The following is a 131,926-nucleotide window of genomic DNA, read 5'->3' as shown; positions in this document are numbered from 1 at the left end:
TCTTTTGTACATGTTCATGTTTCCATTTTGTTCTATTCTAAAACTAGAAGAAGCACTGTACACACAGAAAGCTGTTTAAGAGCAGTACTCTCCAACATCCGTAATACAGCAGCTGTGGAGACCACGGAATCAGACACTGGCCAGGCTCAAAGGTGCTCCCTAAATAGCATCCCCTACTGCCACTGTCAGAGCCAGAATAGTGGGACAGATGCACCACGGGTCTGATTCAGCAGGGCATTTCTCACTCGCTCTTAAGCTACAGCTGAGATTCCCTGTCACCACACTAGATGGCACAGCTTACAGAATAAAATTCAGAAAGTGCATTTGAGACAGTGCACGTGGGCCAGGACTTCCACAGTTATGGCTGTAGAGTTGTTTATAGAATTGTAATAGTAAATATCTGCCCTACTGTTTTGGTTTTGAAATGTGAAAAGGTGGCAGGTTTGAGGCTCCTGATCTTAGGCCAGTCAGCTGCCTGGTAATTCTGCAAAGTCACATGTAGCTTTTCAAAATATGGTCCAGCAACTGCTATCGCATTTACTGAATAAACAATGGTGCAATGAAAACGCAGTGTTCACAGAACACTAACTTCCAAACTAATGCCACATCAGAAATGACTGCATGAACAAACTAAAATCTTGAATTAACAGAATTGGTAGTGTCCCTGAGACTTCGAGAAACTGTTTCCTTACCTCTTTATTGTACAGTTGCTTTGTTTGGTTCCAATGAAAGCTTTAAAAAAATAGATACACTTTGGAGCATTTCTGTTAATCTGCTTTGGAAATTCTCTTAGGAGGCAGGGGTCTCCACGTTCTATGGGATGTGAGCATTTCAACAATTTCTAGAGAGGAAAGGCTACCAAAAACCAGGGGTAAGTTACCATCTGCAATGATCTGTGCATTTGCTTCAGAACAGGAACCTCAGTCCTCAGCATCCTGTGAGCTCTAGGGCCGTAACTCTTCTCATTTCTCTTCTGTCCAGCATCTCTGCTTCTAACACTTGATAAGTGATCAGTGACTCAGGAATTTCAGCCTTAGTATTCACCAAGAACCCTGTTTTAAAAAAAGGAAATAGGAAATACATTATAGACATTCTAAGAGGAGTTCCAAAGCACATATTTGTTGCTACCTGCACAGAGTATCATTGTTACAACCATGACTGAACCGCCTAAAACTAGTTATATCCAGCATAAATCCACACTGCCTCTAAAAGGGAAAGGTCTGCCTTTCCTTTCGCCACCCATTCTTGTTTTCTCCCCTCCACTGGCACAAGTATTTGTGTGGATGCAAAGAAACTCTTTCTTTTAATTTTCTGCATTTTCATCTGGATCAGTTAACTGATCTGACCCACTTCAATGGTCACATGAAAGCAAAGGCCTGCACAAAACAGGCAGTGAGGACAGGGGAGCCAAAGAGTCAGACAACTTTTCTGCAACGGTGTGGACTTATGCTGGACTAAAGGGCAATCCTTCCAGGAGGTTTGCAAATTATGAAGCCTTTTCAGGTCCTGCCACCCACTGCAGCCACCGCAAGCAAGTAATCATTGATAAAGCTGAACCCCTTGCTCACCAAATCTTCTCTCGCCTCTGAACTGTGGCTGTTCCACAGCAGATTACAAGGATGGCCCTGGTCTAGGAGAGCACAGCACTCAAAACGCATTTGCATCAGTGGATGCTGATGGCACCTGGAAGCGACTGGGCAAAAATAGCAGGTGCCCTCTGGGGACTACGTAGGACTTGCGCGGGAACCCGGCATCTTGGTTACAGAACTGTCCTTCCCTGCCCAGCTGTGCAGCAAGCTTGTCTTTGGTCGAACTTGGGTCCTTTGTGACTCCCTCTTTTTGTAATCATTCACATGCATTACTGGTAACAACAATTACTCCCTGAGCACTCAAAGCAATCTGTGTGCTTTGCTTTAGATTCTTCTGCAGATACTGGATGAAAAAGAGTCTGGCAACAGAAGAGACTTGTATGAGCATGGAAGATTAATAGAACCAGAGGAGACCTTTGCTCTTTTCTTGCTCCTTAAAGCAGCACGCCGCTTTTCAGCACGTGCATTTCTGTGTCTTCAAAAGAAACTGTTCCTTAAGGATTTCTGTAATAGTCACTTCTAAGCTGGGTTAGTTTGGTGTCTCTTCCTTCCTAAGCTGTTTTATCAAATATATTTAAGAAAATAAATACTGGGGTTACCAGCTCCAAACACTACTCTTCATCTGGGCTGAGGGCTGGCAGAAGGATGCTCTTTTAGAGTAATGATACAATAATTAATGATTTTTGTTTGCTCTGCTTCAGGGAAATTACTAGGAATTTTAAACTGCAGCATACACACGCTACCTAAAGAACAGTAGTATGTAGGTGCCCTAACTGATAATCCCAGCTGAGCAAGGTGGTGTACAAATACAGAGCATGGGACTGTCTCTGTTTTGAAGGCTAGAAAAAAGAAATATAAGTAAACTGCGAAAATATCACCTACTACGCAGAGTATCAGTAGTTAACACATCTCAGTACAGTCAAGTGTCTGTTTTAAGTAGCAAGGCTAAGCTGCACCTTGAAGCATCAACAGTGGTAAAAGATAGTGCACCCAAAACCACATTCACTGAGAAAGTGCCCAGGCAGGTCCTAGCTCCTCAGCTCTTTTCTTTTCCTGTATTATGGAGCAGAAGATCTGAGCAGTGCATGTTTAGCACATGCCTGAATGCATCCCACACATCAAAGTACCAAAATAGATATTTTTACTTAAGCATGAGCTTAGCACTTTGTTGGAGGAGGGCTTCAGAGAAGGTGACTTAGCTACTGTGGTAAGCAAAGAAAGGAAAAATATTTAGATCATGAATTCTGTGTATTCGCACAGGCCACCATATACCATATCAGCCAGGGAACTTCACCGCAAGGACTGCACACTTGTGCTTCTATAAATTCAAATGACATTTACTGTCCTGTTAAGCTGAGGTAGCACTGCTCTAAATGACACTGAAAGATTAAGAAGTTCACACACTGGAAATAGACCTACTGGGACATCCACTTAGCCATTCTCTTTTCTAATGAGATAGCGGATAAAATCTCATCAGTGGCCTTTAGAAATCAAGTAATGACAACACCTTTGTTCAGATAAAGAGAATGGATTTAAAAAAGACAGTAGTCAAAACTGAATAGAACTGCCTCCCCTCACTCCTTCTCTGGTGTTAATCTTTGGTGTCAATAGTCTACACTGATAAACATTCTTACAGTTTGTAACTCCAGAATTATCAATGCAAAATACAAAGTCATAAGTTGCATTTACTAAATTTCTTGGATTCCTAGTAAGATTTATCTGTATAACCTTTTAATTTTGAAATAAAATTTTAACATCAACACTCCAAGAAGAAAATTGGGTAGTAAAATGAAGGTAAATTACAATAAACATCAAATATGCTCTGTACTAATGGACTCTGAAGTCCTGGTAGTCCAAAAAAGCTTCCTGAGCATAATACGGAAGACAGGAGAGCAGGACGATGTTAAGAAATCCACTTGTAGACATTAGAGTATGATGCAGAAGCTACAAAATTAGTAGTGAATTCATCTCAATTCTCAGGGACACCAGAGAAAGCCTGGATTTTCATCAGTACAAGCAAATCAGTCACTGTCAGCACACCCCTGTTAGAGCGTATGAATCTAAGCCCACCGGTCCTGCTAGAATTAAACTTCATAAACCTCTGCAGTTACTAGAGCTCCAATGCTTTCTTTCATGCAAAAATAGGAAAGAAGCCCAAGCATTCAGTCCTCAACCTTTGCATGTCATCTCCCTTCATTTTTGCCTTATCTGTGGTTTAAACCACTTGCAGCGTGGCTACCTTGTGCAGAGTGCCGAGCTATAGAGACAAAACGAGGCAAGAGAAGGAAAAAAACCAGAAGAGATAGCAGAAAAGGCGGGCGGGTGATGGAAGAGAAAGCAAGCCTTTCAACTTTTTCTCCCCTAACTTGCGACTTTTTTATTCTGACCGGCCTTTTTCCCTCCCTTCAGCCGCCCCCGCTCACCCCAGCCTCCGCCCGCCCCAGGGGCGGCCCGACGGCCCCGCCAGGCGCCGAGGGGAGCCGCCTCCCGCCCCGCGGGCGGCTCCTCCCCGGGGCCGGGGCCCAGCTTAAAGCGGCGCCGGGGGGGGGGGCGGCAGCAGCCCCGCTGCCAGCGCCCGGCCATGGCCCGTGACCGCGGCCCGCCCGTGCTGCGGCAGCCTGCCGCCGCGCCGAGCTTCCCCGCCGCCTCCGCCGCCTTCCCCGTCGAGGCCAGCGGTTGGGGCTGGCTGGGAGCGGGGCTGTGGCCGGCGCTGGTGGTGGGGCTGCTGGCTGCCCTCGTCGCCTGGCTCTGGTACGGCGGCGGTGACGGGCGAGGCGAGGAGGGCGGCGAGGCGGCGGCGGCCCCGCTGCGGGGCGGTGGCGAGGGGACCCCGCAGGCGAGGGGCGAGGCGGCGGCGGCCACAGGTACCGGGCGGGGGAGCTGCGGGGAGCGCTGCTGGGGGAGCCGGTGCTCGGGGTGTCTCAGTCTGCCCAAGCCTGCCAGCGAGGACTTGGGTTTGCTGCTGCTAAGCTTAACTGCGTTGCTTAAACCATTCCTGTTTTAATTACATGTCACCCTTAGAGGATCTTCTGGCGAGCGGTGAGCAAGTGCTGCTGGAGGCCAAGGCTGCTGCCCTGTCCAGCCCTCGGAAGCCAGGGGAGGATCTGGCGGCTGTACCAAGGAAAGAGCTTAACCATGTTCCAAGTGGTGGAGTTCCAGGCGAACCTCTGGAGGTGGAGCAGCTGCTCCCGAAGCCGGGTGCCACCGACTCCAGGGAGCATCCAGCTGATATGCACGGCAGCCAGGCAGGCGAACCGAGACCCCAGATGGGACAGGCAAGTGATGGATGCTGTGTGATGAACTTGGCAGGAGCCTCCGATGATGTTTGTAAGGACAAAAGCGAGGAACAGCCGGGTCAGCCAGCTGAGAGTAGGGACTTGGACCATGAAGAGTGGGAAGTTGTTTCCGAGCACCTGGCCTGCGGGGAGGCTGGCAAGAATGGCAGTGTGGAAGATTCTGACAGCAAGGAATGGGAACAAGGAGACTGCCCTGATGGGGACTTGAAAGCAAAGAGAGTTGCAGCTGTGCCCCCCATGTTTCAAAATATCCATGTGACTTTCCGCGTACACTACGTCACGCACTCTGACGCTCAGCTGATTGGTGTTACTGGTGACCACGAGTGTCTTGGCCAGTGGCACAGCTATGTTCCCCTCAAGTACGACAAGGATGGCTTCTGGTCTGAATCCATTAGTCTGCCAGTAGACACCAAAGTAGAGTGGAAGTTTATCTTGGTGGAGAACGGGAAGGTCAGACGTTGGGAAGAATGCGGGAATAGGACCCTAGTGACTGAACACGAAGATCAAATTGTTCATCAGTGGTGGGGATACCATTAATGGGATTTTGGAAGCTGCTTATTGAATGGCAAACCTGCTTAGATTAATCACAGAGCCCCTAAACTTTACCCCTTCTTCAGTAGGAGACCTTCTCAAGTGCAGAGCTCTGTAAATCCCCTATCAAACCTTGTTAAACTGTGTGAGCAGCGGATCTCTGCCGTCCCCTTTAGGAAATCGTTTGGCAACTTGAAAAATCAACTTCAAACAAGTTCTGAAGATGTGCAAGGTAGGCTATGAAGGTATGAGCAGCATTCCAAGCAGCTGCCCATCCAGGTAAATCTGGACCCTGGACTTGACTTTGTGTGGCTTTGAGTGGGGCTATGGGATGCATCTTTGTATCGACTGCTTAGGGCTTTTGAAGCATACTAGGAAGTGTGGTTACCTACACTGTAGTAAGAACTTAAGTGTTTTAACTTATGTAATGCATTAAATAAGCAATAAACACTTTCAGACTGACAGTCCTTTACAACTTGACCAGTGAACCGACTCTTAATAACTTTGACAGAAGTGAGTTACTTGCCCTGAAATCTTAGTGCTAAAGAATTACTGAGAAGTGGCTGGGACTCTTTGGAGTAACAAAGGTTTAACCCCCACATACTTCATTCACTGCTCCCTGCTCTCCAGGAAGCACCTCAGCTCAAATGAAGGTTTGGCAGGTAGGTCCCTTTTAGTCAGATCATCCTGCTGAGAGGAGAGCAAAGGTCAGAAAGGACTGTCTGGGCTTAATGAATTACTTTGTCAGGGTGGGAGCAGGCTTTAAAAAAACCTGGACTGCTGTGATGGCTAGGGAACAGGATTCTTTCTGAAATAGAGTTAGGTGGCATATTCTGCCCACCTAGGAACAATACCACAGTATTGTTAGCAATACTTAGCTTAAAGTCGTGTGTTGTTTTCAAGACTAGGCTTTTCAACACAAATTTATTTTAAGTTGTGGCCTTCTAGTAAGCCAGATAAAGCAGAATACTTTCAGCTTCAACCAGTTGGTATTTTTTTATATGACAGAAGCAGAAAGCTGCTCTGCTTGCCTGCTTTTCGCATTTTTTATTACAAATACATGATGCCACTTCGGCAAGCTCTTCTTTCCATAATGAGGAACCTAGCTCTAGCTTGCTAGTATCACTTCCCTAGAGTGAACTTGGTCTGAAGAGCATAATTTTGTAGGAGTTCTGAAAGTGCATAAATTAGCACTTCGGTTTGGAACATTTACTTCAAAAGCACATTGCTGATCTAATTGCCTCTGCTAATTCTTTCCTGCTTTGCATGGTGCAGCAGTCTGAATATGTGAAATAGAATAGATTTTGGTGATAAGACTGGAAGACGAGCTTCCGAGGCTTACCTCCTGCATCCCATGGTTAATGGACATCCAGTTGGTGGGACAATACTAGAGCTGCTGTGAAGAACAAGTATCTGAAATGTTGTTACTGGGACTTCAGTACCAGCTGTTTCACAAATCCATTGCGAGTGGGCTGGGCTGCCTGCTCATGCAGGCGTAGCCACAAAATAGCTAAAGAAAATCTTGGGGGGGCGTTGAGGGAAGGGTGAAGAGGGAGAGAGACTAAGGCAAAAGAACAACTGCATTGGCAAGTTGGCATTTTTGTGTTCTCGTGTAAAAGAAGCCCCTCCCAGCTGTTGCTACATGACAGAGCAACTTGTTCTGTGGGTCACTTACTTCTGCAGATACTAGCTTTGCTCTCTGCTTGTCTCGAGCAACCTAAAGATTCAGGTGAGTAAGTTTCATTTCCTTCAAGAGACCTTTTAGAGAAGAGAACAAGGTAGGAAATGTGGGTGGGAGCTAAACTCAAGACTGACTGTAAGCTTTTTGTTAACTGCTTGTCCAGGATGAAAAGTACCCCTGTAACTACTTCTGCGTGAGAAGTATTGCAGGTCTGGAAGGAATGTGGTATCATTTCTGGCAACTGACTCAAAAGGGAGAGGATGGAGCTGACAGTTCAGCAGGTCCCTGATGCTGCTTCAGTGGTCTTAAACACATGCGCATGTGCACACACTAGTCCTCGACTCTCTCAACAGGAAACTAATATGGGACTTAAGTGCCTTACTACATAAAAGGAAAATAGGACATAGTTAGCATTCCCTGGGTTGAAAAATAAATATTAACATGAGGTTCATTTCATTTGAGGGGCTACTGCTTCACTGTAACAAATATTTCTACTGCTTAATTATGACTATGCTTACTATGTATAAACAGAAAGCTCTTAAATTCTGTCCATGTGCACCACCACTGAGCACACATCATCTGTGCGGGTTTCAGCCAGTAACTTACAGCTTTAACTGAATAGGTGAAATTGTGCTGGAGCTAATGGCTTGGTACCTTAATTGCATTTTTTGCACTTAGCTTTTCTAACAATAAATTTAAGTGAATGATATATCTAATATACAGAGGTACAGTTGAAACAGAAGTTGATCCTCAGAAATCACTGAAGTCTAAGCAAAACGTGTTATTTCAAGCTGTTTACATTTCTTTTTCCCATTAACACAAGCGCTTCAAATAGTGAAATACCGTCAACTTAAAAAGCATTTGTCCAACAGCCACTGCCATTTGACTGTATTTATATACACTGGAGGCTTGTCTGAGAAGATTAGCTGTGGTATTAGATTAAGATATTCACTAGAAAGCCACTTAACCTACACTAGAATAGATTCTCTAATGCAACGATGAACATGTTTCAAACAGACTAACCCTGAGAAGTCTCTCAGATTGAGAACAATTTTTTTTTCATTAAACACGCTGTGCTTTGATCCCACAGACAATGCATATGGTCCTCCTGATTGCATCATCTTACTGAATGATCAAGCAAGGTTTCTACAAAGACCTGCACTGCACTTTTACTAAAACCTCTAAATTATTATGCCATTCACATCACTGCTTGCCCTGCAGGGCCTATGCTATGTAAATTAAATGTTATTTGTATGGTGAAAGAAAGAACTCTGGATTTCAGTATTACTGGAGGAGCTGATAAGTTTTTTCTCCAAGTTTACAGAGGTGATGTCTTCATTATTGAACAATCTATTCACTCTAGCATGAAGGTAGATATAAACAAAGTTGCCTTGCTGCATAAAAATGGTTATGCTAGAACGGGCTGATATCTGTCTACCACAATTTCCTGGCTGTGAGACTAGTGAAGCTACATGTGGGAAACAAGTTCTTGTTGACATTCCTATGTGGATCTAACAGCCTAGCAGCCAGTGGCTCAGGATATCGAAAAGCAAATAATAAACTGTCTCACTCACAGCTGGGCAAAGCCAGAAAGACTGCAACCAAAGATCCACCTGCTCATACTGCTGACAACAAACTTCTGACAAATTAGATAATTCGATTACTTTTAGGTGAACTGCAACCTACTCCTATTTGTGAAGTCATTTGGTGTACACATGCTAAATGCTGCACCCGGATGGTAAGCTGAGCAGACAGCCTGAGGCTGGAATGGGTACTGGGCATAAGCCGGTTTAAAGTCACATACAGAAACCTGCATTGCAACTTGTTTGCTTCCTATTCAGTTTGCAAAAACCATGCCCATCCCACATTCTCTCTGAGGGTTAAACTTACTGTTTGGAGTCTCTCCAAATGATCCATTCAAAAATACGACACTGGCATTAGGTTTTCTCTCTAGGGGGTTGGTTGCCATCTGTGGTGTCCTGCTGTGGTCAAGATTTGCCTAACAGTCCTCCTGTCATCCACCTGTATGACATGGAATAACAAAGTGCTCTTCGTGCTGCAAAGTCCAGGATGTATATATAGCTGCTCTAGGGCCCGCGAGTCTATGACCTTTTCGTCCTCCCAAGCCAATTCTTTGCCTTCTGCTGGTGGCAGGGAGGAAGCCCAGACCTGTTCCCAACTCCGCTGGATTCCAGTACAAGGATGTTAAGCTGCCTTTTTTGTTTGGCAAATCTCCCTTCTCTCTGGCTATTTGTACCTCTCCACCTGCTCCCTTCCGTTCTCTCAGAGCTGCAGTCTTCTGAAACTCTTTTTAGCTTGGCTCCTTGAACACAACTGAGAGTGCGCTTTTCATTGACCTTTTCCAACCTGTTGGGCTATGGGGTGCGTACATGCTCTCATTCTCTACGGCACACCCTTTTCTTATGAAAACTTTGGTAGATCTGTCAAATATGTATAACAAGTCCAAACTGTGATACACAAGCCATCTAAAATTATCCTTTCATTTTCAACGCAACCGATTCCTAGCAAAGGGGAGATGCCGTTATTAACATTTTAACTAAGCTTGCAACACTGTTGCAAAAAGTGACAGAATCAGTGGAAAAAAATTACTAAGAAATATAGAAAATTACCTGAATTAAATCCAAATACTGTTGACAATAACTGAGGACAGCTTAGGAACAACTCACTAATCTCTCTTTCCCACACAAGAAGACCTCAAACTAAAAAAACCTCAGAGATTTGATCTACTCTGAATATAGTTCTGGAGCTTTAAAGTCAACAAAACCAAGCTTCTATTTACATGGCTTGTGCTCATGAAGCTATTTTTGCTGAGCCATAGCTACAAATCACTTGGTTTGGACAAAATCACTGGGTAAGCCCCTTGAATTCAAGCATGGCATTCCATGCTGCCACAAATCCAAGGCAAGAATTGCTTTTCAAAAGCAGATAATGAGGAAAACCACTAATGCTAGTGAAGCTGCCCCACTGGCACCTCCTGCTGACCCTGGGGATGGTGTGCTTTTCTGTGCTTGGGTACCAATTTATTGCAGAGGGACATCCTGCCCCTTGTTTTGTTAGTACCATTCATAGCAAGGACTCCCCTGCTACCAGGCCAGCACTGCGACCAACTTCTCAGACAGCCTTGCTAGACTGTGAAGGGGCAGCATTATTAATCTGCTCTTCACGAACAGACCCCAGACAAAAATCAAAATGGCAAATTCTGGAAAAATACTCAATGTGGGATGAGTACAAAGTTCTTCCTCCCGTCTTTTTTTCAACAACTACCTTGTTCCCTGAGATATTGTTAAACACTAACGAGGCTTTAAACATCAATCTGATACTTTAGTGATACTGTTCATCTTATTGCTTGGGAATTGTTTTTAGCATTGGATAGTCTTTTAACTCTTTTAAGTGCAGTTAAGTCATTTGCCCACTGCTGCAAAATCCTCAAATGTCAGAAGACATAGGAAGTTTTAAAATAAATTCAGGTATGCCAGGTGTGCTCAACATGGCTTCCTGTTTATTGCTAAATCTTACACTAGGAATGGCCTTTGAAAACATTATTCTTAGGCACTTGTATTAAGGGAAGGTTGTCTGTATTGGTGACTCAACTGAAGAGCATTTTGGAGACCAACTGAAAGTAATATGCCCAGCTATTTTAGCAAACTTCTTAATATGGGTGGTGGAGCCTGGTATTTAAGTCATACTAGACTGTTATAAGGAAAAAAGTCAGTATAGATTCAAAATGCTTTTTTTTTCTGCCTAAACATCACCTATTTTAGTTTTTATAAAGGGACACGGATTGAAGGACAAAAAGTCCCAAACTAGGAAGATACACACCCTCAGCTGTATGTCAGAATACGAGTGCTATGCTTACAAAGCTAATCCCAAGGCAGACTGGGGACTCTCCATTTGTACTATGAATCAAGCCAGATATCCCAACAAGCAGTGAAAATGACATAAAAAATACCACTCGATGAGTTCATTCAGCTTAAAGGAATCATGGTATAGGATGAAATCTGTGCAGTCTTGCAGTTGTAGGTATGTGGTCCAACACTTTACCTCAACATTAACAGGTGCCACAGGCAGGTTTCCTGCTTTTACTGGAAATACTTGGCAATTCTGGGACATCCAGATGAATCAGAATTTATTGAAGTAATAAGTATGGAGGGAGGGGAAACCAATTTATTTTAGAATGAAAAAAAATGCCCAACAAACCACTTCAAAACTAACTTTCTAAAAACAGGACCTGAAGTGGTGTGCAAGATCCAGAACACACAGAAGAAATACTGGAACTTGAAGCAGTCAGCAGTGCCCTGTGGCCAGTGTCCCTCACAGCACACAGCTATTGAAAATGTGTGCCAGTGAAAGAGTCTGTATTTAGATGTATTTCTGCTCCTCTGTACTTCCCACTCATTTAAAAGTAAAAACTGTAAGAGTGTCATGGTTCCAGGCAGGAATTACAAAATTGTAAGAACTTTTATTATTAATCTTTAAAAATATAATGTATTTTAGACAAAATGTACATACGTGAGAGTAATCACTAATGTATAAGGCGTCTTCACTTTGATAGCTTTTTCTTCTTTTCCTTTGCTTTCTCTATCTTCATTTCCTGAGTTCTGATCATTGATGACATGGCTGAAAAAAGCAGCAAGAACAGATTATCTGAACACCACCTTATGTTAAAATGATTGAGGCCTCAGGTGCAGACACCTGAAGCTTTGTAATATCCTCCCGCATGTTACACTGTACTTATCAGGCCCTTATAAATGCAACTTCAATTTGCAATTCTTTATATGCAGGGCCTTAACAGAATAGATAAACCTAGTTATAAACAGGCACCACCTCATCTGCTTTGCAAAGCCCAAGCACCAAATGCTGGAGTAGTGGCGAAATGCTATTGATTTCAGAATCTCTCTTATGGGACGGTGTGAAATTAATACCTTTGGTCCAACGCTCATGGAAACGGGTTTACTTAGTGTGTACATAAAAGGCTTCCCCCACTCCTTTTATATAGTAACTCTTGATACATTACAGATACGAATATCTATTTTTATGTGCATATAGAAACTGAAGATGTTAATGGACGGCAAAGAATAAAAATGAGATCACTTACCTTATACTTTATATAAATAATTTAATTAGTTTTACCTAAATCAGGTCACTTGTATGTTCCTGACACGTGTGCACTGTATGATGTGGGGAAACAGTAATTTCCCAAATCTATACAGCGAGACTTAAAGGGGCAAAGAGGAAGCAATGGGAATGTGCAATAAGAAAAAGTGCACAGAAAAGAAATTCCATCTCACTTGCCATCCTGCATCACAGGAGTTCACGAGCATTTTACCAGTGACTTCAAAGGGAGCAAGAAGAGAACATGAAAAGTTCTTCATCGTCACTGTGGTCATCTCAGATTTAAAAAAAAAATTGAGGAGGAAAGGATATCTTTCTGAGGCCACTGCTGGGAAACTATGTTTTTGGAGTCTACTGCTGTCAGAGTATCTTTCAGTTTTCATGAAAGAGTCATCAGCTTGTTAAAAATTTCATTTAATTGGACACGACAGCACACGAGGGCACCTCTGACCAGCTGCCATGTTTGAAATGTTAAGGATCTTGAAGCTTATTAGAATTAAGGGGCTGAGCAATAGTGCATTGTGGAGTTAATCTAATTACTCTCCTAGGAGCAGGATAATGTAGAAGTGGGTACTGCTAGTAAAACAGGCACATCTAAACTGACCTCATGCAAAAACACAGGTAGTGCTTTGGCAGGTAACAAGAACAGTTTCTGGAGTGTGTGGGTATTTTAAATAAAATAGGAATATTTTTGGTAAATTCTGGCACCTTGGTTTTTTATCTGTAATGATTCCACCAGGTTCTGCAGGCTTTCCATCTTGTTCTGTAGCCTCCTAGGTGTATTCTCACTAGTTTCCACGGGCAGAGAAGCTAGTGAGAAAATTATTCCTCAGTATGTTATCACAGATTAAAACAAAAAAAAAGTCATTATAAATTATTTAAACATTCCATTTAAAGTAAAGTTCTTAGAAAATAAAATTTCAAACAATAAAACTTCCAGTAGCAAATAAAATGAGTAAGAAGACAAGGTTATTAACAGGAATTTATACTTAGCGATATTTCTGTTCAAGTGAAAATACAAACACATTTCTATTTTGCCTATAAATTTCCCCATTTGGGAAATGGAGAAAAAGTGCTTTATGTTACTAAAATAGCATTTATGTCCACAACTTCCAAGTCCCTCTGCCATTAAAACTGCAAGAGTTGTACAAAGGAAGGCAGTAGTGTCAGCTGCATTTTACAGATGGAAAACTAAGGTACAGAAAGATGTAACTTACTAAAGCCAGGAATAAAACTAGAAATTCCATGTCTTTGAAGATCCAGACCAGTGCAGAATTCAATAGGCATTGTGCCTGTCTGACTGAACACTAAGACCCGCAGACTGACAAGGTCACACCAGCACTTTACGAACAACTAGTCTCCCACCCTGGAGCCTCTTCTGACCAGAACTTGGACTGTTTCATTTTTTGCTATAGTCATCAATTCTCAAAGAAGAGGGGGGCGGGGGGGGGAAGGAGCCAGAGATGGAGGTAACTGGCTGACCAGATTAACAAACAAAACAAAAAAAAACCCCAAAACACAACAAAAAAAAAGTGATGCCACTTATCTTTCTCTTTGAACTGAGCAATGATTGGCAATTGACTGAAGGTTACAGTTGTGACCTGCTAGATCTCCTGTGGTCTATATGGAAACAATCTGGGGCTTATGTCCAATTGCAGAGATATCCACAGCACAAAGCCTGCATGTTTCCTAAAACAGGTGCAATCCAGAACCGAGGCTCACTGCAGGGACGGTTGTGTTGCTCTACAGGTACAGAAATTTGCATGTACTCACTCACACAGCCAATTTGGCGCTTTGATGGGGCAATACCACGCACATTTGCGCTCTACTTATGAACAGGCATTTCTCAGTTGTTAAACACGCATTAAAAATACAGATTAGCTAACAAATATGCACTTCATCTTCGCAGAGCCAGACGGCTGGGGGAAGCAAAGGTCAATGAGCAACGATGCTAATGTTCTAGTCAGAATGGCTGCTCAGCCCAGCTGTTTTAGATAGCACTCTGCACAAAGAGAAGATCCTGATGTTTCTAAAATGCAAAAGATAAAGTGACTGAGGAGAAGTCTGCGTTAGTAAAATAACAACACAATACAGACATGCTAACGTTAGGTTGAACCTACAAAAAAAATCCTACCTGAGAAGCAGGAAACATTAGTCCTTTTGAGCTCCCTGGAGCTATGGCTAGATTTTTGCCTGCACCAGAACTAGCTTAGAGCTAGGTGTGCAGCATCTCTATTACAATCCTACCTGCAGTGCTTATGTGCCCTCTAAGAGAAACTATATTTTCAGACCTTGCAAAATAGAGAAATGTAATGTTTAAAAATGGCATTCGGTAAGTATTATTTGAAAATTTAGTTGCTTACCTGTTTTTCCTATTGCATCTACTCATTCTGGGGTCTTTCTGCCACTTAAATGTAATAAAGCAGTCCTGACAGCCTGGCTCGCTGGCAGGTAATTAATAGACTACCTTGAAAATGTTCATCATCCTCATACATATTTTATGATGCAGGGAAGCTTATTTTTATCACTTAAGAGCTATACAGACACAGCCTTACATCAATATTTTCAGTAAACCCCAGAACTTTTCTCAGTGTGTTACAGGAACAACAACAACTACTACAAATATTATTATTAGGCAACTGTGTTGCCTGTTACTGCAAATATTGATGTTAAGCATCTCTATAGTCTATTTACCTGAATAAAGCAATTTACCAATTCTTAAATTTAGTGGTGTATGGAATTTATCTTCTCTTTTTATAATACATTAATTGGCTGCTACATTTTACTCACAATTCATTTATCACAAAAAACCCCTTCTACTTGAACAGAACTGTGACCGGGCAAAGGCAGGCTGATGTAAGCAAGAACAGGTCACTTTTAAGTAAGTGGGCCAGAACCGCTAAAGCACTGCTTTAAAAGGAACCATCAGTAAACTATGTTTCAAAAAATTGGCATACTGTAATTGCACTTGCTGGAACCACAAATGGAAGATCAAGATCAATCCTGTGTCAGCCCTGTACATTTGAGAATCACTAGTGTTTACGTTCAGCGACATGAATGGATTCTGTAAGTGACGTATTACAAAGGTACATAAAAAAAATAAATGCAGTATGAAGTACAGGTACCACAATCATAAACTGTAAGAGACTGTATCAGTGAATGATGGTGGGACTCCACTGGTTTCTACAGAATTGCTGAATGGCTGAATTTAACCTTCTCTTTGTAACTCACTTACAGTACTGGCTGGGAAGAGACCCAGCCAAGCTCTTTGGATCAGTAAATGGGACCGGACTTACTTATCTGGGGGACTGCGGCTGCACGCTCTGGAGAGCCAACCTTCCTTGCGGACGATCTGTGCTCTGGTGAGGCGCTAGGGCCAGCTGCAAGGTCATCAGGTGGAGCAGTTAATAGCAAGTGTACTGGAGACCTTTCTCTGTATCTCTCCTCCTGAGAGACCTTCTTGGGGGAGGATGTATAATGAGGAGCTGCTGAGAAGATGGATGCATCTCCTAGGAGATATCCAAGCAAAGAGCAGTGAGCACACACCTGAAAAGAAATCCCCATACCAGCTTTGACGTTATCTCTGTAACAGTTACAGGGTTGGGTTCCCTTCACTGCGTTCTTTCATCCTTTCCATTCCTTATTAGTACCCAAGGTAGCAGGAGACTATAGCCTCTTTGCAAAACATGCTTGTTTCTGTTAAAGTGATTGTCATGTGAAGAATGGCCAGTAAAACTGCCTAGGAGAAAGTAGGACCTGCTTTTTTCTGCTGGCTAGTGACTTCATGTTTACTTCCGAAACAGTCTGATGGGAGTATCATAGCTGCTAACAACCCAAGACTCCCCGTACGTTACTGCTGACTTGGATCTTGTTACTTAGGTATAAGAAGCAGAAAAAACAATGTTGCTTACACAGGTCTGCCATTTCCCTCCTTTCCAATAACTGATTGATATGCTTTGAATTTCTGGCAGAAAGAGAGTCATAAGGAAAAGAGACAAGATATGCATAGAAATATGCAATTAACAGACTATTTAACATATTTTCATATGTATGGCACATCATGTGTGTGAAAAAAAAAGGAGGTTGCATGCAACTAATGAGGGGAAGATTTACTATAATTCTTCTCTTTTTCTTCCCACAGTCTGTTTCCTTCCTCCTAACACCCCTCCTGGGATGTCTTGAAAATGATTCGGGGGGGTTTCTAACAAACTCCCCTTGTTCAACTACTTCTCGAGTCTTCTATGTAAAAAACGCTGCTTGCAGCTATTTTGGAAGCTAGGAAAAATCCCTGGATGTTCCAGTAAGTTTGCTAGAAGGCTGACGGTAACTATCCAAGAGATGTTCTTTAATACTCAGAAATATAAAAAGAGGACCCATAGCAGTTACTCCTCAGGACAAACAGAGGAGTTCTAGCCTATCTCTGAAGCACAGTGGCTTAAATACTAAAAGAGAACAATTAAATGTATCAGCATCTGCAGGCAATTTTCACAGAAAATTCACAGAATGGATGATCTATGGGCAAGAAAACAAGGCGGCTAAGACTAGTATCGTCAAACCCTGATGCCCAAAGCCATATCCTTATATTTCTGTTTAGATTACTAGATTCATGTCACCATATTTTAAAAGGTACTGAACACCCAGTACTTGGAAGGAAATCAACAGAATTTGCAATGACCTGATTCCTCTCAAAAGCACATACATATTTAGATACCTGAATACAGAATTCAAGAGCTTAAATTTAAGCACCAAAAATTTGACAATATTATCCATGCCAATTACACAAGACTATCGCTATTCATGAATAACTGCCATAGAAGATATTCATTTTAGGTGTGCTAGTATCAGCCTCCATGGAGCTGGTTTGCAACAAGATACAGATTTTGCAGTAAGTGCAATAGAGACTTTGTAATAGCACCTGCTAAGAGGTATTTGAGTAAATGACCTAAGAAAATATACTGTATTTGGACTGTATTTTTTGTAATATTCTGTAATATTCCAGTTTGACATCGATAGGGCACATTCATCCTCAAATGCGGCCAGTGAAAACTTACCAAGGGATGTAAAGGGCAGGGTAACGTCTTGCGACTGAAGATCTGCAGCATGTAAGCATGAAGGATCCCTGCAAGCAAAACGATGGCAAAACTTGCATTCTGGAAGTATTATGCTAAGTTTTGGTAATGCTAGCTAGCCTCCGCAGTGAGAATGTGAAGCTCTCATATGTAATCTCCAGACATTATACATGTAAATTAAAAGCAAAAAATGTAAATAAGTTCCAGAGCTCGCTCTTAGAGGGATGAAAGTAACATCACAGCTTTGTTTTGTAATTCCCAGGAAGTTTTTAGCATTATGAATAAAACACTACAAACAAGCTAAGGACTGATGCTGTATTAAAAAAGCCTTAGAAACTGACTCTCAAATGAGTACTTTAAGAAGCAGGTTACCCAGCTAAGTGAAATCACTTCTCACCGTCTGAAAGTATCCTTTTCCAAGATGCTTTCGGTAGCAGAGTCTCTATCTGCACTCTCCCTGCATGGAAAAACATATTGTTGTCAAAATCACAGCAAAAGCTGCTGTGCCAGTAGGATTGCTACATTTCACATTTGTAGAAGATAAACTTGTTTTTTAAGCAGAGTGCAATGGCAGCCACATTCTAATAGTGAAGAAAAGGCACTGTAAAATTGTTACACGAGTTCACTAAAAAAGTCTGTTAGAGCTGCAGTGAATTTAGACTACTGAAGTAATGGATATCTTTGGGAAATAAAGGACTAGATTCGTTATGAATACTGGGTAGTCATAAAGATGGAAAAAAGACAATAGACTTCTGCTTTAGACAACTAATGCCACTGCAGTCTTCCCGGTGGTTACTCACACAACAGTGCTTCTATTTTGCTGCTTCAGACCAGCTTCTGGTTATTAGGTGCTTTTTAGCCCATATTTCACCTAATAGCATCAGATGACTACCATAACATAAATTCTTGCCTTTTCCAGGTTTGGACCTATGTCTTTTCTCAGGCACTGTAAATTCTTAGAGTACAGTGGTATTTGATGAGAGAATGGAAATGGATCATTGATTAATTTCCAAAAACCAGCCAGACTCACTTTACGTATAAGCATTGAGAGACACTTGGAAGCGTTCCAGAGAAGTAAAATCTTGCTGAATTTAATGTTGACCTTTTGTAGAAACGCTCCATTTCCACCAGCAGCTCTGCTAATCCATCTGTATCTATACAAACTCCCCCTGCTACGCATACTTGAAGCATACAAAGTGCTATCTTTCTTTATCATACAAAACCTTCTTGCTCTGTCAGGCTTTTTGTGACAACCTCAGCTTTGGAATAGACAAAATAAAAAAAGCAAGTAAGATTTTACAGCAAACGGCACTTGCCATTTGGCATCTCATATTCTGATATGGTAACTCTGGATACAGCACAACTTTTAACTAAGGCACTGGGAACAAAGGAGAAAAAAAATAATAATTGCGCTTCATCTCAGTTTTCATAGGAGACAATCAACAAAATCTTACCTCTGCTGAAGCTACCTAGAAGCATCTTGTTCCAGCTTTCAATATACCACTTGTAGATCCTTTGGTAAAGGTCCCCTACTTAATTAATAAAGTATCTATTTAAAAGGAAATTCATTAACTTCTACGGACTTCAGCAATGTCCTGTGGATGTTGTTACCACATTTTTCTTTACAGAAAATGCCAAGGTGATGAATGCCTTTTGGTAATCCTTCTCACTTGTTTAACACCAGTTCTGTGGTACGGAGAAACACGAACTTTGAAGATTAAGGACACAAGCCTGGTCAATGCATCTTACACATCATTACTTCATTAAGCTATCTCAGAATTTTGATCTACAAGGAACTTCTAGTCTTTACTAGAACATAAACAATTATTTTCTTCCCAATTTTTAAATCCATTTTCTACAACAACTCTCTTTTCATTTCTCAAAATATTGTCTGTATGATCCTACTGTATTAACTTGATCAACATATGTATCTGTGTTGTCCATGACCTTTTCAGAAAGGTGATTTCTCACCTCTTGCAAGGATCTGATCGTAGGCTGAAGACAGCAGCGCATCCTCTACTTGCACCATCTCTGTGTAGAAGGATGTACAAAGGCAACATCAGAACTAGCACGACCAACAGCACTGAGATAGCCATGTACTTTGACAGACACCTTTGCATATTGAGGGATGATTAGGTGTAGGATTCTCCCATTCTCATTTCAGCTCTGCAAGAGAACACTGTTGCAAGGGAGAAAAATTCTCATAAAAACCACGTGGTCTGAACAACAAAAGCTTGCAACCAGATGTAGAAAAGAACAGTTTCTCCCACTGCCACCATAAACGGAGAACACAGGCAATAATCATATAGTACTGGCTGCCAAAGGACACTGTTGATTGTCATGCCTCCAAAGGACTCCATCTATGATAGGCAAAGTCCAGGTAGGAAGAGGTAGTACATTTACTACTTAAAAAATCAGACAGACAGACCAACTTCTGTGCATGAATCCTTTTTCTGGTTGTGAAATAGAAGCTTCTATATTTAAGCTGTCAAAAATTTGCATGTTGATACCAGACAGATCTTTTGTTCAATAAAAATACCTGGGGGAAAAGCAGAAAAACCCAGAATACACAGGATATTGGGACTGATGTGATTTTGTTCCACCAGTATGTATTATGGGAGAAGTGTCATGGTTTAAATAAATTTGATCCTAATCTAAGTCCATGAACTATATTTTCATTTACGAAGTATCCTTATGTTCTGGATTAGGAACATCAGAATTTGTGCCGTATTGATTTTTCAACTTCATGTATCACTGTAATTATCATTGATTTGGTAAAAAAATAATTGCCTGCTTCAACAATGAGAGAAGGAATATTTACGCAAGGCATAAAAAGAAGAAAGGAGTTCTAAATGAAAATAAAAGCAGAAACACCAAAAAGCAAGCAATTAAGGCAAATGGTGTAGTCACCTTCTATTTCCCTACCACCTAAAGCATCTGAGGAACCTGGCAAACAACAGAAACTTCGGAAGCTTTCAGATTACCTCAACCTTACTTGTAAACCCAACTTTCCTGAAAAAAGGCATCCTACACTGCTCCTGAAGCACACGAATGGCCAGATCCTAGTTTCAGGAGGCAATACAAGTACACGGCACACAACAGAAATAACAGTATATTACTCTTACACTGTATTCCTCATGGTTGCTAAAGGTGATTTTCTCCCAGCATTGCTGTCATCCTTGCCAAGATCCACAGAGAGAATGTCATTGTCTGAGCTTGTTAATTCTTGAAGAATCCTCTTTAGATCCTGCAGCGGTTCTTCCTCCAAAATGCCTGGCTTGGAAGGCATCTGAAATAAAATCATTCCGTTACAAAGTATTTATAAAGGCACTCTCTTTTTCAATTCTTACCTATACTCATCCAAAGTCACATGTTTTTCCCCCTCTACTCTTGTCTTACCAGTTAGAAACAGGGCAGATTTTTTGTAATTTTAGTTAAGAAGTGTTGGAGGCTAGATCATGAGAACTTGAAGACTGTTAAAATACTCTCTGAATATGATTGCACTCTTATCTGGAAAGTTACCTGACAGAAATGTGTAAAGCAACTAAATATGATTGAGGGAGAACACGGCTAACATCTGCGTTTTGAATAAATGTTGTAAAAAGGTTACGACTACTGTTTCAAGGTCAAAAACATTAGAATAAGCCTTTAATTATGAAAGCTCCCCCCCCCCAATACAACCATTACTTTTTTCAGTACTCAGAACCAATAATCTCTGCTTATGTGACAACTCTGTCTTCTCCTTTTTAACCTGCGATCCCATGTGTCTGTGTACTGTACAGTACACAAACACAGCTCTGAAGACAGAAATACTAGTATATCAGGGTGTTTTCTAAGCACTCATTTCTATAACAGCTGAGCTGTCTGCAAATATAAACCACTATTGTCACAGCCATACTCTGAGATGAAGTGCAATATTATTCTCATTTTACTGATCAGGACTTGAGGCAAAGGCCAGGTTCAAAGAATCCTTTCTTTCTGTGAAGAACTGGATTTTTCAGACTACTCAGCACTTCACATGTTCAAAGCACTGCTCCCACTGAATTACGCTTCATCTGTGGATGGAACTGGCTAGAAACATTTTGCTAACACGTTTTCATTGAAAAAAATGTCATTTCCAATGGGAACCCACTAGTTTCAGCAGAGCTTATATGGAGAACAAATCCTCAGCTTCATAATGGGTCAATGTGATACTGAGTCAGACCAAATCCTTCTTTCCCACATCCCGGCTAAGAAACCAGGCTATCGACCAGGTAGGGTTTCTGTCTCAAGTGTTGGAGCTGCTTCATTATGTACAATAACTAATCATGCAGGAACCAAGAGGATTCAAGGAGACCTTAAATCAAGTTCTCCTACAACCTGTTAGGTCCTCACCACAGTACTACATTAAAAATCGGTCCTTTTTCCTTCCTCATCCTCAGAAGTATAAATTGATTAACTCAAAGAAAAGGGAATGGGAGTGCCTGATGCTGCAGGGATTTCACAGAACTAACTATCCTTTGTTCCTTGATGTAAATGTTTGCCACCACATCAAAAAGTAAACCAGAAAATATTACTGAAAAACAGCTGCACTAACTTGTAGTCTCCTACAGATTTTGAGGTAAAAATTAATGAAAAGACCTCTACTAATTTCTGCGGGATATACATCAGGTCCCTGTTGGAGAATTATACAAAATCTATACATAAAATTCCAAAAGATTTTTTTTTGCATGAAAGATTTGAGTTGATGTTTTCCGTAACGAAAAATTAGAACAACACTAGCATCTAATTTAAATCTAAATGTAGATGTACAAAAACAAAAGGAAGGAAGGACAATGATGTGTCTTTTAGGATAAAATTGGTCAAAATTGGCAAAGGCCAGCTTGGAGAACTATTTAAGTATTAAAAGCTAACACAGGTCAATCAGATGATGAAATTTATCAGAAACTATGTACAAGTCTATTTTCACTGCCAAATATAAGTGATTTACAGCAAGTAAAGTACTAGCAAAAAAAAAAGTGAAAACCAAACTGCTTACAGGTATCTACCTTCAATTTTAATAGTTTACAAAGTTTACTGCTGATAGAGGTAACTCCTATTTCAATCTATAGAATTTTTTATTGTCTGGCTGGTTTTTACATGTATTTTGCAAATGGGAAAAAAGAAAATCTGAAAGGCCATAACATACGAGAGCTACAGAAAATTATTTCATCTTTGGTGTTAAGAATTCACTCTTGGACACTCCTACCAGATGCTCTCCCATTTGGAAATTCCATGTTATTTTTACTCTTTGGAACATCCCCATTTCCCATGCAGTTTCCCATTTTGAGGCAGGTACTCACATGAGGGGCACAGCTGGCCAAGTTCAGGGAAGGTGGCACAACAGCAGAGTGCAGGCGGGAAAGAGGCACTATGTGCCGCAGCTTGCCTGAAGCAGAAGCTGACGAGTAGCCTGGGCCCTGCAGCTCCTGTGGAAAAACATGAGCCAAGCAGAATAAGCAAGTATAGCTAAGCAGAATAAACAGGTATAGACAGCATGACCTCTGTAACGGGGCATCTCTTTTAGTCAAATCTTTTATAACATGCAGCACTCGATTCTCAAAACACTTCCTAGTATTTATTAGGTGTGCTCAGACATAACCCTTTTACTGACTGAACTGGGTGCAAGAGTGGCAGTTTCACTTATTTTCAGAATTTTAACATATGCTCTGGAACCATTCAAGTGGAGGGCATCTCAGGGCCACCACAAAATTAAACTGTCCCACAGTTCTGGTACCTTTTTTTCCCCACTTGGTTGAGAATTTCTTTTGTTGGAATACGAGATTCCCCACCTTTGCATTGTTCATATTAAGTACTTTTTGTATCACTTATGTATATTTGTATTTTGAATATAACATTTCATTTCTCACTCAAAACTAGCAACTGGGGTGGGTCACTAAAATTAACAATAATTTCTTACGACAAATCTACTGTTCCAAGTGTACCATCCATTTATAGCAGTAGTTTCATTGCAGCCTTAATAGTCTATGGTTATAAATAAGGCAAAGGTAAATAATATTCTCTATGAAACTCATTAGTAAAGATAGAGATTGGACTAAATCTACTGGGCAATAAAAATTCTGGGCTCTATAATAGAGATATTGGCTTTACACTACTGCATGATTTTCCCTATATCCTATCTTTCACTAATGCTATATAGCTCGACAGATGTCAATTACATGTCTTCCTTTTTCTGTCCCAGATGCCTCATGACCATATTTCCTTTCCCCTTGCTAACATCTCTCTTTGCTTCTTAAAAAATTTTTTTTTTTTGTGCTGCCTAACTAATTAGCATAATCAAATTAAACTCAAAGCCCTTGTTTCCAGCCTGTATGTAGCTTTAAGGTTGCTGGTTTTATTTCAGGCCTGAAGAAGGATGTGGGTGCCCAAAAACTTGTTAGTGCTTTCTATCTCTAACAGTTACACTAGTAAAAGGCCTTGTCTCTCTAATTCATTTTTCATAATAATGCCATGAACATTTCTAGCTTTTATTTGCCTAGGGCCACAAGAAAATGCTGAAGTCTCACTGAAACCAAAGCTTAGCAGCTGAAGCATATGGTCCAATATTCCTGTAGCTGTTTAATTTTTTTGTTGCCCTTACTGCAAACAGCACTTCAAAGTAACTGAAATTATGGACATGACTTGTGCAACAATGAGGTATTCTACGTAAAAAAGGGTTTCAGAACACAAACTTTTTAGAGTATTTGCAATAAATAGGGTTAAACCTAAAGTTAGGACACAAAGTAAATGCATCTAACTTTATATCCATGCTGCTCAGTAATGTACTTACTTTTACATCTAAAGTATGCTGCAGTCTGAAGCGCATAGCTTCTTGTTCCTGACACTGGATTATGCACTGACATTCTGCAAATTGCATGGATGCCTGTAAGATAGGATAGAAGAGGCATAAATTAATTTTGCTAACTTTCTGTGGATTACACTCTTTTGTGTTTTCTTTCCAATAAAGAAACAAGGTACACATACATATGCTGTATTTATCTACTGCCATCAGTATAGAAATACTGCAAGATGACCAGATGCCTTTCTTGACAGGCTTACAAAAGCAAATGACTGGTTATATGATCCCAGTAGCCATAGCATGCACACCATCACAGAAGGGAGCTAATCCTGTCAGGGACAGTTGTAGACCTACTGAACACCTCTGGGATTAGAAAACTCGACTGTGCTAATAAAGCAAAACTATACTCAAGGTTTTATAATGGGTGGCTGATAACCTTGTTGACCTGTCTGTTAAATTGTTATATACTCTCTCTTCTTTAAAAAGTTTACTCTGAAAAGGTGTGAGAAGATCTAATAATGTAGCTATTTTTCATTGAGTACTTATCAGGATAGCAAGAAAAAGAGAGGAAGCTCTAAGCCAAAGTACAAAAAGAGATAGATAGATCTTTATGAACCAGACTGCTTTTACCACTCTAGCAGAGGTCCCTCTTCGGTTTTAAAATAAAACCCGGCTCTCTTTCTGTGCTTCTTTATGACTGCCACTGAGGCATGGGCAGGCTGCCTGAGGCACTGTGGATATATGGTTACAAGCAGCAGCTTTTTGAACGCTTAACTCTGAATCATTAACGATGAGCAAGATGGCCAATTACACTTTATGATGTTTATACAATGGATGCTCTGCAATGGTACATACTAGCACCCTGTGAGACGACACAGTACAACCTTTACTGATTTATAAGAATTGTTATTTAGTGTACCATATGTGCCAGTTTTCAGTGAGCACCTGCCTCCACTGTGTCTCAGCTTCTCTAGCAGTTGGCTACGATATATATCACAAAGATATATATCACACTATGATATATATCACAAAGAAATTTTAGTTTCCAGTGTCAAGCATTTAAAGTAAGAAATGCCACACTTGGGAGGAGGTATCACAATTCCTTTTATTATTTTTTTAAAGTAATAAAGCAATTTGAGAATGACACCTTACATGGAAATCTACATCCTGAAAAGCCAGAATTCTGAGCAGCTGAAAAGGACTCTTCCTTCTGGAAGAGCAGCGGCTTACCTATAGGGCACCTGGGATTTATGTGCTAGTCAGACCAAAATGTAGGACCTAGCCTTAAAAGTCAGGTATGTCAGCAACAGAAACCTCAACTAAAAAAGGCAAATGAAACAACACAATGTTCTTAAAAATTTCCCTCACCCTGACAGACCCACAGCTGGCTAACTAAGGTCCCAGAAAGGGCTGAGCATGGACAAGTGTATTGAGTCAGGGTGTGCCCACACTTGGTTCCCATGGAGCCCCTGTTATATTGAACAATAGTCTCTCTCACCAGGGAAAGGAGCTGTGCCAAGAGCCAGTGAAAGGTCAATCTACTGCCTGGAAGGTCATCTGCTCTAAATTCCCTGCAGTTTGTATTTCCCTGAGCTAGTAAGGAGTAAATCAAGAATTCTCTTAATGAAAATAGAAGCCTTTTACCATTAAAAAAACAGAAGACAGTCTTAACTATAGACATCTCTTCAGGTAAGTATCTTACAGTACATGTGAACAGGACATACTAAATACAACCTAGGTAAGAGATCAGACATCTTCTCTTCCCAAGTGACTGTAGAGGAAAGCACCCAGAAGTCTCACTGAACCAAAAGCTACCTAAAATTACCTTATCAAGGGCTGTCTCCATCTTAGATATTTTTTCTTTCAGACATTTGTCTTGTGATCTCAGGATCTCCAGTTCCCCAGCAATCTTGGTATTTTCTGCTGTAATATAGCTCAATTCTTGACTTAGTTTACTATTTTCTTCTCTGAGGTAATGCTTCTCCTGAATTTAAGGCAAGGACAACAAAGTACAAGTCAAGAATTTGTAACTACCTACATTATACATACTTGTTTTCTGCAATTTTTTTTCTCTTTGAAAGATCTGAATTAACCCTTTCAGAAGCTTAGCTATTGCATCTTGCAGAAAGATGAGGTTTTTCAACAAGAAGATAGGTCTTATAAAGAAAAGTACAATTGGACTGATCCTGATGAAGTAACATCTCTGATGTTAGATCCATTTTGAAACTGGAATTTTAAGCTTTAGGATCCACAGGGTCCAAAGCCAGTAAAGGAGGAGGGCAGGTTATAGTGAACAGACATAAATGATCATTCAGTAAACTCCAGCTATTGGTAACTGAATGTTTTCTGTGTCACAGAAAATGCTAGAAAGACCTCAATATGCAAGACAGACCTTGACAAACAGAGTTTACAACCAGAACTGCAAAGAACCGCCTCAGAAAACAAAGAGGGAAAGCACTGTGGGCCAAATTCAGGAGGATACAGAATGCATTAGTTGACTTTTTAAAAAAGAACTGATATGTAAGAGCTTGATTCTCATTGAAACTAGTACTGTTCTTTCACAGAGAACAAATAGAAACTAAAACCTGTCTCTATGCAGAAGGCTAATTTATGTGGTGGAGATACTCCCTGATATACGCTAGCAGGAGGACAGGGAAGGTGCCCATTACATCAAGTAAAATTCTCTTTGGTCCTTCTTGGGCCAACTGTGCTTTTGGCCATGCATTTCTCCAAAGAAAGATTTCTCTCGATACAGTTAAATACTTTCACACGGAGCTCTTGTGACCTTAGCTTCATTTGTCATTGCCTCTTCCAATAATTTAATCTTGCTCTGTAATGCATCTATCTGTCCCCTCTTCGCCGTGATCTGCTTCTGCATTCCCACTGCAACTTTCATAGCTGTAAAAGACAAGGTTAATTCTCAAGTGAACAACATTGATTATGCATTCCGAGTTCCGACAAAAGACTCTGAAAGTCAGTTATCGGCAATATGTTAGAGTAAGTTGAACCAGGATCCTATAGTCACTTATGTGTTCAAACCACCCATTAGAATCAGCTGGAGTTTTGTCCAAGGTAGTGGCACCAGACCCATCACACACACAAGACAAGAAGCATTCCCTGGAAATCTGCGTAAAGATCACCTGAGAAAATTAAACTCATGGTTTAAGTTTCACAGTATATAGTAAATGGTAAAATAAAAATATGTTGTCATCTGCAATATTGTTTGTTTATTTCACAAAATATCTGGAATATTATTACAACATCTATTGAGGGATCAATACCTACAAAAATCCTCGTTAAAAAGACAAGTGTGTGTGATTTTGGGGAAGTTCAATCCATAATTACCATGGCCATCAGATCCCTCCATAGTCTTTAGCGCAGTCCTGGTCTGTTCCAGTTCAGCCTGGGCAGATTTCAACTGCATTTTCAGTCTGTTTGCAGTATCTTCCATCTCCTTGATTTTATCCTGGTAATCCCTCTTCAAAGCTTCAAATCCCTCTGGTGAAAGTAAGTGAAGACTGAAATTATAGTGCCAAAAATTATCATTCTTCTAGACTAAGATTACTGATCTGTCACCTACTCTCTTTGAAGGAGTATTAAATACGCAGATAGCTAAGACATAAAGCAAATAACATCCACTGCTAACAAATGCACAACTAGTAGTTCATTGTCCTGCATGTCAGCAAAAGCTTCTGTTTCACCAGAAACAAATGTTCTTTGGTTGCTCACCAAAGCAACAGTTCAAGAAAGTGATGTAAATCCACATTTCTCAGTTCCTGCTGCTAGAACCAATGGCATATTGTGAAAGTTAAGGGTATTAGTTACACAGCATTTTGCCCTGACCATTCTTCTCTCCAGCCACACTTATAACCAGACTTAGGTCTGAACTGATCTAATTTGTCAAGCATTCCCCCGCAACTCTGCTTCTCAGCTCTGTTTCTTATATTTCTCTTCAACTCCTCTTATGTCACCCATACCACTACAAGCCAGCCAGCTGTGTGCTCAGAGTCTATCAACAGCTTGGCCCTAATCCCTCTGTGGTCACTCACTCCGATAAGCCTTTCTTATACCTCCTTCACTCTGATAGTACTATACAAACCTACAGCAGATCTTCCATGTAAAATTACAGTATCTGTTTAATTCTTACAAAACTTAATGAGTCTAGCAGTATAGCTGACTTGTGAAGAAATAAATGTCACCAATGGGTATTTTATGAGAGTACAGGGGGGTGTAGAGAGTAAAGCATGTGAACAGTATCATCTGTCTGGCTGCAGTGCAGATTAAATAGAGGATCTCCTTGAATTTTGGTGGTTGCCTTCGGTCCAGCCCCTAATTTATTTATTTATTTTAAAATATTATCTTGATAGGCTTCCCCACACATTAGTCATGAAACAGTGGAGTTAGTTAGAACATAAACTTTTAAATAACATTGTAGCAACAAACTACAACAAAACAGAAACAAAGTTCCACTGTAATCTGACCATAGATGGTTAATGGGATCCAATAGCATTCTTAAATAACACTCAGAAAAAAGTGGTCAAGTTTCTATTCTGTGACTTACTAAATCTGCTTCTTTGGTCTCCAGAGTCAGGCAGTTTAAGTATTTTTGCTCACAGTAGTGAGAGACTGCCATAAAGATTGTATTCCCATCATTCTGTGCCAGAATCCCAAACCATGACTTCGCTCTCTGAAGCAATCTGACCATCCCGTGTTGGCAGGGAACCTTCTGCACTACCAGCAGCCATATTTGGATTCAGCAAGCAAGCTGCTCTTCTATTTTTAACATCAGCCCAATTTAGCAGCTATCGGAGCTGAGCTAAGTCGAGGCTCCCTACCTGCAAGGCCAGCTAGCTCAGTCCAACCAGCTTGGAGTTCATTCATTAGCTCGTCTTTTTCCAGTTGCATATCGTTAAGTGCATGGAGCCTCTCACTGCATGTGTTTACCAGTTTAACCTTTTCCAGTTCCAGCTCACTCAGTCTGGCCTCCACTTCATGTATTCTGGCTTCCTTCTCATCCTTTGCAATCTACTTACATAAAAACAATAGTAATTATGTGTATTACACATAATTATATAAAATAACCACGAAGCTGTGCAGACATTATCATTACTTTACATCTCAGTTCTCAGAGAATAGTTTGGGGCAAGGAAGAAAAACAGTGTAAAACAGACAAATTACTTTTGTGAAAATTGCTAATCCAGGCAAAAAGGGTACAATAGAATCTGATGTGATGGCTTCACAGTGTGTTTAACATTACCAGGTGTTTATGAAAATTATTTCCATCCTCTTATAGCACTACCTCCACATTCACTCCTAATGCTCAACTGTCTTCTCACAGAAGATGATGAAATTCCCTATCTGGAATGATTTTTTTCCTGAAGATGCTGACCTGCATAAGACTACCATTTCCTGTAACTCTTGTCTGAGAAATAACCAGTTATAAACAGTGTCCTCAGTTTGGAATTCTGAATGCTCACCGTCTGTCATTTCTCAGTAACACTTTTTATTTCTGGTTCTGTTACTGGTGTGGACAATTGTATCACTGAGGACAGCATGTTATATTCCAGCTTTCACAAACCTTTTGGCACTGGTTTGCACCCGTGAATTACTTATTTTTTGTGGTAATGTGATATTATTCTTCTCTGCCCACTAACTCTTCTAGTACTGTTAGGATTCAAGGTGCATTGTCTGACCTGCTTTAAAACCACAGTATTAGCACATTAAGGTACAGATTTAAAAACAGAAAACATTTACTGTCTTACAGAGACAAAAATACAGCATCATTTGCCCACCTTAAGTTCTTCTACTTTAAGTTTCCAGTCATTTATTTCTTTTATAAGGTGAGATTTCTCAACTTCCATTGCTCCAGCAGTTCGACTGTGCTGGCCTATAATCTGGGTCATGTTATCAACTTGCTTTTGCAAGATCTCAATAATCCTTTCCTTCTCTAACAGCTGCAGTTTCAGCATTTCACACTCTGACTGTGCATTGTGTAAACAGTCCTCTTCATTCTTTAGATGCTGGAGCTCCTGCATCCTACTGCCAAGTTGTGAATGTAGCTTCTTGATTTCCTTATTGGTAACCTCAAGGGCTCTCTCCTTCTCCTGCAGACGGGCCGTCAGATTTGTCACTGTTTTCTCAGCAGTCTCCAAATCGATCTGTTTGGCTGTAAGTTCTTCTTTAACTTTACCGAGTGTTTCTTTGGTTGACTCCAGTTGGACAGTCAAAGAGGAGCTTCTTCCAATGCTTTCATTTTTTTCCTTAATTGCAGCCATCTGAATAATAGAAATATAAAGATCAACCAAGAGAAATGTTTATTTCTACCTTTAGAATTTCCTGTCACATTTCTGGCTTTCTATAGTTCATCTTCAATATCTTAGTTTTACAGGAAAATTAGATCAGCATGGTCTGGTCTACAATGCCCATGTGATTCTTCTGGTTTTCCTTCTTCCTTCTCCATTTTAATAAATGAAGTATTGCTTAGAATATTGGGTTTTTAATCATAGAAAATGAAAAATGCTAAACTGATTAAAAAAAATGAATAAACCATCAATGTTCTATAAAATTTACAGTAGTTGGGTCTAAAGAACTTTAAGTGTTAAAACTCAACTGACTGCACTGTAAGTTGGAAAAAAAATGTATGTACATGAATAATTTATTACTGATTTTATTCCTGCAGGCAGCTATGTGCACCACTTAAAGCACAAAGTCCTGTGACTCAGGAACTGCTAATAGTACAAAATAGAAACAGAAGAAAAGAATGAACTTCCTGGTGGGCGGATTTTAAAGGAAAGATAATAGATTGAGAAAATGTAGAACGGTGCATGAGGTAGCACAAGCCTGTGGTTGGTAGAAAATAAAGGAATTAACTTGATCTCTACTCATAATGCAAAGTGAGTTACCTAATTACAGCTCATTTTTGAGGGGCTGAAGTCTTGAAGAAAGGGGAATGTACTACAAGTCAGCGTCTAGGAATCTACTTTGTCAGAAGTAATTCTTCTGACATAGCACTGCATTCAGCTTAGGGTTATAAACACAAACTTCATTATGTTTTCATTAAGCACTACATGAAGTAAGGCTTTATGAAGGCCTTTAATTTACTACTTATTCTTACAGAAGCGCTCACTACTGAAAGTACTACCTTCAATTGTTTGTTTGTTACGTCTGGCAGCATCAAACTTTCTGGAAATTTACAAAATGTTGTTTTGGAGGTTTACAGTCAAAACCAAACACACTATCAGCAGAACATTCATTTTCTCCTAAGGCTTGTATGTCAAAAGTCAAAATTAAAAATAATGCTTTTACTTCCTCATCAGTAAAGAGAAATTAAGGCTGGACAGGTCAGATGATTAACAGAAAAAAAAAAAAAAGGCAAATTCTGACTGTCATGTATCTGCATCTTTGGAAGGAAAATTTTGGCACATGAGCTCCAGAGGCCTCCCAGCCACGGTAACCAGAGTTACAATATCTCTATCTGAAGTACAACCCCCAGCCAGTGCACTTTCTATCCTGAAGACTATCACGTTGCAGTTGCTCACCAACCTGGCGCTCCACTTGTCTGTGACATTCAGTCCTCGTTTCCTTCACTGTGTTTTCCATGCGCTGCAATTGCATGTGTTTGCTGTCCAGTTCTCTCCTTAGATGGTCAATGGTGATGCTGTTGTCTGTGTTCTGATCCCAAAATCGCTTGTTCTGCTCTTTTTCTAGACTTAGTTCTATCTCCTTTTTATGAAGTTCAGTCTACAAGAAATTAAAGTCATCTCCCTCCTTGAATCGCATTTAGGATTTTTTTGTTCTTTCTCTTAACATTAACAAGATTAAATTACACGGTTACATATCTGAATAGGGACTACTGCATGGATTTACACTTAGCAGAAGACAGGAATATTGGCTGAACTAGTCTAACACCTCCTACATGTTTTCTTCCAACAAAGCAGTAACTTTCAACTGTATATATTGCTGCTATAATTACTTTGAACCATGTAACACCTCGATGCTGAAGTCTTTCATGTCATTTATATCTATCCCCAAATCAGTATAAGCTACAAAATGAAAAAAGATTATATTGTGTCAACATCAAATGAAAAACAATGAAGCACTACATTACATGCCAAGAAAGGCTGCTCTTGATAAATACCCATCTTTACCACTAACAAGAATTGTTCATTGCTTGTTTCATTTCATGCAGTAATTTGTCACATGTTCTCCAGAGCTTAAATCTTTTCAACCTCAGATGTAATCCTAACAGTACCTAATTGAAATTATAAATGCTAATTTAAAATGTAAATAATATTAAAAATACTGACATAGACATTTCAGAGCTACTAATTTTAAAAATATGAATTTAAAATGTGCCCAAAGTGAATTATCAATAGGCATTTCTGCTAATCATAACTTTTGCTATTGGTAACTATCTGCATATTGTTAAAGCTGAAGTAGAGGACTAAGCAGGAACCTCGGAGAATGGCAGAATGACAACATGAGCCGAAGACACAGAAACAAAAGGAATCCTAAAATTAAGATTCCTAACCTTCCATTATGCAATGATTATTCTGACTCCAGCCTTCTCTATAGCTACATACAATCCGTAGGAAAAGATTTACACTAACATATTCTTGAACAGGAGAACACCATATGGAATGAAATAATTTCAACGTCTCCTTCAGAAGCACTCTGACTCTAACTGGGCAAACAAACCTAAAGAAACCACACAAACTAATATCCCAAAATTCAGTCATTAAGGAATCATCTTATGTAAGAAGAAAAGCAAGGCTAATTATGGTACATGAAGCCAGTTGTGATGAAACCAACCCTATGTGCCAAAATTTTGTTATACTGGATGTTCCATTTGTGAGTATTCTCTGTCAGTTACAAAAGAACGTTTAGTGCTGTTAGGAAAATCCCAGCTATGTCTTGCAAAATATGTGTTAAGGGACCAAGGTTCCTTAACAGAGGGATCTAAACTTTGAGGTTGAAGTGAAGGTGGCTCAGCATCTTTAATATGATTTGCATAAGATTCAAGGATTTTGAATTTATGACTAAGTTAATCTTAATTCTGCATATCCTGCATTGCTAATGGCAAAGGCCTGTGGGAAACTTTCTTCACAGCTAATTCAAATTTCTAGTAAAAAATAATCCTCAAACTTAATTATAAGGGGGCTGCTGCACTTCGGAAACAAGCAATGCGCAAATCTGAACACCAGCACTAAGGAGAGGCTTCTAGAAAGCAAGATTTTTTTCACTACTATCACTTGTTTTTACCAACAAATGATGAATCTGGTCATTCAGATTTCCAGATTCTTGGCTGTGTTGATCCTGTTCTGTCTGAGCTCCTGCTTTCTCAGAATGAGCTAGGTGCAACTGCTTCTCAAGATCTTTGACCTAGAATAAAGACAAATATTCATTAAGAATTACCTTAATGTATTCTATTTGAAATAGTATATTGGATTTCTTCTAGTTTTCTTGCAGGTTCTACTTAAGTCCAAATGTCACCTTTTGGCTCAGCAGAGTAATTCCCTAGGTGTATGCAGAATTGCGTTGTCTTCTTTTAGTGATTAAGCTCAATTTTATTGCAGAGTTAACTGAGGTTCCTGAGAATAAATTGGCTTGCACCCTGATCCACAGCTCTTCAAAAATTCCTTACCTACACTGTAAACATTGAATGGAAGGGGTAAAGAGCCCCTTTAGAAAAGAAGTTCAAGCTCCTTGCTTGATTTGCAGTACTGCTAGTTAGAAAAGCCAATATAATGCAAGTATAAGCAATTTATATGGAATCATTCAATGAGAAAACACACAAAATCTCCTACAGTGCTCTTCTATATAAACATTTCAGAATCTCCAATCTCTCTTTTGGCTAACACCAAAATCTGGGCATTTCCTTTCCACTTACTTAAAAATGTTGCTTCATCTTGTGACAAAAGCAATAATCTCTTCCCTTCCCCTTCTGCCCCCCACCCCCTCTTTCATTCATCTGATCATAATGATGACATAATTCTTTTCAATTAGTATTGGACAATTTATGCAGGGCTAATCCCAAAACCTCATGTCCTTCACCAAACGGGGTTTGGGAACACCACGATTATGTGAGAGGATGTTGTCAGGATGTTGTCAGAACTTGAAAGTTCTGAAGATCTTTTTATGAAGTTTTTTTTTCCCAAAATCGGATAAAATCAGTAATCTTCTCTTCCTAGAGCTCCAATGCCTAAGCAGCAGCAGGACATAATCAGGGCCTTTTCTTCCTGTAATTGCCTGAGGTCCTTTTTGAAAGGTGTTTCTCTCATCTTGTGGAGCCCTCCATCAGAAGGAGAAATCTCAGTAAATCCTAGATTACTTCTCCCTGAAACCCTCCTTACACAACTGCTCCATATTTCCACAGTAAATCTAAGCCTGAAGTACACCCTCTGCAGAGCTCAATGACTGTGTACAACGTGATCAATAGGGCTTTCACAGACAGTGACAGAAAGAGCTGTCCTCACACAGGGCCTTTCCTGTACAATTAAGTTCATTTAGGGAGAATTTGGTCCCAAGCATATATTCAGCCATATTCACTTTGTGTTTTATGATACAGTGAAATTCTTCAGAGGCACTCAGGCCTAACAGCAGCTTTTATGTAGCTAGGGCAGGGAGGTATATTCCTTCACTATGAATACATTAAGAAATGTACAGGCAAACATGTTTTGCTCCAAGTGGTAGTCACTTTCTCTGACTTGCAACTTCTGGCAGTGTATGAGATGATGGACCAGTCTACAACACTTTTTAATAAAGATATTAACATAGGCATATCCAAACAGAACACTTATGTATTTACATTTATATCCACCAACTTAAATACCAGATTTTCTGACTGCTGAAACTATCTGGTAGCAATAACTTACACTGGCTTTAGTTTTTACCTACTCTCGTGAAAATTTTAGTTGCTAAGGTGCTTTCCTACCGGAGAAGCTGCAGAGAAATCCTTGCTGTAAAAGAGAGACATACAGTTATAATAGCTTTATTTAGATTCTCTGTCACACCTTCCCAGGAATGATTCCACATAACAGCCTGGGATCAAATGATCTCCAACTATCAACTTGTGGCTCACTAAAGTCTACCTCAGCAATTCAGCAATACACTTCCTATTCAAAAGCAATTTTTATTGCACCAACTAGTATATTCTTTTATAGATGTACAAACCCAACATTTTCTGGAGTTGGCAGACTGTGAAAAACAGCCTTAAATTCATTCACAGTTTCCAATTTTTTATCTGTTATGAGGTAAACATTATGAAAGGGAACATGCCTAAGGGACATACACTACAATTATAGCTATATACGTGATATGACCTTATGCTGTGCTCTGCATGATTTAAATCAAAAGAATTCAGGTAAACAGACCTAACATGAAAAGCATACCGTATATCGTACTCTTCCTTGAGGATGAAATACAGTAATGGAGATTAATTTACAAATTCTCCATAGTTCAGTTATGATGCTGTGAAAAGTCACTTTTGGAACTGACTAGCGTGAGTTTTGATACATGTGAATCGATGGAATTGATAGAAGTGGAAACCTACAGAAATGATAAAACACAATGCCCTTCCTGCTCTGCTTTATAGCGCAAGTCCACATACACCATGGCTGCATATGCTTGACCTACACATCCCTGGCATTCCATCCTCAGACCTTTTTGGATCAGAGACTATCAGCTCTGCCAAACTTCATGGTACTCCTGTGACCTGAACTCTCCCTTTCCAATAGCATGCAGGAGAAGGATGCCTAAATGCTCATGACTTGTAATCTAAGCTGGATTTGGATCCATCAAGCATTTCTGCCTGGGTCAGCTCCACTAATTTTTGAAGGGAGTGGAGAGCAAGTGTTTTCAGGTTATTTTCTAAAGAAAACATGAATTATCTTTCACCAAAAATAAGAAAGAATTTGAAGATATTCAAAATTTTTATAAACAACTGGAATCCAGTTTTTTGCTAAAACAAAAATCCATACCCACCTTGTCTTCATACATCCTCTTGGCTTCCTGTAATTCAGAACGCAGCTGAGAAACTGTAGATTCCAGGTGACTAACTTGATGTGCACGCACTGAATTTTGGTTTCTTGTTTGTTCTCTAAGAAAAGTTTTAGGTGGAGAAATCAGAAACTGTAAGAACCATGAAAGCGTGAAACATTTTCACTGCAATCAGTATGACCGCTGACACTTACTGCTTTGAATTATGATTATCATTCACAGTGGGATCACATAAAAATTACAGTTTCTTACGGTTAGATTTGCTGATATCTATCTCAAATAAAAAATCACACGAATTGAAATGTTGATGCTTTTTATCCCTGAAAACTCATTTATTCTCAAGCAAGTTCTAAGAAAGCTAAGTCTGCTTTCAAATGCACTCCAACTATTCTACAGGCAGAACTGAAAAGCATTTCACTATCAGCTATTCAGTGTCAACTATGCAAGTCAAGTATTAATGCATACTGGTATTTAAATCTCATCTTAAGTTTGCACCACTGCATGGTATGTCCTCGTTTTTTTAACTGATATATTGAGCACTGACTTCTGAGTCATCAAGTAGCCGGTGAGAATTAAGTGTCTTTTTATTCGCACTCAATTGTTACCAAAGTCAACAGTACCAACGTAACTATTTATCCCAGCTGAAAATTACCCTTTCTTTTCAATCACCATTAATTATTATTTGTACATGTAGGCAAACAACCCAACTGTTTACCCATTCTTGTTTGTGATTCAACCGATAATGCTGCTGGAAATTAATTTTGTATCTGAATCCATAGAACATTTAGAAGGCAAAGGTGATGGTGCACTTAGCCACAGCTCTTAGCTTACATACTCTTTCATCCCTTAACTCTAGCCATGTACTCCTCAGAAACTGTTCACAACTCAGATAACAGAGATTCATCATCCCAAAAGCTCATGGCAAGAACAGAGATGACAGCTCGAGCCAGTCTGAACTTCCACTGACTTTGCTGGCCTTACTCTTCTTCTGAACCAGAGCAGTCTGAGAACCAGCCCGAGACTCCCAATCCTCAGAGTTTGCCTAATGTATGGCTATTTTGCCTCTCCTCTATATAGTACGGTTTAATGTTTTTTTCCCTTTTTTTCTTCATTCCATAATTTATGCAAGGACTGCTTAACTCTTTAAACAAAGACACTAAGAAACCAAAAGCGTAGGGCAGAGAGTAGAGTATACTGGCAGCATAAGCTTTCTCTCAAACTAAGGTTACTCTTAACATTTTCTATACTATAATCAAAAAACATACTGAATGATCTCCATCTGGCTTTGGATACTATTTGCATAGCTGCGTGCACTGTTAGCTTTATCAGTTAGTGCTGCCACCTCCTGTTCATGCTCACTTATTAGCTGCTCAATCCTGTTTCAAAAAGAAAATACTGGTTATAATTTTAGTCTTGGCAAGTAATAACTTCTCCACTGAAGAGATAATGATATTTTTCAGTAGTCAGAAATGTAATCATTTTGATGTTCTACTGTGAATGAAATATTATGTATTGAGTTACTGACCCTTTCATTTTGAACAGGTTGCTGTTCAAAAAGGTGGACAGCTGGGGAAATTAGGACTTCTTGAACAAGAAAGGACAAAGCTCTTAGTGAAATTAGTAAGAAAATGCTGATTTTACCACCAAAGTGACTACTTTCAGTCTTTTAACGGTGGAACTAGTCTCCCAACAAATTCTAGATGTCCACCTGTCCTGGTTTCAGCTGAAAGAGAGTTAATTTTCTTTATAGTGGCTGGTATGGGGCTAAGTGACCGATCACACTTACAAAATTGAAGTGTACAGATTCTTCCAAAATAGTATTTTTTGAGGCAGTGAATAAACCAGGAAATTGTCAGCACAGAAGGAAAAAGCAGCAGGAAGTTAAGAGCAAATAAACATCTGGAATGGAACAATTGTTAAGTCCTCAAAAACATCGCTTGCTGCCCCCCAGCCAGTCTGCCCCGCCCCCGCCAACATCATCATCATCAGAAAATAATTATCTGTGGAACGTGAAAAAATGTCTATTTATGTTTTATGAATAAATAAATGGAGAACAGGTACCTATTCTGATGTTGCTGAAGCAGAAGTTGTTTTTGGGTCCGTGAATCTTTTTTCAATGACTGAAGTTTTTCTTCCACCTATTGTGAACAGATGACAATGCTAACCCCTAAAGAAAAGACAGTCTAAACAGTAATTTTCAAAGTGTAATTTCCTTCCTTTTGCTTCCACCTTGAACTGTGAAAATGTGTGCAACATAGGTTAAATTCCAGCAATAAACCCAATCTCAAGTTGGGACAGTGTAAAAGGCTGGCATACCAGCACCTGCCATCTGAACTGCAAAGCAGCATTTGTACCTCTTTATGCCACAACCACTTCCTTAGGCCAGTTTAGATGGGAGCTCGTGGAGTTTTCAAAAATATTTTCTAAAAAACAGAACACAGAGTGTTGGAAGGAAAAGTAGCACTTTTTTCACATACCAAGACAACCTTTTCTTTGAGGTATGACACCTCCGAGTCTAAATCTCGCAGGACATCAGCAAATGCTGTGCTCAGGTTGTGGATGTGTAGGCTAGTAATATTCTCATGCTCATAGAGTTTCTTGCCTGTGCTGTCTTTGTAGTCCATTAGGATGCCATGTAGTTCCAGAAGTACTTCCTTGTGGCTGTGCACCATCTTTTTTAGATGCTCAGTTTGGCTGTCAGCCTCCCTCAGCATCTCCTCCTGCAGCTGGTTGGCAGCTTCCAGCTCTTGAATAGTATTTTTTAGCTGTATTTTTACATTCTCTTGGCTCTGGGATTCCTTTTGTCTGAATGCAGAAACCAAAGAAATAATTTAAAAACACAGGATTCACAACATGGACTTTTATCCTGACTAATAGGTATAATACTTATGTTGATTAACTGCTGTTTTTTACAACTACATAATAAGCCAGTTTCTAAACCAAGGTGCCATAGTCTCACTGTCTTCATTCCTGAGGGCAAGCTTCTCACTTAGGAGATCTGGTGTGCCTCTCAAAGCCCATATATACACTCTCCATAATACATCTGTCTTGGCCTTCATACCTGGTGTCCTGAAGCGCATCTCTTTCCAATTGCAATTCCATCAGTTTGGTCTGCAAATCAGCAATGATCAGTCTTAAATTGATTTTCTGTTGCTCATGTAGCTCAGTGGTCTAAAGAAGAAAAAAAAACAACCAACCAAGCTAAACCAACCGAAATACTGAATATATAACCTAAAAAAATGAGGCTGAGAGCAGCATGGATATGGGAATTAAGAGGTTATTTTTGTTTCTTTTCTTTTTTTTTTTTTTTTTTAATATTTCTTAGTTAACTGGCTAGTCACACTGTGCTATGGTGGACCAACTATGCATGGAACATCCTTACAGGGATTGTGCGAACAATATTATTACCCACTGCCTATTTCTGTCTGTCAAATGACATGTGGGAATCATGACGGCCAAGTACAATTTACAGCAGTCAAGAGGCTGCTCAAAATAGCACTGATGAAACTGTCCAAAGACTCAGCAATGACAAAAACAAAAAAAGCTCATCTATACATAAGAAGCTGCCGCAAATCTGCAACTCACTTCATTCAGCCTCTTCTGCACATCTCTACCTTTCTGCGAGTATTCTTCCAGAACATTTTCCACATGTTCTTTGCCAGCACCACTCATGGTTTTTTTCTCAGAATAAGTATGTATTTCACATTTGGAACAGAAGACACTTTTGGGTGGACTGCTACCAGTACTACAAGAGGCTGAGTTTTCCATCACTGTGCTGAGAATGGAAGAAGCTAAAACATTCTGGTTGCCAAGAAATGGGCTAGCACCACCTGAAAGACAGATAAATTTAAGTGTTGTAATAAGAGTCGTTACGTGAGAATCAACAGTCATCTGTACAAACTGGGCATTAGGGCCTCTCAGTATCTATCTATCGATAGTCAAACCTAGGAATTGTCTTTTCTAAGGACAACAAACCCAGCCAATTCTAGAGTTGCACAGTGGGTGGGGAATGCCACAGTGTTCAGAGGAGAACACTTCAAAAGTGCTCTGGGCTTGTGTCAACAAGAGCCGTTCAAGATGCAGGGCCTAAAGAGGATTCAACTTGAAACATGAGCTTATGAGCACCCTTCTAAATCACATAATAGTCTGCAATGTTTATAGTGATTTACTCCCAAATCTTGTTCTGAAATCCGTTTAATACTTGCCCACGCCTGGCATATTGCCACTTGGTAAAGAATCCTCATGACTCAAAGACTGTGTCATTGATTCCACTGGGAATTTGGTGGCTTCTTCGTGAAGTTTCAGAGCCTCTTTTGTTTGTCTTTCCAGTGCCTCCCTGCAGAATAGCACATAGAAACATTTGCTGAAAAGGCAGGACTGAATACAGAAGAGCATCCAACTGCACCGTGTCACAAATGCAACTTGAAAAGAGTAACTGAAAAAAGAAGTGAAACCAAAGAATTTGTTTGGTACCGCTGTTGTATTTTCCTGGTTTGCACTTATATTTGGCAACACAGTGCCACATCTTCAACTGCTGCAACTCCACTGTAGTCAAGTGAACTATCATGTTTTGCGACTAGCAGGCATAATGTATAAAAGTCCAAACAAATAAAATAACACTTCATCAAACAAACAGAACTAAATTGGTTAATCTTCTGAAAAGGGATTTCGTTTGATTTCCACATTTTTTCTCCTAGCTGGCCAGTAAAATGCTACCTTACTGACACAAAACTGTAACTGTATGGTCAATCAAACCCACAGAAATCTGTCAAATACTTAATTTGCAGGCATAATAAGAAACATCAGAAAACTTGCAGAATCAGAGAAGTGCTTGGTTATATAAAACCTTGAGCACAGAAGAAAGGAAACGTGCAGATTCACACCATCTGATTTTCTTGGAATTGATCAGGCAATAGATAATTTCCTACATTCGGAGAGGGGGGGGGATGTGTCTGTGCAAAGAAAGTAGACAGATAAGGAAACAAAAAAAAAGGCAAAAGAAAATTTTCTGACCAAGAGAAGAAATCCATTCTAAGTGAGAGTAATAGGCAAGTTTTGGCAGTTCACCTGTAAGCTGTAAATAGAAGAAAGCTAAGAGGAAACGTGAAGAAAAAATAGTTCAGGGACGAAGAGGAATCTGAAATTATGGAAAAATATTTTAAGTGGCAAGCCTACAGGTGAGGGAGGAATATGAGATGAGCAAGGAGAGCAGCTCCCTGTCATTTAGTGTCAGTACTGTTGTGTGAGCAACAGCAGGACTATGACATTCACAGATGACCCAATTACAACATACACAGTTGATTTCTGTCCACACAGCACTTTTTTTTCACAATGCAACAAGTCCCTGTGTCTGTACACTGCACTTGTTATGCTGCCTCTCTGCATCCGTATTAACACATCCTGATAAACCTGGAATTTCATTCTATAGTATTACTGATAAAAAAGATCAGAGGACACAGACGCAAAAGAGCTGCAGAGCATGGGGAAAAGCATCCTTCTGTTACCCTGAAAGTAGGAAGAAGGGGCACCAGCTACAGGCAAGGGTGGAAGTTCTATCAACACTACCTTGTTATTGTGGAGTATAACCTAAATGCATAAACAGGTTGAAAGAATGACTAGACAAATCCCCAGGACCAATAAATTTGACAGTTGGGACAGACATTCAGATTCATTAAGTCTTTACATTGTAATTCCCTGGACACTGAGATACTGAGGTATACTAAGCAAAAGTATCACTTTTTCCTGACCATTTTTCTATGCATCTGCCACTACACACTGTTGCAATAAGCACAGTGGTGAGATGATGCTTCGGTTTGATCCATCAGAGTCTGAGTGAATCAGTAAATCAAAGCTTTAGAAAGAAAAATACCATCCCCATTCTTATCAGTTGGCCATTAATTTTCCAACTCATTAGTGATCCTTCTTTGGGAGAAACTTTCAAATATTAGATACACAACTGTATATACAAACTCACTAAATCCAAGCACCACCTACTGGGAGAAAAAAAATATCACCCAAAACAGTAAAATCACTGAATTTCACAAGTGTCACTTCTCCAATGCTGAATGATTCTGAATCTAATAGTAGGCAGAATCCTGGACACCTGCAAATTCATTATCAAAAGGCAGTACTATATCCTGCTATTTGTGCAGAAATGCCATTGCCAGCAGGAAGAACTCATTCCATCGGGGACAGAAATGAAGCTATTATCCTGGCACACAAATTACAATGATCAGTGTAATTCATCCTTCACTGTAGAGTGCCTTGGGCAGCCATATCCTTAAATTTTGTGTTCACATCTTTCCTGTCACATTAGTATAACAGACTACACCTCAGGAATCTGTCAACTTCCATTTTCAGTGAGTGTGCTGTTTACTGTAATGACAGATAGCAGGTACAGGAATTTCTCTAATAACAAACAAAACCTGTGTACTACCTTAATTCCTGGATATTCTCAGTCATTGTCACAGCACCTGTGAAGAAAAAGGTCTGCCCTTATTTTCTAACATATTAAGAATCAACTTTAGGCAATAAAAAATGAATTTTGCCCACCTAATTTTAATACTGCAGGAGTAATTAAAGGATATTGAAGGAGATAGTTTCTCTCCTTTTTGAAGTCTTATGCTTGTCAGAATGAACACAGATGCAGGCTTTTATAAGTACTTGTTAGCATCGCCTGTGAAGTTTTGCAACAATTAAGTGGCAAAGCATATACACTACCACTTTCCTACGATGTTTCCAGATACAGAACTCTTGTACAAGAAACACTGAAAATGAGATTTCTATAAACATCTGCCTTAATCTCATCTACAAATGTTGTCTATCCCAACCTCCTTGATTAAAGCCAAATGGACTTTTTCCTCACAGAAGTGCTTTTGGAGCTATGGCCAAAAGAAAAGAAAAATTGAAGTCTGGGGTGAGCCCAAGGTGGGCAAGTCTAGATTTGGATGTCTTGAGTTTTGGGAGCATAACTGCTATTAACAGCCCTGGGGGGCAAGACTGTGAACCTTTTCCTCGGTGGGGGGGGGGGGGAAGGAAGAAAAATTTATTACTCAGGGGTAGCTTTGAGCTGGATGGTATCTGATGGGATTTTATTTGTGTTACTTGGATTTTCCTGGGTGACTGGTCCTCTCGAAGACACGGGACTACACTCCAAGTCAAGAGGTAGCTGCAGTAGCAGTTTCCATACCGTAGATTATTTGAAACCTTCAATATACCCACTGGATTGAAAGAGACCACTGTGGGTGCTTCCTAAGGGCACGTAACGGAGAAACCTGGAGCCCTTTATCCCAGACCCCAATCCCGAGTACCAGAAATGCTTCCTTAACATGAAAGCATTGCCTCCAACCCTCACATAGCAGCCCCTGAAAGTTCAACTGCTCCACGACGACAGGACCATTTTTCCTAAACCCGGACGGACCTTGTCATTTCCCTCTACCCTCCACCCGCGTTTTCCGTGCGGCAAAGGAGGGCGAAGCCGGCGGCGGCTATGGATCTCCCCGGCGGCGATAGTAGCAGGGGCCCAGCCGAGCGCCGGCAAAATGTCCGCCGCATGCGGCCACCTGCGTTTCCGTGGCGGGAAACGAGGGAGCCCTTGAGCGCCCCGCCCGCCCTTTTCTGCCTGCGCAGGTCTGTCCCGAAGTCCCTCTAGGCTCTATAAACCCTCCACACATTGCCTCTGCGGGGTTTTTTACCTCATTAGAGTGTGGACCTGCTATTGCCTCCCCAGAGGCTACTCCCTTACCGTGAGAACTGTCTCACCCCTTCTCCGGCCTCCTCCCCGGGGAGGGGCCCTCCCGCGGCTGCGACCCGATCCTCTGGGAGCCGCCCGCTTCATCTCAGCGTGGCCTCGGGGAAGCTGTGGCGTGGAAGCCAGCGGGCGCGCAGCCCCAGCGCCGTCCCCGCTCCCTGTCCCCGCAGGCGCTCGGCCCCTCAGCCTCAAAATGGCCGCTCACGTGTGCCCCCCTCAGGCTGTGGGCACAGGAGTTCAGGCGCCCTCAGGGCCGCTGGATTGCGATGGCAGGTGATTTAATGATGCCGTGCTTGAGACTGGAAATAAAAATCGTCTCATTCGGGGGTAGGGGAGAGCCTGGATCATCTTCCTCATGGTATTTGGCCAGCAAGGTAGCACATTTGGGAGGGTGACCATGAACTGACTGGAGGCAGAAGTTGGGGTGAGGAGGCTTCATCCCACCAGAGAAAAGGCCTGAGGGCCCAAAGCATCTTCCCAAAAAACAGTTCAGATATAAAAATTAAAATCTTTTGATTTTTACACCAATCTCTTCAGAGATTAAATGGTTTTGAATTCCCAAAGGTGATTGCCTGACTGGTATTTTCAATTCTCAGTGCGAGAGTGGGTGCAGAGTCAACAGACGATTGCTTTACTTCAGCAGAGAAAATGATGTGGCTGACTGTTCCATTTTGGATCTTGATTTCAGGAGTGAACACACAGATGTCAACAGGCTGTCCATCTTTTCAAGTTATTTGAAATAGCAACCAACAGCTTATAGCAGACACACCATGTTACAAGTTTCCAGGAACAGGTGTATGAACTGGGCCCAAAACAAAATCATCAGAGAGCTGGAGAACTTAAGTCAGAGCAAACTCAGGAGACAGACACACATGTTTATATATTTAAATACCTGACTAAGAAGAAAAACACATAACCATTCCTCAACGGAGAACACACCATTTTAATTTACAAGAGAAGAAAAGCATTCACCTAGTGCTAAAAGACAAACCTAAAGACAAAGGAACAAAACTGGTTTTACGTGGGCTACTTCAGACTGAGCGAAGAAAAGTAAGAATTAACCAGATGAAAATAGACCTCTGGTCTCCACTCGTCTAGCTGCACCACGCTCCAGAGTGGTCAGTGCATCAGCAGCAAAAAACACATGCAGAGGATGGAAAACAGCCTGAGGAAAGAAGAACTTTCTATTGCACCACCCAGAAAAAAGAGGCAGCACCGAAAAGATGTATTTTTCTTCTATCCATAGAGAAAAGAGGCAACAGAGTTTATAGGTAAATACGCTAAGCAGTATCCTGAAGCCAGATTTTGATGCTCAAGCAGTCTCAGATGTTAACAAAGCATGAAAACTCATCCGGGAGGCGGCCCGCACCTACCTCTGACAGACCCTGGTGAGGTTTGTTTCTCCCCTATTTTGGATGGTGCACTGAGGTTTTGCTCCTTGCTGCGGGGCTGGGAAAGGAGCGGGGCACTCATCATCTCGCATTCGCTCCCGCTTTTGCCCTGCTGCGGGCTGCTCATCCAGCTCCCGAACCCCTCCGGAGCCGTTGGGAGCCACCTGCCCCTTACCCCAGCCCCTTTGCCCGACTCGGTAGCCTTGGGAACAAACTCCTCCTCTGGAGCTGATCATGTGCATGAGGGGGAGCCAATAAACGCCGCATCCACTCTTTGATTTCTCCGCAAAGTGTCATTCAAAGTCCGGTTTCAGCGGGAAACTTGATAGCTTTACCCCATCAGGGTCGTGGCGGGGTGCTTTCTGCGGAGCATTACCTCTCCTGGCAGCAAGTGCCTTTTTTGTCTAGTGTTTGGTGCGAGTCCAGCTCTTGAGCACCCCAGCGTCTTTGCTGCTTCCCCCTGCCGCTCCTGAAACAGCAGTTACAACCTGGGGACAGAATAACTTTTAGGATGTAAGTCCTGAATAACTTTTCTCCTATTTTAGGAATATCTCTGAGAAGAAAAATCTGAGAATCACCACAGGTTTGCCAGCAAGATGCAAATATAAACTTCTTGTGTTGAAAATAATACATTCCTCCCACAGAGAGGACTATGAGCTGTGCAGGGGGATATAGCTTCAGAGGAAGGTAATGGAGTAATTTATGCCAGCAGAGGCTCTACTTCTAAAATACCTGGGCCATACCCACCAGCCATTTCAGATTTCATTAAAGGCATTAATAATGGCTTTAACTGTTAAATAATCACCCTATTTTGGGGGACACACCCCCCCCCAAATTAATCTGTCTGAACCTCCCAAGTTTCTTCATATGCCACATATCAAACATAAATGTCTACAGAATTTGCTCATCCTCTTTACAGGATGAGCTCCGATGTCTGGCCTTACAGTGAGAACATCTGGCCATGGTGCCTCAGATGACTTCAGCTGTAATCCATCTTGCAAGAAACAGCTCGGCACAGAAACCTCTGATCTCAGCAGATGGGTATATCTAAAAGCTGTCCAGTCGTGTACACAGCCTGCTAAGATAGAGAGAAGTACTATACAATTGTTCAATTAAATGAGGCGATGGCTGCCCTGACCATTTTGTGCTTCTCTCTTTTTCCAAACTGTGTAACTGAGTCTCAACACGGGAAACCCCTTTAGCATAATAATACTGGATAATTCTGTGTAATCATGCAATCTTTTATTAATGTAATGTTAGAATGAGGACTTATCTTTGATGTCCCTGCTTTTGTGCATTGTGTTAGGTTAGTCCATTCAGGGTGCAAAATGGCCTGTTTCTCTGGAAGGGCTTACGGTAATATATAGAAAAATCAGGGATTATTATTGCTGAAATGGCCTCAGTGTTGTTACAGTTATAATGCTTGTATAACAACAACAACCTGTATGTTGTAAAGTTTTGTTGTTGTACTGTGATGACTCTTTTTTGATTCCTGGTTCCTGATTTGAACTCTTGTTTCAGCTGGGTGATTCTCTGTGCATTATGTCAGATAGGTGAAAATTCAGATGCAGAGACAAAATCTGCAATTCTGAATTCAGATACCCTGAATTCACCTCCTTCACTTGTGACAGTACTTATGCTCTCCTTTGAGGGATGGATCTATTCCTCACCTTGGCTTGTTGCTTTTCAGTTTGCTTTGAGTAACTGAGGGACCCAGAGCTATTTTGTGCCAGAGGCAATATTATATGGAGAGGCTTTTTTATATTCACCAAAGAAAATTCTTTATTTTCAGACTTCAAAGACAAGTGCCTTTTCCAACACAAAAAGGATACAGATTCATGGATTTTGCAGCTTACTTGTTTCTCAGCTTTGTGCTTTCCTTTCACTCTCAGATCTCTGTTTTTCCCTTTCTCTGTGTGATTTTTCATATTTTACCTCAGGCCTGTCCAGAAAAGCAGGCTTATTCTGTGGCCTGGAGGGAAGATGAACTCAAATCTAACCTGGAATCTGAGCACAGCTTCCCTGTGTAGCCCTAGGAATGTCTCTCTAGACTAAATGAATTTTGAACATTGGTAGTTGATTGCAATACCTTTGAGGCCATACAGAGTCTTAACGTGTGTTCCTTCCTGTAATTTCTTCTTTTAGATGCAAGACTGACATTTTACAGAGTTGAGTGGATGGATATGTTACAGTCAGCAAGCTGATTGGAGGTAAGTATACAAAACCCATGTTTTCTGTTTACTTGTTTCTAATTTTTTTATATAATAAACCTTCAGGGGAATTGTTACCCCAGGAAGGAATTATTCACTTAAGGGATCCTGGGCTGATTCAGGACGGTTGTGTCTTTTGACACTTGTGTTTCGTTCTGTCCTACTGCAGATTTAGGTGAATGGCTTCAGAACTCAGGGGGAGAGGAAGAAGCTGGGCCAGCCGGCCGCTGGTGCTTGAAGGCCGTCTATTATTATTTAAAATTCCTGAAGCTCTTCAGCTTATATAGAGCCCTGTCTGGAAGAAAAGATAAGTTGTTCTGTGATAAAACCAGTGAGCTAGGAAGAAGAAGCACTACTTTAATTTTTCAGCCTTTTCATGCTTCATGTACAACCATGAGCAAGTCACCCGTTCCCTCTGCTTGTATCTGTGAAAGGTATGAAGACCACATTTCTATCCCCTTTTGTCTCCCTTGCCAATTTAAAATATAAATTCTCTCGAACAGGGCTGTTGCAAGCCTTTTCCTCACTCAGAAGCAGTTTGTGTACAACTAGAAATACAAAAGACCGCAAAAGCAGGAGCGAGTGCGAGATGATCAGTGCCCCCCTCCTCATCCTTAACTTTTTGTTGACCTGCTTGTAATGACAATTTTCTGCCAAACATGACATATTGGGTATCAGTTACAATTCTGCTCTTCTGATGTCCAACTCTGAGCCATTTTGGCATGTTACTCCTCTTCAGAAGTCCCTTCAGTACAGATGAGGTCTGCTTTATTTTGTAAACCTTCTCTTTAGAGCTAAGTTGTGAATTTGCTTCCTCTGAACTTACAGGATATAACTAAACAGCAGGTAGATTTGAACTAAGCATAATGTTCAGTTCCCCAGCCAAAAAGGCTGTAACAGATGTGTACAAAATTTAGGAGCTCAATTTCCTTTCTTTGATTTCTAGGTTTACCTTTAATCTGACCTAATGACTTGCCAGCTCAGGGGCCCAGGTAAGATCAGTAAAACCACTCTGAATACTTAGTAAAGATTCTGCTTTCTTTCTGAAAGGGAAAATCATAGCAAACGCCTATTAACTAAGCTGTGAAATGTTTCAATTTAAATCAACTTAAACTGACAACTGATACTGCCAGCAGATGGGGGCAGTATTGCTCTGATGAACTTCATTTGCAAAAGAAACTTGGCATATCTGAAGGAATTTAGGAAAAGTCAGAGCAGCCGCCAGCAAGGAGGCAGTGCCTTTACTGATGATAAATGAAAGGTTTGATTGTGAACTCTGAAAAGTGAAATCAATGGTAATTTCTCCTGCTTTAGCAGTGTAGTACTTGACAGCTGAGGGAAAGGGTTCTGACATGACTGTTCCAAATTTATTTTCTCTTACGCTTGAAACTGTGCAAAAGTTTAATTCAAATATATTATTCTGTGTGGACAGCACTTTTCTGAACCCAGGTCTCTTTTATTGCACCCCAACAGAGACTATCTCAGCTCTGTCCTGAGAGGAACTCCTCGTAGAAGCGTTCCTTTCTTGTAGTAAACAGTGCTAAGATACTTGTGCTATTTGAGGTTCTTGCCAGAGGCAGGTTGAGAAATAAAGGTTTGTGTTTAATACTTTGAAATGTTTCTGTGTAGGTGAATGGCAAATATTGCTTTAATTGTATTCAGTACTGAAATCCATTTCTCAGAAGAATTAGTTTTCAGCTAAAGCACAGCAATGCTCATCTGCATGTTGTTAATCCCACTTTCTTCGTCAATAGTTGCTGTATGTTATTATCTTGCACTGGTTTTGTTTGCATTGCATCAGGAAGTTAAATCCCACTTGTGTGGGCTGGAGTTGCTGCTATCTCTAGTGTTCCAAAAATCCTTTGGTTTCTTTGGGCATCGCCAAGAGCATGGTGGGGATGGCCCAAACAGTTTTCTCAGTGAGAAATGTATGAATAACACAGATGGGAGCTGGGTTCTGTGAGCATCTGAAAGATTTTTAACTCCTGTGTGGAATAAGAGCCTGCTGAGAAAGCAGCACAGTATCTGGCAGCCCTTTTTGGGTGATTGATCAAACCTTTTTCCTTAGCTGGTCATGGGTCTCTGACATATGCAAGTACCTGTATGTGACCTTTTCAGAGCTGGATTAACAGTATAAAGGACTAGCAAATCTGGAGGTTGTAGGGGGAGAAAATTATGTGCTTGCAACGGAGACAAATTTGATGGAGTTATTGGCAAAAATGATGCTGGATTCAGCACCTGAAATGAATTGCAGCGCTGGAGTAGGAGAAAAACTGTACCTCAGAAATTATGTTGATAACTGTTAATCATCAGCCACTGTAGGCACCATGAGAAATACAGCTCTTACTGAAATTCTGGTGTCTGCAGACGTTAGGTGTAGTGACCAACGTTTTGTATCAGAAATTTATATAATCCAAAGAAGTACCTTGGCTTGTTGACAGACTGGCATGTTCTTATGCAGTCTTAAATAGTCCTGATGGCTATGGATTGGAGGATGTATGGCCCCAAGAGACAGCTCCCGGAGTCTTAGCCTGTCTCTAGAAGATCTGTGGAGGGACAGAAATGAATTGCTCTTTGTGGTGATTTGGAATGAGAGTTTTTACAGTGAAACACTAGGAGTGTAAAAGTACAGAAATCTGATTTGAGTCAGGCTAAAGGGTGAGTTCTGGATAAAAGCAATCCATGAGCCTGACCAGGATGTGAAGCTAATGAAAACTCAGCCCCTGGGAGGGAAGCAGAGGGGACAAAGCTCAATATAAGCAAGGATTGAGGATCATCTACCATGAAAAATACAGGGAGGGGCCTCTTTTCTGCATTCCTCTTCATGGCTATTGGGAACGAGAGCTGGGACACATGGGGCGAATAGAAGGCTCTGGGGAAACTGTTAACATCTTAAAGGGGATGGGAATAGGGCAGCATGAAGGGCATGAACAAATGCAAATATTTCTGGTTTTAGAGTCGCAGCTCCAAAGCTTTTCCCCCGCAATTCATTGTGGGTTTATTAACACAAGATCTTCACAGCTTTCAAAGCCCGAATGAGAAATAATGCACATCCCAAGCATTGTAAGATCAAAAGTGCGGGCACCTTAGAGGCATAGGCACTACTATTTGTTTAATCAGCTATGCCAGCAGGAAAGGGAGTGGTCTGTGGGCTACCCTCTCTATCATCCCATTCAAGGGCCGATAAAAACCAGAAAATTTTTTTAACACCTTCAGTGATATATGCTGTCAACACCTATTTAAGTGATGAGTCAAATGCCTAAGCCTACATGCATATATGCAAGCACAGATGCACCCACATCGGTAAGTTCTACAGTGGTCATTGGCGACTGCCTGCATTAATAAAAGTATCTTAAGTTCTTACTGTTATTTCTTATTCCATATATTGGGAAAGCATGGACCTTTTATGATAGTGTAAATGGGGGAAAGAAATATGTTCAGGGAAGTTGGTAGGCTTCATGCGGAGGAAAAGCACTTTATGAGAGCAAAATTATTAGCAGTGCTCCACTGTGCTGATTTGGAACAGGTCCATTGTATTTTCAGCAACTGGCAGTTTGGATTGTTACAATTCCTTGGCAAGTACAATAGAAAGATGGTGGCTTCCGGGGGCATAATAAAAGGGTGAGCCCCAGCTTTTGCACACTGCATTTTATAATTGCATGCTTGATGTGCACAATTGGGCAGCACTGCCTTACTTGCCTTAATCCATCTCTCTTTCTCTCTCTCACTTCCTCACCCTCCCTCATAGCAGCAGTAGCTGCTGCAGCTTTGGCAGATCATCGGGGAGAGCACAGAAAATGAAAAGAGCTCAGCTATAGTCTTAACATTTTTCCCAAAGGATTAATTTCACCTGCTTCTCCAGTTTTCCTGATAGACTTTTTTGCGCTTTTTAATCCAATAAGTATGGAGTTATTTCACATTTCAAACCCCTCTAAATAGTTTTAGGAATGGACTTTCTCCTCCTCCCCCAGCCTCTTTTTTTTTTTTTTTTGACAAGTCAGAAAATTGTGAAGTAAGCGGACAGAGTAACTGAGAGCCGGAGAGGGAGAAGACGCTTCCATTCTTTTAGTGCAGTGGGCTGAGGCAAAAAGGCCATTGTAATGGTAAATCGCACGCAGAAAGGAAGAAAAGACTGATAATCAATCACAAATGAAGCATTCGTTTGGATTTTGGCAATTTGCTGGCCAGGAGCTTTTAAATCTATAAACATTTTATTTTTCATTTTTTGCTTGCATCTTTGAAAGCACAAGTTTGATATACCGAAGACAGGAAGATAAATCTTCACAAAGCTATCATGCCCAGAATACCTGGGAATGGGGAAAGCACAGAGCTGAAAGGCCGGTAAAACCTCGCAATTCTAAAGGAGAAATGTTTTTAACCCATCACCTTGGACTCCAGCTCTGAAGAAAAATTTTCTGTCTCAGACTCTTCTTGTTTCATGTGTTCAGGGATGACTTGTGGTGGGCTTCAGGGGAGTTTAATTTGCAGCTTCGTTGTTCTGTGATTGCCTGAGTGGGTTTTGTATTTGTCTGAGTATGTGATAGGACAGATGAGGATGTTAGACAATATTAACACCAGCATATCACCTTCAGAGTCCAGCATTACCCATAAAGGAAGATATATCTACCTGGAGGCACTGCTTCAAGGAGGCGCTCCATGGGGATTCACACTGAAAGGCGGACTGGAGCACGGGGAGCCATTAATCATCTCAAAGGTATTTTTCTTATTTTAAATGAAATACAAACAAGTTAGGAGTGGTGCCCAATTTAAAGGGCAAGTGTTGTAAAATAGCACTGAAATGTTATATTTGACACTGTATTTGGCTTGGTTTTGAAAACTGTTGAGCACCTATTCAAGTCAGTAGGTTTGCTCAGGAGCTACGTATTTGAGCAACACATGAGAGCTCTCAGCATTGTTTAACTATCAAAGTGCAGTTTTTGTCCCACAACTATCAAAGTGCAGTTTTTGTCCCACAGGAAGTATCTTGACTTGCAGAAATTGGCTCTATTTATTTCACTGCTATGAATGGGAGTGAGTAGGGGACTCTCATGAGGTCATCCTGTGTCACGAAGTCATAGCATATCTGAGCACGTTCAGTAATCCATCGCCACCTCTTCTGAAGAGAAAATAAAGTAAGTGCTTTAAGTCACATGATGTGATGTTGGCTAATTAGAAGTGTGTGGGGGGAAACAGAATAATAAATACTTGTACCTATTTGGTATGGGTTTATATTATGCTATGTTAGTGGTTTTCTCACCCTACGTACTCTCTACTTACTAAATATCTATTAAGTATGGTACGCCTTCAAGATTTTTATTATTTTAATTATTCATGATTGAGTATTGTCAATAGGCAACTAGTAGCATAGCTTACAAGGATATTTTGAGGGAAAAAAAATGGGAGAAAGAGTTCCTTGCTCTCATTGGAAGTGGGCTATTAAAACTACCCAGGTACCTCAAGATGCAGATACTGAAGACAATGGATTTTCAAAAGCATCAAATTTAATCTATGAATATCTACCGTATGTTTGACCTATGGCCCTAAAACTGTTTTGAAAACAGGATTTAGGTAATTCTGAAATTTTACCTGTAGTGGCTCTTAACCGTATTTCTTTTCTATGTCACCTGTCTGGTGCATTCTGCTTGTTTATAGTATGCATTTATATAGCAAGCTGCTAGGTGCATATACGTACTTATGTCTAATCTTACTCCCTCATGTAAACTGGGACGTATGTGGCGACTTCAAAGGATCAGAACCAACGTCGGCTAAAAGAAAATGCTGATACTCAAAATCAATGTTGTTCAAATCCTGCAACTCACTGCGCAAACACATTCACATGAAGACTGTCAGTCACTTGAATAGTTCACCTGAAATAAATTATTTGTAATTAGTGCATCTACATGTTGAAAGTAAAAAAGGGGGACTTCCATAAAAGTTCTTTCATCATAAAGGGATTCTAATAATTTCACATAATCATCTTTCTTGCAGGACCTTCCTGGAGATTGGCATAGCCACATAAAGCAAAACTAGGCTCTCTGAAATGGTGTTATATTTTTTCATTTTATAAACATGAGGGACTAACACTTCAGTCAGGTTGTTCACTTTTATTGGTAGCATTCTGCATTTGTGAGGAAAAAGTGAGGAAAAAGTTTCTTTTTGCTTTGACATTCTTCTGTGATGTAAAAAGTGCCGCCCCCTTTTTTTTTTTTTTTTTTTTTTAATTGGGGGCAGGGAGACAGAGAGGAAGAGAGATGGCTCTGGCTGCTGAACATTAATTAATCTATGGGATTTGGTTTCCACAACAACCAGGCCCCTTAATGTCAAACATGCCTGGAGTGTGCATAGTGCCACTGGGAGCTGTATGACTTGTGCCTGCCTTCTGCAAAACAACACTGCAAAAATGGGGTGGTTTTCTTTTAGCTGGGGTGTTTTGTTTTTTTTTTTTAACTTGTAGCTACTGCTTGTTTTGTGCTATCAATGTTAGCATTTCGTTGGTTTGCTGGTGCACCAGTGATGCAGAGCTGGAGAACGGCTTGCCTGTGAAAGCTGTGCTTTCTGGAATTCATGCAGCAGCTATAGCTGTTTCCTGGTTTCCAGTTTCAGCTTAGAAATTCCTCTTGTGTTTGAATTCACTATGTGCTCTTCAGAATTAATTGCATATTAGTCATTTAGCTAATTCAGTATTCTTCTTCTGATTATACTGTGAAGTAATGAGGAACTGTGGGGAAATGATAAATTGAATCATGTTACAGGTTAAATTCTGTACTTGCACAAGAGTACTTAGAAAATCATAGAATGGTTTGGGTTGGAAGGGACAATTAAAGATCCAATAATGGTTCTAAATAATATTACCTATAAATATCAGAAAATGTGGATGTCAGTTTTTCATTTCTGATTATTCATAATTAAGGTAGGAGTTTTATTTCTGTTTCGGCTCCCTATTCTATTTTGGCAAATACATTACATTTATGTTCACGTAACTGTCTGTTTGCATTGACAGAGTAGTGTTAAATGGCCTTAGTGTAAATAAAAATTTAGATTTCAGTAAATATTTAAGCTGGTACCCATGAAAGCTTGCAACATGACTTAAAACAGTCAAAGTAACATTGATGTATTGTTATAGAATACTAGACAGATAGCAAATCTGTTTGAATGCAATAGTTCTTTCAGCCATCAGGAACTGATGCTCATTTGGGACCCACAAGTATTGGCCCGTCTCAGCTTCAGACCAAAGGCTGTGATAGAAGTTAAAAACCAAGATAAGTGAATTTACAAAAGACCCAGATGCACAAAAACTGGTTCTCGCAGCCCTGTGCAGTTCTTTGGAAAGGCAGATTTTTCCACCAATAATATGCCAAGAAATTACCCAAAAGCAATGGGAGCAACAGTTAGGAGTCTAAGTTGCAAAAACCAGACCTATGTTCTCAGCTGGTAGAAGGTGCTGTTTTAGAGATCTGATTGCCATAGTTTTAGTATTGCCTTCAAAGTAAGAACAAGTTATCTACCACCTTTCAGTAAAAGTCCCTTTGCTGTACAGATGTATTGCTGTGCTTCTGTGCAACAAGAGGCTGATTTCTCAGTGTGTGTGTGTGGTTGAGTGCACAGATAGGCACACTTGCAGTTAAACACACTAGTAAACGCTTTGCTGAATCAGCCATGATGCTCAGCACATCATGCAACCAAGTCTAAATCAACTTGTCAGAAATGTTGGTTGTGCAGCTAACATGAATTTAGGTAGTTAAAACAGATGACCTTTTCATGCTAACGCTATTCTTTTTTCCCTGTGGAAAGAGGAACCTATACTGAAGCAGTTTCATGACAGCTAATTCCAAGTCCTCACCACAGGTCTCTTTGTAATGTGTTTTGCTGGAGGTGAGGCCAGACCATAAACAAATTTATTACATCTGACCCACATTTTCCCTATTCCACAAAGGAAGCTGCTTTAAAATTCCCCCTAGTCAACGTTTTTCTATCTTGTTTCTGGACTGACTGTATACAACTCCTCACATGAAGGCTGTAGAATCATAATATGTTATGATTCTGGCTGTATAGGGCATTTAAAAGAACATACTGATTTTCAGTGAAAAGAAATTTGGAAATGCTAACAGTGTGTCAGCAAAATGGAAACTTGGGGTGTTGACTGTTCTAGAGCAGCACTTAGACATCTTGGGAATGTGAGGAAGTCCCCTTTGTCTTCTGGAGCTGCCTGTTGGGCCACAGCGCTTTAGGATTGTGCGTGGTATTCCTGGTCTGCCACCTAAGCATGAGCTTCTGAGGGAGCCTCAGAAATAAGCTTTCTGGAATCTTCCCAACATTAATTTTTGTTGTACCAGAAGGAAAGGAATGGAAGAATGGGCAAAAAGTAGTCAGTTCCACATTCCTTTTCCGCGGCACTTCAAGAGAACATCCAAAATTCAGTACCTAAATTAGCACCAGAATGTCACTGGTTAGCAATGGGACAGCGTCCAAAAAGATGAATCATAGGCTGCAAATTAACAAGATGTATTTTCCCTTTTGTATTGATTCTGTGATATAAAACATGTTGTCAGTGAGGAGTGTAGGTGAGAGTTTGAAAGGGAGCTATAGTCTTAACATTCTTCCTGGGGAAGAATTTCTCATTTATATGAGCTTAGAGAATAGCTGTCCATCAAATTCTTTACTTAGAGCTGTTCACAATTTCTCCCCGTGTTTTCAGATAAATAAATATCTTCTGGAGGTGAAGAGGAAAAAGAGGTTGGTGGCAGGACTAAAGCGTCTCTCTAGAACGAGTGTGTTATGTTATTTTTTTCCCAGCTGAGAGGACTTTGTAAGTTTGTAGACCTCAAAGAATCCAGCCTACATCTCCAGAAATGTGCTATTCATGGTTATCATATATTGCTTTGGCAAGAAGGTTCTCAAGCTTTTAATTACTTTCCTTTTTTTAAACATCACAGTTTTCTTCTTCTGTCCATTAGTGTTTAAAAGGTAACTCGGTATCATAAATGTGTCACTAATACTTCAGAAACAGTAGCAGTCAAATCCCCTGTAGTGACCTCTGCTTCTCTGTGTTCAGATCTTGGTTCATATAGTTCAGCTTCCATTTTTTTATTATATACCTGTTTAGGATTTAGAACCACGTAATTTTGGCCTAGATTTGGGGAGATTTGCTCACAGTGGAAATGTCATTAAACAAGTGGTTTCTTCACCTGGAACTAGAAATTTCATGAGAAATGCAAAAGTGATTGCAGGTCATACTGAATGTTTAATTGGAACCTGATTTCATTTGGCCTCAAAATCATGGTAATACCTAGAACAAGCCCAGATTTCCATTTGCATATTACTTTTTTGGCTCATCCTGACCTGTAAGATCAGTATTGCAAAAATGAAAACCCTGACTGTTCTAGGCAGTAAAGGCAAACTGGTAGCAGAAGTGTTCATTCCCTCTTGATTTCCTGCAAGAATTTTTAATTTAAGGTAATTAACATTATTCAGTCTAAGCCATTTTGGAGCCAGGCAAACTATTTCTGCAATCTGTTTCTCATTGCTACACACAAACCTTTGGAATAGTTTTAGCTGTTGTAGGCCTCTGAAATGCCCTTTTATTTTAAGCTCCATGTTGATGATACTAACAAAAGAGTTGTTTCTCTTACCTAGTGTCGTGGTTTAACCCCAGCCAGCAACTAAGCTCCACCCAGCCGCTTGCTCACTCCGCCCCAGTGGGATGGGGGAGAGAATTAGAGAAGTAAAAGTGAGAAAACTCGTGGGTTGAGATAAAGACAGTTTAATAGGGAAAGCAAAAGCCTTGCGCGCAAGCAAAGCAAATCAAGGAATTCATTCACTCCTTCCCATCAGCAGGCAGGTGTTCAGCCATCTCCAGGAAAGCAGGGCTCCATCACACGTAACGGTTACTTGGGAAGACAAACGCCATCACTCTGAATGCCTGAATGCCTCCTTCCTTCTTCTTCCGCAGCTTTTTACACTGAGCATGACATCATATGGTATGGGATATCCCTTTAGGTCAGTTGGGGTCAGCTGTCCCGGCTGTTTCCTCTCCTAACTTCTTGTGCCCCCCCAGCCCGCTCACTGGTGGGGTGGAGTGAGAAGCAGAAAAGGCCTTGACTCTGTAAGTACTGCTCAGCAATAACGAAAACGTCCCTGTGTTATCAACACTGTTATTTGCACAAATCCAAAACATAGCCCCATACTAGCTACTATGGGAAAAGTTAACTCTACCCCAGCCAAAACCAGGACACCTAGGAATTAAAGCATCGAAAGTGGTCTTTCTCAGATAGTGGCTATGTGGGAACTCTTTTCGCATGCTGTGCTGTAGTTCATAAGTTCCCGTAATTCAAAAGGGCAGGTCATTTACAGGGACCTCATGCCAGAAGCATGACACAAACTCTGAGGTTTACCTCTCAGCAGGGGTGTAGGAAGCAATAAAAGTTTAATAATAATAGGAATAGGGACAGAGCCTGAGAAATAGTCCTGAATTCTTGTAAGGTGTTTAAACCTTGTTAGGAGCCTGATCCAACTTCTGATGAAATGAATAGCCCTCTAGCAATCAGTGCTTACAGGGGCTGGATCAGGCTGTCTTCTATGAGGCTCCTGTCCCTGTGCTACTTCTCTAATATTTTTGGTTGTGATGCCTTGTTCACCTCACTTGAGTGAGCTCATAGAGCAGTTAGTGACATGTAATGAGAATTGTTCCACCATTCTTGACAAAACAAACTCCAAAAGGCCATTCTGGACCCCAGCTGGCTGACAGACACTTATCCCTGTCTCTGCCTCTCACCAAAACACTCGGAGTCAGTGTTCTCCCATTAGGTCAGTACCAGGAGCCCATCGCTTTCCCCACTCGAATGCCCAGAGTCCCCATAAACAAAATTAAATTATCTTATGCAAGTTTCTTTGCATCCATTCCCCATATGCCTGTGTGTGACAAATGGCAATTTAGGAACCTTTAACGTTTTTGTAGGGCTGCAAGCACAAAAAAGACGGCCAGTGCTCGCATTAGAGAGGCTTGTCTGAAGTTGGGAGAGTCAGTGTAGACTTATTGGCCTGGGCATGAGGACATGAAACTGAGCGAGAGGCATGGTGACTTGTTCTGTGATTTTTTTTAATATATAATTTTTTCTTTGAAAGTTTTCACACTTGTTCTTGTCTGGTTAGATACGGACTTTATTTTTCTCCTCACTGCTAAAGAATAGCTTGGGGCCTCTGTGTTGTTAATGTTTAAAAAAAATACCCCTTTTCACTATTTATCTTCCAATATACTGCGAGTGGGCTGCTGAAGGTTTCCATTTCAAAGCCTTTGTTACGCTCATGCCTTCTTGCAGAGCATTTTCTGCACTGGTTATGCATTTAGGGCCATAGATATGGATGTTGTGTATAATATGGCAGGTCCTTAGAAATGTGTTTTTTCTTGTGTAAGAACAGAACAAGAATGGTATATAAGAATCGCCTGAGTGCTGATCACTTACTGTTTAACTACATCAGCTTACAGGGTGTGGAGGGTTGGCACATTTCTTATTCCTCCACTTCTTGTATTCACTGGGGAAAGCAGTAAGTGAACAGTAAGTGGGCGGTAATTCATCTAGGACTAAACCATAATGTAATTGCTTGTGCTTGGTTTCAGTCCAGAGGCAGGTGAAAAGGTGCTCCTGTGAGCAAGAAGTACAGACCTGCACTGACTGGCATCCTGTCTGGGTTGTAGTAAAAAGATCAAGGACCAAACCAGCCTGGTCAACAGAAATTATTTCTTCCTGATTCCCCTCCCTGCCCCCAAGTACTTCTTTTAGGTTTGGCACTGGAGAAAGGTGTGGTCTGTCTGCTGATAAGCTAAGGGGTTCATTGTGCAAAATCGTCTGCCTGCGCATCTGACTCTTGTTGCTAGACTGTGGCAAGACACAAGGCAGATGCCTGATCCCAGACGACAAGGAAATCTGGATGATGCAGACCTTTGCTTTCAGAGAAGCAGAAGGGAACTGATGCTGTAATTGTTTCAGAAGGCGGAGGGGCAGTTCCTCACCACTCTTCCTTGTTTCTCAGGGCTCAGATTAGGGCCTCACGAAAGACTGCTGATGCCAGCACAAGGGACAGGAGTCTACCTTTTCTTAAAGCTAGGGAGTTGCTTGATGAAAAGGCTTCTATTGTCAGCCCCCTCCATTAGGCTGCCGATCGTTCTGTAGCACAAAAAGACTTCTGTTCACTTCCACAGCACTGAATTAGCAATTGCAGACAAACTGACTGACTGACGTGAGCAGTGGCTTGCTGGGCATTGCTGCTGCACCAGCAATGCCAGTAGGAGCTTTTCAAACTGCAGATAGGCTGTCTGAAGGGGTAGTGCCAGTTGGTCTGTGATGCATCATGATGAGCCCATCTACCGAGAATACCTTGTTTATCCTTATTAACAAAGATCAGCACAGATGAATCCCAAGGTGCACAGACAACTCAGTGACACAACTTTTACGAACGTGCATGTGGAAGGAAATTACCCTTGAAAAAAATCATACATCTCTGCTGGCAAGGGGTGGTGAGGATGACTGACAGGTGTCTGTCTCCAGTTGACCAGTCATGCTTTAGAGTTACCTCCTTACTAGACATCAACCAAGCTGCGAAGTTTTAGTCCAAATCCGCGGAGATAGCTCATCTTTAAGATCAGGTCTCCACCACTGCATTGCAACCACATGAGTTACACAGGACCATATGCAGTGTAATGTCCTTCAAAGTCACAGAAAGGTGTAACAGAAGAAATATTTTCTTCTCAGGTTCTTGGACAGAGAGGAATTGTGTGTGATTAAACACAACATGTAATCCTTAGGGTCAATAAATGGAGCCTTCATAAATCCTGCCCTAGCTTTAGCTTACATGGAAGAGATTAGACAGAAAAATGCCATGTATCCTTGTTCGCTTCGCTGTAGCAGGTATAACCAGAGTAAAGATTTACACTGATCCTAGAATGAGAACCAGAGAATGCACTCTTTAAATCAGTGTTTGTGCAGAGTAGGTGATTGCTTGTGAAAGGCTCTACTACATTCAGCCTTTCCCACGCGTCTTGGGAGCCCAATGCATAGGAATAAAAACCATCATTGATAATAGAGCTGGAGCTGAGCTAATCTCATCTGAAATTTCATCCGTGTTTACCTTCAGGATCTTTTGATGAAGCTCAAAACTGTGGAGCATGAATCCAGCATGGATCTATTGTGTGTGAACTACTCAGACTTTGGGAGGGATCTTTGAAAGTGAAAATGTGGTGAACTCTAATTTGCTTGCCAACAAACATTGGTAGTCAAAGAAAAAATGTCCAGAGGCCTTGGAAAATAGACTGCTAAACCACAAAATCTTTGTCACTTATTTGTATATTTCCAAAGCCTTGAGTGGATCACCATCTGGTGGCAGCAGAGAGCATCCAAGATCAGTGTCAGAAAACTCTGAAATGTATTGGTATCCATCAGCCCAGGAGGCAAATCTCTCCCCCACCTGAGAGGTGAGACAGTAGGCTTTGCCTTTGAGCATCAACAACAGAAAACGATGGGCGTTCTGCCATCACTCTGGAGTCTTCAGGCTGCATTTCTGATACTGCCTACGAAAGGCTTTCTTTTCCTGTCTGACACAAACCTGCCCTTATGCTTGGAACAGGGAATATCCAGTTAATAATAGAAAAATACAATTCAGCATCAGGACTAGCTTGTCTGCAGGAATATTTGGCATCCTCTAGCTCCTTGCACCCAGCCACATCAACCTCACACCTTGAATTTCTTTCTGTAAAGTCAACAGTGTGGTCTGCATTATGAATGCCTGCCAGTGTGGGTGCTGAACAGGACCAAGCCTGCTTAGTACACGTGAGATGTGGAAATCAGACCCTTGGGTAGCCCTGACTATCACACACCAGTGATGGAGCAAGGATTGCTAGATATTTGGAGGTTCCCTGAAAACTTTCCTTGGCTGGAGCAGGATATTGGTCGTTGCTGTGTGTCAGATGAATATAATTTAGGAAGTGCAGATTTTAAGTGCACTAAACATGTTTTTCCTTTTCCTTATAATCTCATCTCACATATGCTGCCATATCTGTGTTTGTGTCTCACCCAAAGGGTTCCTGCCTTCTTTGTAGGTCCACTTAAAACCCTCAGCTTTGGCTCACTTACTAGATCCTTGTTTCTGAAGGAGATCTGGACTGTATACTTCAGATGGACTTGCCAGAACCCTAGCTCTTTAAAGAGACTCACGTCAGAAGTCGTTAAATGCTGGGAAGCATCTTTCCCCTGTGGAAATACAGTCTGTATCTGTGTATCACACTTAGCACTCCAAGTGAAAAAACATCTTCCTAAATGTTGAAAGTTTGTTTTAAGTAAGAGAGGGCTTGTGTAGGTTCATTCACATGGCTGAGCTGGAAATAGAGTTCTGGTCTTCCCATTTTCAGCCAGACACTGCCTAAACCTATTTCCACAACTCTTGTTACTTTGCCGTGAACTTAAAAAAACCCAAACAAATAAATGATTCCAGGTTTCTTGGTCAATTGAAATTAGGAAAAGGACAACAGGAACAGACAAGACCAGCTTATCCAGGACACAACTTGTTAACATCCTAACCAATATTCAAGCATAATATTAATTTTTCACACTTGCATTAAAAAATACCACCAAAAAAATTTCAAACCCCAGTGAAGAATGATTCCTGCTGATAAGAAAATCACTGTGCTTAAATTCATTAATAGAATAGGCTGTGGGATACATTTCAAAGCATGGGGTGAGAAATAAGCTCCCAAATCCCATTAAGAAATAACAGGATTTATGTGCATTCCTCCCATATATTAACTTTCTCCTCTGGAAACGTCTTGTGCTGAGTTGGTGCCATTTTTCAGGCAGGTGCAATGTTTTGTGGTTCCCACAGACCCCTCCAGATAATCTGCCAGCCTGAAAGCCATTCCTTATTCTCACTCAAGAATGGGGATTTTCCGATGCATGGATGAATGACGAGTTTGGCTGACAAATGTCATAGCTCCATGTTCTACTGGGATTCAGTCACACATTCTGCAATGATGCTGTAAGCAGTTTTGTCCTGTCCATATCAGCAGTTGAAATGTTTTAAACACCAGCCAAGAGAGATAGAAGAGATACCAGTTTTTAATAGCTATTATCGATAGTGGGTCATTTTCTGAACATGACTTGACACATAGAGGTACAATCTGTGATGCTGAAGTCTTCAGGGAATTGGTTTGTATTGTCAGTGGGGTCAATTTTTATTAGCACCGTTAGAGGTTTTTCACCTTTTTATTGAGGGCAAGTCTTTGAAAATATGCCAAATCTTCACATTTACCATTACTTCTGAGAGTTTTCATGACTTTTTTCCTTTTAAAGGCATGGATAAATGTGAAATGTTAATTCACATAAAAATTGAGATAAAAGTATTATGGAAATATTTGCCGAAGAAATGGCAAAGAGATCTGTTTCAAAACGTACAAACTGGAAACAGTTGCATGGGGCGGAAGGAGGCCATAAGGGTCTCCAGGATCCCAGAAGGAGACACGAGTTGTAGGAAGAGGTGTTTATTTCAGAAGAATGGAAAGAACAGACAGTCCACTACATGTTGCAGAAAATTTCCAAACACCTATAGAGAACCCCTGACTTCCTGATAAAGAGTGTTAACGATAGTCATACAGAAGTATTTTTCTTGGTTTTCTGTTCAGCTTGTAATCCGTATGTATTTTTTCTATCATGGTAGTGCCAGCAGGTCACAGTTGAAAACTACAACCCTTTTGTGCTGCTTATGAGTGTAATAAAAAAATCTGGTTCCGGGTGTTCAGTATTTATAGTTGTGATACAGTCACCAGATGTAAATATAAAAAACCAAATATGACGATGGATGAAGAGTGAAGCAAGGGTGAGTCTGCAAATGCACCGGTGCATTTACTACCTCATATAATAATTATGTTGCTTGGAGTTTATGCATTATTTACTGTTGGATTTTAAGATGTTTACAATGGCACATAATCGCCGGAACAATTGTGTCCTTGAGAACTTGCAGTAGTGCTGGATCCATTATGGCTATTTTTTAATTTTTTCTGTAAAAATATGCATTATTTAAATGAACTAATTTAATTGGTCCCTAATGTCAGACCTCATGTTTTTATACATTGATTGATGACCAATCTTGCCAGTGGACTGAGAGAGATCCACATTTCTCAAATGCAGTCTCATAGAAACTGGGAAATGAGCTGATGGAATTCAGACCAAAGATCTGGCTGTTTTCCAGGAGCAAATACATGGCAAGACACATTTCCAGTTTCAAGAGAGAGGCTTAAAATGGAGAAAGAAATGTGAAACATTTGGACAGAGAGGGGTGGGGTTGTGGGGGGAATCTTCATTTTATCAATGATCCCACTCCCCTCCCTCCTGCCCTGCTCCATTTCATGTTTGCTTAAAAAGCAGTTGCCAGCGTTTGTTGAATAGTGTCAGCACAGAAGGGATGTAGCCACTGACCTGACTATAGGGCAACAGCAAAAGGTTAGTAGAATTAGTCTTGTACTGCAGACTTGTATTAATAGTTGTATTGTGGTGGTGTTGGCACAAACTCTGCAATTAAATAAGTTGTTGGCACTCTTCCCTAGGTTAAATTACTACTGCTGTTCCCCCTGCTTGCAAGTCAATGAATACAACACTTTTGGGGAGGCAAGTTCAAACATTTTTGTTCTTTTGGGATTCTGCACTTTTCTGATTTCAAGCTAAGAGGTTGCTGCTGGCTTTCCAAGTAGACCTCTGTTGTTGTTCTGTCTCTGCAAACAGCCCGTGCAAACTAATGCTGGAATAACCAGGCAGGGAAGGAGGTGGGTGAGGGGGAAAGTCACAACAAAAGACTGATGTAGAAACAAATGCCCTTAGAAGGGGTCCTCTCTTTCTCTCATGCCTGGACCCATGGATTTTTCTTAGCACTGGGCTATTGTTGTAGAGGATTAGGTTTCCATCACAGCTTCATCAGGGGCAACTTACCCTTTTTATCAGCCCAGAAAGACAGACACAGACACGGGGGGGGGTATCCCTGCCTATCCTTGCCCAAAAGTGCAAAGCAGCCACTTTTTCCAGCCCAAGGCCCTCTTCCCGCTCCTGCTTTAGTCAATGGCAATTGGGTTTGGCCATGGGTTTGGCCCATGCACCCCTCTGTACTGTTCTGCAGGGGCCACCCACGGCAATACACCTCCCCAGTCCTGCTTGCCAGAAAACTTCGTATTTCCAATTTATTAACAGTTCCTTCTACTTTGGGAAAAGGAGTCCTTGCACTTCTTCTCAAGTCTGTCTCTAATTTAGCAACAGATGTTGGCCTACCAGACAGCACCTATGTCTTCACCTGTTCACTAAGGTGTAGATCTAAAAATCGTTCTTTCCTGGCATATCATGACTTCGTTTTTCTACAGTGTTTTCAGTAAAGCTAGGGAGTCAACCGCAGTCTGACTTCTCTTCATGACCTACATTAAGACTAAGACTAAGACACAGTCCAGTCCTTTGCGGTAGCAAACTGTAAACATCAGACAAAAGGACTGGAAGTGTTTCTGTTTCCCTGTGGCCAGTGTTGAAATGCAGCAAGGCTGTGGGGAGACTGTGCTACTTATTGTATGAGTTGAGAAACTTGTACATGTGATGGTTTTCTAAGAAACTGGTGGTATACAGAAAAATGTCTAGGGAGAACCTTAATCTGTGCTTTCCTTAAGACTGGCTGTTATTTAATCAATCATCAGATGTTAACAACGAACTGCATTTAGAGGTTTGCCTGTCTACCAATGACATGATCTTTCTATGGCTTATATCAATGTTTAATGGAGATGGATAGAGAGTGAGCCACTAGCACATCAATAGAAGCTGGAGTTTAGGAGAAAGGAGTAAGCACAAACAAAAGTAAGTGCGCTTGACTGACTCTGTGTCTCTACGACTTCTTGTGTATCTCATCAGCTGCTAAAACAAAAGGTTCCTCTGCTGGTTGGAGCTGAAGAGAACCAGGGTGAGCATCTATTGTTCTATATGTTTTATTATTCTTGGGCTGTGATCTTGTCAGCTCTCGTTAGCTTAACAGGTTGGACTGTGTCACTTCTTGGATGGGAGACTTTGAAACGCAATGAGAAATGACACAAAGTGGTTCAGGCCGAAGCCCCGCTCCCTCTGAGACAGTGCTGAATCACTGACCCATCAGAGTTTGAGGTGGAGAGGGTGTGATAGCACTGCTCTATGAGACGTTCTGGCTTTGGTGATGAGATACTATAGAAGGTCAGTCGGTGGCATATTTTACTAGAAAAAAATGTGATCCCATGAGCCAAACTCTGTTTGGGATAAATTGCATACCAACACCAGTACCATCACCTTAATTTTTTCTTGTTTGAGAGCAGCTAAGGGTTGTGGCTAGCTGTTGTGAGATGCTTTGGTAGCAGATGGCAGTGCCTGCAGTGAAATGGTTCTATTTTTATGTATATGTGTGTGTGTGAGCTGAGGGTGCATATAGTTTATAATCCCATAAACTACCAGGATGAAAAAATTCATGCTTTTTAGCTGAGTCGGAATATATGCTGGAATATAGAACTGAAAGGTAATACATAACTGGATTTGGAGGGGTCCCTGCACACCAATTGCATACTCTTCTCTTAGCTTAAATCAGTGTTTTATAGACAGTGAGAGAGAACTAGCCATTAGCACAGAAAACAGAGATGTGAGAGTCAGGGGGAAAGGAGTAAATACAAAAATTCAATGGCTGTATAATACGCTTATGGCATTCTGATGGTGACAACATACAACTGGTGCTAGTTAAGAGGTCTGATCTATGCATCCAGTCATCTCAGTTTTAAGCCCTCTTTATAATTCACAGGGGGTTGTAGTCTGCCCTTGTACTTCCTGGTGACCAGTTGTAGACCAAGCAGAATACTCTGTCAAATGTCATTGATTAGTTGCTGAGTCTTCAGCACTCAAGAGTGAGTCTGCTTTTCTTTAGGGTAGTTTGAAAATGGTGGTAGTATCCTGCCATTTCCAATAAAAGCATTATCTTCCATCATGCCTGTGGCTGTGACATTCACAAATGACCTAAAGGGCACAAATGACTCCACTGGCAATTGAATCTGAGTGCTAGTGTTGCGAGGCTCCCTACAGCTGTGAGATATCATCAGCCATCTTCAGTAGTAATACCTAGAAATCTGCAAGGCAAGTTTATTGTGCCAGAGTAGGGGTTTAAAGTATTTCCTAACAAAGTGGGAATTTTTCATATTTCCTAAAATGAATGAATACACGTTCTAAACGTTGGTAATGTGGGAGCTAGGCAAGGAAGCCAAAGTTAGAAAAAAGACACCTCTCTGCACATGAGAGACTCTGCCTTTCCAAACTCTGCATATATCCCTGCAAACTCCCTAACCAAAACCCCGAAAAACAGGAAAGAAAGAAAAAGAAGAAGATAGACAAAAGGGGAGTCTGGTTGTCTCATAGCTGCTCAACAGGCAACTCTGAGATCCTTCTGGCAAGATCAACTGAAGCTGAATTTGTCATTGTTTGGCTTGTGTCACCCAGCTGGTCGGGTCAGAGAGCTTCTCTGACCTGAGTCCGCAAGTGATGGACAGGTCTGTAGAGGGCATTATCACAACATAATCACATGGAATGAAAGGAAAACCGTGTGTGTCTTTCTTAACTTTTCCCCGCCCTGTTCTCCAAATCTTTAGGATAATACATCTTTTCTTATTTTATTCTGAATCTGTTAATGCTTCTGTTATGTAATAAGATTTTCACAGCAAAATATGGCCTGGAGAGTAGTAAATGGAGCTCTTCCAAGAACCCACAAAGATCTGCAAAGATTCTGTTGCACTGCTAAAGGAAGCATTAATCATGGTCAGAAATATTTCCTGCTGGGTTGTAGTGTGCTCTCTGGTTTCCTCTGTCCCTCAGGCACTAGTGGAAATGCCAACTGACAAGGAGGTGGGGGGTTTTTTCGCTGCTTTCAGTTAGCTAAATTGGTTTTGGAATAGAACAGAGGGTCTGTAACTTCTTAGTGGTATTACTGCTCTTGCCAAAACCAACAGCAGCCAGGAATAAAAACACTGGAAACCCAAAGACCCTGGTTAGGAGGAGACCAGAGGAAGAATTCTGTTGGCCTGAGGGCTTTGAAATTCCTTTAATCTTTTTGTATATCTGTATATATGCGTGTTGCTGGGTTGGGGGGAATGTAGGAGGAGACGTGCATTTGGAGCAGGTAGTGTCAGGAGTTTGGTTGTTCACTTGGATTTACAGGTTTTATTTAGTTGCAGCATATTGATCACGACATGAATACTGATGAAAGAACATAGAACTATGAAATATTCTTGGTTTGGTGGCCCGTATAAAGAGACTAGTTCTTGTGGACCCTGAACCAAAATTGCAGCAAGACAAAAAGAATAGAAAAAAATTAGGGGTTTGTGTTGAACTGAAAAGTTTTGTTCAACCCTGTAAAATAAATGCAGGTGAGCTTTGAAATGAAAATAATAACTGAAAACAAAACCGAAATATTCTGATTTTAAAATGTCAAAGTTAAAAGTTTCAACCCTTTTAAATTATTCTTTCTTCCCTGCCTCTTAGGGATCAACACCATTTACTGCATTTAACCTGCATGTGGAAGCAGCCTTGTTCTTGCCACTCAGAATCACACTACAGCTAAATAACGATGCCCCGCTCTTGTCAAAATACATCTTTCAAAATAAAGCTCTACTTGAACATGGAGCAATTTAGACTTCATACAACCTATGAATGACATTTCTTATTATCTTTGTGGCTTATTTTGGGCTTTTGTCTTCTGGTGAAATAGAGCTGACACTTGCCAGAATCCTCCTTTAAGACCTTTTCTTAATAGTACAAGGGATATATTAAGCTCCTAGGAAAATTTAGGTAGTGAGGTAGAATTTTCATGAAGGAATGGATGTGGTAATATCCCTGGATATTATTCCTGTGCATTTCATATTTCTAATGCAATTGTGATGCTTCAAAACACATCTGTTATAGGGGTATGCAATGATATCCACCGATTTGCGCTGTTACTCTTTTTCCTCTTGTGTATAGGAGCAATAAGGATGGATTGGAATCACCCTGTGCTGTATAGTCTGAGCAATAGTAGTTGCCGAGACAGAAACTAGAGGAAGTGTGTCTCAGATCAGCAGTTCTCAAACACATTCATAAACGCATCAAGAGCTGGCACAGTGCATCAGCACGCGACGGTATTCTGCTCCTCTTACAGCTCCCCATATCTCCTGTGAGCACAACATCACAGTGAGGCCATAACGAGCGCTCAGATACTGGCTGGCAATGAGACACAGGGGCTGTGGCTAAAGGCTGTATAAAATTAATAATAAGAGAGGGAGCGGCAGTCAGGAAAAGCAATACTGGCTGACAAATGTAGACTTGGTTTTGTTATGCGGCATTGCTAGCGTTATTCCACTGTGAGAGGTGTCAGCAGAAGAATCCCAACACACAGAGTCATTCAGAACTGTGGGTTACTTTCATACAAAGAGCTATTTTTTTTCTCTAAGAGCTTTATATTTCTGCTCGCAAGAAATACCAATTCATTTCATCCTTGGCTACTGACACAGTTTTACAACGGATAACAAAAAATGTTTTATGGGCCCCTTGATCCACTGCAGCCTATGGAGTAACATGAATCAAGCAAGGGTTGGTCAGCAGGTCAGGGATGCAGGTGAATGAATCCTTTGTTATTCTTGCACTTGTGAAGTTGAGGTACCACTCACATTAAGAAGCTAACTTTTAATATTTTTCAATTACCAGTGATTCTGAAAAAGGCAGTCTGAGCTCTTTGCGTGGCACATTGTTTGAAAGAAAAGGCATCTCCACATGAATACTGGCCTCATGATCAGATGTTATTGATAAATAATAATATTCACAGTCTACATATTTATTGATTTACTTTTGGGCTGTATATGCTGTGTGCTGCTTAGAAAACATTCTAGTAGCCATTATGCTCTCTGGTTGATGTACACATTGCAAGCCAAGGACTGGAAATGGCTTGTTTGATGTCAAATGGTCAGTGTCACCTTCTCTAATCCTTAGACATGTTTGCAAGTGAATACCTGCTGGCAGAGATCCATGCACCATGCCCGTGTTTAGAGACTCAGCACTTAATGCAGGAGATATTTATTTTTGTCTTTTACCAAGCACCAGTGGCTTGCAATTTTCCCTTCAAGTGTAACCAGGAAAACATCTCTGAAAATAACACTGAGCAATGGCACAAATAAGTAAATGCATTTTTGGAGACTATGACAATCTCTCATGTAGAGGAGTGCGATAGGTAGTGGGATGTACAAAATGATGTTGCACATCCCAAAAGTGCATTGTCACCTAAATACAGGATAGGTGTGCTTTCAGTCTTTGTGTGTTGGGCATTTTTGGCTGCTTGGTGAGTTGAATAGAGTGGATGTTATTGTATAACCTCTTTTTCTGATCCAAACTGATGAATCTAGTCAACTTTCTGTGGGATTTCTTATACTTCTTACCAGCATAGTGTCTATTGTGTGAAGTCTTAGATGAACCACAGGTGTGCAAAAAGGAAGATTTCCTATGAAAATAGTTTTTCCATGTTCCCTCATCTATTTGAAGTCAACAGAGATTTTGTTGCTGCATGGGGAAATAAAGGCTAGCAAAGACCTACAGTCTTCTTACCTTAGTGCTATTGTACCCAAAGGTGGTTGCTTTTTACATTTCTGGCCCCCCAGAGTGCGTCTCCTGGGCACATACTGGAGCAGAGATATGTGCATCCTGTTCTTTTTTCTTCCTGTATCCTGAGTAAGGAAGGTAAACATGCACTGTCTTAGACCCAGCTATCTATATCTTTTGGCTGTAAATGGTGTGGCATTGTCAAGGCATGCTTGGGAAAGATCAAGCAAACACAAGACTGCAAAACAACCGCACTCTTATTCCACTTCCTTGTGTATGAAAGGCATTTTAGCAGCCCTTCTCTATCTGATACACATCCATGAAATTACTTCTGTAGCATAGTCATCCGAGGCTCTCCTTGGCTGTCTGTAAAACACTGGCCAGATGTAATGCCTATCCTGTCCCTACATTGCATTGCCAGTAAATAGTGCTGCCAAAAATCTGCAGGGAAGGTAGGGGAGAAAGATATTTATCTTTCTTTATTATTATTGGTAACTGGAGCTGAGTGAAAAATGGATTTTCAGGTCACTGGTTGTTAAAAAAGTATTTGCACTTGATCCAGATGGCTTGTTTCAATAACAGTTTTAGTTTTGACAATTCCCAGAAATAACGTCAACTACTAAAATCAAATCAAATAATGAAATTTTAATTTAAACTAAAAAATTGAAACTTTTAATTTTAAAAATAGTGAACTTCAGGCTGTTTTCTTTTTAATGAATATCTTATCAGAATCAGTATCTGTTTGGAAAATATTCCCACTACTAACGTCACCAATTGGGCTTAATCACCTAAGTCACATAGGCATTAGAAAAGTTGATGACCAGTCTTTAAAGCAAAGTAGATGAGAACTGGATTTGCAGGAACATTTAGCGTCCAGGGAGGTTTCCCTGGTTCTTAGTTGTAGGACTGAGTACTCTTAAAAATCTGACTTTCTGTTCCCTGTTGGCTACTGCTCGTATTTATTAACACTCAGAAGCTCTCACCCATGATGTCTTTCCACCCAAAGGGGATACTATGGCCCTTTGCCCATGAATACTGCAGTGGAGAGAGGCAGGGAAAAAGAGTACCGTGAGGTTACTCTGCTATGACGACCATCATCCCCAGGACTGGCGAGGGGACCTCCACGGGAGAACAGAAGTTCCCACTGCCTGAGCTGAAAAGCTCAGCTCTAAGCAGCAGATTGTGAAGAACTGGATAAGACCAAGAAGGAGACACTGTGTGCTCAGCATTAGTGCTTCACCTCCCCCCACAGCCCCAGCTGCCAAAACCTTGTTATTTCAACTATTCCAAATAACCTCTGAGATTTGTCTTTAAATCTAGGGGTAGCACTAATCCAGGGAAAGAGGTTTTGGTAGTGTAAGGCCTTGTCAGTAGAGGAGCTTGTGAGAGTGAAGCAGCTTTTCTTAAAGCTGGTGTATATACACCAGTCTAGGACTTCTGTGCCAGTGTAAGCTGTTGACTTTGTGCTAGAGTCACCCATGTAGGCTCCATTTGCATTGGCGCCATAGGCATGTGTTGCTGCATGGGGACATGCAGCACATGTCCCCCTGCGTCACTCTACGCAGACATCCCTAGCCCAAACAGGCCTGTAGCTCTCCCACGGCTGAGACCGAAGGTTAGACAACTAAGGTTTGTCATGTGTTTTGCCATTCTTTGCTCAGTTTTGCATGACCCGCACCTCAGCCACTTAGCTCTGTCTCTGGCTGCACTGTGCATGTCGTGTTTGGCATCTAACTACATGTTGCTGGTTTTTAGCCTGGTGGAGCACACTATGGGAGTGGGAGCTACCTGGGTGCTGGTGCTCAACATAACCCTCTAGCAGCCCATAGCAATGTCAGCTGGAAGGTCATGAGACTTGGTGTTTCTGCCCAACCTTGTTCTCAGTTAAATATTGAGATGGCTGTAATTCCCAGCACAGGAGTTATCACCCTCAAGGGCTGCCTAACTCCCCAGAGCTTGCCTTGGCTGAGGAGTCATGGCGTTTAACCGACTTGGCCAGCTCTAAGGTTAACTGAGGACAGCTGTTGCATGCAGGATGCTGGCTTGCTCCACAGCAGCCTCATGCATCTCCTCCCCACGTGAAACATGGGAACAGTCAGAATGGTATTTGAGAGGAGGATGGGAACACAAGCCAGACCTCTCTGGGATCTGTGCGTGTGTGTACTAATGAGGCCCAGAGGTGATGCCAGCCAGCTATCTCAAAGTGTAGTTTGCACATGAGCGCACCAAGAATGCACCAGCTATTCAACGATAATAAGTTTTTATAAGCACACGTTTCTGACCATGTCAAATTTTGTACCCATTCAGCTGCTAAAATCCATGGAATTTGACACTGGGGAAACAATCACATTTGAGAAGAGCTTGTACAAAGGGGAACTCACATTGCTTTCCAGCTAGAGCCTGAGCAGTTGATTGGCTTTTCTAGCACAATATCACACATTTATTCCTTAAGCAAGATTAACACTTTAGAAGAAGAAAGATTAGTCAGCAAGATTAGAATAGAAAACATTCTTAGAGAGTTATATTAACCATAAAGAACCATCCGCTCTCCACAACTGCAAAAGCAAAAGGAGATTTTTTCTTCTACAGTTTTGGGTGGTAGAGTTCTACAAACACACAAATGGGGCCTAGTCCTCAGCTCAGAAATCCCGTTATTTTCTCTACATTACTTATGTGGGTAAAATAAAACATGCTTAAGGGCGTGAAGAAGATGAGCAAACAAAAAAGAATCATGTTCCTAGAGACCTTGGTGCCCAAATACCCAGGCAACACCAGAAGATGCTGATGTGCCCAAGGGGTGCTCACACTGAAATGAGAGGGGAACGCACTACCTTCTCCATTAGAAAAAAATGCTGGAAGCTAAATCATTCCCGCTATAGAAAATCACTGGTGAGGGAGACTCAGTAGCATCAAGGAGGGACAATGGAAAGAAATGGGTATAAAGAGAGAATAGGGATCAGGATGATGCTAAAAAAGGAGAAAAGAAAACAAGAAGCAAAACTGCTTGGATAACTTTTCATTTACTTTGGCTAAAATTGATGTACCAAAGGCACAAGAATTTCCCACTGAGGTGGGATGAACAGGCTGCGTCAGGTTTGAGCTGGTGTAGATATTTCATTGACGCCAGGAGGCTCACTCTCAAGTACATCACCTCTTCCTACTTTTTAAGACCATCCTACAACTCACATTGTCTCTCAGTACTGTCCATTCCTTAGTTTAAACAGAAATGCTGCTGGGGTTAAGTAGTTCCCTGATTCTGGGGTCGTCATCATTGCACTAGCAACAAGGTGTCGTCCTTCTTAAAGACAAAAAAGCTCTTAGATGGACTCGTTTTTGTCCATATTGCCTTCCTGAATGAAGTATTGAAGTACAGGAGATGAATGCACTGAAATCTCATTTCCCACACTGCTAGTCTGATATCAGTTTACCACAATAACCGCTCTCTGGAAAAATAAACATTAGCTCAGAAGAAGGCAAACTGCAAAATACAAAGAGATGAAATATTAAGGAAATGGTGAGCAGTCACTTGAGCTGGTACAGTAGCACTTAACTTTCTCACCCCAAGGTCTCAAGTGAGGTGAACAGAGTTACTGAAACTCATTAACCATGAATCCATTGTTCATTTTAAGCTTTTTCTGTGGGGTGATCGATACTTCAAAAACTGCATGGGAACTAAAGGGAGATTAGGAACAAATAATAAAAGTGAAACCAGATTACAGGCCTGATCCTTTCTCCTCTGGTTTTGTGCAGTTTAATTCCCGGGCAGTGAGGAAAGCAGTATGGTTCAAGAGAAGGGGCCTTGCAGGACCAAGGAACTTCTGCTTAAAATCTGATTCCACCTCTGGTCCCCACTCACGCCATCTTTTGTCTCACTTTTGTTTTGGGGCTGGAAGAGACTCCAGCGGGCTGTTGAGGGTGGAATAAAATTTTAAACTCTGCCATGACAAACTTTCTGTCTTTAACATTGGCTGTGTACAGTGCCCGCAGCAGTAAGGTGTGTAAATTATCAGGTCAGGTTTTGCAATAACCTGTGGTTTATATAGAGTCATTTTTTGTGATGCAACACACTGCGGAACACCCCACTCTCCCACCCCAATATTACACCACCAGATCAACCTGCTGTGGGAGAGCACACAGTTTTCAGGCTGAGGATTTGGATCAGCAACAAGTCTATTACCAGTTCAAGACAAAAACACTGTAGGAAAATACTCATGCTTGAGCTCTGCCCACTGACACATGGGGGATGCCTGACAAGAGCAGACACTTTCACTGGTAGCAGGTGACCAGGTAATAGTTGTAGGTGATGGCCCATGAGACTAAAATGGACACAGAGTGCTTTTTGAAGTGTTGCACAACAAGGGCTTTAAAAGTAGGACTGCTGAGTGCATCTGTGAGGGGCATGATGAACCCTCAGGATGGAAATCTGCTCTTGAAATTGTCCTGTGGTCAACCTGGAAAGAGTCAGTGAAATGTCAGTAGTATTTCTTCTGCTGCACACTGACGTAACTGAAGCAGAATTTGGGTCTAGCTATTTAAGTGTGATGGATGAGCATTATTATCTGCCTGGAGGAACTGAGAGACAATGGCAAAGTCATCTGAGGACAGCCCTTGGGAGTTGGCCAATATCCCAAATCTGCGCTATCGCATCAAAAGACAGCATTTTTTTCATTTGAGCTGCTTCTCTCCCAGCAGCAGGGGAAATAACTTCTTTCCTGTCTGATACACCTTTGCGTCCTGCCTCCCCTGTCTTTTCCAGGCCGCAACTGGACTTCGAATTAGCTGGCGGTGGCAGAAATAGGATTGGGAGCTCTGCCTGAACTATGAAGATGGGACATTTCATAGGACATAGAGGCCAGACCTGTGGAAAAGGTCTGTCTCACTCTGGGATGGGATTTAAACGAACCTGCTCCCTCTCTGAGTTAAAAGGAGCTTGTCTGAGTTTATTTCAGTATGCTGAGACTTCTCTTTTTTCAGGTGAAGACAATGACTGAGCCCTGAATGGGCAGATAGGAACTTGAGCAAAGCAATTAGGGCTGGAAACAGGAAAAATTATGGAGTACCGCTGTCAGCTGGTCTGGGCTGGTTCCCAGCCAGTGAAGGGGCATGCTCACAGGATCATGCTGTCTGGGGAAAAATAAAAAAAGGAGGGAGGAATTGTGTGGATAAAGTAGAATTCATTACTGCTACAGAAATAAAATATGATGACCTTTTCCTTTGAGTTCTGAAGAAAAACGTGTATGATGCTGAATAGCCATGTGACCTTTTTCTTACATCCTGGGTCAATTTTGCCTCCTCCATCACTCCCACAAAAGCTATCTGATTCACCACATTCATCAAATATAGTGCATGTAGGAATGATTTCCAGAGGCCAGTGCTTTAGCTGATGTAAATCAACACATTGATCCTACTGGAACGACACCAGGATCTCAGCTGAGAAATTGGCCTGTGTTTTTCTCTCACCTTTTCTTTCTCTGGAGTGAATAATGTGTCTCTAAGGTACAAAACTAATTACTGTAGGCATATTGCTCTCTCACAAAGGAAGGACTCAGGAATTCAGGGAGGCAGCGTTAGGCATAAAGCTCAGACACAACGCTCAACAAAATTTTGAGATACAAAAAAATCATTTTCCAGCTGTCTTTCAGACTAGGTCTTTGGGAAAATTAACTTGCAATAGTTGCAGTGGGATTTTCCTCCCTTGCCCTGCTCTTTGAGGAAGGATGCCAGCAAGACCAGAGTACAGTGCCCTGTTATATTTGTTCTTAGAAAGCTGGTTTTTGGGATGGGTATTCAGCAGAAGGAAAGCAAGAGCAGAAGTGACACCATCGTGTAACAGAATTTCATGTACTGCTTCAGCAGTACCTTCAACCTCTGAAGTGACATTTCTGAGAGGAGAAGACAGAAAAAAATGCAGAGAAGCTAATAAATGCATCAAGTCATTCAGCTGAGTGAATTCTTTTGCTACCCAAATAAAGAGCCACACAGGTTTTTGTCGTAGAGGAGTCTTTAACTTTGAAAAGGCAGGGAGCACTTCGCATTATTTTCTCAAGTGAGAAAGAAGAAATATTTGTTGCCTGCCATTTCCTTAAAGATCAGCCACTTCCATCTTTGCTTGTGAGACTGGAAGACATCACAAAAGAATTTGATTAAGCAACAGAGTGGATACTTACATTGTTGGAAAAATGGTTCTAAAACTGAAAGTTTTATAGATTGTACTTATAGATGGGGTGTCTATACAATACAAAAAGCTGCTGTAAAGAATGGTATTAGACAGAAATATTTTGTAAGATCCAGTGCTATAGAATGGACTGAGATTCTGGTGTGTAAAATGAAACATGGTAATTAAACTAAAGTTAATGTTTGTGCTATTCAGCTTTTGCTGTTTCGTGTACTTCTTATTCTTAATGTTGAGGGCAGAAAACAATAGGTTATATATTTCAACTCTATCCTCTTTTCTACTGTATTGATTCTGAATGCCTAGATAATTTATAGGGACTCTCAGCCTCTCGCCTCAGCTTGCATCTGATTTATTCTTAACAAAAGACAATTTGACCATATAAATCTCACATTTGTGTATGCTTGTGTGTCTTAAGTCATTCCTCTCAGGGGTTGTGTATATGTAAACTTGCAGGATGCTTAGCGGAGTATTTGAAACCCAATTGTAATAACTGCTGATGGTCTGCTTTATTAGCAGATAGTACTCTACGATTCTTTCTCCTTGCGAGAAGGTGAACAAGCAGTGTCAAGTACCAGCATTACCATTTATCGTATCTACCGTACATCTTAGCCTGACACTTCAGACAAAAAAGATGGAATTGCCAAATGCGTCGGCCTTCTCCCGAGGCCTTTAAGCACTGGAAGGGCAGTTGGTGGAGACGTGCAGAGAGTGGATAGTCGGGCATGAGGGTGAGTATGGGGGTGAAATGGCAGTTGTGGGATGTTCCTTAGCACTTCATCTTTGTCCTTGAGTATTTGTGGAAGGTACTGAGTAAATATCTTCTGGGAGAAGCAGAATCCGGGCTCCACAAAAGTTGTTTGTAAGTCATGATCTCATGGTGCTCAGAGAATAACGGTGGGAGAATGAAACCAGCGGGAGCTTGTGCTTTCTGACGAGAGAAGGAGGTGGTTTGCTGGGTAACTAGGATCACTGGAACTGGCAAGTTCTCTTTTGGTTCTTTTTCTTAGCTTTGTACCAACTTGGCTGGTATTGGATTTCTTCTTTGCTGATTGCAAGCTACCAAGCATGTAAGATGCTGCTGTGATGTTTTCCGTTCTGGCATAGTCTTCGGTGTCTGTGGGCATGGGAAAACCTAATCTGCTGAAAGTACTTGCGGTTTCTTTTTATGTATGAGGTTCAAACATGCCAAGAAAAGGAGCTGGGTGGTCATATACAGATACATTTGTGGCCTAAGGGAACCAGAATAACTCCAATGCCTTCAAAGTCCAGTTAACAAGACTTGGGGAGCTCGACTCTGTGCTGTATGGCTTTAGTTCCCTGAACCCAGTGAACCATCTGAATACAGTGAATCCTGTGGCCAACTTCTAAACCTTCTGCTGAGGTAATGGAGCTAGACAGTGCAAGAACCACTGAATTTTAAAATGTGGTCTATGGTTTTGGACTGATAAGGAAAACGTTGTGTTAACTGGTTTTAATGCGTTTTCCTGTCACATTAGGTGATCTGGATGCATTTATTTCTTCCTTGTCAATCAGATAGTCAAATTCTGATTTTAGAAATGTGTTCTGTTCTCATAGTACTTTAAAATCTGTAAGGAATTATATATACATGTAGTATTTTGGTGCCTAACTCCAAACTGATTTCACCTGCATGCATTTAGGGACCTGGGCCTTTATACTGCTCTGCATTGATTTCTTCTCTGTAATTCCTGAATGAAAGAAGCATTTAGAGACTATGAGAATATGAAATACTAGAGTATCTCAAAAGGTGGCAGACACCTAAACATATTGTGAGTATTTGGGCAAAAGCCGTTGTTTTAAACAATGGTTTTTAAACGAAGGTGTCAGGGTTGCATTTTTGCTAGAGTCTTAATTTCTTATTGGGCCAGGGAAAAGCCATATTTGAAGTTGTAATAAACCTGCAGGTTATCTGGCTGCATTTCAGTCTGCCTTATCAGTCAAACTGGCATTTGTCTTCCAGTTACAGAAATGTTATTGTGATGATGATGTGTGAAATGGAAACAAGACAATTAGTGTTTCAGACATGCCAAGCTGGCACTTGAACCAACTTACCCTAACTCAAAGGGAACAAATCTGACATGGAGACCATTCAGTGTAAACAGCAGCTACAAAAGAGCAGTATGCCTTTATTTTCTGATCACAGTAGGTTAACAAGTGCTTGTTAGTCCCAAGGTGTTCTCTCTTTCTCCAAGTCTATTACTTTGGAAAAGAAATGGGTTTTGGCCTTGTTACTGAAATTAAGAGGTTTTGATCATGAATCTCAGTAAGTGATGAAGCATGTATTATGAGCTATTACAACTTTATTGGCAAGTGTTGGGGAAAAATTGTTTAGGGGCTGTGAGCACAGGAATGAATGATAAGAGCCTTTTCACTTATTAATCACTTTAGTTCACATCTGAAACTCAGCCAGCTGCAAAATAATCAGCTCTGGAGAATGGGCACATAGAGCAGAACACGGTCAGCTCATAGCTTGGTTTTGACATCTGCATTTTACTATTTGAACTTTAGGAGGTTATGCCAGGTTTAATGACTCCAGACAAGGATGAGAAATTGTTCATTATATGCAGAAGTTAATTAGATTAACTGACTAGGAGGCATTTTGTGGAGAACTTCAGTGAGACACTGCCAATCCTGATACTTAATGTTTTAAATTGCATAATAAGTGTTTTCAGTTTAACTACAAAAAATACATCACCAGTGGTTGGATGCTGAAGCTAAAAGGTGTGATTAGAAACAAGGGGTAGCTTTTTATTTGTAAAGGGCCACTTATCAGTGGAACTATTTACCAAGTGTCTACCACAGCAGCTTCTTAATGCTAGGAAATTTTATACTAAAAGTGGGATGTTTATTTTTCTTTTTCCCAAAAAAATGTTTCAGATTGGTTTATGCAGAAATTAATTGATTGTGAACCTGTGTTATTATGCTGAATGTTCACAACTGCTTTTTCTGGCAGCATAATCTAGAAATTTATCTCATGGGGTTTATAGGGTTTACAAACGTGACTAACAAACTGCAGGAAAATTGTAGGAGTCATTTACATTCTTGCAGAAATTGTTACAAGCTCACAAAGCAAATGGGGTAAGCCTATAACTACTTTCTCAGGGTCACAGATCTTAAAATCTTAGAAAGGTGATACTTTAAAGACTTTCTGTGGACAAACTTTCGAGTTGTTTGCACTCAGAAGTGATTCGTGCTTGCAAGATTGTCTAAGAGTTGCTCAGCACTCACCTTACCAGTACTTCTGGGCAGGAAGGTGATCAGTTGTGAGATTTCAGCACCAGGATTCATATTTGTTCATAGAAACGGAATCAGATTCTCTTCTGGCTTCCTAGCATCCCTCCAGCTATCTTGGGATCGATAATGTCTGCTCTCAGTACCTTGCAGAGAAGGGGAGGTAAGATCAGGAATCAAACTGTTAATCTGTTTGAGAGGGGAAATCAGAAACGTTTAAGAAAACTCTTATTGCACACTCACATTTGATTTATAAAACTATCAGTGCAGTATCAAGGTGGGTGTATTTAGTGCTATGACTGTTAGTGCTAAGAGAACGTTTGCTCTCAGGAAAGCAGAAGGGAGCATGATTTGCTCTCAGAAGTGTCTTGCTCTAGGGATAACCAAGGCACACAGCAGGAGACAATCCTGATCACAAAGAATATATCACTTAACCGAAGGGATGGAAGAGAAAAGCAGACACAGGAAGTAATGCTGTTTGGTTTGTAACAGAGCTCATTTGATATCAGTTCCATAGCGTTAGCCTCTAGATGATTCACTTCCTTATAAAAAGTATGTGTATTCAGGGGTCTGGGCTAGACAAAATTGCTGAAGGTTTTAACAGCTGGACTGTACTCTTAGTTTGTCGATATCTGAGACTTACTTATTTGATTGAGGGCCAATAGAAATAGCTATGATTGCTTTTAACACATTTTTAGCTGTCAGAGCCTATCTGAGTTCTAGAAGAACTCTTCAAGACTTAAATCCCCTGTAGCCCACGGAGCTGGAGGCGGCAATAGGTATTTCTGACAGACTGATGGACCAGAGAGCCAATGCTGTGAAGCATGTAAACTCCCACAGCCTAGGAGGAGGAGTATTTCATGGGGGGAGAGGAGTGCATTTGCAATCACATCCAAGGAAGCAGTTGACAGATACTGATCAGCCACATACAGCTGTCCTTGTACCAAGGTTACCCTTGCTGCTACTTGGAGTGGAGGGAGAAGGAGAGGATTTAAAACATTTTTGTTCATTAAAGTATGACAAAAGACCTTATTCTGCCCAGGCATACAGCCCGCAAAGCTGTTTAGGGACTGAAAGAATCAATTGAGGTGGTCCAGCAGTAGCAGAACAAAAGATCTCGGCCAGTGTAATTAGCTAAGTACTACATGCTGTTCCTTCAGCCCCTGCTTAGTTAATCAATCAGGACACTGAGTGATGATATGGTGGCGATTTCAGGTAGGCGGCTGAGTGAAAAACATCTCTTCCTCTGATAGGCAGGCTGAGATCATACCCTGGCCAGGGTCGCCTGGGCTTCTCTGAAAGCCATGTCTGAGTTGTGGGGTTTATATGCATACATTTTATCAATAATTGAAACCAACTTCCCAGTAGATGGACATGCAAAATGAAGGGACTTCTTGTGACAAATTGTGACAATACAAGTGGCAAGTATAGAGGACTGGTTCTGCAAGAGCTCTGTAGCCAGCAGAAGTCCTGTGAAGTGAGGAGTGTCTCAGTGCTTTATGCCAGCTGAGGTGCTGCTTGGGGTAGACTGCTGGCAGCACGCTCAGTGCTGAAATGTAGTCACTTAAAAGGACCCATGTAAAAGGAGTGGGGAAAAAGGAAGCGTTTCCTAAAAGGTAAGTTGGAGCGAGCTACCAGGAACAGATTTGGTCCCTTGGGGTGCAGAAAAGCACTCAAAAATGTGGACTCCTTCAGTACTTAGCACAAAGCTGAACGGTGTGGCACACATTGTCAAGTGCCTCTGTTAGGCATTCAGGTTAGCATCACTGTGCAGCTGTGCCAGCTATCCCATTGCAGCAATCATCATGAGCTAGTAGCAGTGGAGAGCGTGAGCACTATGAGAAACTTAATTCCTTGTCCCCAGAGCTGCTAGTTAAGCCATCCTGACTCTGGTGCAACAACGCCTATTAAAACGCATCTCTTTGTTGTACTGATTTGGGGAGGAATGCTAGTAATGAAGAGAGGAGGGCAACTTTATTATATCTAGCTTCTGATTCACCAAGACTTCGATTTGTGAGTGAATTTTTAAGGCAAAGGAAAGATGATCAAAAGGGCAACCTGGAAGTTAAACTTCGGCTAGGACTGAGGAATGTCTTGGTTCAGTTTTGGCGTCAGCTGCAGGCTGTTTTATGCAGTCAGCAAATCCCTCAATCTGCCCGCACTTTCACCTGTGAAATGGATAGCATAGCACTTCATCTCTATCTATGCTTTGTGTGTTTTTTAGCTCTGTGAAGACATACACAAGCATACTGTTGCAGCTGTAATTTTGGTAGGGATCTCTAGGATCCACTATTGTGCCGACAGTAACAGTCAAGAGGTCACCATCATCACTGTGCTGTTTTCATACATAGTGAGAAACTCCATATTTTGGCTATCCATGTGATTAAGGCATTAATCCTTGCTACAGTAAGGGCCAAAATGCAGGAGAGAATCAAGTTGCTAAGCCTCTGTTCAAATCTGGGGGTCTGTCTTGTCAGCAAAAGGGTGATTCAACAAAAAGTCGGTCAGCTGGCTCTGGTCCTAATTCAGCTCGAGGAACAGATGCTGGGATTTTTACTGTAACTGTTGCTCGGTGCAGCTTTTCAAAGGGCCAGCACTGTACATTTTAAATTGTTACGTTGGCAAGGGTGAGAGTAAACAGCAGCAGTTCAATCTGAGTGTTCACAAGTGTCTCTGCCGGGACAGCTGGAAAGTCAGACTTGCAGCCCTAAGGTTTGTTGTCCCATTTCCCTATGGTTTAGCTCTTCTCCTGCCAGGCCCTTTCAATGTGATCTGAAGTCTTTAAAGCTCATCCAAGCTTTTCACATGTTCAACACTGTCTGCTTTGATACAGACTAGACAGTGCCTGTTTTTAACTTACTAGGTTAAAGACGCTTCCTCTAAGAGAGAGGATATCTTTAAAAATTATCGTCTCCATGAGATACTCTGCCATCGACCTAGTGGATGTGAGTCCAGGGTCACGTCACAGGCCTTGCTGCTCTCACTCTGCGCGGTACCTTGCTCTCCGGGTAGCGCTGGTGGAGGAACCATTGAAGGGCTGTGGTGGTGCTTGGTGTGAAGAAAGCTGGGAAAAATCTTGCCCAAGATTTAGATCATAATTTAGGTTCTGGAAGTGTTTAATGCATAGGGTCAGTGGCATAGCTGACAGCAATAGAGAGTCTTGTGAATCACTGCTCCTTGGGTTAAGCTGGGCCTAGCATTGACAGGGGTTGCTTTCTGAGGTAGTGGATCAGGCTGTCATAGAGAGGAGGCTGCAAATTTCAGGGTTCAAAGTGTGGGTTTGCTTTGGATTTGGAAGCCTTGAGGAAGGGTTGCTACTGGCTGTCTTTAGTCATAGCAGAGTGAAATACCCATTCCAAGCCCTCTTACAGTGGGAGGATATTTTCTCTGAAAAATACTTCTGTATAGGCTTCATCCAAACCCCATTAAATGGAAAAGACATATACTGAATTTAGCAATGCTTGGTCAAGTCCTCAGAAGGATATTAGTTAAACTAATTCCAAACAGCCTGAGCAGCGTCTGCCACAATATTTCTGCCTTGAGGTTTCGAGTGTACTTTTTGTTCTTTCCTCTTAGAACTTTTACGCAATCTTAAAGTTTTCTGCAGCTTGTTTGACTCAAAGCTGTTGTTGCAAACTTGTTTGCCAAAGGGGACATTTTCATCATTCACAGGACCTATTTTTAAATTCCGCAAAGATTCCTTAAGTGAGAATGATATCCCAGAGAACTGTACAGGATGCTGTGGGTATGGCAGCTGATCTCAGGGACACTGCGGAGCGACTTCGAGCTGAAACAATTGACCATATTCATTGAAGCGGCAGGGAGGCCATAGGGAAACAGAATGTAGTTACCTTCACTGGAATTTGGCCAGCGTCCCAGCTGACATTAATGCCTCTGCTCTTACAGGAATGTCCTGGGATTTTCATTAATGTATGATTCAGCTTATAAAAACATGTACCTGCTGCCTTAGGCCCTGGAGCTATGGCAATTAAAGAAACGCGATTTAGCCAATGTGTAACTACTGGCTTTAGCAGGCACATTCCCTTCCTTTCTAGTTATCTCTGCTCTCCTCCCCTTCTTTCTTCTCCCCATCCTCAAGATGCAAGAGTAAAGTTTCCAGTGCATTGCGTAAACAGCACACACAGTGAGCTCCTGTGCCCCGTTCAGATAGCGTTCTGAGTGTACAGTCTTTACGTAGCTGCATGGTCACAAAAGTGTGCTCTGTAAAATCAATTGACTGGATTTCGGAGGGGAACCATCTCTGAGAAGGCCTGATCCTGGCTGTCAGACTGAATTACCTTCTGCCAAGGAATGAGGGCCTGATGGATGCTCTTGATTGCTCCCATTGTGCATGAAGAAGAAATATGGCTCTTCAGTGCTTAAGGGTGAAGCCAAGAAAATGGAAAAGGTTGTGCAACATTCAGATGTAAAGTGCTCCCTGTACCCGTTCCAGCTCAGCCCATACGCATTCATACATCACCTTCTGTCTTTAATGGTGATACCTCTGGGACCCAACACTACATGCAAGAAGAGAGGAGATGAGCAAGTCAAAGGACCCTTCTCATGGTGCGGGAGTTAGGTCACTTTTTGTGTGCTGTCCTAGTTTAGGTATAAAACTGGAGTAAGCCTAGCAGTACTCATGGAAAACATGCCTTTGTAATCCAATTCTTTCCTGAGATCAAGGGCCTTCTGCTGCCAATAGCCAAACAGGTCATTTCACATTGCCCTTATTAGTGGGAATCTCGTAGTTGTTTGTCCTGTCAGTTTATTTTCAATGACATTTTTGGAAACAGAAGAGCAGCAAAAAAACTGAGAGAACTGTGAGAAGCCAGGAAATGGTACCAAGTGGAGAAGAAGGCAGGAAGGGAATGCATGTTTTCAGTTTGTATTTGAGATGCTTGCGGTGGACTTTTCCCTGGCACATACAGCAGAATAAGAATTTGAAACCCTAACTCTAGAAAGGCATTTACATTTCGTACTGGTGGGTGTAAGCCCTGCATTTTAGATGCAGGGCAAGGTATCAATATAAGCTTCCACAAAGTTAGCAGCCATCTGGACTGAATATTGAGGTTTGTCTTCACACAGAAAACAGTTTCAGAAGACAAGCTTAAGAGCAAGAGCCCTCTGGCATGCAGGAAGGATGAAGACAGTGGGCAATGTGCCTAATGCTTTTACAGGTATGTTTACCTTATCCATCTCCATGGCACCCGACAGCAGCACCAGCTCTGAAAACTTGGACCTGCCTCAACCTGAACTGCAGCTGAATTCATTTATATGTCTACTGCAGCTAAAAATAGTTTTGCCAAAAAGTGTTTGGCTTGATAAATGAATAAGCTTGGAAATGCAGCTATGAAGTCCCTTCCCTAAAAGAAGGGCTTGATAAAACAGTTCCAAGAAAGATGTGCCTACTTCAGAGGATTCAAGCAGGGAGAGGGATAGGGGCTGTGCACACATCTTAATGAACTTCAGTGCTGCTAGTACAGCTGAGACAGGACAAAATAGAGCAGAGCCTTACTGCCTGAGCTGTTAACTTGATTTTCTGGGGCATATTCTGGAATCTGAGCTCCATAGTCAGCTCTGCTGCTGGGGATCCTGAACTAACTAAGTTCAAAGTCATCCCTGCACATCCGTATGAGCTGCAGCAGTTTGGGAAGCTTCTGTCTGCTAAGAGAACTGTTAAGGTGGGGGAAAAACTGCAGCCCTCTTGAGAGGATAAAGGCTGGACCTTAGGAAAACAGACATTGTACTAGAAGGACTAGGAGCTCTTCCCATGCATCATCTGTCAGGATACCTGTAAAAGAAACGCAGAGAGCAGGCACTAGTATCTTTGCTTTTCTATTGTGAGGGTGGCTTTAGGGAGTACCTTTCCCTGTCACCCACATCTGAAGGGATTTTTTTAAGGTAAAAGAGAACGAATATGCATCCTTGCATACCCTAGCAGCTTTTGCGTTATTAGTGTCCACATCTGCAGTGTAAAATTAACAAGAAAGTTCCTGGATTGCTATGAAATGCCTTGCTAATCTCTAGCTAAGCCTGGTCTTATCGTGTTACTTGCAAAATTGCGCCAGCATTTTCTTGAGCTGGCAAAAAACCCTCCATGTGCAGGTTGAAGACATTTAGGCTGACATGCGGGCAGGGGATTTGAGGGTGCACTTGGCCTCTTGGGCACTAGTTAAAGAATTGACATGGAGCCCAAATGAAATAAATTCAGTGCTTATTAACATGACTTACCCAATGTTTAGCAGCTTAAGGTGCTTTCAGGACAAACTAATAGGGAACGTGCTCTGAACCACAAGGTTAAGGGTACTATAAGCAAAAATCTTAGAGAGCTGCAGAGCAAAGAGACCAGAGAGCTCATGGCTGGAGGAGTGGGAAGGATTGAAAGATATCAGCCAGGCAGGCTGAAGAGGTCAGGACCCCTTTTCTTTCATTTTGTAATTAGACAGAGGACTGCAACATTCCCTGGTGAGTCTGACTACGTTTTCAATATCTAAATTAAGAAATAAGGTAAATGCCACTGTTTAACAGTTTATTCTTGCTTTTGCACACCATAAAATTTATTCATGCATCTGCCTTTGAACCTTTGAGATATTCACTCTGGTTTAAGTGCAGCAACTGCTCTATTTTCACAAAAACAGTAATAATTGAATGATCTTTCAGACTAATTTGCTGCTCGTGCATAACTCCTGTTACTTGAAAACACTACCCATAGGTTTGAAGGGTGAAATTCAGGTTTACAATTGAGCTGACCGGGTTTCATTCCTCTTATTAACACTATATGAGCTGCTCTTTTAGCCCGTCATTAGAAAAGCATCCCTCACCTCTGAGTCCCACCAGCTACAAACGAGATAGTGGTGCAGAGAAAAGCAGTTGTCCCTTGAATTTCGAACTGCCGCAGGGTGGCAGCAGGGGACAAGGATAGTGGCTGCAGAATGAGTGCTTTGAACAAACTTCCACAGCTACATATCTCCCTCCCACAGTTTATTCCACCATCTCTCTGCTGCTCCCAGTAAGACCACGTAGCCCTGTAAGACATCCACAAGGCCTGAGCAAGAACAGGCTTTTCAGTTCCCGTGCTCTTTTCCATTTGGATAGCCTGGTAGGACCCTGTTTAGGAAAACGCTCATGAACAGCTAAGACTGCACGCTTTCACGTGGGTTCGTGGGGAGCAGGTTCTCAAATGCTCAGCCAGCCTGTCCTGGCACAAAGTCACAGGATCATGTGCATGTGCAAGTAGGTGTGCACAACTGTAGGTGGATGGCAGTCAGAAGTACACGGACACTTTGATCTTGAAGATATTCATTCTTCCTGGATGAAATTGAAACCGATCACTCCGCTCCCTCCTGTGCTTTTGATCATTTCCGAGCATTTGACTGTGATTCTTCACTATTTGGGGGTTATGGTACTGTCACAGAAAATGCTGCCAGGGAATTCTTTTCATGGGTCCGTTTGGGGCGAGAAGACTCTCATAGGTGGTGACATGAACTGCTCTTCACATGGACATCAGTTCTGCAGTTAGCCATGTCTGTGTACGATCTGCTCCCATGCTCCAGTGCGTGGGGGACCAGAAGCAATACATTCTGCTGCACAAATGCCCATTTTTTAAAAATAGATGCTGCACTTGGATCTGTGGAGCCAGCTATCTCACTGAGGATCTCAGAGAAATAGTCTTCCTTTTGTGTCCGAGATGCTCTTCCTTCAAGAAAGCGCTAAAACACACTGGAGGTACAGTGGGGAGAAGGGGGCAGGGAGGAAGGGTGACAAGCTGATCTATAGGCAAGGAAAATGAATCTCCAGGGCTGTGAGCCTGGCATCTTTCATGGGCACTAAATTCACTTGAGAAGACTTTTTAATAATTACAGAAGGCTGGGGGAATAAAGAAAGGGTTTGCCAAGTGTGATGTGATGACAATGGCTTGGACCGTGAAATTCCTCTTTTGTACTGGCACCGTCACTCTAAGCCGCGCGCTGTTGCCATTATCTGGTCCGAGGGGAGTTCTCGCTGCGTTATTGTGGAGTGTGTGTGACCTGGCAGTGAGTCAAAAAGCATCGAGCCGCCGTGCTGTGATGAACCGGCCCAGCTACTTCTGGAGAGTCCGTTAGCATTTCCTTCTCATTACCTAGGGATGCAAGCAGTACTCTCTTGCCCTAAAGGACACATCTCTTGATGTTGAGCTGTGTTTTAATTGCTGTTGGCTGCTCTAAGCTTCGATCTTCAAAGAGTCCCTAAAAATTTTGATGTCTGATTCTCATTAAAATGAGCAAGAAGTGAATACCTAAATCCCTTAGGCAGCTATTGAATGCCTGGCAAGAGCTCCAGTCAGTTCATCAAGCATGGCTCTGCTGCATCATCTGTTTTTTTTCCTCTCAGATATAGACCATTTAGTGGTTATTAGTTTGTATTAGTAGGCTCAGGGAGGAAGGAGGAGCATGATGAAGAAGGGAATATAGGGCAAAAGAAAGAAAGGGAAATGATAGTACAATGAGGGAGAGGACAACCACAGCAAATAGAGAAGAATGAAAACTATGGAGACAAGTGGGGGACCAGAAATATGGATGGAAGGACATCCAAGAGCAGTTCCTCTTGGGTGTAGAAAAGGGAAAATTGCTGTGAGAGAAAATGGCTCGATGCTGGGGACATGGTAGAAATATTAAAGCGGGGCGGGAGTCTCATTTGGCATCAGTACAGCGTGACCTGGCAGTCAGAGTAGAGAGTGCAACTCCAGCACTAATGTGTGATTATTTCTGTGACCCTGGAAAAGTTACATAAACATTGCTTCTGTTTTTATTCCTCTCTAATTTAGGAACAATACTTCCTGCTGTCTTCCCATGGTGCTGAAAGGTCAAATTAGCTAATGGAAGGAAAGTTCTTGAGGATCATTATTACTGTTGTCATTACTATTATTATTGCTATTTATAATAACAGGTGTAATGGAAGTGTTAATATTGGGGAAAGGAAATAAGGGAAAGAGCAGTGGGAAACATCAAAAGCAGTAACTGGCCATGCTGGGGCCAAGGATCTGTCTCCAGGAGAGATAAGACTACCTGTTCCAGTAGCCAGAAAATCCCATCGTTTTAGGTTTACCTAATTTATGGAATTACCCGATTGCAGGGCAGGTTTTCTTGGCATTTATGTTTTGAATTCATGTGAGCAATATGCCAAGGCAGGAAATTCGCTGTCTAATCATGTGGTGAAAAAAACCCTCAACAGCTGTACTTTGAGAGCCTGCTGGTTGTTTCCTTGCTTCTCTGAACCGATCACAGGTGTGTACACCTCAGCCATATTTTCTTACATGGAAATATTTTCCAGGTATCCCACAAAGACACAATCCAAAGAAAGTCTCATGGCAGTTGGTCACCCTGTCAAGCTACAACCTCCAGGGGTTATGGCAATATAGGTCATAACAGCAAGTATAGAAAAGTAATACAAAAGGCTGGGAAGACATGTAAAGCACCCTGTGAAAAAGGGCACAAGACAGTGCTATGTAACAAGGACTGAAAGGCAAGTTCCAAATGTTGTCATTTGCTCCTTGTTTTTAGAACAGAGAGGAGGGAGATTAAAGAAATAACTAGATTTCTTACTATGGCAGTTCCTGTGATGCTAGGTTTGGCTTTCCCCAGGCTTGAAAAATTGTCCTTGGAGTAGGTAACAAATATAATTTTGCAGACACATCTCCAACTGGCTTGTTTTCCTAGATGGCAAGGACAGGAGGAGGGAGGGTATGTAAGGTCATGCTGTGAGAAGAGAGTATGCAAAGCAAGAGAAACTGCCAACAGCAAAAGAATAATAATATGTTCCTATGCCTATCCATTTGCACTCGGTGCAAAAGGTGACATTTCTCGAGGTGGGCCAGTCCTTGCACATTTTACATTTTGGTTTGTGAGCAAATGTTGGTCGATGACATCCCACAGTTTGAGGGTTACACTGCAACCACCAGGAAGGCCTGTTTGGAGATGGCATGGGGGTCTGTACAGGTGTCTGTGGAAAGCATTAGGGAGCACTTGATGTCATTGACTCAAAATCCTAGGGTTTGTAGGGTTCAGGTGGTCTCTTAAGAGTACCTCACCTCAGTTTTAATAATCGCAACTGTTACCACAGGCCCCTCTCCGGCTTCTTCTGGGGCATAGCACTGGGTGAGAAACATTAAGCGCTAGGCTCAGTTCATCTCTGTGGGTAAAGCTAGTGCATGCTGTATAGGCTCCTGCCACGATGATCAGGACAGAGACAGTGACGAGGATGATGAGTGGCACCCTGCACACCAGGAACACAAGGAAGAGGAGTGGCTGGGGAATGGGAGTGTGCAAGGAGATGTGTGTTTGCCAGTGATCCTCAGCTGCCGTGCTGTTCCATGCTGCACCGCTGCAATGGACTCAGTAGCCGTGCAGTAGCTTTGAGGCAGTTCTCTCTCGTATGTTGGGTGGCCACATCTTTGATAGCCCCTCGCCTAGACTGTAATGGGCTCACTCTCTAAATGTCATAGGAACTGGGTTTTTAATTATTGAAACCTTGTGAGAAATGTGAGAAAGGACTGTGAAGTTGGGGGCAGGATGGCAAAGCAGGGTGAAAAAAGGAGTCCTGAGTGCAGAAACTGTGGGTGTGTTTGTGGCAGAGCAGAAGACCTTTCAAGCAGACTCTTTGACAAACAGCTATTTTTAACTCTCACATTGCAAAGCAAATATTAACTCTCAGACATGTGCAGTCACTGCCTTTGTGTGCTCTGGAGAGGGGCGAGCTGTATCAGATACAACAGAGTAACAGGGAATGAGCTCTTGTAGCCCCTTGAGCTGATATCACCCTGATAATCGGTGCAGACCAAACAGGATCAAGTTAACGTGCTCCAGGCCCCAGTATTTGTATCACCTGGTAATATACCCTCTGTGGCATGCATGGAATGGTTTGTTTGCAAAAACCAAACAGTGAACAAAGAAGTAAGGCTCTCTGATTCCCACGTGCACTGGCAGGGTGTGTTCTGCAGGCAAGACTCTGCTGGGATAAAAGCTGGCCTCATGCAGGAAACGGAGAAAGAGCAGGAGAAAGCAGTCCCTCAAGTTTTAATGCTGCAAAAGGGTGAGCGTTACTCAGCACCTGTACAGGCGTCACTTTTCCATAGTTGCTCTGTCTGTGACTCAGGTGCACATTGGTGCTTTTTTTCCTTGCGTTGCCCGGATACTGTGTGCCACGAACAACAGGAGGGAAAGGTAGGAAGAAGCATTAACGACGTTTGAGATATTGGCTCCCCAGACACCCTGACATGGAGCAGCAGGCAGCCAAGTGCTGGGAGAGCCAGGAAAGAAGCCATCTCCTGTCCTCTAGCCACCTTTCTCCTGTCTCTCTGGGTTAGCAGGAGAAGGACTGTTCGCTGCCACTGTAAAGCATGTCAGAATGTCGTTTTGCAGTCGGTCCCTGGGCACATCACTGCTAGCTTTATGCTGCCTGAAAACAATCTGATTTTTCTCCTGTCCTGCAGGTGCTCTTGCTTCTCCTCACCTCTAAGTTCAGTCCATATGTTGCCGGCGTCACCATGTAGCTGAGAGCGGGGTTTGCCGCTGTCTTGCTGCTTGCTGTTGTCACAGCTTTTCCACATCTCTGTTTCCTGTCCCTCTGTTTGTCTAACCTGTCCATTTATACTGTAAGGCTTGGGGCAGGAGCTGTCCGTGATAATGTGTTTGTACCATGCCTCTAAAAGAGGACCTGATATGGCTCTAGGCGTTACCGTAGTGCAAACACAGATTAGTTCCTTGTCTTGTATATATGGAGAGGGGTGGAGAAAATGTATTGTTAGTTTTGCTTCTTGTTACAGAAAAGATCCTGGAGGCTTCGTGAAGGCCTGAATCAAAGCTGTAGCGTAGGTCCATCTTTGTGCTTTAGCTGAAAGAAGACTTGATTTTCCCTGCCCCTTCTAGTTTTAAATGTAAAAATCTCTGTGGGAGCCTAACAGTTCTGTGCTTAAGAAGGTGGAAAATTATCTTAAGAGCTAAGCCTTCTTTCCTCTGCTAGCTTAGGAATTTAGAGTCACCAAGAGGAGTGAGATGCAAACTCATCCAAGCATGCTTCTTATCTCTTGTAGCTGAAGCCAGCAATCTGTTTTCCATTCACTTCTTGCCACTTTTTGCTGAGGGGCTGACTGCTGAGATTAACCTTGCTCCCAGGACAGGAAACAATCACGCAGGAAATGGAAAGGTGTGGAAGTGTTGGAGCCTGCAGGGTAGTCCTAGGAATGACCTTGAATCCTCACCACTTGTCAGTAACTTGCATCCACCCTGCATGGATCACAGTGGCATTTCTGCAGCTGGATTTCTGCTTTGGTGCCCACAGCCACTTTGCTTTGGTGCCCACAGCTACATTGCTTTGGTGCCTGCCCTCGGTAAATTATACTGAAAAAGGTCTTGGTCCTTCAGGGAGCCTCTGTCTGCACTGGCACAGGGGCACTCCAGTATATTGCCTGCACTCCTGGTTTCCAGATCATCCAGGTTCTGAGACTATGGGAAAGCAGTCTGGTTGCTCCTTTGCTCCTGGGCTGGGTTTTCCCCTGAACTGGGGACAGCCGGGTGTGCAGCCAGGCACCATAAATGCCACAGGCTCAGTGATGCTCCCTGCTGTCCTGGGGTAGTGCAGGTGCAGGCGGGGAGAGAAGGGGCTGTAGAGAAGGGCTGATGCTCAGTCATCAAGGGGTAGCAGGTTTCCATCTGGATCTGTAGCATTCGCAGGGAACAGGCAACATTTTGCTGCTGCTGCATGTGCTTCATTTTGGCTTTTGGGAATACCTGTAAAAGGTGAGGTCCTGGTCCCCTTTGTATCAGAGGCTCTGTACCATTTCCACTCAGCATCCTGGACAAATTCCAGTTTGGGTAAATACAACTCGCTTGCCTGACATCCCTCTTCTGAAAAAAATATGAGTAGTTCCTGCTCATTTCAGCTTTCATCAGGTCCAGCCTTAGACACAGACAAAATAAGGATTGCCGCAACCTATTATATATATCCTTAGAGCATGAGCTGATGAATTCACTGAAGGGGGCAGGTGAGCTGGTTTTGTCCTGACAGGTAGGAAATAAATGAATCTGTCTGTCCCCAGAGACACATACACACACACGCATGCTGCAAAGAAGCCGTGAGCAGTCTGTGACAGTCTGGTGCAGCCCTGAGCTCCTGACTCTTTTCTGTATGGGGTCAAATACTGCTGAGTTTCTCTGATGTTGGCCACAATGCTAAAATGAGAGCTGGTGACAGTCACTGCCAACATGGTGAGTAGATGTCCCTCTAGATTTACAGTGGTGCCTCTCTGATGTTTTATCTGGAAAATAAGCCTGGGGATGCCAGAAGTGTTCGAGTTGTGAATGGTAAGGGCTGGAGTTTTCCTTGCTAGGTGTCTTGCTCCAAGCCAAGTAAGTATATTCATTAACATGATTCAGGCTGAGTGTGGGAGAAAATATGTTGTTTTGCCTGTGTTAAATAACAGATTATTTTTTTTGGAAGTGCCAGAAAGGTTTCATAGTATTGCTAACCCTTCAAAACTGTGTAGTTTAACTTGTTCTTCTACTGAATAAAGTTCAGCCTCTCAAGGTGAATTCATTCTATGTGAACCTTGTGTGACTACCTGGAATAAATTAGTCTCTCCACTACTGTGCTTTGTACTTGGGAACAGAAATGTTACTGTAGAACAATCCAGAGCACTATGAGAAAAAATCCATTCCTTGCTTCCCTGCAGAATAAAACAATAACTAATTTGGCAACACTTTCTTTGGCTGGGAGTAAATGTCAATAGCTAAATTCTCTTGAGATGCATGTTTGCATCAGGGATGGGGATATCCAGCAGAGACACGGCTCCAGGGGGAGACCTTTGACTTAACTATTTTTTGATTGAATTGTCTTAACTGCTCTATCACGCTGACACAGAGGTTGGGGACAATGAGGAAGAATTTCTGTCTGCTGCATGGGAAACACTCGCTGCCCTCAAGTTGTGACATGGCATTAAGTCTGAATGAGGGGAGCAGCATATTCTCTGGAGTCATTCAGCAGCTCTGCAACTTTGTTTTTAGGTTTGAGAACCATCTCTGAACTCCACAAGGGCTTAAAAATCTCCATCTCCAACATAAAGCCTAAACCAATCAGCTACTCAACAAGTTTACAGAGCAAGCCGAATTTGGCCCAGTGGGCCTCTGTGTGCACTGCTCTGTACTAGGTGCAATGCGTGACTGGTCTGGTGTGCCTGTATTATGCCTGATAGCGGACAGGTAAATGAAAGACCCCAGTCTGACCTGTTTGATGTTCCAGTCTGGGCACTGAGAAGTGATTAAAACCTTGAGTGTTGAATTTGGAAACGGATACAGTCAGTTTTCCTGTGTTTTCTCTCAAATGTACGGCTGGTTTAACTCTTTCCCCCAAGTTGCACCAGTGCTAATTGACCTTGTGAAGGACAAGGAAGAGATGAACCCCAGATTCACTGGAAATGCATCGTTCCACTGGAAAGAATGAAAATGGTTCCAGTAAAATATTTGAAAACAAGGGGTCCAAAGCAGAGAACATTTTTCTGTAATGCTCCTCCTGGGTGAGTCACAGACTCCTTGCAGCGGAGGAAGCTACCTCTCTCAGTTCCTTCACAGAGCAAAATTTCTTCCTCTCTCACCCTGTCGGTTCCTATAAAATCTTTCTCAGCAGTTCAGGAATTCTGGACAGCCATCTCCAGCAGTTCATTTGTGATGCTTCCCTTCCCATCATTATAATATCTGACACGAAAAGGGCAGTAGTTTGTCATTGCAATTGCTGCTGCTTGTGTCAACACCCAGCTATGCTGGCTTACTGTTTTTTCCTGAGCATCTCCTGGTGTCACTCAGCAGTTGTACTAACCTGCTGCATGGCACGGCTCTCACTTGTGTAACTGCATACAGTGTGCATACATATTTGCTTGCTTGCTTCTTTTTTTAATTGAGAAACTTCAGCAAGTAAGTTCACAGTTTAGGAATCACATGCACCATTCATAATATAAAGGACACAAAGATGGAATAATCCATCTTAAAAGCTACAGAGAATTTGTTGTTACAAAAGCTGCTCAAAGAAAGGGAAGAGAAAAGAGGAATAAATAAAGAAAACTTCTTTAAAATAATCAAGAAAGGATCTCAGTTAGACAGCATTCTCTGAACCTACAGTAACCATAGCGAACCAAACAAAAGACAGTAGTAATAAGTCTTATGTATCCTTGGTGATCTGCTTAAGCAACTTCTTGCTTTTACAGTAAGCCAGAAAAAGGGAGAACAGATGGGTTCAAATTCTGCTGCAGGATCTATTGAATGACAAGAAGCCTCCTCTAATGCAAGAAAACGGACTGGAGTGTTAATGCAAAGCAGGACCAGGGGTGGCCTTTGGGATTTTCAGGAAAGGGCAGTGGGCATGGAAGGCTTTACTGCAGGAAAGACAACTGAAGGGACTTGAGTTTGTGTCAGCCTGAGGAGACTATTGAGGCGTTTGAAGTGGGTGTATTTCAGGAGAGACCAGCTTGGCAGGGAAGATCTTGTTCTCTCCCTCTGAAAGAACCTGAAAGAATCGGCTAGATATGTTTGTGGAAAACAGAAGAAAGAAAGAGGGGGAGATGCTGAAATCACAGGAGTTTGATGGGATTTCACAGGAAGTAGGAACCATCTTGTAGATGGTTGGTGGAACACCCTCTGGAAGGGGATACTTTCCTGTTGCATGGTTCTGATAGGCCCGGACTCTCACCAGGGTCAGGGCCTGTGAGCTAGGGATTCACAGAGGCAGCCCCTGCCATGAGAGCCAAGGTTTGGATCATTGCCACCCAGAGAGCTCACACATTAAATAGACAGGACAAAGGTAGTAATGAGTGTGTCCATTTTACAAGTGGGAAACTGAGGCATGGAAACCAAGAGTCTTTATGCTATTGATGAATGTTTTGCTGTACAGATGCTCCTGCCGATTTCAGGGAGAGGGGTTCTTCTCCCCACATGGCAGTGCCTGGGCAGCTGGCTCTACTCACAGCACCTGCAGTAAGACCAGCCATTGAATGCAGCCCCCTAAGGTTTAGCCCAGCACATGAAGTTCAAAACCAGCCTGTTTTTTAGGTATTCCTACACCCTGTGCTCGTCAGAGTCACCTCTCATAACTTGACTTGGCAGAGCGGTTGGCTCAATCCAGCCAAAAGGAAAAAAACTTCAGTCCCCAGCCGGCTCCCGCTGGCTCCTCCTGCTCCTGATGGATGAGCGACAATCCTACACCCAGAAGGTTTGCTGGCTGCATATTACCTTGTTTTTGTCAGCTTAAATAAACCATAAGAGGCCTTACTGGCTATTGATTGACCTCTTAAGCTAGGTCCTGTAGCTCACGGCGATTACAGTTTTGGCGCAAGTGACTGTTGAGGGTGATCTTGACAATGCTGTGGCTGCTCGAACTACTCCAACACAACTTTCACTCTTAAGGCAACAGACGGTATTGCTGGGTCTGCCCTTGCTGACTGACAGCACTTAGAACCACTTGAGATTTAGGAAAGAGGTGAAGACTCGCCTTCTCATTTACTCTCACTTGCGACCTGGTCCACAGGGTGAGACAGGTTGTTCAGAGAAGGTAACCACACACAGAAGGGGCCTGCCTGTGTATCATTTGTCTGCTGTGGCACACATGGCTTTGCAAGCATCTTCCATCCTTAATGGCTCAGTGCATCACAGACCCAGCAGGGTCCCATCCTTGACTTTGTTCAGCCTTGTCCAGTGAAGCAGGTGTTCATTTAAATAGGTTACATGTATGTTAAGGTTTGTTTGCTTTGTTGATAGTTGTTACACTGGGTAGAGATAGAGCTTTGTGTTTATAGTACAGCTTGTTTTGTTTGAATCATTCAGTCCTTTCCTTGAAATACCACCACTCCTTAAACACAAATATTTTCAGAGGCATTCAGAGAGAAGAAATGAACGTGGAGCATCTGAGCCTTGCTTTGGGAGACAGTGCCTTGTTTCTGGACTTTTGGTGGAAACTTGGGAGTCTTTTTGCCTCTTTTGACTCTCTGAGTGGTAGTGCCAGGTCACAGGCCTGTTGTGAATGTTTTCCTCCAGGAACTTTAAGGAATTTGCATCCAGGGAACCTCAGCCAAAGAGATGGCACAACTGTACCTAAGCAATAGACAGATGAGAAGGCTAACAGATTATTAATAGATGAGATAACTACGTAAACAACAAAAGATCAATCCATATCTCCATTTATATTCTCTCTAGGTACGTAACTAATATGGTTTTGATGCTGCTATCGAAAGCTTCTAATCACAAAAAGTGGGTCGTGCTTTAGGTCTTGCTCGTGGATAGTTTAAGTACACAGGAGCAAAGCAGATCATCCTCAGCCTCTGGAATTACTTGCGGATGACTCTGTACTCGTGCTAGCAAACTTTCCTTAAAGGCATTCTTTACTATGGTACTGTGGCTGGCTACATGGCCTTGCAAGCTGCAGTTTAAGAGCCCTTGGCATAGGCATAAGCTGGAATGCATCAGGATTTGAAGAAAGATTTCCTTCAGAGCTCTTCATAATGTTAGCAACCTTATCAGAAGTATTGCAGGGTTTAGTATTTCCTTAAAGTCTTTGATTTCACATTATTTATAAAGGTGATTATGGAAGAATCCAAATTTCCATTTTCACTAAAAAAGAGGAGAAAAAGAAACATCTAGCCCACATGGTTGCAAAGAAAACCTTAAAACAGTGATCCTATGGAGTGAAAAAAACTAGAATATATAAATACAATTTGGATTATTAGAGGATAAAGCAGAGATGACGATTTTGTTGATTTTTTATGGTCAGGGTTCATCAAGGCAGAAGTTAATACAAACACTTCTGATGAGTATCTTAGCCTTTGAAGTAGGTGGTATTTGTTACAGGAGATATTTTTCCAAGAATGCCTTTTCTCCATTATATGTTATCTAACATGACGAAACAAAACCAACCAAACAAAATCCCTTCTGTTGACTACATCACAAGTTAACCTACCCCATACTATCCCACTCTATTGTATGCCATTGAAACGATACCCACCTGTTTTCCTTTACAGCACCAACAAACTGGAGCAATACTGCATTTTTAGTTTGTTATTTATTTATGCTGGCAGCGAGGTCTAATGTTTCATCTCTCGCCCTTCCTGGTGATTGTGATACAAGGCTCTTTATATGAAGTCTCATTCCTGTGGTTTTATCCATTCTTAAGAAGAAAAGAAAAAACTCATTCATCAGTGGAATGACTTCCTGGTAGGATGAATGACAATGATTTTTACCTACCTTCGTTCAGAGAATTTCTTAGCTAATGTTTGTGGAAGTCAGATTTTAAGTTTTAGAAGGTACGTGAGCTGGAATACTATTGTTCAGAAGAACAGACTGGCTCCGCCTGTGAGAAATCACCATTCAACACTGAAACTAAAGTTCTGGTAAAAATCTGAGTAATATGTCTACATGTGCTGAGTTACATGTCTGGGTTATGGCTCAATTACACTTTGCCTAGCATGACTTGAAATAAAAGTAACTTCCAGAAGTGTGCGTGCTATTTCACTGCTCAGAATATGGTACCCCTGCAAATAGTAGCCCTTCCCCTGGCTGGATCAGAGTCTTAATCCAATTCAGATACAACTCTTTGTCTCAATATCATGTCTGGGAAGGTGGAGGCCTGAAGGAAGAGATTACACTTCTAATGTGCCATGAGATGTTATACTTAAGTGTGGGTCACATGACAATTGCTAACACAGGTCACAGGTTCTGCTGAACAGGGACTACCAGGTGCTTTGAATATCAGATTTGGTGGTGGCAAGTTTTGTAATAAAAGCTATATCAGTTGCACTCCGAACCAGTGGCACTCCTGAGTCTCCAGAAACTCAGGATTTGCAGTGCATTAACCCATATATAACCTTGCCCTCTGCTACGCTAGTATGCCTTTGCAGAGAGGTAGTGCATTAGTGCACAAGGCTGAGATGCAGAGGTTCTGGGCCAAATTATCTTGTCCTCTGCCTTGTGAACTTACTTCTTTGCAGACTTGGCGCATTTCTGCTGGCACACTGGTGGAGAACCAATGTGCATGACGGAATACACAATGTATGTGATGGACCATACAAAACAGAGGAAAGTGCCCTAGGATTCTCCTTCTAGCTTTGCCACTACATAGCCTTGAGTAGCCTGCTTACTTTCTCATAAAATTAAAATAATTGTCTCCTTTCTTTAAATCCCTAGCTGAAAAACCCTACAGAGGCGCTGCATGTCGTTAACTACATACACCTACGTGCATCTGCTTTGTTGCTGGCCAGTAGGCAAGAAGCTGTTGTTAATCAGCCAGCTAGATCATGAAGAGGAGCTTGAACAAAAAAATCACATCCAAGCTCTTCTAATCCCAGCTTTGCCCTTGGGCTTGTGCCTGGGTGCTCTTATCAGGAGGCATTCCATGGCCGTTTTGCTGGCGTTTACTGCTTCCAAATACCAAATACTTTTCAGGCTTATTCAAAACAATGCTTCTTGGCAGAATGAATTTGGCTGCCGATCCCCAGCTTCCATCTATATGAAATGTAGGGGAGGCAAGCACAGACCTTTGGGGAAGCTGGCTGGCAAAGGGAGACAACGTTTCTTACTCAGAGAGCTGAGTTTGAGGCTGGTAGACCTAATTTCTTCAACAGAAATGCGTGCTCAGCTCTGCATGTGATAGTCAAACTGTGACAGGCATATCTCACCATTTCTTTTTCCTCTCTTTCCTGTGCAGATCGAAGAGGGAGGTAAAGCGGACTCCCTGCCTTCCAAGCTGCAGGCCGGTGACGAAGTGGTGAACATCAATGAGGTGGAACTGAGCAGCTCCAGGAGAGAGGCCATCTCCCTGGTTAAAGGGTCCTACAAGAAACTGAAGCTAGTTGTCCGCAGGTAGGCAAGATCCAACGCTCCTTCCCTCCCTCTCTCCTGCCCTGCGGGGTGTCACAGCCATTCCCCACACATCTCCAGCTGAAAGCCTGTGACTTGGCCCGATCTTGGCAAAAGCCTTGTTTTAAGCACACAGGCATGAGCCCAAGGGCGAATGTTTGTTCTTTTCAGCCAACATTTCTATGACTCCTTCATCACTGATACGTCCAAGCATGTGAAATACTTATCCAAATCTCTTCTACTGTTCCCCTGCCACATGACAATCCAGGATTCCTGTTCAGTGATTTACAAGCAGTCCTGTCTTCCTTCAAAGTGCTTGGGGCTCCCTGTGAAAGGGTGGCAGTTCTCTACATAGCTCTTGCCTCATTTGTTGCATGTTATCACTGTTGCTGTGACAGCAGAAAGATTTCCACTAGCCTCAGCAAGATTTGGAGCTGTTTCATGTTCTGCAGGTGAGTGACAGAGTGGCTGTGCTGACCGAGAGCAGTCTCACCAATATTGTACTCAGGATGTGATCTAGGGGAAAGAGCAGCCACTTCACCTGCATCTTTTGAGCAACAGCCTCTGTGCTATCACTGAATGAGTGATCTCTTGCATGTTCTATGTTGTCGTTTCCCTGGCTGTCAAAGGCCTTGTAAATGGTAATGAGTAGTGATGCCAGCGTGCTGGGTTTGATGATATGCTGAGTGTAACTCAGCTAAGCAAATTGTGCTGATCCTCTTTGGTGACATGAATAATAAATATGTTTGTCTTAGGGTCGGGACACAGAACTTGAATCTTGATGCACATTTTGAATCAGAGATGTTTGGGTCTGGAATTTCGGGGGGGCGGGATGGGACGGGTTAAGACCTTAATACAGATGTTTCCTGTATGTTTTTTACTGTGGGCATGTCCAAACAGTTTTTTCTGTGCCAGTTAGGTGATAGCTGGTATCACTTTATGGAGTGCTCTGTCCTGAATTTCCACACTTAGCCAGAAAGGAATCTGGATCAAGATCAGCATAGCTGAAGAGCTGTCATTAGGCAAACAAAAGGTGTCAGCTTGGGTCACTAAGTTGGAACAACCGACTAACATCTGAGCGGTGATGTCCGAGTAGGGCAGGTATGAACACCTGAGACACCCTCCTGCTCTCTGGAGTATATTTCATGCTTTTGCTGGCTATATTCTGTTGTTTACCTAAAGGACCTTTAGGTACTGACAATGACCTTATGACAAATTCTGAATATTCATACACAGAACTGTTAGATGGCTTGTGTAGCCATTGGGAGGATATTTGCAAAAGCAGTTCATTGCAATTTGAGTGTTTTACAAAAATAAATGGTTTTTATTTAAGGCCCACGTAGATTGTAGTCCAACTGTATTGACCGAACAAAATGTTTAATTCAAACTAACTTAGCAAAATTGTGAAAATAGAACCCTTTTATCACTGTTTAATTTCATTTTGCTGAGATGAACTAGTAAAATAACTGGTTCTGTTTGGTGTAAATTGAGAATTGTTTCTGGTGTTTGATCTGTCTACCTAAGAGGTAAAAAGAAAAGGAAAGAGAAAAGGATAGACAAGCAAAGCCTGGAGTCCCATTGCAGTTGTTTCTTCCCAGACTTCATCCTCTCCACTTCACTTTTCATTCTTATTTTCATAAGCAGCATTTTTTCATTAGCAGCATATTATTTTCATTAGCAGCATATTTTCATTAGCAGCATTTTCTCTGGTGGAGACTAAAACCTGCCCATGTTGAGAAAAGCCCTTTTGCAGCCTACAGACTGGAAAAAGTACATTGGGAAGACTGGTTCCCGTGTGTCTCAAACTGGACACCAGGAGTGAATAAGCACTCTCTCTCTGCCTGGATATGTATGCACATACACATATACATATGTGCACACATGTACATATATGTATGTACGTATGCATATATGTCTTTATACACAGAGAAGTGATGTACTCAAGGTCAGCAGTGTCATAGCCAGGCCAAAATTCAGCAGTTCCTAATAATTCCTTGGGAAATGCCTGAATCATGGGACCACATCTCTTAGAAAGCTTTGAGGCCTCTTTCTTCAAGATAAAAGAGAAAATGAGCAACTTTTTAATTTCCTTGACTAGTTTTTCCCATGCAGTAGGAATCATGAGAGGCAGAGCAATCCCAATGGGCATTGATCACGTGGTTCTCATTACGGCTGATGAGTTATTGAAAGAGGAGGTGATCCACCTCTGAAAAAATCGACAATTAGACAGCAGTGTTTTATGTTCCGAAATTACACTTCACAGTGTAACGTAATAGTTTCTCTCTCCATTATTTTTAGGTTCCCAAGACCTTTTCACCTTTTCTTCTCCTTTTTAATGAGTATGCAAGGGTATTTGATGTTCTCCTGGTTTGGAATACTATAGTGAACTTGAAGAAAATTTGGTTCGGAGCCTTTCATGGTTTCATTTCATCACCACTAGAAAGATCAAACACGTTAACTCTAAGAGGTATTACATTCACATACTATTCCCTTGCCAGGGTACTTTAAGCCCTTCATGCACATTTAAAGCTCAGCGACAATCCATAAACTTAGAACTGAAAAATTGCAATTAAGAGCTAAGAGCGCAGCCTTCAGTTCAGGTAATTTGACACAGTCCCAGCTGACCCTGCAGTGCTGGCATGAAAGCAGCAAAAGAACAGAAATGTGAAGTCCTGACTGCTTTGTGGGAAGTGGGTCACAAGTATTTCTGAATTCTCTCCGTCACCAAAGGTGGCAAGACTCAGCACTCTGGCCAGCTGGTGGCAAAGTAGAAGACAAAGATTGTCTCCAGTGCTAGAGGGAAAGTGGATGACAAGGGATAAAAGAAGGATCCCAGAGGAGAATGGTGAGAAAGAGGAAAGCAGCAGGGGAAAGTGAGTTTCTGCATTAAATAAAAGCTTCCAACAATATGAAATGAAATGAGGCAACATGCAAAAGAAACAAATTAAGGAAAGCAGTTCAGAACCTGAACCATGTGGAGCCTTCATCTCAGTTAGGGGGATGCTGCTGGGCAGGCAGCATATCTGTGTGATGAAATGTGAACACACAAAGGTTTGCAAGCCAGACTTGAGGTAAAGCTACAGCACCAAGGATGTGCAGGTTATCTTTACCCCAGACGTAATGAGTTTAGCCATTAAGACTGGTAAAGGAAGCACTAGTGTGCTTCCCGCTTGGAATTATTTTTTGTTGTATGGACAAGAAGATGATGTTTTGCAGTCCTACATCATCTGAAAATAAATTATGTTTGGAGTGCTTGAGATGCTGATTTTTGTAAATTGGCCGTAATGATTTAATCGAAGTGGATTAGGGTAGCTTGCTGCAAATACCAGCAGGCTGAAAACTCACTGACCAGTCATTTGTGACCTGAATTTTTAGTCTGTGATTTCTGTATTCATGGGGGCTCTTGTTTAGGAGTGACACAAACTCACACTGACATGGACTTTACCCCTTAAAAGTCATATGCAAACAATAGCAAAGTCTGCTTGGTGTATGTGGTTTTGGTTCTTTCCAAAGCATATTCAAGGTCACCATGTTTTTGAAGGTTTGATTGTTTGTTTTTCAAATTAAAAACTCAGAAGCTCTCTATAGCAGTGTGATTGTGACACCAGACATCACAATGGACAGAAAGCGCAGATTTTTTTACTCTGATGTATTGTAGCGAGACCATCAAACAGAGGACCAACAGAATACATTTGACCCACTCCATACACTTGTGTAGCCCATGTAGCATACTCAGATTGCTATTTAATCTCTGGGTTTTTTAGGACAACGGTAAGCTTTTAGTACCAGTGGCAGCAGAGTGAGCCTCTGCTTGTGTTACTAAACAAAAATTGATGTTACAACACCTTGGTAGGTCTGTAGACAGGCTGATGCAATGATGTGTTATTTCCCTTGGAATGCCATCTGCAAAGCTCAGTACTGATTCATCATTGTCAGTCTTCATCAGTCTGTTATTGATCAGTTTAGTGGAGGAAAAGAGCGGGAATAGTTTCAATGAAGGGAATATGAAGGGAAAATCAGAGAAAATTCCGTGTGAGAGGAAAGACTAAAATAAATAGAGATGAGAAAAATTACCTATCTCCCAAGGATACTTAATATTAATAAAAATGAATGGTTATAAATAAATAACCACTACCAGAGTAGTTAGTACATGAGGATCATAGTCTGCCTTTCACTCCTGTGCAAACATCCTGCTGTCATCAGGGAGGAACCTGCAGTAGGAGAGACATGTAAAGTTGTGAATTTATACGCTTTCTGCTTCCTTGCTCATGGACTTACAGTAGGGCAGAGGCAGAGAATGACCAAATGAGCCCTAGTGTAAATGCTGTGCCCATTCCCTAAGGCCATCCTTAGTTGGGAGATAACTGTTAAATGATTTTTCATGGATGCTCTCTAGCTGCATTTTGTTTGTCTCATCCTCAGCTCAGGAGCCTTCAATGGCAGTTTTCAAATATTCAGCTTTCTCTGCTTCTTTAACAGGGCTGCTCATGTCTAACTTGTTTAAAAGGCTGTTCCTGAAGCCAGTTCCTTTCTTTCTGTCCATTCCTTGCTACTTCCCTGTGCTTGTTTTGCCCATTCATTTCCAGGACAATAGACTCAGACATATATGTATTTGTTCATTCCTGTAGACCTCAGGTCTGCAACTGGTGTGCTATGAGGAAGCTTGCTGATACTTCACACTTCATTGTGCTGAAGCCAGAATAAGCCAGAGTAAGAGCTACTCTGCATCTCAGGGAATTACGAAGCCTTATTGAGTGTACCATAGGTGCACTTTCCAGTCCCTGCTAAGTTGAGTTATGATTTCCTGCCTCAATACCCTGCTGCTAGTACCTTTTGTGTGCTTGCCGCTTGCAAGGTGGATTTAGCTTGATGGTCCATTCTAGTCCTTTTGGTGCCATCTGATTCTTAAGACATTTAGAATTGCACAACAAAATTGCCTGTTTTCTCCTTTCCTGCTTTTTAATACAGGGCTTTTCAGGACACTTTCCTCTGCTGGCCCAGAAGAAAGCACATTCATTTCATTCTGATATATTTCATACCTGAGCAATCAGGCAAAAAGCATACCGCTGCTTGAGTGTTCAGTCCTGCTAGCCAGATCAAATTGCCCCAGGTAAACAGAGTGAGTTAGGGGAACAGCCTTTAAAACTATCACTGGGCAAAGAGACAAGATAGCACTGCACTACAGGGAAGAACAAGTATCGCTCCACTGGTGACAGCCTGTGGGAGTGAGCCAAGAAGCTAGGTCCTCAGAAGATAGGTCTCCACAAGTATTTCCCGTGATAGTCTTCAGTATGTCTATATCACTGCTGGTGACAAATGTCTCTCACTGTGGGTATGAGCAGAACCAGTTCCATCAGGCCTGAAGAATCCACTGGGAAGATCTTTTTGCTCATGGGTTGCCAGTTTGGGAACAGTAGGTGTGAATCACAATGAGAAACTGGAGAGACCAGTTTGTTTCATTTTGTAGTGGGAGGCTTGCCTACTGTCCTCAGCAAACTACCTTAGATAGTTTTTGATACTCAGTTGATCTTTAACCAGCTGGAGGAGACCGAGTGTTTGAAAGCTAAAGCCACAAGCCACAGAAATAAGGCTTAGTTGTTTAATTGTCAAAGACGGGTTATTTTTTCCAACTTGTTTTTTTCTGTCGCTTCCTCTCCAACTTCAGTATCTAAGCAGAGTTGGGTGCAATTCAAAAAAGACTCAGGCCTTTTCAGTGGTATCAGTTCGATCTAATTGTGTTGTACATGCTTGTATCGGCTGAAGATAAGGCTCAAAATGTGGCCATTGCCTTGTCTGCTTTACAGCGACCACAGTGGCCTACAGCAGTTGCCAAAAATAGACTTTTCCACAGGTCAGTAAGCAAGAATGGCTGTCAGAGCGTCACACTGTTTACATAGTTTTACATTCAACATGTTCGTAACAGCAGCAATTAGATCACTGAGGCATGATGGCAAATGTAGCTGTTCTGCGAATATCATGCTGAAGGGAACCACAGTCACAGGGACAACAATTCTCAGACACCCTTTCTAACGCAAACACTGTTTGAACTAAGGCCTCCTACAAGCCATTCCTTAGAGTTGCTGTGGCATTCACTGTTGCCTGGTGCAGGGAGGGCGGAGGTGAAAACATGAAGTCATTCTTGTTGACATGACAGTATGTTGTGAAGTGAGGTTGCCACGGGCAGTTTGGTCCATGTTCTTGGTGGGTGTAAAGCAGCTCCATTGACTTGAATGGAGTTCAGATGAGTTACCTCAGGTCAGAATTTGGTCCTTTGGTTCTTTAAACTCTTGGATCCAGCGTCAGTCTTGGTTAATGAACGCAAAGCTCTATTAAAATTTGCTAGTGGAACAGCAAGTAGAAATTTTCTGCAGAGAATTACCAATGTTTTAGGCCCTTACTCTGTACAAGCTGACATGCAGGAGTCCTGCAGAGCTCTTCTGGGGTGTTGTTTTTAGTGTTTTTAGGCCAGCACATAGGTTCTGACTTGGGATGTGAGGGGCTCTGATGGTGACACTTGCATTTGCAGAGCCAGTGAGACTGCATGAAGTATGAATCTCAAAAGAACTGTGGTTTACAGCAAAACTGCATACCTCCAAGACGCGCAACATGTGTGTTCTTAGCATGTATGTGATCATACAGATACGGGCGACCATAGGAAGCCTGTTCAAGTATTATTTATGTGGTATATACAATATTATATCAAAGATGAAGTACATTCAGTTCCTATAGCATGTAGTTGCCCTAACACCTTGTTGTACTCTTGAGGCTCAAGGCACACAAGCTTAGTGCTTCTGAGACTACTGCAGTAAAAGCCACCCCTCAGCCTTGCTCTTCTCCAAAGCCGCCCATGAGTGAATCCTCTGCTTATACAAATCAGCAGTAGCTTGAATGGGGATCTGATGTTTTGGGGTTGGTGCTAGCCATCACTGTTGAGATAGATACTGCGATTAAAGTACATGGCTGCTCCTGCTCCTGATACCTACTAACAGATTTGCTAACAGCTTTACCTGTCCCAAGGGTGTGCATTTGCCCAGTTCTCATAGCATGTTTTACGTAAGAGTGAAGGACATTTGACTGTATCATCTCTCACTTTCTGGGGCAGCTCTGTAGTGAGGTGTAAGTAAACAAAGAGATACAAACATAGCAAAGATCAGTATTCAAGGCAGTTGATTTTCTATTTTCAGTGTTAGTGGTTGGTGGTTTGTGTCTGCCTCCAGCTTAGCAGTGCCTGCAATTCTTTTCCATCTCAAAGAGCCTTAGGCTAAAAATACGGCTCAAATAAAGGAGGAGTGGGAATAGAAAACATTATCCTCATTTTCCTGTTGTGCTAAAAACTGTACAAAAAGAAAGGATTAAGCTTATCCTTGGCTATAACCATAATCTGCATGTTCGTTTTCAAGCTTCCCTACAGATTCCCTGCATCACTTGGGTTACATCCCTGTCCCCGAGCCCCCTTGTCTGAATGATGAGACCTGGGGGAGATGCTGGGACAAGAAGTATGCTACAGTCCTGAGATCAGGAGTGTCAGAGGGAAACTGGCTAATTCAGGCACTGAGTGGACTGAGAATTCACCCAGGGATACACCCCCTGGAAACACCAGTCCTGTGGCAGATGAAAATCTGCTGCTAAGTGCCAGGGGCCATCTCATGCTTACGCAGTCTCTGCACTGCAAACTGCTGGGGCTGGGAGGATGTTGGACGTGCAGGTGTATTAGTTCTGCTCTTATCCTCTTCTTGACTTGTCTGCTTTCAGGTGCTATCAGGGAGAAGATGCTGGGCTACATGGGCCCCCGCTCTGCCACAGCATGGCCAGTGTTATGTTTTCAGACAAATCTGGTTCTGATCAACTAATTTGAAGACCTCTGTGGCAAGATCAGGAGGTTAAACCCAGACATCCTGAATACTCACACCTATGCCATAGCTACAAAGCTGTTCTTCTTTTGGCAGCAAATTGCTATAACTAAGGCTTTAAAAAAAAAAAGGAAAAAAAGTCTTCCACTCTACCTGATAAATGACCCTATGGAAGTGTCCAAGTGTGGGAGGAAGATGTCAGTACGACTGACATCTGAGGCTCAGAGCCGATTCGAGCCCATGGAAATTGGTGGAAAGATTCCCACAGACTCAAAAAGGCTTTGGCTCAGACCCTCACTGAGCAGTGATTTCCCCTAGAGAGAGGGGAAGCTGCTGGCATTTTTACAAAAAGCCAAGTGCCAACACAATTCTTCAAAGAACTCTGTGGACTAATCCTTTCCTCTTATGACACTAATGTAATTTTGTGTCGTATTTGACAGCGTGCCAAAAAATTGCATCGAATAAATCCAAGTTTTGTGAATGAAATTAATTAGAATAGGCATTGGCTCACACCCCACTCTGTAGCAACACAGGAGCATGTTTCCAAAGAGCTGCTATGCGGCGCGGTTATATTTTGTTCAGTGATGATGACTGGGAGAATGGGAGAAAGGAAGGTTTCGTGCACATGGAATTTTTAAGACTGACAGCTTGAAAGGCCAAAGCTGGCATTAACACTGGTAGAGGGCTGGCAGGGTGGTCTTGTGACTAGCACTGTTCTATGTTCGGTTGTGAACTCCTCCACAGCTTTCCAGTGTGCTCTTGGTCATGTCTCCTTGTTCCTCAGCTCCCCGTCTGCCAGGTGTCGCTGATGCTCTGTTGCGTGAGATCTTGGGACAGGGAGGGGGTCTTTTAAAGTGCATCTTTTTAACACTCTAAAAAAAATGAGCCTTCAGTTGGAGTCTTACATGAAGAGAGAGCTCCTCAGCTGATGCAAATGGGTGTGACCAGCCAAAGCCCATCGGGGTCCTGACCCATTGTTTGTACAGTATTTCCGAGGTCTGTACAGCCTGTTCCCAGGTAAGTAAAGGCTTTAAAATTTGCTTGTGTGTTGGTTCAAACTGGTAAGTCTTTAACTATCTCAAACATCAGTATTTTCATTAGAGGAGTTTTCTGTGCCTTCATCAAAATGTTTGCAGTTCCTATCTCATTAAGAAGGGTCAATGTGAAACATGGGGCAGACAGCTAAGAGGTGAACAGAATTTAATTTTGAAATCACTGGCAACAGGCTTACTGTCTAGGATTTAATTAGCTACAGCTTAGGACTGCCAGGCTTTTAGGAAATTTCCCACAGTGAGTAGTAAATATGAAGAAGATCTAGATATGATTTTTGAAAAAAAGATTTAGGCCACTGATGGGGACAGTGGGAAAATGCATTGGAAAAAAAGTACCAGCCACCATAATGTGTTATCCTATATGCGACATTGAAGACTGACCTCTCACCTGAAACTGCATTAGAAACACAGCCATTTCTAGCCACTGCCACTCTGCATTAGCTGCTTCTTTCACCAAGTGCATTTGGATTAGTTTGCCTTCTTCAGGCAATAATCAACCGGGGGTTTGATTTGTCAGAAAGTGACACTGGAAAAGCTGGGAAATGTCTGCCAGCGGCGTACAAAGTGCTTTTTAGGGTGTGAATCTCCTTCTTTTGGAATTTCCTGAGGATTAAGTTGGAGCTGGATCAGATCACGATAGTATGAAAACTAGAACAAACAAGCATGTGTCCTCTGACTGATCTGTGCCTCGCTTCTCTATCTGTGATTGTGTCTAGGCTGACCTTTAGTCCATAGGGCAAATACCTGGACTTGCATGGGGTTCTGGTTACCTGTACAGGTGCAAAGGACTGCAGGATGACAGCTTCACAGGGCAGCTGCAAGGGGAGAACTGAGAATAACTGAATGTCATCATCTTTATTGTAAGAAGCTCCAGTTGCATGGCTTTAATTTCAAGAGCTGACTATAAATATTGATTTATAAGGGGTTTGTTAGTTGCGTGGCATTGATATGCGCTGATGTATACATATCCTTAGCCGTGTTAAATATTTATTTTGCTCAGCTACACTAGTTACCCAGGAATATAAAACAATTTCTCAAAAACTTTTCCATGCTTTTCCTGCTTGATCCAAGGTTTCCTCTGAAAGGGAGGTGGGGTCGGGGAAGGTTAATGAACACTAATGTCATCCTACTGATATAAATTGAGTTTGCCTGGATTTACTTCAGTAAAACAGATGTTAGGGTGTAGTGGTCACTGTAACTACTTTACATTTTTTCATGAATGGGCTTGTACAGGTCATCCAAATCCCTTGGTATTGTTTCTCCCTTGTGGCTGGATAAATGGAATATCTCAGTCAAAAGAATAATGAAGAACAGAAACTGCACAGACAGTATCAAATGGTTTTTTATATGCATGAATCTTCCTGTTTGTAGCAAAAGGCAGCCTAACTCACTCACACAAATGCAGGTGGACAAAGAGTATTCCCCCGTGTATGCCCCTGGCCAAAACACTGGCTATACCAATAGCTCTAGAATATAGAACTTTTTTTTTCCCAATACCCCTTTCTTCAGCTTTCTGCCTGCTTTGGCTTTGGCATTAGAAGAGAGACAGGGTCAATCTTCAGTACGTGTACGTAAAACATTTTCATGGAGGTTATACCTGCATAAGTACACCATAACTTTTTTTTTTCTATTAAAGAATGCCTAAGCTAATTAAAATCAGAAATATTGGTTAAAAAATATATCTTTCAGACACTGAAAAGAGCCAGTTAACTCAGCTCAGAGTTACCTCTTAGTCTTCTGTGTTTACCAGACTTTTAAAAATTACTGCTATTGTGAGGTGAAATTGCAAGAGGAGAATGGAGGCAGTAAGTGCCATCCTCTGTCTTGGGGAGACGGAAAACTCCTCCAGTATGCTGGTGTTGCGCCTGGGGCACTGGGTTTGGTTCCTCCTGCTGATAGATATTTTTATGTGCCATTACTCCTTATACTCGCCTCCCTTATAAAAGGGAGATAGAGCTCTCCTGCCTGTAGGGTGTCAGGGAGTTAACTGCCTTGAAGAGGATGATGTATTCAGACTCTTGAAGTAAAGGCGACATTCAAGTTGGAGAAAGTATGGTAAAAAGTATGGGTGAGATTGTGAATAACGTATGTTTCGCTCTAACAGCCTGACTGGGAAAAAAAATATTTAGGGTGAAATGGAAGTGAAATTGTGTGTTCCATTTGGCCTGAAATGAAACATTTTGCTCCCCGTAGGAAAAGTATGTTAATTTAATATATGTAACATACATTTAATGTATGTTTTCAGCATTCTCTTGGATGTTAAGGCAGCCTGGCTGGGTAGAGGGTAACTGAACCTCCCTGGTTGCATCAGGCTGCCATCCTCTGTATCAGGATGGGTCCAGTGTGTTGAGGGCCACGTACTTTTCTGTGATATTTCCATGGACTTCATACAGATCCACATGCCCACAGCCTTCTCCTCTGCCGGGGCTCAGGCCTGGTGCTTTGGCGCAGGAGAAGAGGCAGTGGGACCCACAGAGCTGACAGATGGCAAAAGGGAACCATTGCGGGCGTCCTTGTCAACCCTGAACCTGCAGTCAAATTACTGTGCCCTAACTTGTGGGCCAGTGAGCAACAGAGACTGATGTCCCTGCTACACCTCTCCTCCACCGTGGGTTTTTATCCCCTACACTCACTTCCAATTACTTTTTTTAAAGGAGCTTTGAATGGTGAATTTCAAGAGAAACAATAAATAATTCCTGGCTGGCTGAAAACACTTCTTTATTGAATTTAGTTTCTTTTCTCCTCTCTCCCCCCAAATCCCAGTGTTAATTATAAGAGGGGACCAACCACCAATCTGCTGGGAGTCAGGACAGAGGTGACCGGCACTTTCACTCTGCAAATTTCCCCTTTCCTCACGGTCTCTGCTCCTGTCTGTCAGGCCTGCTGACGACTGCTTGGTAGGAGGGCAGTAATCCGAGCTGCCTCTGCTGAGCAAACCTCCTGCTTTTTACTGCGGGATTAGTCCTGAGGTGTCTCTGTGCACAGCACCTGTATCTGCAACTTGTTATCTTAATCGCTATGGTCCTGTTTCTCCACTTTCCGAGGCGGTAGTGCCATTCCCTCCTCCGAGGACTGTGCTCGCCAAATGGCAGGCTGCCTGTGCCGCAAGGATGGGAATACCTGAGGCTTGGTCTTACGTCTCAAAAGGTAAGCAGCCTCTCAACAGCTACAGCAAAGCAATCCAGGCACAGCTTTGTGCCTGCGGAGACAGTTGGACATCGCGGCAGGGCTTTGGGAGAGGGAGGACAGGAGTCTTAAGGACCCTGTTGGTCCTAAACGTCATGAGCATCATAGACTTCAGAGCACATGAGTGTCCAGGCAGTGCCATGGGGGATTTTTCAGCTGCTGTTGTAAGCGAGCTCGCAGCAAACGGGGAGCCAGTGCCGTGCTGCTGCTCAGGTTCTGTCACTGGTGAATCTGTTGAACAGTGTAAGCAAATCTCTTGGGCTTTAGGCTAGAAAAGTGCCAGAAGCTTACAGGAGAGGTGAACTTCTGAGAGCCTCCAGAGTTATACAGCATGTTTAAGGCCATTCCCTGCCTTGATGTCGAAGGGTGCTAATAATAATGCCATGCACTTGGGACGCTGAGTCTCATGAGTGGAGGATCTGACTCACATACACACCATGATGCGTCGGGTGCATTTTGCAGTTTCATAGTCTGGAAGAGTCTCTGCTCAAGTAAGTGGCACTCTTTTTGGCCTTCACCCTTTATAAGTGGAGAGTTTTTTAAAGTGGGTGTCAAACCAGGCCAACACTTGGCGTCAATGTTTAATACAGATGGGCTAGCTGTACAGTCTGGGATATATTCTTGTTTGGTTAATATGGTAACATTGCAGCTAGCAGAAAGGGAATGTGAAAGAGACTGATTCTTAAGAGATGGCAATCTGTATAGCACCAGTATGGGCCTGCACAAATTTACATTCATTGAAGACCTGTCATATATTATACACACCTATACGCCCTTTTAGATTGGTTGTGAATCATAAAACTAAGTTCATTGAACTTTGATTTTGATTATTTCCTGAGACATTAACTCCTTTAGTAAACCCATTTACTAATCTTTAAACTCATTACTTGCTTCATTGCTATTAGGATATTTTTAACTTTAGGTTTGTTTGGGGTTTTTTTTTGTGAATATGGGCCAAACCTTTAGCTGTGCGCTTCGGCTGTAATTCTTGTAACTGTGTGTTTTTTCTACAATGTGGTGATCCAGTCCATTTAGTGAAAGTTGGCAGTGCAGGTGAAAGCAAGTTGAAGTGCTGCTAGTGGAATATTGGGGTCTGTGTCCCTGTCTATGTAAAATGGACTATTTTTTGGCTGTAGATTATCTGTTTAAGAAAATCAACTGGAAACAGCCTGTTCTGAAGTACAGATGCAGCCACGACTTGTGAGTGCAGCACACTGCCTTGCCTAATATGCACTCATTATTCCAATATTTAAAGATCAGGGAGATTTTGACAGTAAAACTAGAACTGGTTACAGTAGCAAATTCCCACTCACTTTAGATTGCCCCAAATTCCCTCCTTTTGCCTTGCCTGAGCCAGCTCTTTAAAATCAAATTCAAAGAAGCGTGTGGCCGGGGACAGACCATCCATGTGCTGTCAGCTTCAGTCCTTGGAGCACCCCACTGGCTTCTCACAAGCCAGCTGTCCCATCTGAGGAAGACATGTGCATGGTGAGTCCATGTATGTTTCTGCCTGCATACGTTTGCCTGCTCTCAGGAGCACACATTTGCTTAAGTACATGCCATCAAAGGCAAAACTAGTCAGCATGTGAGTAGCTCTAGAGATTCCTCAGGCAGTGGAGCTGACAGAGATCCACAACATGTAGGAAGAGGCTGTTTTACGGAACAGATCCCATCACCCTGAGGCATGGCGTGATGCCTGCCTGGGTGGGCATGTTCCCAGGCTGCAGTGATGTGAGGAACCTGCTGTCCTTCGCTCGAGGACCCACGTATGTACACCGCGAGGCTGCAGGGAGCTCTGCAAAGGGCGGTGTCAGCTCTTCCCCACTTGCATCTCTCGTGTGCTGTGACTCTCTCCTGAGGGGGACTGCAGGCAGGCAGTATTGCAAACGAAGCGTTCAGCCATAAATTAGTGTGGACAATCATGTACGGGCAAGGGATTAGCTTGGGTCCTGATCCACTACCTGCTTGAGTGATTTGACATCTCCTGTGGTCTTCATATCAGGTTGGAGATGAGCCAGACATATATTTCTTCTCTGTTCCTGGGAACAATTTGAGCAGAGGGATTCAGTGCTCTGTAGTATATAATGTGAAGAAGTGTGATGTACGTAGTATCTGAAATGTGAAGAGATGCCTGAATTAAAGGGATTTGGTGGTTGCTTCCTTCAAGTGAATTGAAAAAATCTAGGGGTGATGTTACTGTTTTCTTTGGCCTGTTTTATAGTCTCTTAAAGACAAGTCTTTCTGAAGCCTTCAAAGGGTTAAAGGCAATACCTCATAGAAACCCAAGTGGCTGAAGAAATACCAGATATTAACATTTACCTCAGTTGCCAAAGCCTGGACATTTCTTTCTGCTTTTTAGAAATTACAGCCTGCAGGGGCCATTTAACAATAAATCGTAGCAACTTGGCTGTTATAGGGCAACCCGTGTGCATAGGCACTTAAGGGCTGTGCCAGCATCTCCTTTGTTCAATAAAAGTAACAGCAGGAATTTGATTAAAGACTGATAGAAAAGAGAGGGAGAGGGAGGGAGAAACATAGGAAAGATTAAAGAAAGAAAGAGCCACCTGGAAACTTCATTCCTCCTTTATTTCTAACTTAAGCTCATAAATACCAAATCTAAACCATTGTGTGTGTGAGAGGGATGGAAAATTTCCTGCATGCCTGCACAGAAAAGATTGCACATGCAGTCACACAAACTGACTTTTAGCAAAAGTCATACTCTTTTCTCAAACTTAATGCTTGCTCCTTGTCTGCATCAGAAGAAAAACAAACCAGAAAATAACTTTGTCCCCCAGTGCTTTGGCAGGACAACATTTAGGAGGGTCAGGAAAGTCACAGCCATAAAGGAGAGTGGCAAAGGATTTTGGCTGAACCTGCTGACGAGCAGCGAGCACATTTCCCAGGCTGCCTCAGAGCAGCCCTGCAGCTCAGCACAATGCAAATGGCCAGCTGCACACGTCCAGCGTCACTCTGTGGTTAGCCTACAGCATCTGCCGCTTTGTCTCCATCCTTGTAACACCCCCCCAAAAAAAAGAAGAAAAAACCAGTGACTCCAGCAGCCAAATGCAAATAAGCCCCAAAGAGCCCTCTTACGTGTGATCAGCAAGCGACAGGCAAATCACATTCAAATTCCTTACAGCAGAGCCAACACATCTGTTGTTTGGGTTTAGGAGACCAGAACGGTACGATTAAGTGTCAAACGTGCATGCGGGAGTGATGGCAGATTGACTTTTCTTTAGCCTGGTTGTGCCCTGGGAGCTGGGAAGGCTTTGCTCTGTGGTCAGAGGCACACGCATTGGTTCTCAGGCAGGATTTTGCAGGGTGCAGAGAGGAATGCTGAGACCATGAACTGCCCAGCAGCGGGGACTTCTCAACAGGGTTTTGCATATTTTGGGGACTCTTGCAGGTAATCTTGCCCTACGCTAGACTAGATGGAGCAGCAAGGCAGAATGCTGTACCTGGAGTTCATTGATGCTGCTTCTGGTGTCTCTCTTCTCTACACCTGGACAGCTCTGCTGCTTAAATCATGCTTTTCCCCACCTGGTACTCCTCTTACTATGTCTTTATATTGTTTTCCCTCTGCACAGTTCCTGTCACACTTTTTAGCTGTTAATAACACCTGTTAGGCAGTGACCATGGCTCTGAACTGTGCTCCTCTAAAGTGGTTTGGATGTGACGATGTCCTCTGCAGCAAAGAGGATGTCTCTGCCTCGGTCCAGCCTTCCTCACCTCAAGCTGTTATCCTGAAGGCTGCTGCCTTCTCCGTCCAGGGAGCAGGAAGATGCACAGCCCTGGTCCGGATCAGGCCCTAAGGGGCTGTTTTCTCTCTCACTCTGATTCAGAGCAGTGTGAGGATGCAGAAATTGGCAGCGTCCGGGACTGAACCTCCAGTTAACAAACTGATTTTTCGCAGTGATTCAAGCTCTCAGAAGATAAAGCATCGAAATTGTATATCACAATTCAGTTGTGGGAAAACGCAGGGATGGAGAGGGACAGCGAAAGGCAGAAGGGGTGGGAAGATCGAATGTTGGCCCGCTGCTTGCATCCCGGCCCCACGGCTTGGCGCAGGCACCTCGAGGAGAGAGGTCGGCGGGGCGTCGAGGGGGACGGGCCGCCCTGTGCCGAGTCTGCGGGGCCGGAGGTATGTGGGGAATGCGAATGGTATGCTTGAGTGGACAGCTTCAGAGCGAGGCGCAGGGATGGCTCTCACTGCCATCTGTTGTGAACCCCGCAGGCCCATAGCAACAGCGTCTCAGGAATGGGGCTGCTTTTTTTTTTTTTCATAGAGAAATTCTTCCTTGCCCTCTTCCCCACTCCTGCATACACATACTCATGAATAAGCGGGAACGGGGCTGGGATTCCTGCTACAGAGTGATGCGTGCTAAAGGAGAAAAGGGTCTTTTAGAGCTCGGCTTGTATTTAGTTTGAGGAGGCGTTTTCCTTTCTGAGCTGTGACATTCTAGGAACATGAGCCGATGTGTGTAATTTATTGTTAATTGCCAAAATCTTGTTCTATTCAAATCAATAGTGGATCTGTATTTGCCATGAGGTATATTCAGTAAAGTCTCCAGTGGATGTGTAGCCACCCGGTTGTCCTTCTTGGTAAAACAGAGACCACTTCTGCCTTATTATTAGAGATGCCAAGGTTCTAACTTGTGTAAATAACCCCAATGTATTGATTTGTTGTGCCTATCATTTTCGTCAGGCCCCGGAGCACTTCTGTTCTAGCTAAGGGGCTTTGCTGCATAGTGAAGTGGTGGGACCGGATTCTCGGAGGTTATAGGTAGCTCAGCATCACTGGTGTTACTGAGGGATGCAAACTTTTATGCCAAGGGAGATTTTGCCACATAAGAACTCTGTCTCCTAAAGACAACAGTGTTGAGATGGCATGCTGCTGGGAAGGGTTAATGCTGAAAGAGCCTTTATTCAGGCAGCAGGCGTAGGAACTGTCTGTCTGTCTGTCTGAGTGAATGGCTTTACTCCTTCCTTTCCAGAAGTGGAAATTCACTTCTGAAATGCAGACTTCTTTTCTCCCCACACCTTAACTTTTTTTCCTGCTGTCAAGTAACTGTGGCCTCATTCCTGCAAATTGCTCAAACTCTTGCTGTGACTCGGCAAAGCGGATTGTTTTTAAGCAAGTGTTTTAATTCCTTTAAGACAAGGAATTATATGTTGTAATTTTACGTGGGAGTTTCAAGAGGTTTGAGGTGAGACATTCAGAAGTTAGGGCTATTTAACTTTTCCAAACAGTATATTGATTTCTTTAGTATTTCTATGCCTAACAGCCTGCAATAAATACAGAAATTTGCAGAGAAGCCCCCATAGACAAGAGGGAGTCAGGGAACTGGCAAACCGAAACAAATCTCTCAGACGTTTAATGCTATTTGCAAAGAGATGTCATGCAAGAGGAGAGGGAAGGAAAAACAGCAGACGCCCCCCGTCCAGTGCTCAAGGCTGTGTTTGAAGCTGGGCACACAGCTATAGTGGCTTGATCACAAGGAGGAGGGTATCATTTCAGTGAAAGCTGATAGGTACATGGTGGGGGATGAAACTCTCCCTATTACAGGTATTTATTATCATTTGACAGCTGTCAATTTGCAGTAGGTGATTTGCCTTCCTGTCAGCTCTCTGAGAACTAGGTATATTTGCCTAAGGTTGTAGAGAAGGGTAAAAATCCTGCTTTCAAGTGCAGGTATCATTTAACTGTGATAAGAAGGCAGATAAAGCATTTCTTCTGCAAGACGGCTGTGGAGAACAGGGAAGTAAAGTCTTTCTGGTCCTACCGAGATGGGAAAAACAAGTCATTAAAATCTGATACCTACCTGCCTTTAATGAGAGAAATGTTGTTCAAAGAAATAATCTCAGTCCTATCACCACCAAACTATTTTCAGGAGCCATTAGCGTTTCACCTCCTCATATGTTTTTTCTTTTACTTTTGATCTCATTCAGGGAAAACGACAATGCTTCTGCAACAAGAGATTTGGGCTTTAGCTTTAATCAGGAGCTTACTTGGTCATAACCATGCTCTTACAGCGTTTCCTTTCCAGTAAATGACCTGCAGAAGAACTAGGGGAGTAAGGCGTAGAAAACAATGCTTGAAATCAAGCAGTTGGTGTCTTTAGTCGTGCTTATTTCTTCAATGAGCCAGTATGGGTATTTTAATGGGTTCTGCAATGCTCCTTTCATCTTTAGTCTTTTCGTACCCAGAAACATTTTTTCAGCAGTTGGGGACCATGGTCTGTTAGTTGCCAGCTTGAACTACAGGCATGAGGCTGTTAGTATTTCTGACCTATCTGGAAAAAGCAAAGAACAAGAGCAAGCTGCGAATGGATGTTATGAGCTGCACTGAGTAGACACAAAATCTGACTCAATTTAACTATACCTTACCATCAAGTTGTACCTTTTGTTTCTTTAGTTTGCTGTATTCTCTACCTGAAAGCTGTTGTAATGTAGAATAAGATCCTTCGTCGACGCATGGACGCTTCCACAATCCCCCAGCTGTAAGGAAAAGAAGCAAAGTTGGATTGTTTTATTTTTGGACAGTGGGATCAGTAAAGGAAGGTTGCTAAGTGGTCACTTAGGTGACTAAGTGCTATTAAGGTTCAATCTCATTCTCTCTCGTCAGTGTTTATTACAGAGTTTTGTACTTTGCACCATTCTGAAGAACATTTTCAAATGAAACCAGAAATGCAGGCTTGATTCTTTACTGAGACAGGGTGCTGTTGCCAGTGTATGTGACATACAGTACTTGCTTTGAAGCTCCAACTCCTGACCCAGGAGATTTGTGAAGCTATCTGCTTTTCAAGTTTCTAGCTCTCATGATTCAAAGCCTAGAAGGCAAGTCAAAATTCTGCATATACTATTTGTGACAAGTAGATGACTTTTAACCTGCTCATGTGATTTTGGGGGCCTATTCATGCTTTTACACAGTTGGAGCATAATGCCTCAGCATAGTGCAAGGGGCAGAGACTTTTTGTGATACTCAGTTTTCTCCTTCCTGTAAAGATCACTCGGTCCCATCACGGCTCCTGGCGCCGTGTTACTCCTGAAAATCCAGCCCATGGCATCAAGAGAGCATCCATTCATCTCACAGTTTTGTGTGAGGCTGCTCCAGCAGAAATCTGACTTTTTGCAATAGTACAGCAACATTTATCATTGCATTATAATAACTTCTTCGGGGATGGGGGAGGAAGGAAAATGAATCGTTTCCTTTGGCATAATTTCATTACACTCTTCCAGCCTGAAAAGCATCAAAGTTTCAAGAGTGGAGAGGAGAAATGTCTGCAGAACTGTCTAATGAAGCCCCCTGCTGAAGAGGGAGTTCTCCCTCATTGTCAGTCTGTCTTTCTTCACACCACAAGGAGCTGGCCACAAAAGTTGTTAAATCTTGAGAAAATTTAAAGCCTCCGATCTGCTCAGTTCTAGGAACAGCTACTGATTGGTTCAAGGAAGAGGCTATAGAAGCTGCCTGTTCCTTGCATCTGACCTCCCCGGAAATGTTTCCCAGTTCCTAGCTTCATAAGGCATCATGTAATACTGGACTATCCTACTGATTTGCCCAATTTGAGATCTTGCTTCAGCCAGTGGCCGGTAGAGGAGGTTCAGAAAACAGCCCCTTAACACACCTACTTGGACAAAACCCTTGTGACAGGAAATGTCATGGTGATTCCACGTGGAGGCTGGCTCCAGGGTAGGAGAACTGCTGGTCCTTAACTTCCAAGTCTTTCCAGCTGATGCAGCTGGAGATGCTGGGGACCTTGACGATCACCAGGTCTGTGTTAGTCTTCCTCTAGCAGCCTGCTCCGATCCAAGAGGTCACTGACCATCTGTATTTAAACGCAGACACTGTGCCTCTAGCTTGAGATGAGAAGACGAGCTGTCTGTATCCTCTGCCGCATGTTGCTCAGGAGTCCATTTCTCTATATAAAATTTAGGTGCTGTTGTTGCTGTTCCTGCACCACAGCAGATCTCCAGAATCCTTAATGTTCGTGAATAGTTTCTGCCTCAGCCCCAACCTGTAGCATTAGGTGGTCTTTGATGCCGATTTTTTTTCCCTACATTTGTTTAATTCAGACTGGGATCTGGTTTAATTCCAACCCAGTTTTATTTCAAAAGTTGTCCATCGTCAGTACATGAGCAAAGTTTGTTTGCTAAAAACAAACAAGTGAAAAAGAATGTGAATTATAAATGAGATAAAATATATACAGATTTATTTTAGTGCTGCTTGTCCATATTTCTTTATTTCTCTTTCTTCCTTTTATCTATGGATATCAAAAAGCAAAAAAATGCCAAGAATGTCACATCCCATTGAAGTTACACTGACAGTTTATTCAGAGCAGCCCACAGCAACAGCTGTATTGCCCATATATCTTCAAGCAGAAAATTGTACATCATCTCGGACAATGCATTGCATTTCAGACCTACACAAGGGCCACATTGCAGTCACGGTGGGAACCATCACTCGAGTCCCCTGATTTGTTTGTGTGCACAAGAATCATGCTTATAATATTGCTGTAACATAGCACTTTGCATCCAATTTAAGCAATACTGGGGCTTTTGTTTGTCTTACAAGGTCTAACCTAAAGACAAAAGACGTAGTCCAGCCTGAAGTTTATGAGACATTACCAGACATTCATGTTCACACATAGACTCTCCGTCAGAGGAATTTATGGCCATTACGATGTTCTCTAATGAGTACAAAATGAGACCGTTACATATTCACTTAATTAGTTTGACAGATTTTCATTTAAATATAAAAAGACTTCTAGTCTTCAGAGAACAAAAGGAGGGCTTTGTTTCCAGTGCAGTTTTTGACTCTGCTTTGCTGGAGCAGGAGGTTGGGGGTGACAACTGAAGGGAGACGATTTAGTGTGAATAATTCTCATCTTTTTATTTCATGTTGCCATTTCTTTGCTGCTTTTCCAGTTCCCCTGGAGCACCTTGAGGAGAGCTGTGTGATGAGGCCCTTTCAGTTGCAGCCAGGAAAGCCCGAGTGAGAACTTGGCTTTTCCAAAGCATGATGGATGCTTTGAGATTTGGGGTGGTGCAGGGAACTCTGAGAATATTAGAGAGCTGCTGTGAGCCCCGAGTGAACTTTACTCTCCAAACCTATTAGCCCACTCTGTCTCACTGTTGGTCTAGTTCTTTGGCGTAACTTACGTCCCGTAATATCAATGTAGGCGACTCCTGCTTTAATAAAAGTTGGGAACTGGCATTATAAGATTGCTTGCAGTATTATTATGCCCTTTTAACAGCTCCGTGCATTACAAAGAGTTCCAGAGTACAGCATGAGCCTTGACACACAGCAGACAAGTAAGGCTGGGACTTGATCTTTGTGGGAGCCCATTCATTTGTGCTCTTAAATTGAAAATTTTTTCTCAAATGCCTGCTTTTGAAGATTGACTGTGATTCCGTGTCTCATAGGATGAAGTGGGAGAGAGCACCATACCCTGGTTTCTTTGTATCCTGTAGTGAGTGGTGTATTCATGTGGGCCCTGGAGCTCATAAGCTCTTTTCTCATCTTTGTAGCCGTCCCTTGAGAGCATAAGAAACAACAAGGTGAAGTTGCTGTGGCCTCACAGCCATCACTGTAACATATGCTAGCCTGGACTCTTCTCAAGCCTTTCCAAAAAAACTAATGCTTACCTGCCGTAAGCTTAGTGGCACGAAGTAGTCTCGAGTGTCTTTATCCATGCATCTAGGCATCTCCCAGGCAGGATCAGACAATGCGTTGGTAAATAAATGCCGTTGTCTAAAGGTGTGTTAGCAATACAAACTCTGTCGCACTTGAAGTTACCCACGTGTCATAGGAGCAGGAAACATTTAGAGCAAATGTGCTGCAAAACCAGCTGCTCTCCGTGTGGAAAAATGTTGATGTTTCAGCAGAAATCTTGGTTTTAACCTGTTTTGGAAAAAGAGGTATTTTGTTCATGGTTTACACTAAGAAGTGGGGGAGCTCGTAGGCTAACAAGTGACATGTCTTCTTTCCCTCTCTGCCTGTCTTTTCTACTCACTGCTGCCATTTCACTCCACACAGATGGATCATGTGCAGCCTGAGGCAGTACAGCAGTCTGATCGCTCAGCAGCAGTGGGTCTCTCCACCCATTTTTTCTGCTCTGGACTTAGCAAAGAAAGTGTCTAATCCTTGCATTGTGGACTTGCACATTTCCCCTTTGTCTCCCACTCACATGCAGGCATGAGAGCATGAAAAGAGGCAGATAGCTGCCCAGACACACCCAACTTTCTGCTTTTTATGGTATTTCCTTAATAGGACAGCTCTGGCAGTCCAAATTCTTCTGGGGGTGAAAGCCCCTTTGATCATATGACTCTGCAGATTTCTGTAGGCTGAGCGAGCAGTTCTGGACGGCAAAACCTGCTCGCAGAAATGTCCGTTGAAATTTCAGAGACACAGGAGTTGCACAGTAGTGTCTTTAAGCCTCCTTCTTAGTGTGATTGCACTCCGTATGAGAGTTTTCCGTAAGGGTCAGTAGGACTGTGTGGGGTAAGGAACACAGCAGGTTCTTCCTTTGCAGCGTGTCTCCCACAAAGGAGGCATCTCCCACAAAGGAGTGCTGGAGAGAAAAGAACATGGTGCATACGTGCAAACACGTGAGTGAGAGCAGCCTGAGAGAGTGAGCAAGCCACAAGTGGCTCACAAAAACTGCTGCTCTGGAAGCCTCATCTTTCCAATATGCCAAGGGAGATATTAGCAGAGGAAGTTACTCTCATAACTCCAAGGAATCATTTGAGATTGGTGTAGGCTAAGAGTAAATGGTCCCTTTTTATTGTGCCACATTTCTATGTGGGGACAAATTTGTTTGTGGAATTACTTCATTAAAGAGGTGAGCCTGGCCTTAGGAAATTACACACTTCATGGCATGTTATTTAGCAAAAATATGAAGCATGATCCTAGGTACCATCTCTTCTTTGTCCAGAGGGGAGCTGAAGAAATGTGTCCTTGCTCCTCAAGCTGTCAGTCGATGTCAGCTACTGCAGTGGCTGTTGATGGGAATACAATTACATTGATTAGAGATTTTTTCACCTTAATAACTTCAACCACCTGGAACAACATAAGCTTTGCCACTGAAGCCATGCAGTGTACGACCCCAGCTCTCCAGAGCACCAACCACGCTAACGCTTGTCACAGGCATCCCCTCGGTGTGCTCACTGCAGGTAGTGGCACCCTAAGGCATGTTCTCCATTTGCACCGAACTTCTATCTTCAGAGGAGAGCCCAGGTGATGAATAGCAGGTTTTGTGATACCTTGGATGTTACCATGGGGGACCTTCAGATAACACTTAGTACCTCCTTTCCCAAGTCCCTTACTGGCTTTGTTTCTTCCCGACATAGCAACTAGTTAATCTTAAACAACCTGGGGCTGGGCCTAGCCCTGAAAAATGTCTTCATTGAATTTGCATAACAGAGACCTTCTAAAATACGAACCATTTTGAAGGTTAATAGTATTTTAGCAACATATGAATGACCTTTCATAAGAAAATCAGTGTTCCTTTCAACCTAGTGTTTTGTCTCTAGTATCACTTAACAAAGGGAGCTTCAGAGTACATAGAATTGGCTCCTTTCAGTAATGTACCTGGCAAACAGCACACCCTGGAGACCGATTCTTTGAGTCTTATTTCAGTCTTGTATTTTTTAGGATTTTTTCCCAATATCATCCTGCAGCAGCAAGTTCTGTTTCGTGGATACTTGGGGATCAGAGAAAAAGAGATGGCCTTTTTTTTTATTTTAGTTATAGTGATTTCTCTTTAGAAAGGTTAGCAACAGCTATACCAGCTTGCTCTGTGCCTTTTTCCACGCCTTTTTCACATCTCTTCTGTTTGCGGTCATTTCTCCTTCAGTTTATTCATCTTTTTGAGTTCCATATGCTCTATTGGCATCACTTCAGCTGTGCTTTTTGTTCCTAAATTGGTTGGGATATGCAGCTTTTTCAGTAATTCATAAACGAATACTTGCTTAATTTTGCTTCTATTTTTCGGAGGCTACATGTTGGCCTGGTCATCTCTGCATGATGAGTACTAAACATAACAATTTCCAAGGACATTTCTGTACTGACTAGCAGGAATTCTTAAAAGTCAACATGAGGTGTCCCCCAAAGACCCACGTGTACATCCAGCGTATCCAAGCCAAAACTCCTTAGATTATGGTAGATTTGGATTGCTTTAGGCTTGGATTACCCACCTCAGATCTGCTGTCTAGTACAACAGGTTAGTGCCCTTAAACCATTTAAAGTGTTTCGTTTGTAACATGCCATCTGTGGGGCCACTCACCTTTGTGTAACCAGTCTATATCCTCATTAGAGCTGATGAAGTTTGTTCCTGCACAGGGGTTACATGCTGGGAGCCAGGACTGAGTGCACAGCCACTTTATTTACACCTCTCAGTGCCTCTTGGATGACGCTGGTAAATTCATGGACACTTGAGGTTCCCTGTGACATCCTAAAAAACAGCTTTTGTGCTAGAAGATCTTGCGGAAAATACATACTGGCTCAGCCATTGCGACACTTCCCACACCTCCCTTTAACCATTTAGAGCTTGTGGCCCAGTTGTCCTTTGGTTTACTATGAATGTCCCATCCCAGGACATGCCTCCCATATATTGTATCCAACCGAGAGTAGGAAAAATGTTATTCGTGGGTCATGCGTGCCCACACTCTGGAAGTAGAGCTGCGAAATTTATAGAGTGCACAAGGCATTTTGCCACTGTCATGTGCTAAAACCTCAGAAGTGCCTGATGTTTATCCTCAGCTGCTAGCATACCTAAGTCCCCCTGCCTTGTCCTTCCTCGAGATTGCCAGGTTGGTGGCTAATGTCAGGTAAGAACTGACCTTTTCCCTGACTGAATGCAAACACAGCATGTTTCATGTTTCATTCGGGATCCAGGTGCTTTTATTCCATGTTGTTTAGCTCTATCTCCCTTGCCTGGCATAGGCTTTTTAAAATGATCTAACAAAAAGGAGTTTAGGCCTAATGATGAATTAGTGCTATTGGAATTTGAACTGCGCTTGTTTTTTCAAGTTATTCTTATCAGAGAGGCCATGCTTCTGGAAGAGGAACAGAGGCTGCTCCTTTTAGTAAAGCTGACAAAGCAGGAAATGATCAGCCAGCCCTTCACAAAATCATAACTGAACATTTACTTTGAGCCACAGTGGGAGAGACCCAGACCCACAAATCAACCTGTTAAGCCTTCAGACATGAGTTTTTGGAACCTCCTATGCATTTTTTTTTTCTGCTGCTGGTAAGAAGTCTTTTAAGGGTGCAAGCTTCGTGATATCATTAAGGACAAGAGCAAGTGATGTTGCGCTAGGCCTGGAGTCAAGGCAGTGACTGACCCTACCCATCTAGAAACAAATGCCAGCGACTTCAGCTCTGCGTATTTATTATACATAAGCACAAACCGAAGTGAGGTACCAGTTTATCAGGAAGGAGAGATGGTCGTGTCTGTGTGGAAGAGCTAGAATTCCCTGAATTGTTTTAGGAAGGTACGCTGAAGGAATCAGATCCTCTCAGAGCTGGATAAGTGATTTCAGAACAAACAAATGCATTGAATGAATGTGGCCTTCCCTCCCCTCCTTTTAAGAACATCAAAGCAGATGCTGATACTTCAGAAAATTATCTCTTTTTTAAGGGATCTTGATTGATACTCTTGACTAACCTTTTTCAGACCATGACTGTTTTCCAGGAACAACTAGTGGAGGTAGCAGTGTACAGCGGTAGCCAGAGGTGTTGGCTGCGGTGTGTGTCCCAGGAGCTTAGCTTTGGTTGTGGTGTAGGACACAGTCTCTTAGATCTCTGTGTGCTGCTGCTTCAGCTTCTTGGAGAGACATGGGGACCATGACTTGTCCCATTTTACTTCCTAGATTACTAGCAAGGTGCGTACGGAGATGTCAGGAAACGTCCCCCCTCTGCCAATCTCTTTGAAGAGGGTCTCTCTGTGACCCAGCTCTCCCTGGTGCTACTCGTCTGGCTGGGATCTCCATGCTACCTTTTATTGCGGGGTCTGAAGGTTAAGCCTAGCCAGAGTGAGTGGCTGAGGGGGAAGCGTCTATCATCTTTTTGCAGTCCGATTCTGCACCATGGAGGACAGGAGGCATTTTGGTGTATCTGAAATTGAGCCCTTCAATAAGACCTGTGTGCAGTCTTAATATACACGTGCATATCTGGTGCTCTGCAAAGAGACAAGAAAGCCTTCATGTGAATGTTTAGGGGCAAAGAAAAATACAAACCGTCAGCACTTAACATCATTTCAATTTGGGAGTAAGGCAGCTAGTAGTATTCTTCACTGTTTACCCAGCTCTAATCCCCTTGGGAGCCTAAGGAAAGAATAATTAACCAAGATCTACTTCTCAAAAACCAGCAGTGTACCTCTTTCCTCACAGAAAACATTAAAATAAAGGCCTGTAGTTACGTTGTATAAAGTCTGATTACTAGGTGTACAATTTCAGACTCTTGTTGGATTGCTATAATGATGGGTAACTGTTTCCTCTTGGGGCAATTTTGTGCAACTTGGTGTTTTGCTTTATGCAGGCGCTGGCTAGAAGCGAAGAGGCGGTGCACAGGCAGCTTACCAATGCAAAGATACGCCACTGGGCTGGTCCTCCTATATGGAGATGGAGATGGAAATGGGATGGAACTCTTGTGACTCTGGTGAAGTGATGTCCATTTAAGCTAGAGCAAAATGCTGGTCAGCGTTCTTCCTTTTGTCCCACATTTGTCATCAAAATAACATAGGAGCTTAACACTCAGGGAAAGCACTAGCCTGTTGGTCTTTGTCAGGTTGTGCGAAACTGCCAAAAGAGAAATATAAATGGTGGCTCCTCAAGAAAGAGGGAGACCTATTAAAAATCACATCACTCCCCAGTCAACTTCCATTACTCTGAAAAGGAACCCACTGGTCAGAAAAGCAATTGCTTAGTACATAAACCAGCCTTTGATGATAAATGGGCCCTAGAGTTGCAGAGAAACCTATCTCTTACCCAGCAAGCTGGCTGGCCTGCAAACTGACAGTCTCTTTCTCCCCACGGAACAGGTCTTATATCAGCCTGAATTTTTTAGCAGTGTGTTACTGACTCCTCTCTGTTTAGGCTGGAGCACCTGCAGAACTGAAGGGACAGTCTGGTCTCTGTGCCCTTTGCTCTCAGCCTTTGCGCTTGCAGGGGTGGCTGGTAGGATAGCAGTAGAATAGGAACCAGATTGTTGCTGCTGAGCAGAAAAGAGTTTTCTCCTTTATTTGGAGGTGTCAGGGAGAGATGAGCTCAATTATTAGGGGGCCAGGATGGCTGGGTTTCATTTCTGCCTGTGCCACATATTCACTGTGAGATGAGAGGTAAGACGTTTACTTTTGTGTATTTCCATTTCTCTGTCTGGGCAGTGTGTGTGACAGTCCTTCCTAAGGTGAGGGACGTTATGAGGCTTAAGTACCATGTGCAAAGCACTTTGCAAAATACATTGCACCGCTAAAGGTATGAAATGGCAATTAAAAGGAAAAAAATAAGGTCTTTCTCTCTCATTTTCAGAGGAATGACTTTGTTCTTTGACTTGGTTGCTGTAACCGCAGCCCAGGAGATTTTTCTGCTAAGTAGATGGGAAGAACTGCCTCTTAGCAAAAGAAAAATATCACCTTCCTCAGCCTCAGTCACCCAAGAATGAGCCTTTTGAAGCTAAAGAGAGAAGCAGATTCTTCATCGTTCTCCCTCCCATCCAGCCTGTGGGAGCCCCCAGGTCTATTCAGTCCCACATGCCCAGGAGCAAGAATCCACCAGTTACAGTGAAGGGCAGGCAGGACGTTGCTGTCGGTGGTGAGAAGTACTGTTTGAACTTTGTGTAGCTGGAAGGATGCCATGATTGCAGTTCCAGGCAGGTAGTTGTGATGTCTCTCTGACGCTTGGAAGATGGGGACTCTGGTCACGGGGCCAGTGTATGACCTTCGCCTTTCTGTGTCCCCTCTTCCCCATTGCCTAACTAGTCATTCTGTCTTTGCAGAGGGGCTGGCACCATGAGCGCTACAAACTTGGCTTGTACTGCTAGTACCTCTGAAAGTATGCATAATAAACAGAGCACCCCAGGTACCTGTAGCTCTCCAAAAGTGTTAGAATCTATAGGATTTCACAAGTAAAGCTGACACTGTCTGGTCTGCTCCCTGCCATCACAGTAGGTCATGTATTGGCTGAAAGTCTTGCCTCTTAACTCAGGATGTCTGCTGAAAATCACTTTTATGCTTATAATTCTGGCATTTTCCTGCTCCTGAGGATTCTGCAGTGCTTCAGCTCTCGCGGGGTTTGCCAGAAATGAAGAACACATGACAAGGCACAGGAGGTACCATAAAGCCGTTCTGCCGCAGAGGAGAACCCAGGGAAACACAGCATTGTACCTTCCTTTACATATATCTTTGTTTGGTTGAAGTTGAAGATAAATCAAAAGCCACAGGGCTGGCAGCCATTTTACAGCTCATGGTGTGGGAATGGGGGTGTGTGGGTGTGGGCGCATGCATTGCTTCAGAGTAAACCAAAAGTAAGCCATATTTGTTTTGTGCACTTGTTTAAGGGTACTGCACTGGGGAATAAACAGTGAAGAACAACAAGGAGTTTGGTTTTGCTCTTCAAATTGTCCATATGTCTTTTGGGGTATTTTGTTTGTTACATGGTTTACACATATAAGTGCAGCTAGTTACTAAAAGCAGGTTGCGGGTAGGACTTGTCCTTTGATGGAAGTAGCGAAGCAAGAGCCTCTTCTCCCACGCGTGCTGTTTAAGGAGGGAGCAGTAAGTGCTGGAATGACCCTGGGAGTTGTTGTGCAGACTGAACAGAACTGAACAGCCTGAACAGCTAATGGATCTGTAACACTGAGTTCGAACGGCTCTTGTAAACAGGTTTTCCTGTAATATATTTGTTACTCGCAGCCTCTCCTAAGGGTGTTTCTATGTCTTTACATCCCCTGTGTGCACCTATGTGATGCAATGCCACATGATGACATTGCTACACAGTACATCCAGCCTGCGATGTGTGTGGGCCACCAGGAAACTGCTGACAGTTCTTTCCAAGGGCTTTTGCCTCACTGACAAGGACAAATACTAGAGGAAAAGGGAGAGGAAAAACAAAGGGATGGACTGGGAAATGTAGAAAAGTCACAACGGACGAAGGGGCTGCAAAAACACCGCCATGTATGTCTCAGCACAGTTTCCATTGCTAAGGCCTCTTCTCCTCCTTCTGCAGGTTTACATGGGCACCCCCTCCCCTCATGACTGCAGTGGGACTAATCAGACAATAAGGATTGCTCATGTGAGTAAAAGCTTGCAGGCCCAAACTGCCAAGTGTTGCCCACACTCACATTTGTTCTTCCCAGCATTGACCGCACCCTGGGAGATATGCTGAGGAGTATTTTCCAGGGCCCTGAACTTTTTAGCAGCAGTTGCAAGGTTAATTTGAGCTGTCTTATGACCTTCTGACCCACAACATGCTCTGGGGTGAAAGGTGCTTTGTTCCTTGTCCCAGTTTTGTCTGAGCCTCTGAGGAACGGACAGTCTGAGGAGCTAATGTGCTGTCCAGATAATGGAGAAAGGTCCAGCAATGTCAGCTTTACTTGGCGTTAATGACTGATCCTGAATTTCTGTTTTAGCAGATGGTAGGGTGGAGCAACTCCTTTGCAATGTCCTATATCCTCTTTTTATAAACGGCTTGGTCAACTTCATGACCAGGTTCCTATCCAGTGGATGCTTTGAATCAGGTCTAGTCCTACAATGCCCTGTTGAAAAGAGGTAGCTGAAATGAGGGGATTAAGACAAAACATTTTTCAAATAACCGAACAATCCCCTGCATGTGAGCTGGAGGCAGTAAGGTGTGCTGGATACAGCACTGGCCTTGGAATCGGGACACTGGCTTCTAATTATTGCTAGTTGTTATCTACATGGTTGTAGCTCATACAAGCCCTGCTCGTGGGTTAGGAACCAACAGTGCTTGCTGCCATAAAAGCAGAGCAATAGGCAGAGTTAGGCCCTCAGGCAGCAGAAATCTCCAAGAATGCCCTCTGGTATCAGGTAGTCCTCATCAGCCCAAAGGGTGTTACGGCCATCAGGGCTGATTCAGCAGGTCATGTTTATTTGTGACAGAAGTGTATTGCCTGTGAAGTTATGGCATGGAGTTATTTGGCCCAAATACATTTATTTTATTAGTGACCTTTGGTGTGAAGTTTTTATGTTTGAAAAGCACTGAATGGCATAGCAGTGTGGCTGGTCTGAGAGCTGCTTTGAGAGAGGACGTTGCAGTCTTGAAGTGTTCAAGAGATTTGTCTTGTGAAATAGATGAGCTTTACCAAATGCTTTCCATCCTCTGAAAGACTCTTCTAGTTTCTCTTTCGTGATAAGAAGCAAATGAGACGTTCAAATGTTTTTGTCATGATTGCACCTTGCATGTCATTTCCAAATAACTAATTCACAAATAAATGAAGAGATGCCATTTTAATAAGCTCCTGAAGTAGGAATGCAGCTCTTTTTGAATGTATGGTATCACTTGTGCCTATTAGTTATGTGAGGTTAGCTCTCAAAGCAACACTCAGTAGCAGAAAGTCATGTGGTTTCTTTCTTATGCATTTATGCACTGAGCTACATTCTCTTAATCCCATCTGCATCAACAGATTGGTATTATGGAAAAACAGTCATTTCTTTTGAGAAATCATTCCCAGCAGCAGGGCATGAAACAGCACTAGCTGTTACTGAGAACAGTTCTGAAAATTGAAATTTTGCAAAGTGTGCTTTTTGGTGACAAACATCAGTAGCTACAGTTCTGTACTCGTCAGAGGTGGTGCATCCTTGGCAGCCTTCCTCTGCTCTACAGTGATTATTCATTTTTCCATTAGGTTCAGACATGTGAGACCCCATTCCTCTCCCAGCTCTGCCACTCATCTCCAGGATGGCACTGGATTTGTGCTTTACCTTTTCCTAAACAAAAGACCTAAGAGCTAAGCATTAATTTTTCATAGTTAAGGTGTACATAAGAGGATCTCACTTCAATTTCAAAGTCATTAAAATATTTTCTGTCATGGAACTTAATGGGCAGACATCTTTCACCTGACTTATCCCGGGGGGGGGGGGGGGGGGGGCCTTATGATAGTTTGTAACAAATGGCTTTTTTAAAGAATGAATAAGGGTTCGTAGTTACCGTAAGCGGCCTAAGAATTCTGAAGGATCTTATCTTTTTAATGAAAATTACTCTAGTGTAAATCTTATGCCAGCTCTGAGTTCATGCTGCCACATTTCAGGTTCCTTACCCACGTTTGCTCTTAGGGGCTAACATTCCAAGATGGATTCGCCAAGGATAAAATTCGCCTGATGAGAAGATTTTTCAGTGTTGCTGCCGTTTCAGCTCCCCTCCAGGGAAATGAAGAGTACAGTATAATAGCTGCTGTGATTTCTTCCTGGCTGAACAAAGCAATCATAGTTCATGCTGGAGGGAGGTGGTACATCGCTATGTTTCTGTAAGGCAGGAATGAGTAAGGTTTATAAGAGTATTCCAGGAAAGGCATTCACTGATTACCTTTAGGAAGGTTTCACCGTGATGGTGTGCAGCCGCAGTGCCCTTCCCAGTTCCTGAGCTCTGCCACTGGCTCTAGTTACTCCTCCTTCTCCTTTAGGCAGATACCCAAATTCTTGCTAGTTCCTTCTTCTGCAGAAATAGAGAGGAATGGGGTAGAGGCTGGAAAGAGGATCCTTGGGAATTGTCCCCACATCTTACGCCCATGCCTCAAACAAAAAAAAGCAATGACTTGACTGCTAGCCTGTGTGTTTTAAGGTTAAGCCAAGCAGGATTCCTGGTGTCTCAGGGCCTAATCTCTAAGAACCATACATACTGATCACCTACCTTTATCACCTGACACATTGGTAGGACCAGAGGGTGGTGATGTCTGTTTCCTAAAGACAGGGGCAGGATTTGTTCCTGAGGTCAAGGGACCAGATTGCCTCTTTGCCAGATTGGAAGCACAACCTTTCCAACCAGTTTGTCAGCTCAATTATTTAGCAACCTGCTTTGTTTATGCTATAAAACCTGGCTCCTGCATTGAATGTGGATTGCCAGAGGGCACAGGAACAACAGAGTGAGTTGCTTAAAATCCTGTGCATAAACTACATCAGGCCTTAGAGATGTAAAGAGGAAGTTTCTCTCTCGCTGATAGATTTATTCTCAGTCACATTCCTGTGACCCCAGTGGAGGAAACAGGCTGAGCAAATGGGGCAGAATACAGCTCATGCAATGTGGTTAGAATAGCAAGAGCTGCAGAGCAAAGACCAAAACACATTCTGCACCGCTGGGGGATTAAAGTCAGGCTGACAGACAATAGGGGCTTTAACTCCCTGCAGATCTTTCACCTGACGTTGTCTTTAAACCCATTTGGGCTCTAACAGAAACGGAGGTGAATTAGAGGGAGATTTTCCTTGAAACCTGAGCTAAATTAAT

The 131,926-nt window shown here is 42.3% G+C and overlaps 3 protein-coding genes across 3 annotated transcripts; 1 reads left to right on the top strand and 2 right to left on the bottom strand.

The window, feature by feature from the left end:
* Positions 1-4,046: 4,046 nt before the first annotated feature.
* Positions 4,047-5,912, top strand: STBD1 (starch binding domain 1). The gene is made up of 2 exons (XM_072861672.1): positions 4,047-4,453; positions 4,611-5,912. The coding sequence occupies exons 1-2, from the start codon at positions 4,171-4,173 to the stop codon at positions 5,420-5,422; spliced, it is 1,095 nt and encodes a 364-aa protein (XP_072717773.1). The 5' UTR covers positions 4,047-4,170; the 3' UTR covers positions 5,423-5,912.
* Positions 5,913-11,658: 5,746 nt separating this feature from the next.
* CCDC158 (coiled-coil domain containing 158) lies at positions 11,659-98,562 on the bottom strand. The gene is given in 24 exon segments (XM_072863419.1): positions 11,659-11,735; positions 12,939-13,040; positions 15,527-15,739; positions 17,282-17,349; positions 20,425-20,588; positions 22,621-22,746; positions 24,108-24,200; positions 25,942-26,100; positions 26,902-27,014; positions 27,462-27,614; positions 28,952-29,141; positions 29,909-30,391; positions 31,659-31,856; positions 33,378-33,497; positions 36,099-36,213; positions 37,375-37,436; positions 37,438-37,489; positions 38,175-38,251; positions 38,591-38,918; positions 39,175-39,284; positions 42,550-42,586; positions 44,756-44,759; positions 44,863-45,047; positions 98,507-98,562. Coding segments are annotated over 24 exon segments (3,285 nt in total).
* A 23,961-nt stretch (positions 98,563-122,523) lies between these two features.
* On the bottom strand, positions 122,524-122,819 carry LOC140652535 (uncharacterized). Its single transcript, XM_072863418.1, is given in 2 exon segments — positions 122,524-122,705; positions 122,708-122,819. Coding segments are annotated over 2 exon segments (294 nt in total).
* Positions 122,820-131,926: the final 9,107 nt, after the last annotated feature.

The sequence above is a fragment of the Ciconia boyciana genome, chromosome 5, assembly GCF_034638445.1.
Source record: "Ciconia boyciana chromosome 5, ASM3463844v1, whole genome shotgun sequence".
In the NCBI taxonomy this organism is placed as follows: domain Eukaryota; kingdom Metazoa; phylum Chordata; class Aves; order Ciconiiformes; family Ciconiidae; genus Ciconia; species Ciconia boyciana.
The sequence above is the reverse complement of the archived record's forward strand: the minus strand, read 5'-3'. Positions and strand labels throughout refer to the sequence as shown.

Excerpts from the sequence above, each read along its gene's own strand:
- STBD1 (XM_072861672.1), top strand. The coding sequence starts at position 4,171 with ATGGCCCGTGACCGCGGCCCGCCCGTGCTGCGGCAGCCTGCCGCCGCG. Across the intron at positions 4,454-4,610 it reads CGAGGCGGCGGCGGCCACAG|AGGATCTTCTGGCGAGCGGT; the intron begins GTACCGGGCGGG and ends TGTCACCCTTAG.